The sequence below is a fragment of the Salvia hispanica genome, chromosome 6 (genome assembly GCF_029641045.1).
Source record: "Salvia hispanica isolate PSC_SH4W2 chromosome 6, Shi_PSC_v1, whole genome shotgun sequence".
Taxonomy (NCBI): Eukaryota; Viridiplantae; Streptophyta; class Magnoliopsida; order Lamiales; family Lamiaceae; genus Salvia; species Salvia hispanica.
In genome coordinates this window covers 8,115,389-8,259,567 of record NC_142697.1, presented here as the reverse complement: position 1 = coordinate 8,259,567, position 144,179 = coordinate 8,115,389, and the positions used below count along the sequence as shown (strand labels likewise).

The window sequence follows — 144,179 nt, the reverse complement described above, 5'->3', positions numbered from 1 at the left end:
AATCTGCTAAATAGATCATGATTATTATGTAATCGATTTTCGTAACCCAAGAATCCTAGCATATTGGGTGGTGTAGATTAATATCTAGAGGTCCTAGGATTGCTATTATATTGAATCGTGCACGAGCTGTGTCTCGTTTGATAACATTCACAAGAGGAGCTCGAAACGAGGGCGTTATTATTCGGAACCTAGCTAGTTGGAGTTCGATTACTCTATGAATAATAAATAAGTGTTTCTTGTTGAGTCCACTCTTGGAGTAAATATGATAATTAATTAAGTTCATAGCAGACACTAGTTAATTAATGAACTTTTCTATCTTAAGCGCGGAAAATAAATAATAATAAATATTGGAAACCCGAATTACTTGTAATATCAGATTTGGATGGGGAGTGCAATATTACTTCTGTAGTGGCTGTTCGTAATATTCGAATATAAGTATGTATTAAAGGAGACAGAAGACACATAATTTTAGTGACTAAAATTTCACCCCCTTCAGTGTGTAGGAGAGAACGAAATTTTCGTCCTCCAGCTCCCTCCGTGAGCAGTTCTTTCTATCCTCCATTATTCGAGTCCTTGTACTTTGGTGAGATCAGCCCACACTGATATTAACGTACTGTCCGGGAACCAGTCAGAAGATCCGTGGTCTATAAATCAAGATCTTCACGTGGAGAAGGCGCGAGCCATCTTCGATTCTTTGGAGAATCAGAAAAGTAAATTGGCTAACACCGTAGAAACATGTTTTAGAATTTCAATTATGCTAAAACGTGTATGAATTCAAGTTATGAGCATGATACATGTGATAATTGCGCGAATAGAATTTATATAAATAATCTGATAAATAGATCATGATTATTATGTAATCGATTTTCGTAACCCAAGAATCCTGACATATTGGGTAGTGTAGATTAATATCTAGAGGTCCTAGGATTGCTATTATATTGAATCGTGCGCGAGCTGAGTCTCGTTTGATAACATTCACAAGTGGAGCTCGAAACGAGGGCGTTATTATTCGGAACCTAGCTAGTTGGAGTTTGATTACTCTATGAATAATAAATAAGTGTTTCTTGTTGAGTCCACTCTTGGAGTTAATATGATAATTAATTAAGTTCATACCAGACACTAATTAATTAATGAACTTTTCTATCTTAAGCACGGGAAATAAATAATAATAAATATTGGAAATCCGAATTACTTGTAATATCAGATTTGGATGGGGAGTGCAATATTACTTCTGTAGTGGCTATTCGTAATATTCGAATATAAGTATGTATTAAAGGAGACAGAAGACACATAATTTTAGTGACTAAAATTTCACCCCCTTCAGTGTGTAGGAGAGAACGAAATTTTTGTCCTCCAGCTCCCTCCGTGAGCAGTTCTTTCTATCCTCCATTATTCGAGTCCTTGTACTTTGGTGAGATCAGCCCACACTGATATTAACGTACTGTCCGGAAACCAGTCAGAAGATCCGTGGTCTATTAATCAAGATCTTCACGTGGAGAAGGCGCGAGCCATCTTCGATTCTTTGGAGAATCAGAAAAGTAAATTGGCTAACACCGTAGAAACATGTTTTAGAATTTCAATTATGCTAAAACGTGTATGAATTCAAGTTATGAGCATGATACATGTGATAATTGCGCGAATAGAATTTATATAAATAATCTGCTAAATAGATCATGATTATTATGTAATCGATTTTCGTAACCCAAGAATCCTGGCATATTGGGTAGTGTAGATTAATATCTAGAGGTCCTAGGATTGCTATTATATTGAATCGTGCACGAGCTGTGTCTCGTTTGATAACATTCACAAGAGGAGCTCGAAACGAGGGCGTTATTATTCGGAACCTAGCTAGTTGGAGTTTGATTACTCTATGAATAATAAATAAGTGTTTCTTGTTGAGTCCACTCTTGGAGTAAATATGATAATTAATTAAGTTCATAGCAGACACTAGTTAATTAATGAACTTTTCTATCTTAAGCGCGGAAAATAAATAATAATAAATATTGGAAACCCGAATTACTTGTAATATCAGATTTGGATGGGGAGTGCAATATTACTTCTGTAGTGGCTGTTCGTAATATTCGAATATAAGTATGTATTAAAGGAGACAGAAGACACATAATTTTAGTGACTAAAATTTCACCCCCTTCAGTGTGTAGGAGAGAACGAAATTTTCGTCCTCCAGCTCCCTCCGTGAGCAGTTCTTTCTATCCTCCATTATTCGAGTCCTTGTACTTTGGTGAGATCAGCCCACACTGATATTAACGTACTGTCCGGGAACCAGTCAGAAGATCCGTGGTCTATAAATCAAGATCTTCACGTGGAGAAGGCGCGAGCCATCTTCGATTCTTTGGAGAATCAGAAAAGTAAATTGGCTAACACCGTAGAAACATGTTTTAGAATTTCAATTATGCTAAAACGTGTATGAATTCAAGTTATGAGCATGATACATGTGATAATTGCGCGAATAGAATTTATATAAATAATCTGCTAAATAGATCATGATTATTATGTAATCGATTTTCGTAACCCAAGAATCCTGACATATTGGGTAGTGTAGATTAATATCTAGAGGTCCTAGGATTGCTATTATATTGAATCGTGCGCGAGCTGAGTCTCGTTTGATAACATTCACAAGTGGAGCTCGAAACGAGGGCGTTATTATTCGGAACCTAGCTAGTTGGAGTTTGATTACTCTATGAATAATAAATAAGTGTTTCTTGTTGAGTCCACTCTTGGAGTTAATATGATAATTAATTAAGTTCATACCAGACACTAATTAATTAATGAACTTTTCTATCTTAAGCACGGGAAATAAATAATAATAAATATTGGAAATCCGAATTACTTGTAATATCAGATTTGGATGGGGAGTGCAATATTACTTCTGTAGTGGCTGTTCGTAATATTCGAATATAAGTATGTATTAAAGGAGACAGAAGACACATAATTTTAGTGACTAAAATTTCACCCCCTTCAGTGTGTAGGAGAGAACGAAATTTTTGTCCTCCAGCTCCCTCCGTGAGCAGTTCTTTCTATCCTCCATTATTCGAGTCCTTGTACTTTGGTGAGATCAGCCCACACTGATATTAACGTACTGTCCGGGAACCAGTCAGAAGATCCGTGGTCTATTAATCAAGATCTTCACGTGGAGAAGGCGCGAGCCATCTTCGATTCTTTGGAGAATCAGAAAAGTAAATTGGCTAACACCGTAGAAACATGTTTTAGAATTTCAATTATGCTAAAACGTGTATGAATTCAAGTTATGAGCATGATACATGTGATAATTGCGCGAATAGAATTTATATAAATAATCTGCTAAATAGATCATGATTATTATGTAATCGATTTTCGTAACCCAAGAATCCTGGCATATTGGGTAGTGTAGATTAATATCTAGAGGTCCTAGGATTGCTATTATATTGAATCGTGCACGAGCTGTGTCTCGTTTGATAACATTCACAAGAGGAGCTCGAAACGAGGGCGTTATTATTCGGAACCTAGCTAGTTGGAGTTTGATTACTCTATGAATAATAAATAAGTGTTTCTTGTTGAGTCCACTCTTGGAGTAAATATGATAATTAATTAAGTTCATAGCAGACACTAGTTAATTAATGTACTTTTCTATCTTAAGCGCGGAAAATAAATAATAATAAATATTGGAAACCCGAATTACTTGTAATATCAGATTTGGATGGGGAGTGCAATATTACTTCTGTAGTGGCTGTTCGTAATATTCGAATATAAGTATGTATTAAAGGAGACAGAAGACACATAATTTTAGTGACTAAAATTTCACCCCCTTCAGTGTGTAGGAGAGAACGAAATTTTCGTCCTCCAGCTCCCTCCGTGAGCAGTTCTTTCTATCCTCCATTATTCGAGTCCTTGTACTTTGGTGAGATCAGCCCACACTGATATTAACGTACTGTCCGGGAACCAGTCAGAAGATCCGTGGTCTATAAATCAAGATCTTCACGTGGAGAAGGCGCGAGCCATCTTCGATTCTTTGGAGAATCAGAAAAGTAAATTGGCTAACACCGTAGAAACATGTTTTAGAATTTCAATTATGCTAAAACGTGTATGAATTCAAGTTATGAGCATGATACATGTGATAATTGCGCGAATAGAATTTATATAAATAATCTGCTAAATAGATCATGATTATTATGTAATCGATTTTCGTAACCCAAGAATCCTGACATATTGGGTAGTGTAGATTAATATCTAGAGGTCCTAGGATTGCTATTATATTGAATCGTGCGCGAGCTGAGTCTCGTTTGATAACATTCACAAGTGGAGCTCGAAACGAGGGCGTTATTATTCGGAACCTAGCTAGTTGGAGTTTGATTACTCTATGAATAATAAATAAGTGTTTCTTGTTGAGTCCACTCTTGGAGTTAATATGATAATTAATTAAGTTCATACCAGACACTAATTAATTAATGAACTTTTCTATCTTAAGCACGGGAAATAAATAATAATAAATATTGGAAATCCGAATTACTTGTAATATCAGATTTGGATGGGGAGTGCAATATTACTTCTGTAGTGGCTGTTCGTAATATTCGAATATAAGTATGTATTAAAGGAGACAGAAGACACATAATTTTAGTGACTAAAATTTCACCCCCTTCAGTGTGTAGGAGAGAACGAAATTTTTGTCCTCCAGCTCCCTCCGTGAGCAGTTCTTTCTATCCTCCATTATTCGAGTCCTTGTACTTTGGTGAGATCAGCCCACACTGATATTAACGTACTGTCCGGGAACCAGTCAGAAGATCCGTGGTCTATTAATCAAGATCTTCACGTGGAGAAGGCGCGAGCCATCTTCGATTCTTTGGAGAATCAGAAAAGTAAATTGGCTAACACCGTAGAAACATGTTTTAGAATTTCAATTATGCTAAAACGTGTATGAATTCAAGTTATGAGCATGATACATGTGATAATTGCGCGAATAGAATTTATATAAATAATCTGCTAAATAGATCATGATTATTATGTAATCGATTTTCGTAACCCAAGAATCCTGGCATATTGGGTAGTGTAGATTAATATCTAGAGGTCCTAGGATTGCTATTATATTGAATCGTGCACGAGCTGTGTCTCGTTTGATAACATTCACAAGAGGAGCTCGAAACGAGGGCGTTATTATTCGGAACCTAGCTAGTTGGAGTTTGATTACTCTATGAATAATAAATAAGTGTTTCTTGTTGAGTCCACTCTTGGAGTAAATATGATAATTAATTAAGTTCATAGCAGACACTAGTTAATTAATGTACTTTTCTATCTTAAGCGCGGAAAATAAATAATAATAAATATTGGAAACCCGAATTACTTGTAATATCAGATTTGGATGGGGAGTGCAATATTACTTCTGTAGTGGCTGTTCGTAATATTCGAATATAAGTATGTATTAAAGGAGACAGAAGACACATAATTTTAGTGACTAAAATTTCACCCCCTTCAGTGTGTAGGAGAGAACGAAATTTTCGTCCTCCAGCTCCCTCCGTGAGCAGTTCTTTCTATCCTCCATTATTCGAGTCCTTGTACTTTGGTGAGATCAGCCCACACTGATATTAACGTACTGTCCGGGAACCAGTCAGAAGATCCGTGGTCTATAAATCAAGATCTTCACGTGGAGAAGGCGCGAGCCATCTTCGATTCTTTGGAGAATCAGAAAAGTAAATTGGCTAACACCGTAGAAACATGTTTTAGAATTTCAATTATGCTAAAACGTGTATGAATTCAAGTTATGAGCATGATACATGTGATAATTGCGCGAATAGAATTTATATAAATAATCTGCTAAATAGATCATGATTATTATGTAATCGATTTTCGTAACCCAAGAATCCTGACATATTGGGTAGTGTAGATTAATATCTAGAGGTCCTAGGATTGCTATTATATTGAATCGTGCGCGAGCTGAGTCTCGTTTGATAACATTCACAAGTGGAGCTCGAAACGAGGGCGTTATTATTCGGAACCTAGCTAGTTGGAGTTTGATTACTCTATGAATAATAAATAAGTGTTTCTTGTTGAGTCCACTCTTGGAGTTAATATGATAATTAATTAAGTTCATACCAGACACTAATTAATTAATGAACTTTTCTATCTTAAGCACGGGAAATAAATAATAATAAATATTGGAAATCCGAATTACTTGTAATATCAGATTTGGATGGGGAGTGCAATATTACTTCTGTAGTGGCTGTTCGTAATATTCGAATATAAGTATGTATTAAAGGAGACAGAAGACACATAATTTTAGTGACTAAAATTTCACCCCCTTCAGTGTGTAGGAGAGAACGAAATTTTTGTCCTCCAGCTCCCTCCGTGAGCAGTTCTTTCTATCCTCCATTATTCGAGTCCTTGTACTTTGGTGAGATCAGCCCACACTGATATTAACGTACTGTCCGGGAACCAGTCAGAAGATCCGTGGTCTATTAATCAAGATCTTCACGTGGAGAAGGCGCGAGCCATCTTCGATTCTTTGGAGAATCAGAAAAGTAAATTGGCTAACACCGTAGAAACATGTTTTAGAATTTCAATTATGCTAAAACGTGTATGAATTCAAGTTATGAGCATGATACATGTGATAATTGCGCGAATAGAATTTATATAAATAATCTGCTAAATAGATCATGATTATTATGTAATCGATTTTCGTAACCCAAGAATCCTGGCATATTGGGTAGTGTAGATTAATATCTAGAGGTCCTAGGATTGCTATTATATTGAATCGTGCACGAGCTGTGTCTCGTTTGATAACATTCACAAGAGGAGCTCGAAACGAGGGCGTTATTATTCGGAACCTAGCTAGTTGGAGTTTGATTACTCTATGAATAATAAATAAGTGTTTCTTGTTGAGTCCACTCTTGGAGTAAATATGATAATTAATTAAGTTCATAGCAGACACTAGTTAATTAATGTACTTTTCTATCTTAAGCGCGGAAAATAAATAATAATAAATATTGGAAACCCGAATTACTTGTAATATCAGATTTGGATGGGGAGTGCAATATTACTTCTGTAGTGGCTGTTCGTAATATTCGAATATAAGTATGTATTAAAGGAGACAGAAGACACATAATTTTAGTGACTAAAATTTCACCCCCTTCAGTGTGTAGGAGAGAACGAAATTTTCGTCCTCCAGCTCCCTCCGTGAGCAGTTCTTTCTATCCTCCATTATTCGAGTCCTTGTACTTTGGTGAGATCAGCCCACACTGATATTAACGTACTGTCCGGGAACCAGTCAGAAGATCCGTGGTCTATAAATCAAGATCTTCACGTGGAGAAGGCGTGAGCCATCTTCGATTCTTTGGAGAATCAGAAAAGTAAATTGGCTAACACCGTAGAAACATGTTTTAGAATTTCGATTATGCTAAAACGTGTATGAATTCAAGTTATGAGCATGATACATGTGATAATTGCGCGAATAGAATTCATATAAATAATCTGCTAAATAGATCATGATTATTATGTAATCGATATTCGTAACCCATGAATCCTGGCATATTGGGTAGTGTAGATTAATATCTAGAGGTCCTAGGATTGCTATTATATTGAATCGTGCGCGAGCTGAGTCTCGTTTGATAACATTCACAAGAGGAGCTCGAAATAAGGGCGTTATTATTCGGAACCTAGCTAGTTGGAGTTTGATTACTCTATGAATAATAAATAAGTGTTTCTTGTTGAGTCCACTCTTGGAGTAAATATGATAATTAATTAAGTTCATAGCAGACACTAGTTAATTAATGAACTTTTCTATCTTAAGCGCGGAAAATAAATAATATTAAATATTGGAAACCCGAATTACTTGTAATATCAGATTTGGATGGGGAGTGCAATATTACTTCTGTAGTGGCTGTTCGTAATATTCGAATATAAGTATGTATTAAAGGAGACAGAAGACACATAATTTTAGTGACTAAAATTTCACCCCCTTCAGTGTGTAGGAGAGAACGAAATTTTCGTCCTCCAGCTCCCTCCGTGAGCAATTCTTTCTATCCTCCATTATTCGAGTCCTTGTACTTTGGTGAGATCAGCCCACACTGATATTAACGTATTGTCCGGGAACCAGTAAGAAGATCCGTGGTCTATTAATCAAGATCTTCACGTGCAGAAGGCGCGAGCCATCTTCGATTCTTTGAAGAATCAGAAAAGTAAATTGGCTAACACCGTAGAAACATGTTTTAGAATTTCAATTATGCTAAAACGTGTATGAATTCAAGTTATGAGCATGATACATGTGATAATTGCGCGAATAGAATTTATATAAATAATCTGCTAAATAGATCATGATTATTATGTAATCGATTTTCGTAACCCAAGAATCCAGGCATATTGGGTAGTGTAGATTAATATCTAGAGGTCCTAGGATTGCTATTATATTGAATCGTGCACGAGCTGAGTCTCGTTTGATAACATTCACAAGAGGAGCTCGAAACGAGGGCGTTATTATTCGGAACCTAGCTAGTTGGAGTTTGATTACTCTATGAATAATAAATAAGTGTTTCTTGTTGAGTCCACTCTTGGAGTAAAATGATAATTAATTAAGTTCATAGCAGACACTAATTAATTAATGAACTTTTCTATCTTAAGCGCGGGAAATAAATAATAATAAATATTGGAAACCCGAATTACTTGTAATATCAGATTTGGATGGGGAGTGCAATATTACTTCTGTAGTGGCTGTTCGTAATATTCGAATATAAGTATGTATTAAAGGAGACAGAAGACACATAATTTTAGTGACTAAAATTTCACCCCCTTCAGTGTGTAGGAGAGAACGAAATTTTCATCCTCCAGCTCCCTCCGTGAGCAGTTCTTTCTATCCTCCATTATTCGAGTCCTTGTACTTTGGTGAGATCAGCCCACACTGATATTAACGTACTGTCCGGGAACCAGTCAGAAGATCCGTGGTCTATTAATCAAGATCTTCACGTGGAGAAGGCGCGAGCCATCTTCGATTCTTTGGAGAATCAGAAAAGTAAATTGGCTAACACCGTAGAAACATGTTTTAGAATTTCAATTATGCTAAAACGTGTATGAATTCAAGTTATGAGCATGATACATGTGATAATTGCGCGAATAGAATTTATATAAATAATCTGCTAAATAGATCATGATTATTATGTAATCGATTTTCGTAACCCAAGAATCCTGGCATATTGGGTAGTGTAGATTAATATCTAGAGGTCCTAGGATTGCTATTATATTGAATCGTGCACGAGCTGAGTCTCGTTTGATAACATTCACAAGAGGAGCTCGAAACGAGGGCGTTATTATTCGGAACCTAGCTAGTTGGAGTTTGATTACTCTATGAATAATAAATAAGTGTTTCTTGTTGAGTCCACTCTTGGAGTAAAATGATAATTAATTAAGTTCATAGCAGACACTAATTAATTAATGAACTTTTCTATCTTAAGCGCGGGAAATAAATAATAATAAATATTGGAAACCCGAATTACTTGTAATATCAGATTTGGATGGGGAGTGCAATATTACTTCTGTAGTGGCTGTTCGTAATATTCGAATATAAGTATGTATTAAAGGAGACAGAAGACACATAATTTTAGTGACTAAAATTTCACCCCCTTCAGTGTGTAGGAGAGAACGAAATTTTCGTCCTCCAGCTCCCTCCGTGAGCAGTTCTTTCTATCCTCCATTATTCGAGTCCTTGTACTTTGGTGAGATCAGCCCACACTGATATTAACGTACTGTCCGGGAACCAGTAAGAAGATCCGTGGTCTATTAATCAAGATCTTCACGTGGAGAAGGCGCGAGCCATCTTCGATTCTTTGGAGAATCAGAAAAGTAAATTGGCTAACACCGTAGAAACATGTTTTAGAATTTCAATTATGCTAAAATGTGTATGAATTCAAGTTATGAGCATGATACATGTGATAATTGCGCGAATAGAATTTATATAAATAATCTGCTAAATAGATCATGATTATTATGTAATCGATTTTCGTAACCCAAGAATCCTGGCATATTGGGTAGTGTAGATTAATATCTAGAGGTCCTAGGATTGCTATTATATTGAATCGTGCACGAGCTGAGTCTCGTTTGATAACATTCACAAGAGGAGCTCGAAACGAGGGCGTTATTATTCGGAACCTAGCTAGTTGGAGTTTGATTACTCTATGAATAATAAATAAGTGTTTCTTGTTGAGTCCACTCTTGGAGTTAATATGATAATTAATTAAGTTCATAGCAGACACTTATTAATTAATGAACTTTTCTATCTTAAGCGCGGGAAATAAATAATAATAAATATTGGAAACCCGAATTATTTGTAATATCAGATTTGGATGGGGAGTGCAATATTACTTCTGTAGTGGCTGTTCGTAATATTCGAATATAAGAATGTATTAAAGGAGACAGAAGACACATAATTTTAGTGACTAAAATTTCACCCCCTTCAGTGTGTAGGAGAGAACGAAATTTTCGTCCTCCAGCTCCTTCCGTGAGCAATTCTTTCTATCCTCCATTATTCGAGTCCTTGTACTTTGGTGAGATCAGCCCACACTGATATTAACGTACTGTCCGGGAACCAGTAAGAAGATCCGTGGTCTATTAATCAAGATCTTCAAGTGGAGAAGGCGCGAGCCATCTTCGATTCTTTGGAGAATCAGAAAAGTAAATTGGCTAACACCGTAGAAACATGTTTTAGAATTTCAATTATGCTAAAACGTGTATGAATTCAAGTTATGAGCATGATACATGTGATAATTGCGCTAATAGAATTTATATAAATAATCTGCTAAATAGATCATGATTATTATGTAATCGATTTTCGTAACCCAAGAATCCTGGCATATTGGGTAGTGTAGATTAATATCTAGAGGTCCTAGGATTGCTATTATATTGAATCGTGCGCGAGCTGAGTCTCGTTTGATAACATTCACAAGAGGAGCTCGAAACGAGGGCGTTATTATTCGGAACCTAGCTAGTTGGAGTTTGATTACTCTATGAATAATAAATAAGTGTTTCTTGTTGAGTCCACTCTTGGAGTAAATATGATAATTAATTAAGTTCATAGCAGACACTAATTAATTAATGAACTTTTCTATCTTTAGCGCGGAAAATAAATATTGGAAACCCGAATTACTTGTAATATCAGATTTGGATGGGGAGTGCAATATTACTTCTGTAGTGGCTGTTCGTAATATTCGAATATAAGTATGTATTAAAGGAGACAGAAGACACATAATTTTAGTGACTAAAATTTCACCCCCTTCAGTGTGTAGGAGAGAACGAAATTTTCGTCCTCCAGCTCCCTCCGTGAGCAGTTCTTTCTATCCTCCATTATTCGAGTCCTTGTACTTTGGTGAGATCAGCCCACACTGATATTAACGTACTGTCCGGGAACCAGTCAGAAGATCCGTGGTCTATTAATCAAGATCTTCACGTGGAGAAGGCGCGAGCCATCTTCGATTCTTTGGAGAATCAGAAAAGTAAATTGGCTAACACCGTAGAAACATGTTTTAGAATTTCAATTATGCTAAAACGTGTATGAATTCAAGTTATGAGCATGATACATGTGATAATTGCGCGAATAGAATTTATATAAATAATCTGCTAAATAGATCATGATTATTATGTAATCGAATTTCGTAACCCAAGAATCCTGGCATATTGGGTAGTGTAGATTAATATCTAGAGGTCCTAGGATTGCTGTTATATTGAATCGTGCACGAGCTGAGTCTCGTTTGATAACATTCACAAGAGAAGCTCGAAACGACGGCGTTATTATTCGGAACCTAGCTAGTTGGAGTTTGATTACTCTATGAATAATAAATAAGTGTTTCTTGTTGAGTCCACTCTTGGAGTAAATATGATAATTAATTAAGTTCATAGCAGACACTAATTAATTAATGAACTTATCTATCTTAAGCGCAGAAAATAAATAATAATAAATATTGGAAACCCGAATTACGTGTAATATCAGATTTGGATGGGGAGTGCAATATTACTTCTGTAGTGGCTGTTCGTAATATTCGAATATAAGTATGTATTAAAGGAGACAGAAGACACATAATTTTAGTGACTAAAATTTCACCCCCTTCAGTGTGTAGGAGAGAACGAAATTTTCTTCCTCCAGCCCCCTCCGTGAGCAGTTCTTTCTATCCTCCATTATTCGAGTCCTTGTACTTTGGTGAGATCAGCCCACACTGATATTAACGTACTGTCCGAGAACCAGTCAGAAGATCCGTGGTCTATTAATCAAGATCTTCACGTGGAGAAGGCGCGAGCCATCTTCGATTCTTTGGAGAATCAGAAAAGTAAATTGGCTAACACCGTAGAAACATGTTTTAGAATTTCAATTATGCTAAAATGTGTATGAATTCAAGTTATGAGCATGATACATGTGATAATTGCGCGAATAGAATTTATATAAATAATCTGCTAAATAGATCATGATTATTATGTAATCGATTTACGTAACCCAAGAATCCTGGCATATTGGGTAGTGTAGATTAATATCTAGAGGTCCTAGGATTGCTATTATATTGAATCGTGCACGAACTGAGTCTCGTTTGATAACATTCACAAGAGGAGCTCGAAACGAGGGCGTTATTATTCGGAACCTAGCTAGTTGGAGATTGATTACTCTATGAATAATAAATAAGTGTTTCTTGTTGAGTCCACTCTTGGAGTAAATATGATAATTAATTAAGTTCATAGATTAATTAATGAACTTTTCTATCTTAAGCGCGGAAAATAAATAATAATAAATATTGGAAACCCGAATTACTTGTAATATCAGATTTGGATGGGGAGTGCAATATTACTTCTGTAGTGGCTGTTCGTAATATTCGAATATAAGTATGTATTAAAGGAGACAGAAGACACATAATTTTAGTGACTAAAATTTCACCCCCTTCAGTGTGTAGGAGAGAACGAAATTTTCGTCCTCCTGCCCCCTCCGTGAGCAGTTCTTTCTATCCTCCATTATTCGAGTCCTTGTACTTTGGTGAGATCAGCCCACACTGATATTAACGTACTGTCCGGGAATCAGTCATAAGATCCGTGGTCTATTAATCAAGATCTTCACGTGGAGAAGGCGCGAGCCATCTTCGATTCTTTGGAGAATCAGAAAAGTAAATTGGCTAACACCGTAGAAACATGTTTTAGAATTTCAATTATGCTAAAACGTGTATGAATTCAAGTTATGAGCATGATACATGTGATAATTGCGCGAATAGAATTTATATAAATAATCTTCTAAATAGATCATGATTATTATGTAATTGATTTTCGTAACCCAAGAATCCTGGCATATTGGGTAGTGTAGATTAATATCTAGAGGTCCTAGGATTGCTATTATATTGAATCGTGCACGAGCTGAGTCTCGTTTGATAACATTCACAAGAGGAGCTCGAAACGAGGGCGTTATTATTCGGAACCTAGCTAGTTGGAGTTTGATTACTCTATGAATAATAAATAAGTGTTTCTTGTTGAGTCCACTCTTGGAGTAAATATGATAATTAATTAAGTTCATAGCAGACACTAGTTAATTAATGAACTTTTCTATCTTAAGCGCGGAAAATAAATAATAATAAATATTGAAAACCCGAATTACTTGTAATATCAGATTTGGATGGGGAGTGCAATATTACTTCTGTAGTGGCTGTTCGTAATATTCGAATATAAGTATGTATTACAGGAGACAGAAGACACATAATTTTAGTGACTAAAATTTCACCCCCTTCAGTGTGTAGGAGAGAACGAAATTTTCGTCCTCCAGCCCCCTCCGTGAGCAGTTCTTTCTATCCTCCATTATTCGAGTCCTTGTACTTTGGTGAGATCAGCCCACACTGATATTAACGTACTGTCCGGGAATCAGTCATAAGATCCGTGGTCTATTAATCAAGATCTTCACGTGGAGAAGGCGCGAGCCATCTTCGATTCTTTGGAGAATCAGAAAAGTAAATTGGCTAACACCGTAGAAACATGTTTTAGAATTTCAATTATGCTAAAACGTGTATGAATTCAAGTTATGAGCATGATACATGTGATAATTGCGCGAATAGAATTTATATAAATAATCTTCTAAATAGATCATGATTATTATGTAATTGATTTTCGTAACCCAAGAATCCTGGCATATTGGGTAGTGTAGATTAATATCTAGAGGTCCTAGGATTGCTATTATATTGAATCGTGCACGAGCTGAGTCTCGTTTGATAACATTCACAAGAGGAGCTCGAAACGAGGGCGTTATTATTCGGAACCTAGCTAGTTGGAGTTTGATTACTCTATGAATAATAAATAAGTGTTTCTTGTTGAGTCCACTCTTGGAGTAAATATGATAATTAATTAAGTTCATAGCAGACACTAGTTAATTAATGAACTTTTCTATCTTAAGCGCGGAAAATAAATAATAATAAATATTGAAAACCCGAATTACTTGTAATATCAGATTTGGATGGGGAGTGCAATATTACTTCTGTAGTGGCTGTTCGTAATATTCGAATATAAGTATGTATTACAGGAGACAGAAGACACATAATTTTAGTGACTAAAATTTCACCCCCTTCAGTGTGTAGGAGAGAACGAAATTTTCGTCCTCCAGCCCCCTCCGTGAGCAGTTCTTTCTATCCTCCATTATTCGAGTCCTTGTACTTTGGTGAGATCAGCCCACACTGATATTAACGTACTGTCCGGGAATCAGTCATAAGATCCGTGGTCTATTAATCAAGATCTTCACGTGGAGAAGGCGCGAGCCATCTTCGATTCTTTGGAGAATCAGAAAAGTAAATTGGCTAACACCGTAGAAACATGTTTTAGAATTTCAATTATGCTAAAACGTGTATGAATTCAAGTTATGAGCATGATACATGTGATAATTGCGCGAATAGAATTTATATAAATAATCTTCTAAATAGATCATGATTATTATGTAATTGATTTTCGTAACCCAAGAATCCTGGCATATTGGGTAGTGTAGATTAATATCTAGAGGTCCTAGGATTGCTATTATATTGAATCGTGCACGAGCTGAGTCTCGTTTGATAACATTCACAAGAGGAGCTCGAAACGAGGGCGTTATTATTCGGAACCTAGCTAGTTGGAGTTTGATTACTCTATGAATAATAAATAAGTGTTTCTTGTTGAGTCCACTCTTGGAGTAAATATGATAATTAATTAAGTTCATAGCAGACACTAGTTAATTAATGAACTTTTCTATCTTAAGCGCGGAAAATAAATAATATTAAATATTGGAAACCCGAATTACTTGTAATATCAGATTTGGATGGGGAGTGCAATATTACTTCTGTAGTGGCTGTTCGTAATATTCGAATATAAGTATGTATTAAAGGAGACAGAAGACACATAATTTTAGTGACTAAAATTTCACCCCCTTCAGTGTGTAGGAGAGAACGAAATTTTCGTCCTCCAGCTCCCTCCGTGAGCAGTTCTTTCTATCCTCCATTATTCGAGTCCTTGTACTTTGGTGAGATCAGCCCACACTGATATTAACGTACTGTCCGGGGACCAGTCAGAAGATCCGTGGTCTATTAATCAAGATCTTCACGTGGAGAAGGCGCGAGCCATCTTCGATTCTTTGGAGAATCAGAAAAGTAAATTGGCTAACACCGTAGAAACATGTTTTAGAATTTCAATTATGCTAAAACGTGTATGAATTCAAGTTATGAGCATGATACATGTGATAATTGCGCGAATAGAATTTATCTAAATAATCTGCTAAATAGATTAGGATTATTATGTAATCGATTTATGTATGCTTCCGCTGCCAACCCCTTCAGATATCATATGTAAAATAATTTTTTATGTATAAATTAAATATTAAAATATAAATGCAAGAAAATTAGCATATAGTATTACTCAAAAATAAAAAGAATACAAATTTGATTATATCATTATAGGGGTGCGTTAAAATGACACCACCTCTTAAAATAACATTATACCACCATTCCTAGCCAATCACTTGTACACATGGACGAATTATAAGCTGCCATGTGACAATAAAAAAATGCTCAAGTGTAAAATTCTCGGCCAGCAATATACAACAATGTATACAACAATTTTTTCCCGGCCAACAATATCTAACACGCTATCCAACAATCTATAGATTGTTGTGTAGCGTTTATAATATTGTTGGATATGTGGTGTCACGATGTCACTTTAAGAGGTGTTGTCATTTTAACACAAAACTATCATTATATCCACTATTATAGTTCTAATGTATTCCCGAAATAAACAACAGAAAGTTAAACGTAAATCAATAGAGGACCACACAACTGTAAATTAATTAGTCATAATTACTTTATAAATCTCACATTTTTTTCCCGTTTCGTCTTCTTCTCCCTCACTCCTTACCCTTCCTTTTTTCTTTCTATAAAAAAAAGTAGACACAGGCAGCAATGGGAGTATGAGCACCGACACCGGCACCGGCCAAGCCCCCGCTGGAGCGATGGCTTGGCCCATGCCTGGCTCCATCCCTGCTTAAGTGCATGTTTGGTAGATATGTTAAATTAGCACATGATAATTAATTAAGATGGGCTTTAATATAAAGATATGCTATCTCATTCTTTTGGGCCGTTGAATAATCCACCATTTTGAATTAATTCGCTCCGAGCCTCAGCGGGCCGAGAAGGGATTTGATGGCCTAGCATGACCTTATTTTATCTACTAAACAACCAAATAGTTCATATAAACTATATATCTTGGTCTTATCTAGGCTACCAAATAAACACTAAGTATTTTACCCTAACACAAATTATATCAGCCCATATATTCTAAGGGAATCCACAATAGTCATTCCTTATCTATCTCATCCCTTGACTACTTATAAGTCTCACAACACTTTTTAAAGCCATCCCTTATTTAAGAGTCAACACCTATAACCATTTACTACTTAGCCCATATATTCTAAGGGAATCCACAATAGTCATTCCTTATCTATCTCATCCCTTAACTACTTATAAGTCTCACAACACTTTTCAAAGCCATCCCTTATTTAAGAGTCAACACCTATAACCATTTACATCCCATAACAATATATTTCCTTCATTATTCTTGGCCTAATTGCTTCATTTATACAATTTAATAGTGAAATTAATAAAAGAACACATCAATAATAAAACATAATTTAAAAAATTAAAATGTATAGATTTCTAAAAATAAAAAATCACAAAATTAAATCTAAAAATCAATATCCAGTTACGCAATATCACGAATTTTTTGAAAATCTACAAATATTTACATGCAAATTAATTTTACTAAAATTAAACATATAAACATGATTTTAGAAAAGAAAAACATAAAAGAAAAAAGAATGCAATAGAATGAAGGATTATACACAATAATATATAATTTTTCACTAATTCATGGATCCAACACTAATATTATAAACAATGTGAAATTATTGTTTTGGTTTATTTTAAAAATAGAATTTTAAATAAATAAACACTATCAATTTTTATCATTAAAATCGATTTTTAAAATTAAGTTGTAACATTAAAAAATATCGAAAGTATGGCTCGGTTCACGAATCGTCGTTGAATTATACATTACTAATGGCTTAACACTTTCAACAAATAAAAAATCATGTGAATAGTAAACTTCCTTCTTATAGGAACACGCTATTTGTGGACCCTTTAATTAGGTTTGCCACAAACATATTTTTTTTTTACCAAGACGATTTACACCCAACTTTTCAGACATGCCAAGAGACAAAGGAATGAACACGCTACAATTACCACACCTACCAAATTTAATTTTAGGTGCCCTAAGCTTTATTTAAGGCACGTAAAAAAGTAATTTGGCCTGTTTCATGACTTGATCAAATGGTGGTTTCCTGCGGTGGAAACGGCCCTCCTCTCTGCGGAGGCAGAGGAGAAGCCGTAATCTTGCCGGAAAATCTGGATATCAGAAGCGTTGAACCGGCCGGAGTCATCGGGAAGCCTCATGTAGGCGACAGCCAATTGTGTATCGTCTAACCATGGTCCGGTCAACCCGCTTTGGCCTCCTCCATTTCTGTATTGCACAATTGCTTTGTACACTAATGGAATTAGACCCTCCATTCCTCTCTTTCTCTCTCTCTGACAAGTTAGTTTGTTTTAATTTGGAAGAGGGAAGTGTGGGACTGGGTTTTAAAAAGGGAAGAAGTTGGTTGATGACGTGGCGTAGTGGATTGGGTTGGGGTTGGAGCCAAGCTGTTTACGCTAAGATAAGCAGCTGACAATATTAAGCAATTAACACTTGAGCACGACGACCCTTTATTTGAAAACTATGCCTTAACTACATTCTTTCAATTCATCGCACCAAACTAACCTCAAATACTATATTTTTTTTTTCTTAACGTCGCTTTGTTTGGGAATTGGCAATACATACCTTGCATAAGTATAGTGGCGGTTAATTGTCGGATATAAGACCATACATATCGATGTTTATAATTTCCACACAAATTGTAAAACATTACACTATAACATCATTTTAATTTTCTCGGTGACGTTTCAATTTTTTCCTCATCAAAGTTTGCGAAATATGTTCCTAGAAGACTTCTTTTACTTATGAGCCTTTAAGGCTTCTATAAGTCTACATACAACTATAGAAATATTAAGGGACGAAGCTCCAATGAGGCCCAGGGCGCCTAGGGCATGGGGGCATTGGGCCACTAGGAAAGCTTTACGGAAAGGATACTGTAAGATTTCGGATAAATGAATATGTGCTAAGAATTATACTCCATGTCATATCCATTGTCCATATTTTTATGGAACAGAGGAAGTATTATACTCCCTCCGTCCCGTAAGAATATGAACTCCTTTCTTTTTCGTCAGTCTCACAAGAATATACACTTTCTAATTTTGAAAACTCCATTATCTCTAGTGAGGTGAGACCCATTCTCTACTAACAATACTTTAATTATTGTTTCTTTCTACATCTCTCTTAGTTTACCAATTATACATTTAAACTCGTGTCCAACCTAAAGTATATATATTCTTATGCGATAGAGGGAGTATGATTTATTTGATGTTATGATGAATAGTTGTTAAAAGAGAAATGTTATTAATATCAGTTATGGCAATTATACGGTCATTTTCGCGATATTGTCGTTAATTTTGACGTCAAGATTTTAGCGAAAGTTGTCGTATATATATGTAGTTTCTAACACTCATAATGTGAATATTTATCTCATTACCGTATCAATTTCTCACTGTTCACTGCACTAATGTCACTGCTGTTTACGTAGACAATGATTCCGATGTCAAGAATAGCTCATAATTATAAAAGCGTTGACCCCCAGTAAAAAAAATTCTAGCTTCGTCATTGGAAATATCCGCAATAAAAATAATATATATAGCAATACTATCATGTAGGGCTACCAATGCTCTTTTCTTAATCGCTACAGTTTTGTTGGTTTCTCTATAATCTTTTCCCCTAGCACATGTTAGTGGATTAACAGTTTGACGTGCACTCATTAATTTAATTGATATATACAATCGATTTTCACTTTTCGTGCTTGCCTAGACTTCTAATTTAAATAATCCCAGCCAGTTCACCTTATTGATTAAATATATACATTTCACATATAAATATATTAGTGAAAACAATAGGCGGCCATACGTATGGTGAGGAGTTTAACACCTAATACTGGCTACTTTATTGATTACAAATATTTTATACCAAAACGTGTCAAGTTAACTAACGCGCTTTTCTTCATGTGTGCACGTACAAGAGTTTCATCTTACATATGTGGTTTATATACGATTATCTGTATTCCTACATTTTGAAATGAAAGAATTGCAAATTTAATCTTTATATTTTACCATATGCACTTTTACGAGTCTCGAACTTTAAAACAATTCACACACATGACACATCTATAAATTTTGATATCACTAAAATAAGTAACTTTTATACTTTATGGACTTGTTTTACCTATCATATTTTCTCTCTTATTATTAATGCTTATCTCTCCTCTTCACTTCTCATCAACATAAGTATAAGTTGTTTACACGAGTGTTATGATCAAGTATAAGTTGTTTACACGAGGGTTATGTTTATGATCAATTGCTAACTAAATATCAATCACAGACCAAATCTTAGCCATTAGATTAGGAGATCTAGTGGTTGAAATAATATCACGTGGATTAAATTTTAAAATAACAAAATTATTATAAACTTAAATGGTATTAATATCAATTCTTATAACCACTTTCTCTCTTCTCAAAATCATCTTAAAATTTTAAATTTACGTAACTCGATTTAAAATTATTTTTTCGTAAAAATTTTATCAAATCAAAGGTAAATTTATAAGGATTCTAACAATATCTCAATTGCATATATTCCAACGATGATCGGATGTTGAAATTTTAAAATTTTTATTTCATTTTTCGTATATGTTGATAAGCAGATTTTATGTCAACAAATGAATCAAACAATCTCGCATGTACAATATCAATAAAACTGTGTAAATATTTCTGGTATTTGTGTTGTGATTTTCATGTCACTGTATTGATATTTGTAATACACTATGTTGATATAAAAAAATCGTGAAAATTATTATGTTATAACAGATTAACTATTTTACCATTTTATTGATATTTTATCTATTATTTATTCAAATATGTGAGTTTTAATCTCATCCACTCATTTTAAGATCTAATGGTGCAAGATTGGTCTTAGTTGTGGATTGGATACTATATGCATTTTAACATGACCCGTTTAAATGGTATATATATGGATATCTCATTTATCTGTCGATAAGCGTATGTAATTCAGTGATAAGATTAAAATTGTTCTTAATGTATCGAAATTGAGTTAATACTTATCATCAAGCAGATGAGTTGCACCAAAAAGGTAGCATAAGCCTTAAGCTATAAAGTTCCGACAATGAGTTTTTACCTAATGGCTAATCATCTATCATCCATTATTTTAGTTTAGTTAGCCTGCTTTAAGTAGAGTGTTTAATACTGTAATAAACATTTAAAATTTTTGATTTTTAGTATTTAAGAAAACCCGAATATATTTTACATCATATTTATGTATTGCATATTCATTGATTTGGTTTAATTTAGTACTTTAATGATTTTTGTTATATTAGTGTGGAGTTTGAAATGTGCATAGGAAGGAGCATCTTAGATTGTTGTCGATTGGATGAAAAAGAGATGCACAAATAAGGTGGCAATTGGCAAAGCATGCTAGAGCCTAAGTTATGAGAGTTGAAAAGCGCATTGGTAGCAATTTCTTTTATATTTTATTCGATAAAAAAACACAAGAGATCTTTATATCAATATATTTTGTTTTATTAAGTTTTATAAATTTTTTATAGTATATTCTTTTGATTTAATTTTATACTGTATATTTAGTTTTGTTGGATAACTCTTGAGTTGTTATTTTAATTCAAATAAATAATAGTAGAAAAAATATAAATTTAGTTAACACAAGAAAAAATAATTAAAAGAGTCATAAGGTGGAGGGTTAATAGAAATGAGTCATAAGGTGGAGGGTTATCCACACTTATATAGATTAGATGAGATATTCACTAAGTCGATATGGGACAAGATTTTAGACATTTAACACGCCTCGCACGTGTGGGCCGGGATGACACATCCGCACTCTGTTTTGTTGTTGCTATTCCTGTAGCTGCCCTTGCAACTGATCCCATCTCTGGTCATGCTAACCTTGCCATTGCAACATTCTGATGTTACCATTGTTGTTGTTGTTCCCATCTCTCGTTGCTCTAGGTTTGTAGATGGTCTAGCCCTGCTGCAGATTCCTTAGGCTCCTCTTTCCTCTAACCATGCATCCCCTGCCTTTTGTTTTGTTGAAGATGATAGCAGTAGAAGGTTCGCAACTGCTTGTTGCAGATACTCATCTTCCTCTAGGTTCCTCTCTTTGTCTCTACTTGATGAAATCACTGGACGCGAATCAATGATAGGAAAACTCACAGGGGTCACATGCATCTTCCAAGTGCTAGAGAAAGGGTAGTCAGTGATGATGACATGGCAGTGTGCAGGAGTACCCATAACCCAATTATTCTTATCCCCCCTCCCACGTATTAACATGTGCAAGATTTAATCACCACGTTCATATTATGGATGATGTCGAACGTCAGATAATAATCCCCTGGAACTGACTCATGCACTTTTTATTAGCACTATAAATACATGCAAGTATACAGAGTAGGAATAGTATAGCTAAAGGTTAGTATCGAATATCGATCACAGGGAAAACAATCACAAACTGGCTACCTTCTACTAAATCTCAATTACTATTTGGAAAACCGAAAGATTTTTGAGAATTTTGAAAACAAAGAACAATTGAAAGCAATAAACAACTGATTGCAAATAAATCACGGAGATAAAAATATAGAGATAAGGGAATTCCAGGGATGTGCGTCCACAGTTATGTTTATACAAGTTCCAATTACAATATCCTAGCACAGTTATTACTTTGATAGGATGGGTCACCTAGTTTATGCTCATGCGATGCAAACGTTGATTACTAACATTAGGGTTGTCAATTATAAATATGTAACTCCTAAAAGCTCCTAAGACCCTTGAAAAGTCCTCACTCTTAATTAATAGTGCCGTTTTAAAGGAAGCTAACTGTAGTGTCTACTAAGTGGATCTAACTTGCCAACCTCCTCTCACGATTATGTAGCAAGTTATATTAAATCATCCAAGATTGTGTCACTCAATCATGAAGCTGTTAGAGTTTGTATACTAGAATTCACGTTTTGAGTGATTGAATACTGTATAACTCTTATTTTATTTTCCAATGAATAAAATAAATTATTTTTGTCATAATGTTGTTATGTTTTACATTTAATGGATGTTAATGCATGTTTAAATGTATAAGTTAACTTAACAAAGTCTAAGTCTTTGTTTTAGTAGACCGGTTGTGGGCGGCGTCCACTTTAAGGTAACACGGTCAGTTCTAAACAAAGAAAAAAATGAATTTCACAACCTAGTTGGAATTTGACTATCCATCGAGGAAGGTTGCAATGTCAGTCCGCATATTTCTAAGCATTACTGAAATAAGATGACATTGGTGTGGTATAGCACTGAACGGATCTAATAGCAAGACTTGCCCTTAGGCTATCTACTGAAAGGAAAGGTCTTGATAAATATTTGTTTCTTAATCAATGTAGGTTAGCATTGAGCATACGGTATTGATTATGCATTACTTTGACTTATCAAATGGTGCGAGTTTTTCGTAACCCAATGATCCTGATATATTGGGTAGTGGTGATCAATATCTAGCGGTGCTAGGATTGCTATTATATTGAATCGTGCGCGAGCTGAGTCTCGTTTGATAATGTCCTCAAGAGGAGCGCGGAACAAGGTTTTATTATTCGGAACCTAGCTAGTTGGAGTTTGATTACTCTATGAATAATAACTAAGCGTTTCATGCTAAGTCCACTCTTGGAATTAATAAGAAGTTAATTAATTAAGTCCATAGCAGACATCAATTAATAAATTGACATTTTTAACTTAAGCGCGGGAAATGAAAGTTAAACGGAAACTCGAATTACTTATAATTTCAGATTTGGATGGGGAGAGTTCAATATTACTTCTGTAGTGGCTGCTCGTAATATTCCAATTATAACTTATATTAAATTGTGGGTTCAATTTAATTAGTAAAAAGTAAATTGGATGAGCCCATATCCAAAACCTTCCATAGATCCCTGTCTGGGCCCAAAAGGAACTTAATATAAATAGGAGAATAAAGGAGACATAATCATCACAATTTTTACTTAAAATTTTCAAAAATTTCGACTCCCTCTAGCTGAAGAGGAATTCGAATTCTACTCCTATTCCCAAAAGGATTTCTTCTGTTTTCTTTATTTAAGTCCTAGTATTCTGGTGAGATCAGCCCACACTGATATCGGAGTACAGTTCGGGAACCAGAGAGAAGATTTTTAGTCTAGTATTCAAAGCGTCACGTGGAGAAGCAGCTAGCCATCTTCAATTCTTTGGAGAATTAATAAGGTATTTTTCTTCTCTGTAGAAAAGCATGTTTTAGGTTTTAATATTCTTAAAGCATGATTAATTCAAGTTATGAGCATGATACATGTAAGAATTAAGCGAATAGATTTTGTCTAAATAATATGCTAAATATATCTGATTATTATGTGATTTATTGGTGTGATTAATAATTGTTAAATTATGATAATCCATGCAACACCGCTTCCGCTGCCAGTTCCATCAATTGGTATCAGAGCCAGTCTTTGGCTCTGATTATTTGGATTTAAATTTCGCGAATTTCATGTATGCATGTGTTATTTGATTTCGAAGCATGTTCTTGTTTTATTGTTTATAATTATGCATGATGAACTCAAGAACATTCGAATCAATAGAACTTGAATTATTCGAACACACGAGATGTGCGATCGAAGAGGGTTATCGAATTGAGTGGGAGCCGAGAGTCGACGGTGATGGGGCGACGCGCTGGCGAGCGAGGGCTCGTGCGCGCCGCCGACCAAGACCGCGAAACCTTAGGCGGCGCCCGGTGCGAATCGACGGTGGTGGAGAGTGAACGAGCTCGCTGCTCGTCCGAGAGCAGTGGCTTCTCTCCGCCGCGACGAACCCTAACCCTAGAAACCCTAACCCTAGTCGCCCAGCCCTAGCGGCGCACGATCGAGAGAAGCCACGCCGAGAACGGCGGTTACTGGTTCGCGCGAGGCCGCCGGAGCAGTGGGAGCTCGCCGGAGCTACGTGGCCATCGCTGCGTGGCTGGTTGACGAAGACCGGGGGAGTGTCTTGGCGGTTTTCCGCCGGGAGAGAGGGAGGAGGAAGCAGCGCACCTTCGGGCGCGGGCTGCCAGCGGCGGTCGGGCGGCGAATTCGCCGCCCCGGCGAGCGTCTCCGGGGGATGTCTCCAAATCTTCATCGTGTTGATTCGTGCAAACCCCGAATCACAAGATATTGATGAAAGATTATTTTAATGATTTTATTTAATTCATAAATTAAAAGATATCATTAAAAATAATATTATTTAATGAAAAAAAAAATTTAGGGAAGATTTTAGGAATATTTTGATTTTTTTCTATATCTATGAATATTTTATATCCTAGATGATATAGATAAGAATAATTTAATAGTTTCCTAATTATCATATATATCTAGAATCTTTAATAATATAGATGTATAAGATTACATTAAATAATATAATTTATTTTTCTTCCTAAGCTTGAACTTGGAAACTATATGAATTTAATTTTTCATGACTAATTAAGATTATAAATAATGTACTTTATTTTAGATATATCTTATAGTATGACATGATTAAGGATTAAATTCTAGATTAATAAATTCCTAAACTAAGATACTAAAGATAATAAAAGATTTAATTATCTAGTCAATTAAATACCAACAGAATTTAATTAGTCTTAATCTGCCTTAAGGCTAAAGGATAATTAATGAAAAACCATAACCCAAATATCTAAGCGATAATTATGAACTAAAAGTTTATATATGGTCTCCATCGGTTGGACTGCTAAATATTGTGAAGTTGATTTTCTAATATTTTCGCCACCTACAGAGTAGGGACAATAATCCTACGAAAAACAACAAGTTTATAAGGGCGGACTTCTCACATAATAAATAGAATGAACTAGAAAGTGGTTCCCAATATTATTGCCACCTGCAGAGTGGGGACAATAATCCTAAGGAACTGCGAGTTTCAGGGGTCAATCAGAATTTATGAGATAGCTTGGTTTTGTTGTCAGCACATGAACATTGTTATGGGAGTGTGTTGTAGAAATAAAATTCTGTAATGCTAAATCTGATGGTCGTGCTTAGGCAACATTAGGCGTATTAACCTCCAGAGGAGGATGCAATTGATGTGTCGGTGTTGTGACCAGTAAAATTGTCAAAATTTTAATGCGTATTAACCTCCAGAGGAGGATACAATTTATTAATTTTGCTGTTGTAAGATTTTGAAAAGTTTTATGGTTAATCTACTCAATTTCCTTACATAAGTTTATGACAAATAGTAAATTCTTTTGTTTGCAGTGTGAAGCTACGTCGGGATGTGACAGTACAAGTGTGGTGTGTGTGCAGTATTGCGATATTCAAATAAGGCAGGTTCCCCAGATCCAGCAAGTCCACTAGATCACTTGGTCTAGGAACTCGTAGGTTGTGCGGAATCCCGGTCGTCGGACACACAAGTACTTCCCCGCTTCAAAAACCCTCAACCACTTTACCAAACCTAGTATAGGGAAGTAGGGATCGATCCCACAGAGAAGGATGCGTAAGACTCGTAATCAAGGATTTGGGAGTATTTTTGGTGTTGGCTGCTGCCACGCATTTTCTTGGGTTGAGGAAAATTAAAATTAACTTGACTTGGGAATATTAGAAAGAAACTTAACCTAACAGCTAGACCTAGGAGATAAATCTACGGTGGGACCACATCTAAAAAAAACAGAGTACGACTGGAAAGTGGCAGAATAACTAACTCTCGTACTAACTGACAGTGACATTGTCTTCTACAACCAAATTCGCATAAAAAACTTCTGGAGAAAACACATACGCAAATAAAAAACAGGGCTACTAACTTGGAATCAAATCTATGCATAAATAACGAAGAACTTAACAGATCTGCATACCTAGACGAAGGGAAATAGAAAACAAAGGAAATAAAACAAGTCTATCCACTACTGTTTCTTTCACACGCCAAAACCAACTTCAGACGCTAAATCCACTCCGGATCCAAGCGTCCGACACGGACTCCAAATAGAAGAAATTCTCCATCATGTCAGATTTACAAATTAAAGCTCCGAACACTCAATCAACCACAGATCTGTCACTCAATTCCACATCAAACACCTCAATAACGAAATAAGCAGAGATCGACATAGCAATTTAAGAACTACGCTAACAGTAGAGAGATCTAAGCAAAAGTAACTTGAAATTAAACAGCTAAACTCAGATCCATGAGCGATAAGCAGTTAAACATCATCAACATCAAAGTCGACTCCCAAAAGTGAAGTTCGACGGTGGAAACTAGCAAAAACAGCTGAAATTAAAACAATTGTATCTTCGCCTCACTGGGACGGTGTTACCAAACTCGAGATCTTAAGAAAGTACTCCCCCCTATCACGATTATCCCCCGAATGTTTCCCAAGTGTGTGTGTAAATGTATGAGCTAAGAAGAGTGAAAAACTATCCCGTTACGCTGCATGCTCCTCTCTATTTATAGGCGCTTTAGTGGGTCCAGCGAGGTATTGATAATGACTTTGTTGCCCTCAGCTGTAGCGATTTTCTTCACACACCTGGCTTAGGAAACGTGTTAGACCCAACAATTTCTAACATTTTTTTTGCACATTACCGATGCATGAAATTAGCCTTATCAAACTACTCACACTTAAACCATACTTGTCCTCAAGTATAAAGACAAGAAAAGAAAAAGAATAAGGCAAATTTCAAGCGAGGTTATCTCTTGACCGACTCCTAAACCTAGACTCAAGAAAAACTAAGAAATATAAGAAAATCACACAAACACGCAAAACACATATATACATGAGCTAGTTTCAATTTTAGGCATCTGTCCCCACAAGATTAAGGTCATTCCAATAGTTTGCACTCCTCCAAATAGGCCTTTTCCCTTCCTTTACCTAGCCAATCTGTCAGTTTGTCAAGATAGCTCTCTACTTACCCAATTGTTGGGTTCACTCGATCACTCATTCCTCACCAGGGATGTTAGGATCGATTCTCTCTTAAGTTAATGCTACACCACTGAAGCGTTGGGTTATGAGAGTTTTCTCCTTTCTGGGTCAGGCTATCATTATTCCTGTTTTAGACCATTCCCCCCTCTGGACTTCGTCCAGCTTATTCCTCCTCTTTCTTTTTATTTTTTTTTATTTTTTTATTTTTTTCTCTTCCCCCTTTTTTTTTCTCAACATCTGGACTTTGTCCAGCTTATTCCTCCATTTTTTCTCTGGACTTCGTCCAGCTTATACCTTCATAACCCAATTCCCCCTTTTTTTCTTTCTCCTTCATAGCTCTTCTTCCCTAAGCATTCAGTGGTGGCCCTTAAACATTTGTTAGCTCAAAGTTATCTGAGGTTTATAACTCACTATATAATAGGGCTTCACAACTAAGTAAGTAGAGGCATTCTCCGTCATTCTTGCTTCATTCAAATTAACTAGGCTCATTTAAGGAAAAAGCTTCTAAGTTGAAATGCCTCCTATCTTCAATTACTTTCACTAAGGGAATCATGCCGTATTAAATCCATTGGCTCATGTGACATAACTTAAAACTAACAAACTCTTAACATGTAATACGGGTAATGCATTGACTCCCTAAGCCATCGTCGTGAAGGGGGGAACAGAGAGATCAATGCAAAACTAAAATCATAAAACTTCTCACACTTAGACCAAGCAATGGGCTAAGTGGGAGAAAGACACAGAAAAACATAGAAAAACAAATAAAACAATAGAAAACACGAACTTCTCACACTTAGACCACGCAGTGGGCTAAGTGGGAGAAGATATAACAAATGTTAAACACATAAATAACAGGTAGACAATAAAAAAAAAACAAAAAGAACGAAAAATAAAAGTTACTTGGTCAAGAGATGTTTGATCATTTCTGGGGCTGGCTCCCTCGGGAGCCAGACTGGGGTGGGACTCCGGGGCGGGTTACTTTCACCTTCTTCCTAGCTGGCTGCTCCAGCTCTTCGTCCTTCTGCTCTGGGATTTCCGGTACTGACTTTCTCACGATCAATTTTGATTTTGGTGGGGCTGGAATTTGCACGGGAATGGTCGGGGAGATCATCTGAAGCGACTGCTGTGGTCGCTTGACGGAGGGACTGCTATGGGTGGGCTGCCTGACTTCACTGCTGGACCCAGGAGTTGTCCTCAACTGGGTCAAGGGGAGCGTCTGCTGCATCCACTTCAACATTTTCATTGAAAGCTCCACCGCTTCCGTCATCCTATCATTCTGTTTGGCACATTTCACTGCCAAATCAACAATATTTCCCCTCAGGGTCTGCACTGTCTCCCGATTCCCCATCAATTCGTTCCTTATCCCACCGAGTTCCTTCATCATATCCTTCCGCATTATCTGCATCTCTTTTTTCATGTCCTGGACTTCCTTCCGCAGCTCCTCGATCTCTTCACTTGGGATGGCCTCTTCTGCTTCCTCCTGCTCCGCCTTCACCTTGTCTCCTAAAGAATAGAAGAGAGTTTTGGTGCCTTGAGTTTGTAGCAACCCCTTGTTGAAGAAATAATCAACACTGAACACCTCTGGGGGGTCGCACATGACTACAAGTGGAGCAGCCTTGGCAATTTTCATTTCTATATTCCTCTGGAGGTAAGCGCCGATGAGGTGGCAGGTGTACATATGACGTCCTGGGTTTCTCGTCATCTGGTGGCACGCCTGCGCCATCTTATATCCGAGGTGCACCTTAACACCCTCTGCCATGCACCAAGTGAAGTAGAGATCGGTAGTAGTGAGGGCTGAATTCGCACTGCCCATCAAATTGTAACTGATAAATGTTTGAGCAAAACGGAGGATCCGATCTTAAATGTGGGAGGCCTTGGAGTAGCTTGATTTGAACGCCCCTGATTTAGAGTGCGTGACCAGTTCCCATGCTGTCTGGACTTTGAACCCAGGTGTGTTCTTTGGCATCCCCACCATCCTGTCGTTCCAAGCCCCCTCTTCATCTTCTTCCTTAGTGAACAACCCCATCCGTAGGGACCACTCCCTAATGCTCAACTCGTGTTCCTGATTGAAGAGTCTGAATGTGATGGAATCTGCGTCCAGGTCTGAGGTATTCTTCAAACGAAAAGTGGAGAAAAACTCCCTTGCCAGATCCACTGGTACTCTCTCTTGGCTGTGCTGCAACAGCCACTCAAACCCTATTGCCTAGATATAGGTGCGAAATTCTTTGTCACATGCAATTATCTTGAGCTCCCTCTTGCTATACTGTTTTCCCGACTTGGCCATTTTTCCTGCGCTGCATCGTTCCTTGTACGCCGCGATTCTTTTCTGGTCGTCAATCTGTCTCATTTCCTCCAGCAAGCTCTTGGTCAGCCAAATCACGAGGCGTCCGGGAATTGGCTCTTCCTCAACCTCCTCAGAGTTATAGCTTGGCTCAGGGATGGGCTCCTCGTGCTCGTCGAGAAGGGTTTCCTCGGTCTCAGGGGAAAGGGGTTCCTCGACCTCCTGGACGGAGGGAGCTTTCCTTGACCGGGTAGATGCAGTCGCCGGCGCCTTTCCTTTTCTTGCTCTCTTCTTGGCCAAGCGCGCCTTTGTCTCTGTCGCTTCAGGTATGAAGTCATCAACTTCGTCAAGGAGGCTTCTCCTGGTGCGCCTCCTTTCGGCCCTTTCATCAATCTTGGGCTCACTTGTTTCCTGGTCATCAACCAGGTCCACGATCAATTTCAGCCCTTCCTCGGGCTCCGGTACCTCCGTCGAATGTAGATCCGACTCCGCCAACAGCTTTTCTGGGGTTTCCCCCTCTCCAATCAACATTGGGGTTGCCCCCTCGATATAGATGGGGTTCTCCCCCCTGACATCTCCTGGAATAGGGGTTTCCCCCTCAGCGATTCTCTCCAAAGTAGGGGTTTCCCCCTCAGTAGTTGTTTCAAACATAGGGGTCTCCCCCTCAGCAGCCTTCTCAAACACAGGGGTCTCCCCCTCAGCAATATCAACAGAAACCGGGGTTTCCCCTTCACGAACTTCAAACACAATAGGGGCTTCCCCCTCATATATTTCAACAGCAATAGGGGTTTCCCCCTCAAGAATTTCATCAGCAATAGGGGTTTCCCCCTCATACATTTCCCTACCCTCAAGATTAGGGTTCTCCGGTACCTTACCTTCTGTCTCCTTCAAGGTCTCGTCATGCGTCTGTTCACCGTCCTCCGATTGCCTGTGTAAAGCCTCCTCTTTCTCTGCTACTTGCGAAATGGCCTTTGCATGCGGCGGTTCCGCGACTTGCGATCTTGTTTCAGAGAGACTTGCCGGTGTCGCGGCCGAATCCGCCGGAATTGGCAGTGACGGTACAGTCGGCGCAGACGACATCAGACTGGCGGCGAATAGGGCGTACACATCCTTCGCTTTCTCTATGCTTCCCACCTTCTGTGTCAATTCGGCCAACAAAGTGGGGTCATACTTAGTTCCCTTGGTAGAATCCATCGGTTTAGATCTGAAAAGGAAGACGAAAAGAACTGGGCGATTTTGTTGTTAGGGTTTCGTCCGTCTTTTAGAGAGAGAAGTGAATGAAGAGAGAAGGAAGAGCAAACTCAATTTTTTTTTTGTCTAATGAGGAATGATAGAGAGAGAAGGACGACGGTTGCCTTTTCTGGTGAAAAGATGGTGCGGTTGCAGGCGTGATGTAAGCAACCGTACATCTCCCATAATTATCAGCCAGAATTTGAAATTCAAAATATCCTTTCCCTCCTTGACTCCTTCCTTCAGGGTCTCTCCTGGCGAATCCCCTCGACCATGCCCTACAAAATAAAATTTGAAGATTCCAGACCCCTGGGTCTAGGTTAGGACATACAATACGAGTTCCCCTAGGAGTCTGGTGCTTCGAAATTATATACACATAAATACACATTTTTTTCATTTTGTTTGATTGTTTTTTTTTTTTTTTTTTTTTTTTTAGAGAATGATTAAACTATTTACATGTTGTATTTCCGAGATTCCCTGGGTCAGTTGTGAATTTCCAAAATTATCAACTTACCCCTTGACCCAGGAATTCATCGGAAATTACCCTCGTCCTTTTAGGCAATAATAGGGAGTGTGTGTAGTGGAATCTCGTCCACAACACACAACTCGGAATTATCCCTATAGACTTTCACTCTATGACCGTTTACAAGGAAAGGAACAGAGTTTGGAGCACTTCCCTGGATCTCTACTGCTCCATTTGCTCGGATGCCAACGATGGTGTATGGGCCAATCCATTTAGACTTCAGTTTCCCTGGCATGAGCTTAAGCCGAGACTGAAAAAGGAGCACTTTCTGTCCCACATGAAGTTCCTTGACCCGAAGGTTTTTATCGTGCCATAACTTCGTTCTTTCTTTGTACCACATGGCAGATTCAAACGACTCCAGCCGAAGTTCCTCCAACTCTTGCAATTGCAACTTCCTCTCTTCTTCGCATGCTATCGGCTTCATGTTCAGTTCCTTCACTGCCCAGTACGCCTTGTGTTCAATTCCTACAGGCAAGTGACACATCTTACCAAACACAAGTCTGTAGGGTGACATTCCAATAGGTGTTTTAAAAGCAGTTCTGTAGGCCCACAATGCGTCCCCTAGTCTTTTGCTCCAGTCTTTCCTTGACGGATTAACTGTTTTCTCCAATATCGCCTTGATCTCGCGATTAGAAATCTCTGCCTGGCCATTAGACTGAGGATGGTAAGGAGTTGACACTCGATGGTGTACATCATATTTCTTCATCAAAGCCTCGATGGTGCGATTACAGAAATGTGTTCCTTGGTCTGAGATGATGGCTCTAGGAACTCCGTATCTGTTGAAAATGTTATCCTTGAGAAATTTCGCCACCTCCTTTGATTTGCAAGTTGTGGTGGCCTTGGCTTCTATCCACTTAGATACATAATCCACTGCAACCAATATGTAGGTATTCCCACATGATGACGGAAACGGTCCCATAAAGTCCATTCCCCATACATCAAAAATTTCGCACACGATCACTGGGATCAGAGGCATCTCATCTCTCCTTGAAATTCCCCCTGTCTGTTGGCATCTCTCACAACACTGGCAGAATTCGAAAGCATCCTTATTCAATGTTGGCCAATAAAATCCATTGTCTAGAACCTTCCTCGCTGTTTTCCTTGGCCCAAAGTGGCCTCCACATGCTAACGCGTGGCAATGATTTAATACATCCCTTTGTTCCCATTCGGGAATGCAGCACCTAATCACTTGATCTGAGCACATTTTCCATAGGTAAGGATCATCCCAAAAATAAAATTTGGATTCGCTTCTAATCTTCATCCTCTGGGCCCGGAAAACTTCTTCTGAAACCGGCATCTCTCCTGTGACCAAGTAATTGGCTAGATCAGCAAACCATGGTTCTGCATTCAGCGTGCGCTTCCCTTTATCTGATTCCCCTAGACCGGTCAGAGCCAAAACTGCTTCCCAGTCAGGTGGTCTAGGAAATTTCTCCAAAAGGTACAAATGGTCCTCGGGAAAGGCATCGAGTATAGCCTCTTCTGTTTCCCCTTGGAAGATTCTGCTCAAATGATCTGCTACCCTATTCTCCGTTCCTCTTTTATCTCGTACTTCCCAATCGAATTCTTGTAGATGCAACACCCAACGGATTAACCTTGGCTTCGACTCCTTCTTAGCCAGTAAGTATTTTATTGCTGCGTGATCCGTGAAGACTATAACCCTTGACCCAAGAAGGTAGGGTCGGAATTTTTCAAAGGCATACACGATGGCTAACATTTCCTTCTCCGTGGTGTCATAATTCTTTTGAGCTTAATTTAGTGTTTTGGAAGCATAGAAGATCACATAGCTTTTTCCATCAATTTTTTGTCCTAAGACAGCTCCCACAGCGAAATCGCTCGCATGACACATTATCTCGAAAGGATTGTTCCAGTCTGGTGCCCTGATTATTGGTGCTGATACTAACCTGTCCTTAAGCAGCTGGAACGCCCTCTCACATCCTTCGTCAAAGACGAATTCAACATCATTTTGTAACAACCAAGTGAGTGGTTGCGCGATTTTTGCAAAATCCCTTATGAACCTCCTATAGAACCCTGCATGGCCTAGGAAACCTCTCACCTCTTTTTGATTCGTAGGGTATGGTAATTTTGATATCACATCCACCTTCGCCTTGTCTACCTGGATACCCCTCTCAGAAACCACGTGACCTAGGACAATGCCTTCAGTCACCATGAAGTGGCACTTCTCGAAGTTCAACACTAAATGCTTTTCCTGACATCTCTGCAACACTAGATCTAGGCTGGCTAAACAAGCATCAAATGAGTTCCCATAGACGGTGAAATCATCCATGAATATCTCAATGCATACTTCCAACAGATCCGAAAAAATGCTCATCATACATCGTTGAAAAGTCCCCGGTGCATTACACAATCCAAACGGCATTCTTCGGTATGCATATGTACCAAAAGGGCACGTAAAAGTGGTCTTCTCTTGATCCTCCGGATTAACGTAGATTTGGAAATATCCGCTGTATCCGTCAAGGAAACAAAAATACTGTTTGCCTACCAATCTTTCCAACATCTGATCAATGAAAGGCAAAGGAAAATGATCCTTCTTTGTGGCTTCATTCAACTTCCTGTAGTCGATGCACATCCTCCACCCTGTCACTAATCTGGTGGGTACCAATTCATTCTTCTCATTTTTGACGACTTGTATCCCAGACTTCTTTGGTACCATATGGACAGGACTGACCCACTCACTGTCAGGAATGGAGTAAATGATTCCTAGAGCAAGCAACTTCAATACCTCCTTCAAGACTTCCTCTCGCATGTTTGGGTTCAGCTTCCGTTGTGCATCTCGATGAGCCTTTGCACTTTCTTCCAAACGGATGTGGTGCATGCAAAGATCTGGACTTATTCCCACCAAATCTGAGAGAGTCCATCCTATTGCCTTCTTGTTCCTTTTAATGACCTCTAACAACTCCTTCTCCTGTTCCTTGGTCAAGTTGCTGTTGACTATTACTGGAAATGTCTCGTCCTTCTCCAAGTAAGCGTACTTAAGGCCTGGTGGGAGTGTTTTCAGCTCTTTTTTCGTTCCATTTGTCTCCTGGGGCAAGGGATTTTTTTCTGAATTTTCTGGTGAAGTCTCTTTCCCTAACCCAGGAGATTTTTCCAAACTGGCCACATAAGCCGATCCCTTGGACCTAGCTGATTCCGGGTTCCTGCAGAATTCCATTATGGCCTCCATGAGCTCTTCATCTGTCAATTCCTCTGTGTTCACTGCTGCACACCATCCCACAACTTCTTTGTCAATCGAATGGCTCAACTCTGAGTTATCAATCTGTTCCTGTATCAATTCTGTCTCAAGATATTCTTGGACTAAAGGGTTAATAACATCAATAGCATAGATATTCTCAACATCCAAAGGTCTTTTCATCCCCTCATCTATGCTAAAGGTGTATTTTTCCCCATTATAGTCCAAGCAAATTGTTCCATCAAACACATCGATAATGGTCTTAGCCGTACGCAAAAATGGCCTCCCCAAAAGTACCCCACTGGACTCAGCAGACTCATTATCATTCATCTTGATCACGTAAAAATCAGCAGGATATAGAAACTCATGCACCTTGACTATAATATTTTCCAACACTCCTTCAGGGCAAATGCAAGTTCTATCTGCTAGCTGGATTACTACTTTGGTATCAACCATTCTTACCCCAGTTAACCTTTTATAGATTGAAAGAGGCAAAACATTTATTGGCGCCCCTAGATCACACATGGCATGCTCAACCTTGATATCCCCTAAAGAAATAGGTAATGTAAACATACCTGGGTCCGTGCATTTTGAGGGCATCCTTCCTTTTTGTATCACAGCAGACACAGTTTCTCCAATCACAATCTTCCCATCTAGTTTGGTTTTCCCTGCAATAAACTCCTTGATGAACTTACTGAAGGTGGGCATTTTCAAGGCTTGCAAGAATGGCAAGTTGATTTCCAACTTGCTGAAAATCTCCATGAGATCCTCTGTATCATCCTTTTTCTTCTTCGCCTCCCCACGATATGGAAATGGTTTTGCTCGCTTTACTGCGTTTGTGGACGTCCCAGCCTGGGTTTCATCAACTCCCTTGTTTCCTTCCTTACTTACTTCCTCAGGTTCGGGGTCTAGGAAGAACGGGTCCCTTGGTCGAGGTAGAGATCCCCCTAAATCTTCCTTCTGGGGGTCTCTCTGAACAATGATCCCCCTTGGTTCAGCGCCTCCTTCTTGCTGTTTCTGACTCTGTTTCCCTTCTTTGGCTTGCATAGGCGCTTCCTCATCAGCTCCCAACGTTGGCCCTTCATAACCCCGCCCAGATCTCAAAGTAATTTGACTAATATTTGCCCGATCTGGCGGTTTGACGGTAGCAGGAAGTTTACCTTCATTCCCTCGCATCTCGTTCAGAGATATTGCGATCTGGGAAAGTTGTTTTGCCATCATGTCCATGGCGGCTTTTTGCTCTGACTGAGCATCTTGTAACTTGTGCACCATGTCATTGTTGGAATGTAGGTTACCTTGCATGAACTGCTGTGAATTTACCAAATCATGGACCATGTCATCCAAACTCCGTTGTGGTCTGAAGTTGAATTGACCAAAATTTTGTCCTTGACCTTGGTTCTGTCGAAAATTTCCTTGATGATTATTGTATTGGTTACTCGACCCTTGATTGTTGTACTGGCCACCAGACCCTTGATTGTTGTACTGGCCACCAGACCCTTGATTCCCTTGATGGTTCTGTTCGGAATTCTGAAAATTGCCTTGGTTATTCCTTTGGTGAGGTGGCACATAGGAGTTTCCTGGGTTGTTTTGATTTTTGTTTCCCTAATTAGCTTGATCCTGATTCCTGTATCCCAGCTGCAATTGTCCTTCTTTTCCCTTCCCTGGCCAATTGGACTGCCTCTCCGGAGGGTGTGCAAAATTCGTGAGCTGCAAGGGAGGTGGCTGGCTTTGATCATGGTCAGTCCATCTGAAGTTTGGGTGAGTCCTCCATGGAGCGTCCCTCTGTCTCCCTTGATTCCAACTTCCATCGGGATTCCAACTTCCCATCGAACTTGCTTGAGCGTGGCACTCTCCTTCGTAGGGTTGGCTGTAGTATGGTTGCAGTTGCCTTTCCTCTTGACCAAGGGATTTCTCATTTTCCACTGGGGCATGCGGATTGCATTTCTCGATCGCACTTAGCAAGGCCTTTTCCAGTTTATCAATCCTATCTTCCACCTTCTTGTCTTCTTGATCCATCACTACATTAGCTGATCCTCTCCTCAATATGCTTCGCGGGTTATCATAGGCCTTCTTTGCCTCAATCAATCTCCCTGGCGTTTCCCTGGCTTCACTTGCTTTGTTCTTAGTAAAATTTCCCCCGCTCGAGGAGTTCATCAAGTCCTTTGATTCAGGGTTTGCACCTTCATAGAACAAATAGTAAGTCTCCGCTTCTATCATCCTGTGGTTTGGACAAGCATCCAGCAGCCCCTTGAAGCGGGACCAATAAGAACTTAGGGACTCATCGTATTCTTGTTTGCACTCCTGAATCTCCTTCTTCAAGGCATTCGTCTTATTAGATGGAAAAAAGTAATCCAAAAATTCCAGTTTAAAATCCTTCCACGTGTTGATCGAGTCCGGTGGAAGCCTCAGCAGCCAAGTGTTCGCCTCCCCTTTGAGAGCAAACGGAATTGCTCGAAGACGGTAGTCCTCTTCTGTTGCCTCGTTGGGTCGCTTTTGAATGCTGCATAGTTTACTGAACTCGTTCAGAAATTCATAAGGGCATTCATTCCTACGCCCAGAGAAAGTAGGTAGAACTCCAAGCACATTTGTTTTGAAGTCGATCGACTTCCGTCGTGGATTCGAAACTATAGCATGAGCGGGTTCACCGTCAAGATGTGCGGTGAGCGACCCTATTTCCGGATCGGGGTCTAGAAGATGAGCCATATCTGGGTCCTTCTCCTCCTCGGTCTTGGATTGCTCTGGTTCTGTGGATGTCCCTGGATTCTCCTCTGTCGATGAATTCCACTCCTTTTCACTTTCTGACTCGTACGGGAATGGATCTTCCGTTCTCAATCCTGATCTAGTAGTGATGGTAAATGTAGATTGCTTGATTCGCCACTCGTACTGGCCACTCCCTGCTCCAGATGAACTTGCCCAACTTCCAGATTGGAAGCCCGCTTTCATAAACTGTCAGGGAGAAAGAAAATAACAAAAATTAGAATATTTACACCAAATCCTTAATAACAGCAAACGCCATCCATCCCCGGCAACGGCGCCACTTGAAGCTACGTCGGGATGTGACAGTACAAGTGTGGTGTGTGTGCAGTGTTGCGATATTCAAATAAGGCAGGTTCCCCTGATCCAGCAAGTCCACTAGATCACTTAGTCTAGGAACTCGTAGGTTGTGCGGAATCCCGATCGTCGGACACACAAGTACTTCCCCGCTTCAAAAACCCTCAACCACTTTACTAAACCTAGTATAGGGAAGTAGGGATCGATCCCACAGAGAAGGATGCGTAAGACTCGTAATCAAGGATTTGGGAGTATTTTTGGTGTTGGCTGCTGCCACGCATTTTCTTGGGTTGAGGAAAATTAAAATTAACTTGACTTGGGAATATTAGAAAGAAACTTAACCTAACAGCTAGACCTAGGAGATAAATCTACGCTGGGACCACATCTAAAAAAAATAGAGTACGACTGGAAAGTGGCAGAATAACTAACTCTCGTACTAACTGACAGTGACATCGTCTTCTACAACCAAATTCGCATAAAAAACTTCTGGAGAAAACACATACGCAAATAAAAAACAGGGCTACTAACTTGGAATCAAATCTATGCATAAATAACGAAGAACTTAACAGATCTGCATACCTAGACGAAGGGAAATAGAAAACAAAGGAAATAAAACAAGTCTATCCACTACTGTTTCTTTCACATGCCAAAACCAACTTCAGACGCTAAATCCACTCCGGATCCAAGCGTCCGACACGGACTCCAAATAGAAGAAATTCTCCATCATGTCAGATTTACAAATTAAAGCGCCGAACACTCAATCAACCACAGATCTGTCACCCAATTCCACATCAAACACCTCAATAACGAAATAAGCAGAGATCGACATAGCAATTTAAGAACTACGCTAACAGTAGAGAGATCTAAGCAAAAGTAACTTGAAATTAAACAGCTAAACTCAGATCCATGAGCGATAAGCAGTTAAACATCATCAACATCAAAGTCGACTCCCAAAAGTGAAGTTCGACGGTGGAAACTAGCAAAAACAGCTGAAATTAAAACAATTGTATCTTCGCCCTCACTGGGACGGTTTTACCAAACTCGAGATCTTAAGAAAGTACCCCCCCTATCACGATTATCCCCCGAATGTTTCCCAAGTGTGTGTGTAAATTTATGAGCTAAGAAGAGTGAAAAACTATCCCGTTACGCTGCATGCTCCTCTCTATTTATAGGCGCTTTAGTGGGTCCAGCGAGGTATTGATAATGACTTTGTTGCCCTCAGCTGTAGACTCCCCCGTCACGCCAATTTTCCTTGTAAATCCTGCTCATTTCGTCCTTTTGTCTCGCTAGACCATCTCCTTCATTACTTCCTTGATCTAGCGATTTTCTTCACACACCTGGCTTAGGAAACGTGTTAGACCCAGCAATTTATAACATTTTTTTTGCACATTACCGATGCATGAAATTATCCTTATCACAGTGCAATAAAATCCGTCAAGATGTCTTTTAATCCCCTTTCTGCCATTCTCAATGAAAACAAACTCGAAGGCCAAAATTACATAAAATGGAAACAAAACTTGGATATTGTTCTCACAACCGAAGAGTACAAGTTTGTGCTCACTACTCCACGCCAAGCCATGCCGGCAGCTAATGCCGCGCAAGCACTGCAGGATGCGCATAGACAGTGGCATAAGGCGAATGAGATGGCTAAGTGCTACATGTTGGCTTCTATGTCATCAGTACTCAAGCATCAGCATTCTGCCATGGAAACTGCCGCCGTGATTATGACAAATCTCGCAAATCTTTTTGGTACTCAGAATCGAACGGCTAAGTCTCAAGCCTTTCGGGGTATCATGACGAAGACAATGAAGGAAGGCTCGTCAGTGAGGCAACACGTCCTCGAGATGATGAGCCACCTTAACCAGATTGAGGTTTTGGGAGGGACGATAGATCCCGAGTCCCAGGTTACTATAATCCTTCAAAGTCTTCCCCCTAGCTTCCAGCAATTCAAACTCAATTTCGAGATTAACAAACATAATTACACTTTGGCTGAGCTGGTGACTGAACTTCAGTCGGCGGAGGACCTTATGGTTCAAGCTAAGGTAGCTATGCTGAGTTTGGCGCCTAATTCCTCTGGCTCTAAGCCTCGCGCGGGAAAGAAAAAGGCACCGAACCCAGTGGCAGCTAAGAATACTAAGGGAAAGAAGAAGAAGCAGGGTGACAAGAAGCCTACTGGAAAGTGCTTCAAGTGTGGAGAGAAAGGTCATTGGAAGCCAGATTGTCCTAAGAAGAGCAAGGCTACATGTATGCACCATGCTCTAGTAGTCAAGTCATGTTTGCTTCGACATCTACTCATAATTGGGTTATTGATACTGGAGCAACTGATCATATATGTTTTGATCCTGACTTAATGCAGGTGACAAGACGGTTACATGATCGTGAGATCGAAGTCCAGCTGGGCGACGCTACGAAAGTGGCGGCCGTTGCAGTGGAAGACGTTTATTTACGTTTTTCTAGTGATAGATTTTTTATTTTGAAGAATGTTTTATTGATACCTTCTTTTAGAAGAAATTTAATTTCAGTTTCTAAATTGTCTTTTGATGGATATTCGATTTCTTTTAATGACAATTGCGTCATTAAGAAATATGGTTCTTATATCTGTCGTGGTATCATGGAAAACAATCTGTACACAATCACTTCTACACAATTTAATCAACGTATATCAGAACTCAATGCTACATCGAAAATTTCTAAGAAAAGAAAAGAACCTTCAAGTTCAATGAATAAAATGTACTTATGGCACCTTAGACTTGGTCATGCCAACGAAAGAAGAATTCATGCGATGGTTGATCAAGATCTTATCAAAGGTCTTGAAAAGGAACCATTTTCGAAGTGTGAATCCTGTCTCGAAGGCAAGATGACTAAGAGACCTTTTAGGTCAAAGGGGAATAGGGCCAAGGAAGTACTTGAGCTCATTCATGCTGATGTGTGTAGACCAATGTCAACCGAGGCAAGGGGCGGTTTTCGATAATTCGTCACCTTTATAGATGACTTCTCGAAAATTGGATACATCTATTTGATGCGCTACAAGTCTGAAACTTTTGACAAGTTCAAGGAGTATAAGGCTAAAGTAGAGACGCATCATGGTAAGAGTATCAAATGCCTGCGATCTGATCGCGGAGGCGAATACCTAAGTGCCGAATTTTTGGACTACTTATCAGTGGCGGGAATTCAATCCCAAACGACTGCGCCGGGCACACCCCAGCATAATGGCGTAGCTGAAAGAAGGAACAAGACCTTATTGAATATGGTCCGCTCGATGATGAGTTATGCACGGTTACCTATTTCGTTTTGGGGGCATGCTTTGCTATCACCAAACTATCTCTTAGACCACTTACCTTCTAAATCAGTTCTTACTACCCCATATGAGTTGTGGAATGGGCGAAAGCCCAATCTGGAACATCTCAGAGTGTGGGGGTGTCCGGCCCATGTATTGGAAAAGGATCCAACTAAGCTGGAATCTAGGACGGAGGTATGTGTGTTTATAGGATACCCCCAGAGGAACGAAAGCTTATGAGTTCTATAGTCTCCGAGATTAGAAAGTAATTGTGAGCACTCATGCCACATTCTTGGAGGAAGACTTTGTAATGAATCATAAGTCCAGCAGTGAGATAGCTCTTGAAGAGCTAACTCCAGTCATGACTTCCATTAACCAAGAACAATTACCTACTGTAACAACAATTCCAGAAACTTCAACTAATACTCCAGATGTTGTAGTGCCGCGTCGCAGTGGGAGGGTCTCGCATGAGCCCGATAGATACATTGGTTTGGGAGAGTGTATGGATCACTCCTCAGACAGCAATGTACTTGATCCCTGGAACCTTGCAGAGGCGCAGGCAGATGTCGATCATTGCGAATGGGTGAAAGCAATGGATTCGGAACTACAATCAATGGTAGACAAAGACTTCTATGATTTGTCTGTCCTACCCGAAGGTTGTACTGCCATTGGGAGCAAGTGGATATACAAACGTAAACATGGACCCGATGGACGAGTTAAAGTCTTCAAGGCAAGACTAGTGGCTAAGGGGTACACCCAAAAGGAAGGCATCGATTACGATGAGACCTTCTCCCCAGTGGCCATGCTCAAATCAATCCGTATAATTTTGTCTATAGCCGCTTACATGGATTGGGAAGTATGGCAGATGGACGTTAAGACTGCATTTTTAAACGGAAGTCTTGAGGAGACCATCTACATGGAACAACCCGAAGGCTATGTGGTAAAGGGCAAGGAACACATGGTTTGGAAGCTTAAGAAGGCCAGATATGGCCTCAAGCAAGCATCTAGATCATGGAACCAGTGTTTCGATCAAACCGTACAAAAGTTTGGATTCGAAAAATGCCCTAATGAAAGCTGCGTGTATAAGAAGGTTGAAAAGGAAAATGTTGTGTTCTTAGTTTTGTATGTAGATGACATTCTTCTAATTGGAAATAATAAAAAGATGTTGTCATCAGTGCGAACTTGGTTGTCCAGCCAGTTCGAGATGAAAGATATGGGTGATGCGGGACACATTCTCGGTATTAAGGTTCTTAGGAACCGTGCAAAGAGAATGTTGTGCTTATCCCAAGAATCTTACATCGACACAATACTTGGACACTTTAGCATGCAAGATGCCAAGAAAGGTTTCCTACCTTTTAGACATGTCATCCATTTATCTCAAGAGATGTGTCCTAAGACAACATCTGAGATAGCAGAGATGAGAAGAATACCATATGCCTCGGCAGTTGGTAGTCTCATGTATGCTATGCTTTGTACTAGACCTGATATTTGCTTTGCTGTTGGCATGGTAGCAAGATATCAATCAAATCCCGGCCAAGGACATTGGACTGCCGTAAAGAACATACTCAAGTACCTTAATCGGACTAAGGACTATGTTCTAGTTTACAATGCAACCGAGCTCTGTCCTTTAGGATATACAGATTTTCAAGCTGATGTAGATTCGAGAAAATCAACTTCCGGATATGTGTTTACCTTATGAGGTGGAGCTGTAATTTGGAAGAGTGTAAAGCAGAAATGCATTGCAGACTCTACCATGGAAGCCGAGTATGTGGCCGTTTCGGAGGCTGCAAAAGAGGCTGTATGGCTTAAGAACTTCCTTCTGGACTTAGGTGTGTGGAGGGATCAGGTTTGTTTCCCTAGTTTTTCGTATGTAAAATTGAGTGTATCCAACTGATCAGGAAGTGATTCCCGACCCAGCTGAGTCGTTGGTACGATAACCGGGACCTGGCTTCCAACGATGAGTGTTTGCAAATAACTAACGATGAAAACAAGTAAACTTTAAACTAAGAAAGCGAATAAGATTGTTTTTGCCACTCCGGGCGATGATACTACTACACTGCTACGATAACTGGCTGGAACGGCGGACTGATGATTTCTCCGGCAAACTCTTGGACGTCAAGTGACCATGGCTGTGGCGAGGAACGAGAGGTAGGATAATGCTGAAGGAACTGATCTTCTAGAGAGAATTCTACTAAGTGTGATTGTCGAACTAACTCGAAAAAAAAACTTCTTCTCTCTCTCCAAGTGGCTTCTTTTATAGGGAGGCTTGCCCTTGCTTTTAGGGTAGACTTCTCCCGCGTTTTGACCTTTTTGCCCTTGTCAATGATCATCCCAGCTATCCTCCTTCTCCATCTTGAGCCTTTTCTCTGGCATGCATCCTGGTCAGTATCGCACCCTTCTGGCGCCCTTTTCACTTGCGTCACCTGAATCGTCTCCTACTGACTTGGATCCTTCAATCCTGCACACTTAAGCAACTGTTTTGCAGATAATACATGAATTTCACGACATACTGACCAGTAACCAAGGCTTAGAATATGACTTATCAATCTGCTCACACTTACCACATGCTTGTCCTCAAGCGTGAAGACAAACAAAAAGAAATAAGTCGCATTCGAGCCTGGTTACTCCCCCTGACCGACTCTACCTAGCTAGACTCAAGACTCTGACGCAAAAGAAAAGAAAAAAAAATAACGATACAAGCACATAACACATATAGTTAACTTAAACACATAGAACAGGCTATATTTTGAACCACCCTTCCCCTCGAGATCAGGTGCAATCCGGCCTTAGGCAGCCTTGAACTTCCGCCGCCCCCCTTTTCTTCCCCAGTCAGTATATCTGCTTGTCAGGATCACCCAATCCTAGGCCAAACACTGGGTTCACTCAGTCACTCATTCCTCACAGGGGATGTTATGACTGTTTTCTCTCAACGCTAAACCACAGATGTTTCGGACTCAGATCTCACATGCAGCTCCTGAAGGTCTTTAAGGCTTATAATGGGGCTAGTGGTTTGTAGTGTTTGGGGTAGTTGTCCCTAAGGCTCTAAGGTCCAAAAACTAACTACTTATTTGATGAGGGAGAACTGTGTGCATTCGGGCTTCTGGCTAGGGCTTCCTCTTCGGCTGGACAATTTTGACATTGGCTTCCAACTGGTCAGTAGCTTCTTTGTGGCTTCGCCATCCTTATTCCTTCTTCCTCCTTTCTCTTTTTGTGGTCAAGTATCTGCGACCATTTTCTTCAATTTTTCTTTCTGTGGCTTCGCCACCCTTATTCCTTCTTCTATTTTTTGGATCTGGAAACTTCAGATCGATTTTCTCCTTCTTTCTTTGTTTTTCTCTTCTTCTGCTGGTTCCTTTTGTATGTCCTCCTGGGCAGTTGCTTCCTCGCCTCATGCCTTGCACGCACACAGTTCCAGTGGCTGATGGGTTATTTCGGGGTATAATTCAGGCTAGAAAATGGGGTTCTAAGGGTAGGTTTTTTCTTTTTTCTCTCTTTTTTTTTTTTTTTTTCAAGGGGGTTTCCTACTGCCTTCAGGGTTTGCTACACGCGGTCACCTTTCCCTAGACATCATGTGGTAGCCTCTCTTTTTTTTTTTTTTTTTTTTATTTAGTGGAAAGTAGTTCCACTTTGGGGTTTCTAACTCACCTTTTAAGAGGGCTTTCGTGTCTGACCTAAGGGATGGGTTTTTCCTTCATACTTGCATCATCTATACTGACTAGGGGTTACTGGAGGTGGTGGTTTCTGTTTTCCGGCATGCCTTATCTCCCTCAATTCCCCTCACCGTCAGTTCGAGGCAGTTGAGTTTTAAGCCCATTCGTAAAACATAACACATAATTCCTAGACCTAAACAAACCTAAAAAAAAAACTAACATGCACTGACTCAAATGACACATATATACATGTCATACTGGCCATTTGCTCCCCACTCTCACTTCACAAGTGTCTGCCCCAGATACGGGCTGTGAAGTGAAAATTGGGAATGGCTAGTATGACAGACACATGTTTATAACAAACACATATTATATCTAAAAACTTCTCACACTTAGACTATGCAATAGGCTAAGTGGGAGAGTTTCAGATATATACCTAGATTTATTTAACAGAGCAAAATATTTACAAACATGAAATATAAATATATAAACTCCTCACACTTAGACTACGCAGTAGGCTAAGTGTGAGGTAACATGCTCATGACAAAACACAAAGAAAAAAAAAATAATAACCATATGCACCAAAGTAGCAAACCCTTTACTTCTCACACTTAGACTATAAAATAGGCTAAGCGTTATGAATGGGGTTTGCATACAATTAAAACACATAAATCTATCTACTTAATAAAAGTACGAAAACATAAACAAAAGAAAAACTTAAAAATTAAAAAGAAAACTAACTGGTCAGTTGGGGGTGGTTCGGTCAGATGTTCCTCCTGCTCCTTCTTGGGGCAGGGTTCTGTGCAGGTGGGTCCGTTGGTTCTTCTTCAGTAGGTCCGGGTTGGTTGTCATCATCCTCCTGTTGTCCATTTCCTTCTCCTTCCTCAGGTCCGGTGGGTTCTTCTTCCTGTCCTCCATGTCCGCTTGTTCCAGCTCCACTGCTTGCTTTGCCTCTTGCCAACTCCTTAAGGACGCTCTCCATTAGGGTTGTCAGCTTCGCCATCTCTGCCCGCGATTGCCTATTCTCCTCAGCCAGCTCAGTAACTGCCCGCTCCAGGTTTTCTTGCCTCAGCCTCTGCGCTTGGTCGATCTGGGCAGCTTGCACCTCCTGGCCTTGTTGTGCCCTTCCTCCAGGTGCTTCTCCCATTGGGTAGAACTGGGGTACACCTTCTCTGTAGTATACCAAGTTGGTGCGGACGAAGAAGGGTATATCAAATAGGCCAGGAGCGTCGACCATGTACATTGGAGACAGGTCCTCTGCCTCTGTTATGATGATGTTGTTGCGCATGAAGGCTCCTAGTATGTGGCAGAGCGACAAGTTTCTGGCTGGGTAGGTGGCTATCAGGTGGCATTGGTAGGCTGTCCAAAACCCTAGGTGCAGTTTCCTTCCATGCTTAGCGCACCATACCAAGTACAATTCGGTCATGGACGTTCTTGCAGCGGAGTTGCTCTGCCCCAGTAGGTTATAGCCTAAGTATAGCTGCACCAACCGTAGCATGGAATTGTTGAAGTGGGTGGATCTGGATTTTGTGGAGGTGAACTGGCCAGCATTGGGGTGGGTTAACTCCTCCCAGGCTTCCTGGGCTCAAATTCTATATGTCGCCTCGGTACCCCCCTCTCACGGCTTCTCCAGTCCGGATCTATAGCCTCCTCCAGGCTACACATACCCAATCGCACAGTCCACTCTATCAGACTCATCGATAGTTCTCCACCGAATATCCTAAAGGAGATTGACACCTCGTCTAGGTCCGTAGTGAGTTGGAACCTAAACGTGGTGAAGAACTCCTTCGCTAATCTCACAGATATCTCCGGGTCCCTATTCTCTAGCAGCCATTCAAAACCCAATGCTTCCATACTAGCCAGGAATGAATCACGAACAGACAACTCATCCAAAGAGGGTATATGGAGTACCTTTCCGCATTTGACTTGCTTGCTACTGTCATCCTTGTCGTCAAATGCATCTTGAAGCTTTTTGGTGTCGTAGTGCTTCATGTCCTCCATAAGCTCATCAGTGAGCGTTACCCTCCACCGCCGGTATACAATCCTCTCTACCGGAGGGTGGACTAGTTCAAGGTGGTTGTCTGGGAGTTGTTGCTCATGATAGTCTTCTCCTTCCAGAGAGATATCACTCTCTGAGTCAGAATCCTTGCTGGAAGTGTAGTCCGTGTCGCTTGATCTCTCTTTCTCTTCCGGCTCTCTGATCACTATGCTTGCATTGGCAGTGCGCTGCTTCTTCATGACTTGTTTTGTCTTGACAGGGGCTTTCCCCTTCCTCTTCCTTTCCTGAATGCTCTTGGTTCTTTCGATATCCATTGCCTCTGCTTCCTCGTCGGCTTGTGTTGAGGTGTCCTCCTGGGCGGTAGGCTCGGCCACCATGTGGGCACTAGTATCACTTCTTGCTGCCTCCTCCCGACCTATTGACTCTGATGCGAGGTCCAGACCCCCAGCCATCTTGTCAGTATTCTCCTCCTGGTCAGTCGGCGTTGCTGATACTGTCCCTGTTGCCATTTGGGTGTCCTCCTGGCTAGCATTCGAGGGCTCCTCCCCAGGTTTTGTAGGAGTAGTCTTCTCGTCATCACTCGAAACCTCCACTGCATCTGCTGCGGTGTTTGCTCCTGCCTTGTTGGACGTCCACTTTCCTAAACATCTCTGTGACACTCTTTGGGGTTTCTGCCTTTCTGCCTTGGGGTCGTTTTTCAACACTAGCCTCCTCTTTACTGGTTTGGGTTTAGTTACCACTGAGGCTTCCTCTTGATGTGTTTCTGGCTCTTGTTTCTCCTCTTCAAGTTTTTCGGTCTTTTCCGGTTGTTCGTCTGTCTTCTCCTCTTCTGACTGGTGGGCTACCCCTTCTGACCTTTCCGCTTCCTTTGTTGCTTCCGCCTTCCCTACTGCCTGGGATGCGAGGTCCAGTACCTCAGCCACCCCTTCGGGGTTTACCACGATCCTATCCCCCTTGCCCAAAATCGCTTGGAATTCATCTTCCGTCATTAACCCTTGCTTCTTGTCCATTGCGTTCAGATATATCCCCTCCCTCTCTGCTTCATTGATTTTGGCCTCAGTGGCTATTATCTCCTCTGCTTCACCTTTCTCGCTCTCGCTTGCTCTCCCTCCACTCTCCCTGTCTTCTGTTTCTCCCCAGTTGGGATCTTGGTAGGCGGAAAGAGGGCTGACGTCCAGCGGCTCTGTATGTTGGTGTTTGGGAGAAGGGTGGGAGGGTTCTGATTGTGCAGCAATTGTTGGGGAAATATTTTCGGACGTTGGAATTGAGGTTTTTGGGGTGGTGGTGGGTGGGTTTTCTGTGGTTACAGTTTGGGTAGGGTTTGATATCGTCGGCATTCCTCCAGTTAGGCTAAATCCGGCTAGGGTTGTTGCCCAGTCTCTGTTGGGGTCTTGTTGCCTCAGAAACGCCGCCAGTGCGTCTAAAGGAACCATCGCCGGAATTTGTGTCGTCGGCGGTGGTTGTTATCGTTGTTGGTTTGGCGGCCGCGACTCGGCTGCTGGCTGGAGTTCTGACGAGGCTTCGCCGGTGGTAGATGCCGGGTTGTTGGTTGCCTTTCTCTTTGCCATGACTGTACCGGTGGTGGTTTGCGGTGGTTTCTGTAGTGGGTGGTGGTTTTCGGAGTGGGGTGGTGGTTGTGGGTGAGAGAATGCAGGTAAGGGTTTGTAAAGTGAAGGGTAGTAGGCGGTGGGGTGTTTTATAGAGGGGTGGGTAGTTGAGGGTTTTGACCGGTTGTAGGCAGTCGCCCGGTTGAGACGCTTCGTGTGGAACGCGGTTGCGCTTGCTGACAGCTGATTGGACGTTGCTTGTCACGTCCTTGCTTCACGCGCCTCCCAGCCTCTGCACTCGCCTGCAAAGCTGCAACACGCCCAAAAATTCAAATTTTACTCAACTCCCTCTTCTCAATTAGCTAGAAATAGAAAAAAGTAAATAAATGGGTCTTTAATATAATTCAGAGTTTCACCCAAGTAGTATCCTCGTGGTCAGTACGAACTCCGAATTAATATTTAAGATCCGAAAAAATCTTTTTGTTATTTTTCCTTCTTAACTTAAATTAAATTACCAAATATTTACAATTTTTACATCATTACTAAGGGTATTTGAAGCTTTACCCGGTCAGTAAGTACAATACATATGACGTTGACCATGTGGAATTTCTTAAAGTGTAGTGGAATTTCTTCCACTACACACAACTCTTCATTTTCCCTATATATTTTCAATCTATGTCCATTAACGACAAAAGGTTCAGAGTAAGGGATACTCCCTGAAATCTCGACCGCTCCATTAGCACGTAATGCAGTGATAATGTAAGGTCCTGCCCATTTGGACTTGAGCTTCCCAGGCATTAGCTTCAATCTTGACTGGAAGAGTAGTACTTTCTGACCAACTTGGAGATCCTTGGTTCTCAGATTTTTGTCGTGCCACATCTTTGTTTTCTCCTTGTACCACACGGCTGAGTCGAACCACTCCAATCTGAGTTCTTCCAGCTCTTGTAGTTGTAGCTTCCTTTCCTCTTCACAGGCCTTAGCATCCACATTAACCTGTTGTACTGCCCAGTATGCTCGGTGTTCAATTCCCACTGGCAGGTGACACATCTTCCCAAAGACGATGCGATAGGGGGACATCCCTATAGGAGTTTTGTAGGCTTTCCGATATGCCCACAGAGCATCTTCCAACCTTGTGCTCCAATCTTTTCTGGAGGGGTTGACTGTCTTCTCTAAAATGCTCTTTATTTCCCTGTTTGAGATCTCTGCTTGCCCGTTGGCTTGAGGGTGGTAAGGACTGGATAGGCGGTGATGAACTCTGTACTTCTTCATCAATGCTTCGACCGTTCGGTTGCAGAAGTGAGTCCCTTGATCGGAGATGATTGCCCTTGGTATCCCAAATCGGCTGAATATACGACTCTTGAGGAACTTGGTGACTTCCTTAGATTCAAAAGTGCTTGTGGCCTTGGCTTCTATCCATTTTGACACGTAGTCAACTGCCACTAGGATGTAGGAGTTACCATAAGATGAGGGGAAAGGACCCATGAAGTCCATACCCCAGATGTCGAACACCTCACAAACTATTACTGGAACTTGTGGCATTTCATCCCTCGCGGAGATCCCACCGGTCAGTTGGCAACGGTCACAGCCCTTGCAGAACTCGTATGCATCTCTATTCAGGGTCGGCCAGTAGAATCCGCTATCTAGCACTTTCCTGGCAGTCTTTCTTGGCCCGAAATGTCCTCCACATGCCAAGGAGTGGCAGTGCGTCAGTACATCCCGTTGCTCGCAGTCAGGAACACACATCTTCTAATGACCTGGTCTGTTCCTGCCTTCCACAAGTATGGGTCGTCCCAGAAATAATACTTTGCTTCACTCTTGATCTTCATCCTCTGAGCCTTTGTCACGTTTGGCACCATTGGCAGCTCTCCTGTTAATAGGTAGTTTGCCAAGTCCGCATACCAGGGTTCCTGTCCCTCTTTCTCCTTGCCCTTGGTTGTTGCGTCCTGACCAGTGAGTCTCATCACTTCTTCCCAATCGATCTTCCTTGTGGAGAAAATTACTTCACATAAATGCTCTTCCGGGAATCGATCCCTTACATCTTCACTGTTCCCTTCTTGTATTATTCTGCTCAAGTGGTCCGCTACCTTGTTCTCAACTCCCCTTTTGTCTTCTACCTCCCAGTCGAATTCTTGTAAAAGCAGCACCCATCTGATCAGTCGGGGCTTTGACTCCTTCTTCGCAATGAGATACTTGATCGCCGCATGATCAGTATAGACGATGACTCTGGATCCCAGTAGGTACTGCCTGAACTTCTCGAATGAATAGACAACCGCCAACATCTCTTTCTCGGTGGTGTCATAATTCCGTTGGGCTTGATTCAGGGTTTTTGATGCATAGAATATCACGTACCTTTTTCCGTCTATCTTCTGACCCAGCACGGCCCCCACTGCATAGTCACTAGCATCGCACATCACCTCGAAGGGGTGATCCCAGTCAGGAGCCTGAATGATCGGTGCAGAAATCAATTTTTCCTTAAGGAGGTCGAAAGCAGCCTTGCAATGCTCATCGAAGACGAACTCCACCTTGTTTTGGAGAAGCCTGGTAAGAGGTTGGGCAATCTTGGCGAATTCCTTGATAAATCTTCGATAAAATCCAGCATGGCCAAGGAAACCTCTTATTCCCTTCTGATCAGTAGGGAAGGGTAGTTTGGATATGACATCCACTTTAGCTTGATCCACCTGGATCCCTTTTTCTGACACCACGTGTCCTAGAACAATTCCTTCTGTAACCATAAAGTGCCATTTCTCAAAGTTCAAGACCAGACTCTTTGCTTGACACCTTCCTAGCACCACATCCAAATGTTGCAAGCACGAGTCGAAAGAGTCTCCATAGACAGTGAAATCATCCATAAAGATCTCTATAAAATCTTCGATCAGGTCCGAGAATATGCTCATCATGCACCGTTGGAAAGTACCGGGGGCGTTGCATAGGCCAAATGGCATACGCCTATACGCATAGTTTCCAAACGGGCACGTGAACGTGGTCTTATTCTGGTCCTCCGGGTTCACATAAATTTGAAAGTATCCACTGTACCCATCCAAAAAGCAGAAGTACTTCCTTCCAGCCAGTCGCTCCAGCATTTGTTAGATGAATGGCAGGGGGAAGTGGTCCTTCCTGGTTGCAGTGTTCAGCTTTCGGTAATCTATACACATTCGCCACCCAGTAACTAGTCTGGTGGGCACTAGTTCATTCCTCTCATTCTTAATCACCTGGATCCCTGACTTCTTGGGGACCATATGGATTGGGCTAACCCATTCACTGTCTGGCACCGAGTATATAATGCCCAGTGAGAGCAACTTCAAGATTTCCTTCAGTATCTCTTCTCGCATGTTTGGGTTCACCTTTCTTTGAGAGTCCCTATGCGCCTTGGCTCCATCCTCTAGCCTAATGTGGTGCATGCAGACGTCCGGGCTTATACCTACCAGGTCCGTAAGGCTCCATCCAATAGCCTTCTTGTTTTTGCTCAGCACAGTTAGTAGTCTTGCCTCTTGCTCTTCAGTCAACCCCCTGTTGATGATTACAGGGAATGAGTCTTCTTCCCCTAGGTATGCATACTTAAGGGTTGCTGGCAACTTTTTCAACTCCACTTGCGGGGGTAGTGTGTCCGTAGGTAGAGGGTTCTTCTTTGAATCCTCCTCTTATTCCTGTTCAGCATCTGATTTTTCCTCCATACTGGCCGGTACCACGGCCCCTACGGATCCTGCTAGTTCTGACTTCTGACAGAATTCCGTAATTGCTTCTTCGATCTCTTCGTCAGTCAACCCTCGGCTACTGATCAGATCATACCATGCGGCTGCTTCCACATCAGCCTGGGCATACACATCCAAGGCTTGGAGCTTTTCCTGCAATAATTCGGTCTCAAGAAATTCTTGGACTAGGGGGTCAATTACATCAACATAACATAGATTTTCAGAATCTATTGGTCTTTTCATGGCTTCATTGATGTCAAAGAAAAATTTCTCACCATTAAAGTCAATGCATATTGTCCCCTCGGCCATATCCACAATTGTCTTAGCCGTTCTTAAAAATGGTCTTCCTAACAATATCCCACTAGACTCCCTAGCTTCTGGTTCACTCATTTTAATGACATAAAAATCAGCGGGATAAGTAAAGTTCTGTATCCTGACCAACACATTTTCTAACACACCCTCAGGATTGATACATGACCTATCAGCCAGTTGGATCAACACCCTAGTATTCGACAATTTTACCCCCTTTAACCGATTATAAATGGATAACGGCATAACATTGATAGATGCTCCTAAATCACACATTGCATGCTCGATTTTCACATCCCCAATCGTTATGGGTAGGGTAAACATACCTGGGTCGGCTCTCTTGGGTGGTAGCTTCTCCTGTACAATGGCTGACGCTATTCCCTCCACCATGATCTTTCCATCCTCCTGGGCTTTCCCAGCTATGAACTCCTTTATAAACTTCCCCAGAGGAGGCAGTCTCACGGCTTGGAGGAATGGTATGGTGACATCCAACTTCCCAAAGATCGACATGAAATCCATAGGATTTTCCTTCTTCCTTTTCGTCACAAACCGATATGGAAACGGTTTTTCTCCCTTAGCTTCTCCAGTCAGTCCTTGTGGAATTCCTTTTGGCTCCTCCTGGGCTTGAGGTTCCGATGTGGGTATTACTCCTCCCGGTTGCTCATTCCCAGGTTGTGTTTCTCCCTCCTTTTCTTCCACGGTAGGCTCCTTGTTTAGAAAAAACGGATCCTCCATCTGAGGCAGAGGCCTCTTGAGCTCTTCCGCTGGGATGACGTCGCTCAGCACCCCTTCTCTACTAGACTCCCCAACAAGGTTCTTGAGCTGAGGTCCATTATAGGCTGTCCCGGACCGCAGTGTAATTTTGCTCACATTTGCCTTTTCAGGTACATGGACTGTAGATGGGAGTTTCCCTGAGTTCCCTTTCATTTCGCCTACCGAGTTAGCGAGTTGGGCCAACTGTCTGTTCATCATGTCCATATTTGCCCTATGCTCCTTCTAGGCACTTTGCATCCCTTGCATTGTTTCATTACTGGACTGCAAGTCATTTTTAATGCTTTGCTACGAGACAAGCATCTCCCCCATCATGTCCTCCATAGACCTCCTCGACCTGTTTGGCTAATGGAATTGGTTTGAGCTCTGGTGCTGGTTATACTGAGGTGGTGGGTTTGACTGGTAGCCTGAGAAATTTTGTTGGTTTTGGTTCGGTGGGTGCTGGTTATACTGGGCAGGAGGGTTATACTGGTCGTGGTTTTGCTGGTACTGACTTTCGTTTTGGTGGTGGGTGTTATGTTGAGGCCCTGGGTTAAATTGGTTCTGGTTCTGGTTTTGGTTCTGGTTTTCGTTTTGAGAGTTTCGCTGATGGGGTGGCACATAAGTAGGGTTCGGGTTCTGGTTTTGAGAGTTTTGTTTCTGAGGATGCTGGTTCCTTCCTACCCAGTTAGATTGGTAGTCAGGGTTTGTTGGTCCGCGGTTGGGATATTGGTTCGGTTAGGGGTTGGGTTGATTTGGAGCCTGATTTTGGTTCTGATTCTGATTTCCATCTCCCCATCGGAAATTTTGGTGGTCCCTCCATGGTGCATCTCTTTGTTTCCCCGGAATCCAATTGCCGTTGGAATTGTAGTATCCTGCGGCATTTGCTTGCTCCACATCCAACGAGTTGTTCGGCTGATCATATGGTAGTGCTGGGGCTTCTTGGCCTCCAGTTAGAGAAGGTGGTGGAGTGTTCTGCTTGATTGCAGTCAGCAATTCCTTCTTTAATTCCTCCATCTTCAAGTCCATCCGTTCCTCCTGGTCAGTAGCCGAAGCACTCGCTACCCTTTCTCTGCTGTACCCATCTCTAGCGTTGTCGTATGTCTTCTTTGCATTCAACAGCTTACGTAACACCTTCTTGGCTTCACTTACTCTCAACTGGGTGAAATCGCCTCCAGATGATGAATTCGCCAGATCCTTGGTTTCCTTGTTCATCCCCTCATAGAAGGTGCGGTGCACCTCTATCTCCTTCATGCGATGGTTGGGGCATGACTCCAGAAGGCTCATGTACTTCTCCCAGTACTCACTCAGAGTTTCATCATATTCTTGCCTTATGCACGATATTTTCCTCTTCAATGCACTTGTCTTTGAAGACGGGAAAAACTCGGCTAGAAAAACTGACTTGAAATCGGCCCATGTATTGATAGAGTCGGCTGGCAGGCGCATGAACCAAGTGTTGGCCTCTCCCTTTAGGACAAAAGGTAGGGCTTTCAGTCTGTATTCATCCTCGCTTGCTCCTGCTGGCCGCCTCTATGCCTTACAGATTTTGCAGAACTCATTTAAGAATTCGTATGGTCCCTCGTAGCTCTTCCCACAGTACGTCGGTAAGATTACGATAACGTGGGGTTTCACATCACAGGCGGTTTGGCCTGGGGTAACCACTATGGCTTGTGGGGGATCTCCATCGGCATGCGCGGTAAGTGTCGCGAGCTCGGGATCGTCCTCACCTTGTTCAGCCATTCTCACTAGTGTTCTTACTGGTTGGGGTGGAAGCTCCGGGAGTTGGTACTCTGGCTCCTCTTTCTCTTTTTCGCTACTCGTGCCTAGGTTGGATAGTGCCGTCGACAGGCCAGAACGAGTGGTAACGAGTATTGTTCCTCGGGGAAGTATCCTTGGTCTCCACTGGCCAGGAGCCGAGCCACTTCTCATAAACTGAAAACAAAAAGAAAAGAAAAATTATAAACAGTATGTACACCAAAAAGATCACACACAATAACAGGTATGAACGCCATCCATCCCCGGCAACGGCGCCATTTTGGAGGGCTCAGGTTTGTTTCCCTAGTTTTTCGTATATAAAATTGAGTGTATCCAACTGATCAGGAAGTGATTCCCGACCCAGCTGAGCCGTTGGTACGATAACCGGGACCTGGCTTCCAACAAATTTCCTCAACCCATTTCTACTGGCTAGTATAATGGAGGTATGGGTCGAATCCCACGAGGATGGACACGTTTTGATAACTGTGGTGACTTTCCTAGGTGTTTTGGTTAGCTACCACGCTTGGGTTGAGATTTTACCTAGACGGGAATTAAAGGTGGTACTCTACTGACTAGTAGGCGGGAAAATAACAGACATGTGGGAGTGTTCGTGAAAATAGGGGACAAGGTGTATCAGAGACATATGGAAAGTGGACAGTTACTAAATGGGGAAATTTAGACAACAAGGTATATCTGATGGCTAGGGACTTTCTGACAGGTCTGGATAGTACATCTGAAAAGTAGGGAACAAAAGCAAAAGTAACTTAAAAGTAAAAGTGGTCCAATAAAGTTGATTTTGACGTTTTCTTCTTCACCAAGTATTAATAGAATTCAGATAAACAACAAACACCGTGACTGAACTTCAGATTCACAAATTCAAACTTAAGATCCATCGATTTAAATGCTCAAACTTAAATTAAACAGTGAAACTGCAACTTAACTTCTACTGACTGACATGCAAGATGGTAATCACAACGCAGGGAACAACTCATGCACGAAACTTGACTAAACATAGCTACACTTCGAATCAACAACTCTCGATAAGAAAACACTTAGAAATTGAAAGCAATGACTAAATCTAACTTTCCTAGGCAGAATGAAGCAAACTCGAACCAAAGTGACATGCGAAATAGAAACTTCATAATGTAAATGTTGGAAAATAACAAAGTACTTCAAAAGAGCATCAGCGATGAGTGTTTGCAAATAACTAACGATGAAAACAAGTAAACTTTAAACTAAGAAAGCGATTAAGATTGTTTTTGCCACTCCGGGCGATGATACTACTACACTGCTACGATAACTGGCTGGAACGGCGGACTGATGACTTCTCCGGCAAACTCTTGGACGTCAAGTGACCATGGCTGTGGCGAGGAACGAGAGGTAGGATAATGCTGAAGGAACTGATCATCTAGAGAGAATTCTACTAAGTGTGATTGTCGAACTAACTCGAAAAAAAACTTCTTCTCTCTCTCCAAGTGGCTTCTTTTATAGGAAGGCCTGCCCTTGCTTTTAGGGTAGACTTCTCCCGCGTTTTGACCTTTTTGCCCTTGTCAATGATCATCCCAGCTATCCTCCTTCTCCATCTCGAGCCTTTTCTCTGGCATGCATCCTGGTCAGTATCGCACCCTTCTGGCGCCCTTTTCACTTGCGTCACCTGAATCGTCTCCTACTGACTTGGATCCTTCAATCCTGCACACTTAAGCAACTGTTTTGCAGATAATACATGAATTTCACGACATACTGACCAGTAACCAAGGCTTAGCATACGACTTATCAAACTGCTCACACTTACCACATGCTTGTCCTCAAGCGTGAAGACAAACAAAAAGAAATAAGTCGCATTCGAGCTTGGTTACTCCCCCTGACCGACTCTACCTAGCTAGACTCAAGACTCTGACGCAAAAGAAAAGATAAGAAAATAACGACACAAACACATAACACATATAGTTAACTTAAACACATAGAACAGGCTATATTTTGAACCACCCTTCGCCTCGAGATCAGGTGCAGTCCGGCCTTAGGCAGTCAGTATATCTGCTTGTCAGGATCACCCAATCCTAGGCCAAACACTGGGTTCACTCAGTCACTCAATCCTCACAGGGGATGTTATGACTGTTTTCTCTCAACGCTAAACCACAGATGTTTCGGACTCAGATCTCACATGCAGCTCCTGAAGGTCTTTAAGGCTTATAATGGGGCTAGTGGTTTGTAGTGTTTGGGGTAGTTGTCCCTAAGGCTCTAAGGTCCAAAAACTAACTACTTATTTGATGAGGGAGAACTGTGTGCATTCGGGCTTCTGGCTAGGGCTTCCTCTTCGGCTGGACAATTTTTGACATTGGCTTCCAACTGGTCAGTAGCTTCTTTGTGGCTTCGCCATCCTTATTCCTTCTTCCTCCTTTCTCTTTTTGTGGTCAAGTATCTGCGACCATTTTCTTCAATTTTTCTTTCTGTGGCTTCGCCACCCTTATTCCTTCTTCTATTTTTTGGATCTGGAAACTTCAGATCGATTTTCTCCTTCTTTCTTTGTTTTTCTCTTCTTCTGCTGGTTCCTTTTATATGTCCTCCTAGGCAGTTGCTTCCTTGCCTCATGCCTTGCACGCACACAGTTCCAGTGGCTGATGGGTTATTTCGGGTTATAATTCAGGCTAGAAAATGGGGTTCTAAGGGTAGGTTTTTTCTTTTCTCTCTCTCTTTTTTTTTTTTTTTCCAAGGGGGTTTCCTACTGCCTTCAGGGTTTGCTACACGCGGTCACCTTGCCCTAGACATCATGTGGTAGCCTTTCTTCTTCTTTTTTTTTTTTTTTATTTAGTGGAAAGTAGTTCCAGTTTGGGGTTTCTAACTCACCTTTTAAGAGGGCTTTCGTGTCTGACCTAAGGGATGGGTTTTTCCTTCATACTTGCATCATCTATACTGACTAGGGGTTACTGGAGGGGGGGTGGTTTCTGTTTTCCGGCATGCCTTATCTCCCTTAATTCCCCTCACCGTCAGTTCGAGGCAGTTGAGTTTTAAGCCCATTCGTAAAACATAACACATAATTTCTAGACCTAAACAAACCTAAAAAAAAACTAACATGCACTGACTCAAATGACACATATATACATGTCATACTGGCCATTTGCTCCCCCCTCTCACTTCACAAGTGTCTGCCCCAGATACGGGCTGTGAAGTGAAAATTGGGAATGGCTAGTATGACAGACACACGTTTATAACAAACACATATTATATCTAAAAACTTCTCACACTTAGACTATGCAATACGCTAAGTGGGAGAGTTTCAGATATATACCTAGATTTATTTAACAGAGCAAAATATTTACAAACATGAAATATAAACATATAAACTCCTCACAGTTAGACTACGCAGTAGGCTAAGTGTGAGGTAACATGCTCATGACAAAACACACCAAAGTAGCAAACCCTTTACTTCTCACACTTAGACTATAAAATAGGCTAAGTGTTATGAATGGGGTTTGCATACAATTAAAACACATAAATCTACCTACTTAATAAAAGTACGAAAACATAAACAAAAGAAAAACTTAAAAATTAAAAAGAAAACTAACTGGTCAGTTGGGGGTGGTTCGGTCAGATGTTCCTCCTGCTCTTTCTTGGGGCAGGGTTCTGTGCAGGTGGGTCCGTTGGTTCTTCTTCAGTAGGTCCGGGTTGGTTGTCATCATCCTCCTGTTGTCCATTTCCTTCTCCTTCCTCAGGTCCGGTGGGTTCTTCTTCCTGTCCTCCATGTCCGCTTGTTCCAGCTCCACTGCATGCTTTGCCTCTTGCCAACTCCTTAAGGACGCTCTCCATTAGGGTTATCAGCTTCGCCATCTCTGCCCACGATTGCCTATTCTCCTCAGCCAGCTCAGTAACTGCCCGCTCCAGGTTTTCTTGCCTCAGCCTCTGTGCTTGGTCGATCTGGGAAGCCTGCACCTCCTGGCCTTGTTGTGCCCTTCCTCCAGGTGCTTCTCCCATTGGGTAGAACTGGGGTACACCTTCTCTGTAGTATACCAAGTTGGTGCGGACGAAGAAGGGTATATCAAATAGGCCAGGAGCGTCGACCATGTACATTGGAGACAGGTCCTCTGCCTCTGTTATGATGATGTTGTTGCGCACGAAGGCTCATAGTATGTGGCAGAGCGACAAGTTTCTGGCTGGGTAGGTGGCTATCAGGTGGCATTGGTAGGCTGTCCAAAACCCTAGGTGCAGTTTCCTTCCATGCTTAGCGCACCATACCAAGTACAATTCGGTCATGGACGTTCTTGCAGCGGAGTTGCTCTGTCCTAAGTATAGCTGCACCAACCGTAGCATGGAATTGTTGAAGTGGGTGGATCTGGATTTTGTGGAGGTGAATTGGCCAGCATTGGGGTGGGTTAACTCCTCCCAGGCTTCCTGGGGCACAAATTCTATATGTCGCCTCGGTACCCCCCTCTCACGGCTTCTCCAGTCCGGACCTATAGCCTCCTCCAGGCTACACATACCCAATCGCACAGTCCACTCTATCAGACTCATCGATAGTTCTCCACCGAATATCCTAAATGAGATTGACACTTCGTCAAGGTCCGTAGTGAGTTGGAACCTAAACGTGGTGAAGAACTCCTTCGCTAATCTCACAGATATCTCTGGGTCCCTATTCTCTAGCAGCCATTCAAAACCCAATGCTTCCATACTAGCCAGGAATGAATCACGAACAGGCAACTCATCCAAAGAGGGTATATGGAGTACCTTTCCGCATTTGACTTGCTTGCTACTGTCATCCTTGTCGTCAAATGCATCTTGAAGCTTTTTGGTGTCGTAGTGCTTCATGTCCTCCATAAGCTCATCAGTGAGCGTTACCCTCCACCGCCGGTATACAATCCTCTCTACCGGAGGGTGGACTAGTTCAAGGTGGTTGTCTGGGAGTTGTTGCTCATGATAGTCTTCTCCTTCCAGAGAGATATCACTCTCTGAGTCAGAATCCTTGCTGGAAGTGTAGTTTGTGTCGCTTGATCTCTCTTTCTCTTCCGGCTCTCTGATCACTATGCTTGCATTGGCAGTGCGCTGCTTCTTCATGACTTGTTTTGTCTTGACAGGGGCTTTCCCCTTCCTCTTCCTTTCCTGAATGCTCTTGGTTCTTTCGATATCCATTGCCTCTGCTTCCTCGTCGGCTTGTGTTGAGGTGTCCTCCTGGGCGGTAGGCTCGGCCACCATGTGGGCACTAGTATCACTTCTTGCTGCCTCCTCCCGACCTACTGACTCTGATGCGAGGTCCAGACCCTCAACGACCTTGTCAGTATTCTCCTCCTGGTCAGTCGGCGTTGCTGATACTGTCCCTGTTGCCATTTGGGTGTCCTCCTGGCTAGCATTCGAGGGCTCCTCCCCAGGTTTTGTAGGAGTAGTCTTCTCGTCATCACACGAAACCTCCACTGCATCTGCTGTGGTGTTTGCTCCTGCCTTGTTGGACGTCCACTTTCCTAAACATCTCTGTGACACTCTTTGGGGTTTCTGTCTTTCTGCCTTGTGGTCGTTTTTCAACACTAGCCTCCTCTTTACTGGTTTGGGTTTAGTTACCACTGAGGCTTCCTTTTGATGTGTTTCTGGCTCTTGTTTCTCCTCTTCAAGTTTTTCGGTCTTTTCCGGTTGTTCGTCTGTCTTCTCCTCTTCTGACTGGTGGGCTACCCCTTCTGACCTTTCCGCTTCCGTTGTTGCTTCCCCCTTCCCTACTGCCTGGGATGCGAGGTCCAGTACCTCAGCCACCCCTTCGGGGTTTACCACGATCCTATCCCCCTTGCCCAAAATCGCTTGGAATTCATCTTCCGTCATTAACCCTTGCTTCTTGTCCATTGCGTTCAGATCTATCCCCTCCCTCTCTGCTTCATTGATTTTGGCCTCAGTGGCCATTATCTCCTCTGCTTCACCTTTCTCGCTCTCGCTTGCTCTCCCTCCACTCTCCTTGTCTTCTGTTTCTCCCCAGTTGGGATCTTGGTAGGCGGAAAGAGGGCTGACGTCCAGCGGCTCTATTTGTTGGTGTTTGGGAGAAGGGTGGGAGGGTTCTGATTGTGCAGAAATTGTTGGGGAAATATTTTCGGACGTTGGAATTGAGGTTTTTGGGGTGGTGGTGGGTGGGTTTTCTGTGGTTGCAGTTTGGGTAGGGTTTGATGTCGCCGGCATTCCTCCGGTTAGGCTAAATCCGGCTAGGGTTGTTGCCCAGTCTCTGTTGGGGTCTTGTTGCCTCAGAAATGCCACCAGTGCGTCTAAAGGAACCATCACCGGAATTTGTGTCGTCGGCGGTGGTTGTGATCGTTGTTGGTTTGGCGGCCGTGACTCGGCTGCTGGCTGGAGTTCTGACGAGGCTTCGCCGGTGGTAGATGCCGGGTTGTTCGTTGCCTTTCTCTTTGCCATGACTGTATCGGTGGTGGTTTGCGGTGGTTTCTGTAGTGGGTGGTGGTTTTTGGAGTGGGGTGGTGGTTGTGGGTGAGAGAATGCAGGTAAGGGCTTGCTGACAGCTGATTAGACGTTGCTTGTCACGTCCTTGCTTCACGCGCCTCCCAGCCTCTGCACTCGCCTGCAAAGCTGCAACACGCCCAAAAATTCAAATTTTACTCAACTCCCTCTTCTCAATTAGCTAGAAATAGAAAAAAGTAAATAAATGGGTCTTTAATATAATTCAGAGTTTCACCCAAGTAGTATCCTCGTGGTCAGTACGAACTCCGAATTAATATTTAAGATCCAAAAAAATCTTTTTGTTATTTTTCCTCCTTAACTTAAATTAAACTACCAAATATTTACAATATTTACATCATTACTAAGGGTATTTGAAGCTTTACCCGGTCAGTAAGTACAATACATATGACGTTGACCAGGTGGAACTTCAAATCCCTTCTTACTGGTCATTTAGACGCTCTTAAAGTGTAGTGGAATTTCTTCCACTACATACAACTCTTCATTTTCCCTATATATTTTCAATCTATGTCCATTAACGACAAAAGGTTCAGAGTTAGGGATACTCCCTGAAATCTCGACCGCTCCATTAGCACGTAATGCAGTGATAATGTAAGGTCCTGCCCATTTGGACTTGAGCTTCCCAGGCATTAGCTTCAATCTTGACTGGAAGAGTAGTACTTTCTGACCAACTTGGAGATCCTTGGTTCTCAGATTTTTGTCGTGCCACATCTTTGTTTTCTCCTTGTACCACACGGCTGAGTCGAACGACTCCAATCTGAGTTCTTCCAGCTCTTGTAGTTGTAGCTTCCTTTCCTCTTCACAGGCCTTAGCATCCACATTAACCTGTTGTACTGCCCAATATGCTCGGTGTTCAATTCCCACTGGCAGGTGACACATCTTCCCAAAGACGATGCGATAGGGGGGCATCCCTATAGGAGTTTTGTAGGCTTTCCGATATGCCAACAGAGCATCTTCCAACCTTGTACTCCAATCTTTTCTGGAGGGGTTGACTGTCTTCTCTAAAATGCTCTTTATTTCCCTGTTTGAGATCTCTGCTTGCCCGTTGGCTTGAGGGTGGTAAGGACTGGATAGGCGGTGATGAACTCCGTACTTCTTCATCAATGCTTCGACCGTTCGGTTGCAGAAGTGAGTCCATTGATCGGAGATGAATGCCCTTGGTATCCCAAATCGGCTGAATATACGACTCTTGAGGAACTTGGTGACTTCCTTAGATTCAAAAGTGCTTGTGGCCTTGGCTTCTATCCATTTTGACACGTAATCAACTGCCACTAGGATGTAGGAGTTACCATAAGATGAGGGGAAAGGACCCATGAAGTCCATACCCCAGATGTCGAACACCTCACAAACTATTACTGGAACTTGAGGCATTTCATCCTTCGCGGAGATCCCACCGGTCAGTTGGCAACGGTCACAGCCCTTGCAGCTCGTATGCATCTCTATTCAGGGTCGGCCAGTAGAATCCGCTATCTTGCACTTTCCTGGCAGTCTTTCTTGGCCCGAAATGTCCTCCACATGCCAAGGAGTGGCAGTGCGTCAGTACATCCCGTTGCTCGCAGTCAGGAACACACATCTTCTAATGACCTGGTCTGTTCCTGCCTTCCACAAGTATGGGTCGTCCCAGAAATAATACTTTGCTTCGCTCTTGATCTTCATCCTCTGAGCCTTTGTCACGTTTGGCACCATTGGCAGCTCTCATGTTAATAGGTAGTTTGCCAAGTCCGCATACCAGGGTTCCTGTCCCTCTTTCTCCTTGCCCTTGGTTGTTGCGTCCTGACCAGTGAGTCTCATCACTTCTTCCCAATCGATCTTCCTTGTGGAGAAAATTACTTCACATAAATGCTCTTCCGGGAATCGATCCCTTACATCTTCACTGTTCCCTTCTTGTATTATTCTGCTCAAGTGGTCCGCTACCTTGTTCTCAACTCCCCTTTTGTCTTCTACCTCCCAATCGAATTCTTGTAAAAGCAGCACCCATCTGATCAGTCGGGGCTTTGACTCCTTCTTCGCAATGAGATACTTGATCGCCGCATGATCAGTATAGACGATGACTCTGGATCCCAGTAGGTACTGCCTGAACTTCTCGAATGAATAGACAACCGCCAACATCTCTTTCTCGGTGGTGTCATAATTCCGTTGGGCTTGATTCAGGGTTTTTGATGCATAGAATATCACGTACCTTTTTCCGTCTATCTTCTGACCCAGCACGGCCCCCACTGCATAGTCACTAGCATCGCACATCACCTCGAAGGGGTGATCCCAGTCAGGAGCCTGAATGATCGGTGCAGAAATCAATTTTTCCTTAAGGAGGTTGAAAGCAGCCTTGCAATGCTCATCGAAGACGAACTCCACCTCGTTTTGGAGAAGCCTGGTTAGAGGTTGGGAAATCTTGGCGAAGTCCTTGATAGATCTTCGATAAAATCCAGCATGGCCAAGGAAACCTCTTATTCCCTTCTGATCAGTAGGGAAGGGTAGTTTGGATATGACATCCACTTTAGCTTGATCCACCTGGATCCCTTTTTCTGACACCACGTGTCCTAGAACAATTCCTTCTGTAACCATAAAGTGGCATTTCTCAAAGTTCAAGACTAGACTCTTTGCTTGACACCTTTCTAGCACCACATCCAAATGTTGCAAGCACGAATCGAAAGAGTCTCCATAGACAGTGAAATCATCCATAAAGATCTCTATACAATCTTCGATCAGGTCCGAGAATATGCTCATCATGCACCGTTGGAAAGTACCGGGGGCGTTGCATAGGCCAAATGGCATACGCCTATACGTATAGGTTCCAAACGGGCACGTGAACGTGGTCTTATCCTGGTCCTCCGGGTTCACATAAATTTGAAAGTATCCACTGTACCCATCCAAAAAGTAGAAGTACTTCCTTCCAGCCAGTCGCTCCAGCATTTGATAGATGAATGGCAGGGGGAAGTGGTCCTTCCTGGTTGCAGTGTTCAGCTTTTGGTAATCTATACACATTCGCCACCCAGTAACTAGTCTGGTGGGCACTAGTTCATTCCTCTCATTCTTAATCACCTGGATCCCTGACTTCTTGGGGACCATATGGATTGGGCTAACCTATTCACTGTCTGACACCGAGTATATAATGCCCAGTGAGAGCAACTTCAAGATTTCCTTCAGTATCTCTTCTCGCATGTTTGGGTTCACCTTTCTTTGAGAGTCCCTATGCGCCTTGGCTCCATCCTCTAGCCTAATGTGGTGCATGCAGACGTCCGGGCTTATACCTACCAGGTCCGTAAGGCTCCATCCAATAGCCTTCTTGTTTTTGCTCAGCACAGTTAGTAGTCTTGCCTCTTGCTCTTCAGTCAACCCCCTGTTGATGATTACAGGGAATGAGTCTTCTTCCCCTAGGTATGCATACTTAACGGTTGCTGGCAACTTTTTCAACTCCACTTGCGGGTAGTGTGTCCGTAGGTAGAGGGTTCTTCTTTGAATCCTCCTCTTGTTCCTGTTCAACATCTGATTTTTCCTCCATACTGGCCGGTACCACGGCCCCTACGGATCCTGCTAGTTCTGACTTCTGACAGAATTCCGTAATTACTTCTTCGATCTCTTCGTCAGTCAACCCTCGGCTACTGATCAGATCACACCATGCGGCTGCTTCCACATCAGCCTGGGCATACACATCCAAGGCTTGGAGCTTTTCCTGCAATAATTCGGTCTCAAGAAATTCTTGGACTAGGGGGTCAATTACATCAACATAACATAGATTTTCAGAATCTATTGGTCTTTTCATGGCTTCATTGATGTCAAAGACAAATTTCTCACCATTAAAGTCAATTCATATTGTCCCCTCGGCCATATCCACAATTGTCTTCCTAACAATATCCCGCTAGACTCCCTAGCTTCTGGTTCACTCATTTTAATGACATAAAAATCAGCGGGATAAGTAAAGTTCTGTATCCTGACCAACACATTTTCTAACACACCCTCAGGATTAATACATGACCTATCAGCCAGTTGGATCAACACCCTAGTATTCGACAATTTTACCCCCTTTAACCGATTATAAATGGATAACGACATAACATTGATAGTTGCTCCTAAATCACACATTGCATGCTCGATTTTCACATCTCCAATCGTTATGGGTAGGGTAAACATTCCTGGGTCGGCTCTCTTGGGTGGTAGCTTCTCCTGTACAATGGCTGACGCTATTCCCTCCACCATGATCTTTCCATCCTCCTGGGCTTTCCCAGCTATGAACTCCTTTATAAACTTCCCCAGAGGAGGCAGTCTCACGGCTTGGAGGAATGGTATGGTGACATCCAACTTCCCAAAGATCGACATGAAATCCACAGGGTTTTCCTTCTTCCTTTTCGTCACAAACCGATATGGAAACGGTTTTTCTCCCTTAGCTTCTCCAGTCAGTCCTTGTGGAATTCCTTTTGGCTCCTCCTGGGCTTGAGGTTCCGATGTGGGTATTACTCCTCCCGGTTGCTCATTCCCAGGTTGTGTTTCTCCCTCCTTTTCTTCCACGGTAGGCTCCTTGTTTAGAAAAAACGGATCCTCCATCTGAGGCAGAGGCTTCTTGAGCTCTTCCGCTGGGATGACGTCGCTCAGCACCCCTTCTCTACTAGACTCCCCAACAAGGTTCTTGAGCTGAGGTCCATTATAGGCTGTCCCGGACCGCAGTGTAATTTTGCTCACATTTGCCTTTTCAGGTACATGGACTGTAGATGGGAGTTTCCCTGAGTTCCCTTTCATTTCGCCTACCGAGTTAGCGAGTTGGGCCAACTGTCTGTTCATCATGTCCATATTTGCCCTATGCTCCTTCTGGGCACTTTGCATCCCTTGCATTGTTTCATTACTGGACTGCAAGTCATTTTTAATGTTTTGCTGCGAGACAACCATCTCCCCCATCATGTCCTCCATAGACCTCCTCGACCTGTTTGGCTGATGGAATTGGTTTGAGCTCTGGTGCTGGTTATACTGAGGTGGTGGGTTTGACTGGTAGCCTGAGAAATTTTGTTGGTTTTGGTTCGGTGGGTGCTGGTTATACTGGGCAGGAGGGTTATACTGGTCGTGGTTTTGCTGGTACTGACTTTGGTTTTGGTGGTGGGTGTTATGTTGAGGCCCTGGGTTAAATTGGTTTTGGTTCTGGTTTTGGTTCTGGTTTTCATTTTGAGAGTTTCGCTGATGGGGTGGCACATAAGTAGGGTTCGGGTTCTGGTTTTGAGAGTTTTGGTTCTGAGGATGCTGGTTCCTTCCTACCCAGTTAGATTGGTAGTCAGGGTTTGTTGGTCCGCGGTTGGGATATTGGTTCGGTTGGGGGTTGGGTTGATTTGGAGCCTGATTTTGGTTCTGATTCTGATTTCCATCTCCCCATCGGAAATTTTGGTGGTCCCTCCATGGTGCATCTCTTTGTTTCCCCGGAATCCAATTGCCGTTGGAATTGTAGTATCCTGCGGCATTTGCTTGCTCCACATCCAACGAGTTGTCCGGCTGATCATATGGTAGTGCTGGGACGTCTTGGCCTCCAGTTGGAGAAGGTGGTGGAGTGTTCTGCTTGATTGCAGTCAGCAATTCCTTCTTTAATTCCTCCATCTTCAAGTCCATCCGTTCCTCCTGGTCAGTAGCCGAAGCACTCGCTACCCTTTCTCTGCTGTACCCATCTCTAGCGTTGTCGTATGTCTTCTTTGCATTCAACAGCTTACGTAACACCTTCTTGGCTTTACTTACTCTCAACTGGGTGAAATCGCCTCCAGATGATGAATTCGCCAGATCCTTGGTTTCCTTGTTCATCCCCTCATAGAAGGTGCGGTGCACCTCTATCTCCTTCATGCGATGGTTGGGGCATGACTCCAGAAGGCTCATGTACTTCTCCCAGTACTCACTCAGAGTTTCATCATATTCTTGCCTTATGCACGATATTTTCCTCTTCAATGCACTTGTCTTTGAAGACGGGAAAAACTCGGCTAGAAAAACTGACTTGAAATCGGCCCATGTATTGATAGAGTCGGCTGGCAGGCGCATGAACCAAGTGTTGGCCTCTCCCTTTAGGACAAAAGGCAGGGCTTTCAGTCTGTATTCATCCTCGCTCACTCCTGCTGGCCGCCTCTGTGCCTTACAGATTTTGCAGAACTCATTTAAGAATTCGTATGGTCCCTCGTAGCTCTGCCCACAGTACGTCGGTAAGATTGCGATAACGTGGGGTTTCACATCACAGGCGGTTTGGCCTGGGGTAACCACTATGGCTTGTGGGGGATCTCCATCGGCATGCGCGGTAAGTGTCGCGAGCTCGGGATCGTCCTCACCTTGGTCAGCCATTCTCACTAGTGTTCTTACTGTTTGGGGTGGAAGCTCCGGGAGTTGGTACTCTGGCTCCTCTTTCTCTCCGTCGCTACTCGTGCCAAGGTCGGACAGTGCCATCGACAGGCCAGAACGAGTGGTAACGAGTATTGTTCCTCGGGGAAGTATCCTTGGTCTCCACTGGCCAGGAGCCGAGCCACTTCTCATAAACTGAAAACAAAAAGAAAAGAAAAATTATAAACAGTATGTACACCAAAAAGATCACACACAATAACAGGTATGAACGCCATTCATCCCCGGCAACGGCGCCATTTTGGAGGGCTCAGGTTTGTTTCCCTAGTTTTTCGTATGTAAAATTGAGTGTATCCAACTGATTAGGAAGTGATTCCTGAACCAGCTGAGTCGTTTTGTTGTCAGCACATGAACATTGTTATGTGAGTGTGTTGTAGAAATAAAATTCTGTATTGCTAAATCTGATGGTCGTGCTTAGGCAACATTAGGCGTATTAACCTCCAGAGGAGGATGCAATTGATGTGTTCGTGTTGTGACCAGTAAAATTGTCAAAATTTTAATGCGTATTAACCTCCAGAGGAGGATACAATTTATTAATTTTGTTGTTGTAAGATTTTGAAAAGTTTTATGGTTAATCTACTCAATTTTCTTACATAAGTTTATGACAAATAGTAAATTCTTCTGTTTGCAGTGCAATAAAATCCGTCAAGATGTCTTTTAATCCTCTTTCTGCCATTCTCAAAGAAAACAAACTCGAGGGCCAAAATTACGTCGAATGGAAACAAAACTTGGATATCGTTCTCACAGCTGAAGAGTACAAGTTTGTACTCACTACTCCACGCCCAGCCGTGCCGGCAGCTAATGCCGCGCAAGCACTGCGGGATGCGCATAGACGGTGGCATAAGGCGAATGAGATGGCTAAGTGCTACATGTTGGCTTCTATGTCATCAGTACTCAAGCATCAGCATTCTGCCATGGAAACTGCCGCCGAGATTATGACAAATCTCGCAAATCTTTTTGGTACTCAGAATCGAACGGCTAAGTCTCAAGCCTTTCGGGGTATCATGACGAAGACAATGAAGGAAGGCTCGTCAGTGAGGCAACACGTCCTCGAGATGATGAGCCACCTTAACCAGATTGAGGTTTTGGGAGGGACGATAGATCCCGAGTCCCAGGTTACTATAATCCTTCAAAGTCTTCCCCCTAGCTTCCAGCAATTCAAACTCAATTTCGAGATTAAAAAACAGAATTACACTTTGGCTGAGCTGGTGACTGAACTTCAGTCGGCGGGGGACCTTATGGTTCAAGCTAAGGTAGCTATGCTGAGTTTGGGGCCTAATTCCTCTGGCTCTAAGCCTCGCGCGGGAAAGAAAAATGCACCGAACCCAGTGGCAGCTAAGAATACTAAGGGAAAGAAGAAGAAGCAGGGTGACAAGAAGCCTACTGGAAAGTGCTTCAAGTGTGGAGAGAAAGGTCATTGGAAGCCAGATTGTCCTAAGAAGGGCAAGGCTATAGGTATGCACCATGCTCTAGTAGTCGAGTCATGTTTGCTTCGACATCTACTCATAATTGGGTTATTGATACTGGAGCAACTGATCATATATGTTTTGATCCTGACTTAATGCAGGTGACAAGCCGGTTACATGAACGTGAGATCGAAGTCCAACTGGGCGACGCTACGAAAGTGGCGGCCGTTGCAGTGGAAGACGTTTATTTACGTTTTTCTAGTGATAGATTTTTTATTTTGAAGAATGTTTTATTGATACCTTCTTTTAGAAGAAATTTAATTTCAGTTTCTAAATTGTCTTTTGATGGATATTCGATTTCTTTTAATGACAATTGCGTCATTAAGAAATATGGTTCTTATATCTGTCGTGGTATCATGGAAAACAATCTGTACACAATCACTTCTACACAATTTAATCAACGTATATCAAAACTCAATGCTACATCGAAAATTTCTAAGAAAAGAAAAGAACCTTCAAATTCAATGAATGAAACGTACTTATGGCACCTTAGACTTGGTCATGCCAACGAAAGAAGAATTCATGCGATGGTTGATCAAGATCTTATCAAAGGTCTTGAAAAGGAACCATTTTCGAAGTGTGAATCCTGTCTCAAAGGCAAGATGACTAAGAGACCTTTTAGGTCAAAGGGGAATAGGGCCAAGGAAGTACTTGAGCTCATTCATACTGATGTGTGTAGACCAATGTCAACCGAGGCAAGGGGCAGTTTTCGATAATTCGTCACCTTTATAGATGACTTCTCAAAAATTGGATACATCTATTTGATGCGCTACAAGTCTGAAACTTTTGACAAGTTCAAGGAGTATAAGGCTAAAGTAGAGACGCATCATGGTAAGAGTATCAAAGGCCTGCGATCTGATCGCGGAAGCGAATACCTAAGTGCCGAATTTTTGGACTACTTATCAGTGGCGGGAATTCAATCCCAAACGACTGCGCCGAGCACACCCCAGCATAATGGCATAGCTGAAAGAAGAAACAAGACCTTATTGAATATGGTCCGCTCGATGATGAGTTATGCACGGTTACCTATTTCATTTTTTGGGCATGCTTTGCTATCAGCAAACTATCTCTTAGACCACTTACCTTCTAAATCAGTTCCTACTACCCCATATGAGTTGTGGAATGGGCGAAAGCCCAATCTGGAACATCTCAGAGTGTGGGGTGAAAGCAATGGATTCGGAACTATAATCAATGGTAGACAAAGACTTCTATGATTTGTCTGTCCTACTCGAAGGTTGTACTGTCATTGGGAGAAAGTGGATATGCAAACGTAAACGTGGACCCGATGGACGAGTTAAAGTCTTCAAGGCAAGACTAGTGGCTAAGAGGTATACCCAAAAGGAAGGCATCGATTACGATGAGACCTTCTCCCCAGTGGCCATGCTCAAATCGATCCGTATACTTTTGTCTATAGCCGCTTACATGGATTGGGAAGTATGGCAGATGGACGTTAAGACTGCGTTTTTAAACGGAAGTCTTGAGGAGACCATCTACATGGAACAACCCGAAGGCTATGTGGTAAAGGGAAAGGAACACATGGTTTGGAAGCTTAAGAAGGCCATATATGGCCTCAAGCAAGCATCTAGATCATGGAACCAGTGTTTCGATCAAACCGTACAAAAGTTTGGATTCGAAAAATGCCCTAATGAAAGCTGCGTGTATAAGAAGGTTGAAAAGAAAAATGTTGTGTTCTTAGTTTTGTATGTATATGACATTCTTCTAATTGGAAATAATAAAAAGATGTTGTCATCAGTGCGAACTTGGTTGTCCAGCCAGTTCGAGATGAAAGATATGGGTGATGCGGGACACATTCTCGATATCAAGGTTCTTAGGAACCGTGCAAAGAGAATGTTGTGCTTATCCCAAGAATCTTACATCGACACAATACTTGGACGCTTTAGCATGCAAGATGCCAAGAAAGGTTTCCTATCTTTTAGACATGGCATCCATTTATCTCAAGAGATGTGTCCTAAGACAACATCTGAGATAGCAGAGATGAGAAGAATACCATATGCCTCGGCAGTTGGTAGTCTCATGTATGCTATGCTTTGTACTAGACCTGATATTTGCTTTGCTGTTGGCATGGTAGCAAGATATCAATCAAATCCCGGCCAAGGACATTGGACTGCCGTAAAGAACATACTCAAGTACCTTAATCGGACTAAGGACTATGTTCTAGTTTACAATGCAGCCGAGCTCTGTCCTTTAGGATATACAGATTCAGATTTTCAAGCTGATGTAGATTCGAGAAAATCAACTTCCGGATATGTGTTTACCTTACGAGGTGGAGCTGTAATTTGGAAGAGTGTAAAGTAGAAATGCATTGCAGACTCTACCATGGAAGCCGAGTATGTGGCCGCTTCGGAGGCTGCAAAAGAGGCTGTATGGCTTAAGAACTTCCTTCTGGACTTAGGTGTGTGGAGGGCTCAGGTTTGTTTCCCTAGTTTTTCGTATGTAAAATTGAGTGTATCCAACTGATCAGGAAGTGATTCCCGACCCAGCTGAGTCGTTGGTACGATAACCGGGACCTGGCTTCCAACAAATTTCCTCAACCCATTTCTACTGGCTAGTATAATGGAGGTAAGGGTCGAATTCCACGAGGATGGACACGTTTTGATAACTGTGGTGACTTTCCTGAGTGTTTTGGTTAGCTACCACGCTTGGGTTGAGATTTTACCTAGACGGGAAATAAATGTGGTACTCTACTGACTAGTAGGCGGGAAAATAACAGACATGTGGGAGTGTTCGTGAAAATAGGGGACAAGTAGTATCAGAGACATATGGAAAGTGGACAGTTACTAAAAGGGGAAATTTAGACAACAAGGTATATCTGATGGCTGGGGGCTTTCTGACAGGTCTGGATAGTACATCTGAAAAGTAGGGAACAAAAGCAAAAGTAACTTAAAAGTAAAAGTGGTCCAATAAAGTTGATTTTGACGTTTTTTTCTTCACCAAGTATTAATAGAATTCAGATAAACACAAACACCATGGCCGAACTTCAGATTCACAAATTCAAACTTAAGATCCATCGATTTAAATGCTCAAACTTAAATTAAACAGTGAAACTGCAACTTAACTTCTACTGACTGACATGCAAGATGGTAATCACAACGCAGGAAAGAACTCATGCACGAAACTTGACTAAACATAGCTACACTTTGAATCAACAACTCTCGATAAGAAAACACTTAGAAATTGAAAGCAATGACTAAATCTAACTTTCCTAGGCAGAATGAAGCAAACTCGAACCAAAGTGACATGCGAAATAGAAACTTCATAATGTAAATGTTGGAAAATAACAAAGTACTTCAAAAGAGCACCAACGATGAGTGTTTGCAAATAACTAACGATGAAAATAAGTAAACTTTAAACTAAGAAAGCGATTAAGATTGTTTTTGCCACTCCGGGCGATGATACTACTACACTGCTACGATAACTGGCTGGAACGGCGGACTGATGACTTCTCCGGCAAACTCTTGGACGTCAAGTGACCATGGCTGTGGCGAGGAACGAGAGGTAGGATAATGTTGAAGGAAATGATCTTCTAGAGAGAATTCTACTAAGTGTGATTGTCGAACTAACTCGAAAAAAAACTTCTTCTCTCTCTCCAAGTGGCTTCTTTTATAGGGAGGCTTGCCCTTGCTTTTAGGGTAGACTTCTCCCGCGTTTTGACCTTTTTGCCCTTATCAATGATCATCCCAGCTATCCTCCTTCTCCATCTCAAGCCTTTTCTCTGGCATGCATCCTGGTCAGTATCGCACCCTTCTGGCGCCCTTTTCACTTGCGTCACCTGAATCGTCTCCTACTGACTTGGATCCTTCAATCCTGCACACTTAAGCAACTGTTTTGCAGATAATACATGAATTTCACGACATACTGACCAATAACCAAGGCTTAGAATACGACTTATCAGTGTGGTTGCGAATATGCCCAAGAGCATCACCATTTATTGTGATAATTCTGGTGCTGTGGCAAATTCGAGGGAACCACGGGCTCATAAAGCGAGCAAGCACATAGAGAGGAAGTATCATATCATTCAAGGTATAGTGCAGAGAGGAGACATAAAAGTGGTCAAGATTGAGGCAGAAAACAACCTGGCAGATCCTTTCACGAAGGCATTAGCGGTAAAGCCGTATGAAAGCCATGTTGAAGGAATGGGAGTTCGACTAATTCAAGACCTCAATCCGCTTTCAGTATAAGTGGGAGAATTAGACGTTAGCACATTTTGTATACTCGAAAGGGTTTTGAGTATAAGTAGGAGATTGTTAGAGTTTGTATACTAGAAATCACGTTTCGAGTGATTGAATACTGTAAAACTCTTATTTTATTTTCCAATGAATAAAACAGATTATTTTTGTCATAATGTTGTTATGTTTTACATTTAATGGATGTTAATGCATGTTTAAATGTATAAGTTAACTTAACAAAGTCTAAGTCTTTGTTTTAGTAGACCGGTTGTGGGCGACGTCCACTTTAAGGTAACACGGTCAGTTCTAAACAAAGAAAAAGATGAATTTCACAACCTAGTTGGAATTTGACTATCCATCGAGAAAGGTTGCAATGTCAGTCCGTATATTTCTAAGCCTTACTGAAATAAGATGACATTGGTGTGGTATAGCACTGAACGGATCTAACAGCAAGACTTGCCCTTAGGCTATCTACTGAAAGGCGAGTTCTTGATATATATTTGTTTCTTAATCAATGTAGGTTAGCATTGAGCATACGGTATTGATTATTCATTACTTTGACTTATCAAATGGTGTGGGTTTTTCATAACCCAATGATCCTGATATATTGGGTAGTGGTGATCAATATCTAGCGGCGCTAGGATTGCTATTATATTGAATCGTGCGCGAGCTGAGTCTCGTTTGATAATTTCCTCAAGAGGAGCGCGAAACAAGATTTTATTATTCGGAACCTAGCTAGTTGGAGTTTGATTACTCTATGAATAATAAATAAGCGTTTCATGCTAAGTCCACTCTTGGAATTAATAAGAAGTTAATTAATTAAGTCCATAGCAGACATTAATTAATTAATGGATATTTTTATCTTAAGCGCAGGAAATGAAATTTAAACGGAAACCCGGATTACTTATAATTTTGGATTTGGATGGGGAGAGCTCAATATTACTTCTGTAGTGGCTGCTCGTAATATTCCAATTATAACTTATATTAAATTGTGGGTTCAATTTAATTATTAAAAAGTAAATTGGATGAGCCAATATCCAAAACCTTCCATAGATCTCTGTCTGGGCCCAAAAGAAACTTAATATAAATAGGAGAATAAAGGAGACAGAATCATCACAATTTTTACTTAAAATTTTCAAAAATTTCGACTCCCTCTAGCTGAAGAGGAATTCGAATTCTACTCCTATTCCCAAAAGGATTTCTTCTATTTTCTTTATTTAAGTCCTAATATTCTGGTGAGATCAGCCCACACTGATATCGGAGTACAGTTCGGGAACCAGAGAGAAGATTTGTGGTCTAGTATTCAAAGCGTCACGTGGAGAAGCAGCTAGCCATCTTCAATTCTTTGGAGAATTAATAAGGTATTTTTCTGCTCCGTAGAAAAGCATGTTTTAGGTTTCAATATTCTTAAAGCATGATTAATTCAAGTTATGAGCATGATACATGTAAGAATTACGTGAATAGATTTTGTCTAAATAATCTGCTAAATAGATCTGATTATTATGTGATTTATTGGTGTGATTAATAATTGTTAAATTATGTTAATCCATGCAACACCGCTTCCGCTGCCAGTTCCATCAGAAGCATCATTATTTACTTAGGGATGAAACAAATAAAAATAAAACGGATATTAAATAGAAAAGGAATTGTATAACCAAAGTCGTTACTATTACATCCGTAGAATTCTATGAATTTAGTTACACATGTGGTAATAATCTAAAGACATAGATTGCAGGGAAAACAATTGAAACATAAAACTAAAACAAGTAAAATCCAAAGGTTGAATCCTTGTAGCTTTGGTGCTCTTGAATCCTTCTTCAACTCTTTGCACAATGAAGCACTCTAACCTTTAAATCTCTAGAAAATATGATGCAAAAAGAGGATCATTTTGATGAAGCTTGAGGGTCTATTTATAGGGGAGAAATCGCCACTCATCCAATAAGGAAAAGTGTAAAAATATTGTCACGACCGCACTTTTGCTAAGGATAGCAAAACCGGGAAGCCGTGACTAGGGGTGGGGAATAAGAGGAGAGGAATAGAAAGGGGATAATAATGTTGAAATATTCACCTAGAAATAAAGGGAAGACAAATTCAAAATAACTCTTGGTCACCAGGACTTTGAATGAAAAATCTTACTTATCAATAGAGATTTATCAGAGTACACAAGAATAGGTGACGTTGTCCAAGATATTAGTACGCAACGAAATTTAATGCAGTTACATGTATGGAGACATGCACATCCGAGAGCCTTTACTTAAAATAAAAAGATCATCTCTGCTCAGCATTCTCCATCATCACTGCTCAACCTGCACACTTAAAAATATATTCAGGGCTGAGTACTTGATATACTCAGTGAACATATGCCAAAATATACTTTACATTAAAACTAGTTTTGTCAAGCCAACACTGAGTGAACTCAGGGATTTATCTTAAAAAGTCCTATTAATTTAATTAAAATTCATTCACTTATTAAAATGAAAAATGGTAATGTATCTCTCATTTTTCTCTCTTTCAGTAAATACCTCAAACTCTCTCTTTCTCAAAACAAATCGGAGGACACTACCCCCTCCCAAAAAAAAAACGTTTTCCTTTTTCTGTCCTCCACTCGTCGCCCCCTTCCTGATCAACGCCGCCGTCTCACGCTTCTGGCGTGAGACGGAAGCCACCTGCCACCTCCATATTAGAACTTTTCTCCCCCTCTTCTCTCTCTTTCCTCACCCAGATACAGCCTCATCTCTCTTCTCCGAGGATTCTGTTAGAGTTTGTATACTAGAAATCACCTTTCGAGTGATTGAATACTGTTAAAACTCTTATTTATTTTCCAAATGAATAAACAGATTATTTTTGTCATAATGTTGTTATGTTTTACATTTAATGGATGTTTATTGCATATTTAAATGTATAAGTAACTTAACAAAGTCTAAGTCTTTGTTTTAGTAGACCGGTTGTGGGCGTCGTTCACTTTAAGGTAACACGGTCAGTTCTAAACAAAGAAAAAGAATAATTTCACAACCTAGATAGGCTTAGACTACCTATCGTGAAAGGTTGCAATGTCAGTCCGATTATTTCTAAGCCTTTCTGAAATAAGATGACGTTGGTGTGGTATAACACTGAATGGATCTAACAGCGAGACAGTCTTTATGCTATCTACTGAAAGACGAGGTCTCGTAAATTATTTCTCAATTAATGTAGGTTAGCATTGAGCATACGGTATTGATTATGCACTACTTTGACTTACCACATGGTGCGGGTTTTTCGCAACCCAATAAGCCTGGTATATTGGGTAGTGGTGATTAATATCTAGTGGTGCTAGGATTGCTATTATGTTGAATCGTGCGCGAGGTGAGTCTCGTTTGATAACATCCTCAAGAGAAGCTTGAAATAAGGTTTTATTATTCGGAACCTAGCTAGTTGGAGTTTAATTACTCTATGAATAATAAATAAGATTTTCTTGCTGAGTCCTCTCTTGGAATAAATAAGATATTAATTAATTAAGTCCATAGCAGACAATAATTAATTAATGGATGTTTCTATCTTAAGCGCGGGAAATAAATATAAAGTATTGGAAACCCGAAGTACTTATAATTTCGGATTTTGATGGGGAGTGCAGTATTACTTCTGTAGTGGCTGCTCGTAATATTCCAATTTTAAGCTTATATTAAATTGGGTTTAATTTAATTAGTAAAAAGCTAATTGGAGGAGCCCATATCCAAAGCCTTCCATAGATCCCTGACTGGGCCCAATATGTGACTTATTATAAATAGGAGAATAAAGGAGACAGAAAATACACTTGTTTTTCTCTCAAAATTTTCGGCCCCCCTACTCCTAGTAGAGGTCGAATTTTTCTCCTCCGTGGGAAAGGATTTCTGACTTCAATATTTACGTCCTAGTGCGCTGGTGAGATCAGCCCACCCTGATATCAGTTCACAGTCCGAGAACCAGTCAGAAGATCCGTGGTTTTGTACTAAAGTTCTTCACGTGGAGAAGGTGCTAGCTATCTTCGATTCTTTGGAGAATCATCAAGGTATAATGGCTAAACCTTAGAAAAGCATGTTTTAGGTTTCAATTAATTAAAAACATGTTATTATTTGAGTTATGAGCATGATACATGTGATAATTACGCGAATAGATTTTGTCTAAATAATCCGCTAAATAGATCTGAATTATCTGTAATTGATTTATGTGTGCGCTTCCGCTGCTAGTTCCATCAATTGGTATCAGAGCCAGTCCTTGGCTCTAATTATTTGGATTTAAATTTCGCGAAATTCATGTATGCATGCGTTTTTGTTTTCGAAGCATGTTCTTGTTTTTAGTTGTTTTATTCTATGCATGATGAACTCAAGAACTATAGAAACAAACAACTCAAATTTTTGGAACGCAAGAGACGTGCGATTCGTCGGCGCTAGCGCCGAGACGAATCTCACGACATGCAATCCATACAGGGCTGTCGAGCGAGTGGGAGTACGCAGGGTGATCGACCGGCGACACACGGGGGAGAGTGGCCTCGTGTGCACCGCCGTCGTGACCACCGGAACCGGCGAACTCCAGTCAAACATGCCGATCGAGTAGGAGCTAGGGCGCGATCAAGCGGCGACGCGAATACGAGCGTGGGCTCGTCCGTGCCGCCGGCTAGACCGCGGGTCCTTCTCCCTGGTTGAGACGGCGATCGACAATGGCAGCGGTCGACAGGAGCCGCTGCTCGTCCGAGAGCAGTGGCGGTTCCACCTCCAAGTAACCCTAACTCTAGCCTAAACCCTCACCCTAGTCGGATCTAACCCTAGCGATGCGAGACCGAGAGCATCTACGCCCTACACGGCGGCTGCTGCGTCCCGCAAGACCGCCGGGGCGGAAGGATAGTCACCGGAGCTGCGTGGCGGTGGCTGTGCGGCTGAGCGACGTCGACGGAGGGAGTTATCGGCGCATTCGCGCCGGAGTGGGAGAACGGAAGCCGCCGCGCCGTTGCGCGGACTGCCGGCGGTGGCTGGGCGGCGAAATCGCCGTTCCGGCAGATGAACCCCGGTGTATTTTGTCGTTCGTCGTACGTGCGAACCTCGTACGATGAGATAACGATGAAATATTATTTTAATGATTATTTGATTCCTAAATTAAAAGATATCATTAAAATATTATTATTTAATTGAAATAAAATATTTTGGGAAGATTTCCCTAGATTTTAGGAATATTTAGATTATTGACCATATCTAGGGATATCTTCTTATCCTAGATGATGTGGACAAGAATAATTTAATAGTTTCCTAATTATAATTATATTATATATCTAGAATCCTTATAAGGATAGATATGTAGGATTTCATTAAATAATAAAGTATATTATTCTCTTCCCAATCATAATAAGGAATTAATTTAAGTTTATTTATTCATGTCCGTCAAAGATATAAATAATTAATTATTTTAGATATTGTTAGGTTTGGTATACTGAAAAGCATGTTTCGAGCAGTTTCGCTCGAATAGAATCTTGCTTGTATACGTAAAACTCTATAATCCACTTTTAACCCGATTCAGTATTATTCGAGCAGTTTCGCACGAATAGAATCAGTATATTATTACATTGTGTTTGCTTGTGCATTTATAAGATGTTTTATAAACATTTAAATGTATAAGAAGCAAACAAAGTCTAAGTCTTTTGCTTTGTAGACTGGTTGTGGGCGTCGTCCACTTTAAGGTAACACAGTCGGTTCTATCCAATGCTTTGCAAAAGAAAAAGAAGAATTTCACAACCCAGATAGGCTTAGACTACCTATCTTGAAAGGTTGCAATGTCAGTCCGATTATTTCTAAGCCTTACTGAAATAAGATGACGTTGGTGTGGTATAGCACTGAATGGATCTAACAGCAAGACGTGTCTTTATGCTATCTACTGAAAGACTAGGTCTTGATAAAATACTATTTCTTAATCTACATACGTTAGCATTGAGCATACGTTATTGATTATGCACTACTTTGACTTATCAAATGGTGCGGGTTTTTCGCAACCCAATAATCCTGATATATTGGGTAGTGGTGATTAATATCTAGCGGTGCTAGGATTGCTATTATGTTGAATCGTGCGCGAGGTGAGTCTCGTTTGATAATGTCCTCAAGAGGAGCTTGAACAAGGTTTTATTATTCGGAAACTGGCCAGTTGGAGTTTTATTACTCTATGAATAATAAATAAGTGTTTCTTGCTAAGTCCACTCTTGGAATTAATAAGATGTTAATTAATTAAGTCCATAGCAGACTTCAATTAATTAATGGACATTTATATCTTAAGCGCGGGAAATAAATAATATATAATGGAAACCCGGATTACTTGTAATTTCGGATTTGGATGGGGAGTGCAATATTACTTCTATAGTGGCTGCTCGTAATATTCCAATATAAGCTTGTATTAAATTGTGGGTTCAATTTAATTAGTAAAAAGCTAATTGGGCGTGCCCATATCCAAAACCTTCCATAGATCCCTGTCTGGGCCCATAAGGAACTTAATATAATTAGGAGAATAAAGGAGACAGAATAATCACAATTTTCATATTTGTAATTTTCGAAAATTTCAGCTTCCCAGCTGTAGGAATTTTCGAATTCCACTCCTTTTCCCAAAAGGATTTCTTCTGTCTTCTTTATTCGAGTCCTAGTATTTTGATAAAATCAGCCCACCCTGATATCGAGATACAGTTCGGGAACCAGTCAGAAGATCCGTGGTCTAGTATTGAAGATCATCACGTGGAGAAGGCGCGAGCAATCGACGATTCTTTGGAGAATCAAATCGGTAACTCTAAACCGTAGAAATCATGTTTTAGGATTTACTTTCTATAAGCATGAATTATTTGCGTTCTAGCATGCAATTATCTGTTTAACATGTGAATTGATTAATCGCATAATCGGTCAAATAGATCCGTATCTGATTTATTTGTTTTGTACAAGTCTTCCGCTGTGCAAGGGGCACCAAACCCCAGCAATTGGTATCAGAGCCAGGTTTTTGGCTCTGATTATGTGAATTAATTTCATGTTATGTGAATTGCTTGAGTGCATCAAGAAAATTGCATAGCTACATGTTTATCATATTTACGTGAGTTTGATTAAACTGTATGTAATTTTGTTTCATTACTGTTTCTTTTAATTTAATTAAATGAAAGAAATTCTTTCAAGTAATGATAATCACGTGGAGTGTTGAATTTGATTATTAATCAAATTGGATTCAAATTCTTTCACAACGTGAGTTTCACGCCTTGAAATCGTTCGCCTTTGAATGACGCTACAAACTCCAGCTTCGACGCCTTCAAGACGTTGAGCAGCTCGCGATCAGCGCGGCTTGGGCGTTCTGCCAGACTGGCCAAGCTGTGACGTTGGGCAGTTCGATAGGCTGGGTAGTTTCGTTCAAGCTGGCTCCGACGCCCTCGAGCGACGGAGGGAACAGCAGCGGCAGCGACGATGCGAGAAAGCAGGTTTCCGGCGGCGACAGTTTTACGAGTGGGAGCCCTTCATGGGCAGTTTCCGGGCTCGGAGGAAGCTGTTGTCGCAGCGACTGCGAAGGCGACGTCGCAGCAGCGACGAGCAGAAACGCAGCAGCGCCGGAGAGGAAGCAGCAGTTGGCGATCGTCCAACACGTCGCTGGGCAGCGGGCTGTTGTGACAGCGGCTGCGGTGAACATGCAGCGCCTGCGGAGCAGTGGGAGCTCCGCGCGCAGCGAGTTGCAGCGCTGCGTAGGCGACATCGCAGTAGCGACGACGACGCAGCAACAGCAGCGACGGTAAGGGAAGTCCGGCAGTGCGAGTGGGAGCCTCCGAAGGCGGCTGCCCGGACTCGTGCGGTGTTGCCGAGCATGGTTCGGCTAAGATTGTTTCCAAATTTGATTAGGATTTCCAAATCCTTAGATTCAATTTTGGAAAGAAATCAAGATTAATTTGGAAATAAGATTTGAATATATTTTTGTGGATTTTATATATTATATAGATTTAATTTATGAATTAAATCATGGATTAATTAGATTCTTTCCTTATTTAAATGGATTTATATGGATTTTATTCCTAGATGAATCCTAGTTATATTTGGAAAATAATAATCTAAGTTTTTATCTATATCTTATAGATTTATGTGGATTTATTCCTAGATGAATCTTAGTTGGATTTCGATAATAAAAATATTATTTTATTCTTATCCTATGAGTTTAAATGAATTTATTCATAGATAAATTCTAGATGGATTTGGATAGTGATAAAGTAATATTTTATTCTTATCTTATAGATTTGTATGGATTTGTTCCTAGATAAATCTTGGATAGATTTGAACAATGATAATATAATATTATCTAATTCTATGGATTTATATGGATTTACTCCAAGATTAAATCCTAGATGGATTAGGAATAATATTAATATTAATTTATTTTATCCTATGGATTTGAATGGGTTTAATTCTATTAAGACAAATCCTAGATGGATTAAAATAATTGTTAATCCAAGTTATCCTTATCTTTTGGATATATATCCTAGATAGATTAGGATGTTAATGATGTATAAGAAAATCCTTATTTAATTGGATTTAGATAAATTTGTTTGTCTAAGAAATCCTAAGCAATGTTTGATATATTCTAGATGTCTATTCTAAATAGTATTAAGATTTGTATAAATCTTGGTTGATAGGATTTTATTTTTATCTTATGGATTATGATGGGATTGTTTCTATCTAGTAATATCCTAGTGCGATTTAAATAATGATAATCCTAGATCAACATTATCTTGAAATGTAGGATTTGATTTTATCGAAATAAAATCTAGAATAATCCCAAGTGGATTTAGATAGTTGACTCTATCTTGATAAATCCTAAATGAATTTGGATAATTATTATCCAAGATAAAACTTAATTATTTAATTGATTCTCCCTTGACTAGATTAAATAATTTTTGATAATTATCAAGTGTGTTTAAATGCCATGCATTAAATGGATTTATCTGTTTATTTGGTGTTTATCTATTTTAAGTGGATTATCCTTTATCTGCTTATGTGATAATTATGCAAAAACCATATAAAAATATCTAAGTGATGATTACAACAAGTGCGTTGTATACGGTCTCCATCGGTTGGTTTGCAAATTTATGAAGCTAGTTTCTAATATTATCGCCACCCATGCTGTGGGGACAATAATCCTAAGAAATAGCAAGTTCATAAGGGCAGACTTCTCAAATATAAATAGTATGAACTAGAAAGTAGTTTCTAATATTATCGCCACCCATGCTGTGGGGACAATAATCCTAAGAAATTACAAGTTTCAGAAGTTCAAACAGAATTTATGAGATAGCTTGGTTTTGTTATCAGCACATGAGCATTGTTATGGGAGTGTGTTGTAGAAACAAGATTCTGTAATGCTAAATCTGATGGTCGTGCTTAGGCAACATTTGGCGGCCATGCCGTGCTGCGGTCTCTGGACTATTCGTCGGTGTTGTGACCAGTAAAAATGCTAAAATTTTAATGCGTATTGACCTCTGCTTGAGGGTACAAAATTTTAATTTTACAGTTGCAAGATACATAATTGTTTTGTGGTTATTTGCAATTATGTATTGAGCATGAGTATGTGATAATAAGTTTATTTGCCAAATCTTCATTATGTCATTTAATATTTGTCTGCGATCCTTAAATAAAGTAAACTCGAATGCCTAAATTATGTAGACCGGAAACGAAAATGGATAAGATTCTCATCGCTGAAAGCTTGGAGTTTATACTCAATGATTCATGTCCTCCATTTCCTCGACATAATTCCACGAAGAATGTTCGAGAATGCATTATGCATGTACTTGACAAGCTCTTTGAGGAATAAGGTCAAGCTATTTTCCTTTTAAGTAGCTCGACAAGTCTTGGTTAATGACGATGAAAGATGGATATAAATAGAATCTGTAAAGACGATTCGATTGGAATATCCTAGAGTGACAGAATGTTTTGAGGATCTTTTGATCACTCAAATAGTTTCTGACACACAAGTCATCGCCTAAAGTAATAAGAAATGACTACAAGAAGGTTTAACTGAAAAGTAGAAAATCTTCAGAATAATAGTCGTTATATTACTGTTAGAGGAAAGTAACATGATAGATGACGAATTCATAAAGGCTGCATTTTCTTAAGTCCTAGTTCATTTGAACAAAAGACTAGATATGGAAATGGGAGAGCCTGAATAGTCGTCAAAGTTTATTTAAAGCGAGAAAAGATGCTTTGTGAGTTGGATTGACCTATTTTATAGAAGGACAGTGACTTACATGACAATGCAACTTCTAAGTAAGAGATCTTGATCCAGTTAGGTTTTTGTTGCAGTGGGAGCTATTAATGCTCAACTATTGTTTTATGGTTGATGCTTAAGGCATCATAGTATTAAAATAATATAAGTGCGACAAGGTTGAGTATTCAACATCACATCAACTTCTTAATCATTGAATGATAAGGTATTTATGGCTCTTAGTCATAAGGCCAAGAAAATACTTAGCAATTGTTCGAACTGATCTAAACTATCAAGATTTTAACATTTCGTTAAATAGCTTGAGAGTTGAGAAAGTCTATTTGATGCACTATGAGTTAGAATCATTTGATTTTTCAAGAGATTCAGAATACTTATAGAAGTGCAACATATAAAGACTAGCAAGTCTCAAGGGTTTACACCATAAGGAGACGAGCAAAGGGTTATGATCAGTAGTGGGAGTCTAATCTCCATTAACGAATCCAAGCATTCATCTAATGAATGGGATAGTTATGTAAGAAGGAATCGAAGTCTTTCTAAGACAAGTTTGATTAAGTGATGAGTTGTACTCATTAAAATCTTATCATTGATGGGATAAACATTAAAGAAACTACCAACATCAGTACCTTCTACAAAACACGAGTTGTGGACTAGAGTGTCTCTAGTCTAGCACATCTCAAGGTGTAATGTTGTTCCAACACGTGTTGGAAAAGTGTCCAAGAAATTGGAGTTGTGTACTGAGACATGTTTTAAGGTTTGTCCCAAATGATGTAAGATTATAAGTTATGTAATCTTCAAAGATATAATTCTTGTATGAAGATCAGGAGATGAACTACAAGCCTAACAGCGTGATGACTCTCAAAATAAAGAGAGATATCAGATTTTCCACATTACCAAGAAGTCATACCATTAGAAACTTTTGCACTAATAAAATCAACTTCAGTACCTAAGATTGTAAGAACCATGTCGTAGTGGGAGCGTTCCACTGGAACACAACAAGTTCATGGGTCTAAGAGTGTCGTAAGACTCAGTCTTAGATTAACTTGAACATAATCCCTTTAACTACAATGTAGTATTGGTTAATTTGGATAATCATCTTTGAAAAGGTGATAGATTCCATATTACAATCTATGATAGACAACATATTTTACAAGAATTGCAATACTACCTACAGGCTGTGTCAGTCAGTGGGAGCAAGTATCTTTGCAAGTGTAAATGTGGATCTCAAATGGCTAGACAATGACAATGGGTTATGCCCAAAGAGAATTATCTTCTCACTATCGTTGTGCCAGGATTTAATCGATCATATTGTCTATTAGAACTTACATAAATTAGAATGTATGTATTATGATTGTCAAGACAGCCTTCTATAAATAGAAGTCTTGAGGAAATCATCTACTAGAACATTCTAATGGATATGTAATTAAGGGCAAGAAACGCATGATTGGAAGCTAATATAGACCTTCGTGGTCTTAGGCAAGCATCTAAATCAGAGTATATGTGTTTTATCGAAATTGTCAAATATTTAGAATTTGACTTGTGTCCTTAACAGTGTTGTAAGCACAAGGAAGTTGAAAGTGCATTACATATGGTATTATTGGTACTCTATGATGATGAAATCTACAAAAGTTGCAAACAACTAAGATTGACATTTGGCGTAGGAATCTGGTTGTCTGCCCAGTTTAAGATAAAGGATTTAAGAGAAACTAATTACATTCTTAGCATCTAAGTCCTTTTAAGATTGCTAGAAAGAATGTTGAGATTCTCTTAGGAATCCTATATCTACACATTGCTTGGAACATTTTAGCATTAGAAATTCCATGAAAAGGTTTATACCTTTCAAGATGGAATTGTGTTGTCTCTAGTCAAGTGTCGTTTGACGCTTAGTGAGATCAAGAATTATGAGACTAGTTTCGGAGATAGTTGTCTCATGAATGCTATAATGTGTACTAAGTTTGATATTAGTTGTGCTTATGCATTGCAAGTATATATCATATTAACCATGGCAAAGGATTTTGATTGAGGTAATGAATATACCCTAGTGCTTGAGAAAGACTAGTAACTATATTCTAGTTTACCAGTCATTCATGTAATGTCCTTGGGGTTACACTGACTTAGTTTTATGACTAATCAGTGATCGAGTAAGTCATCCTCTGAAAATGTGTTTACCTTAGGAGTTTCTTCCTAATAGCTTTAATCGCAAGTTTGAGTATGCCTATGAGTATTACATTTGGAGTATGACTCTAGTAAAGGCTAACTCAAGGGACACACGATCTAATAAAGCTAAGCAATCACGTAGAGAGATGAAATTAATTAAAGATCAAGTACGCAGCAAAGACATTATGGTGGAAAAGATATGATCAGAGAACAACCAAGCAGATTTTTCACATAAAATGCCTTTGTGGCAACATGTTCAAACATGATGTGAAATGAACGGTGGTTCGATATATCTAGTACCAATACCTGCTTTGTGTATAAGTGGGAGAGTTTTTGGCAGTGGGTATACTCGAAAGCATGTTTTGAGTATAAGTGGGAGATTGTTAGGTTTGGTATACTGAAAAGCATGTTTCGAGCAGTTTCGCTCGAATAGAATCTTGCTTGTATACGTAAAACTCTATAATCCACTTTTAACCCGATTCAGTATTATTCGAGCAGTTTCGCACGAATAGAATCAGTATATTATTACATTGTGTTTGCTTGTGCATTTATAAGATGTTTTATAAACATTTAAATGTATAAGAAGCAAACAAAGTCTAAGTCTTTTGCTTTGTAGACTGGTTGTGGGCGTCGTCCACTTTAAGGTAACACAGTCGGTTCTATGCAATGCTTTGCAAAAGAAAAAGAAGAATTTCACAACCCAGATAGGCTTAGACTACCTATCGTGAAAGGTTGCAATGTCAGTCCGATTATTTCTAAGCCTTACTGAAATAAGATGACGTTGGTGTGGTATAACACTGAATGGATCTAACAGCAAGACGTGTCTTTATGCTATCTACTGAAAGACTAGGTCTTGATAAAATACTATTTCTTAATCTACATACGTTAGCATTGAGCATACGGTATTGATTATGCACTACTTTGACTTATCAAATGGTGCGGGTTTTTCGCAACCCAATAATCCTGATATATTGGGTAGTGGTGATTAATATCTAGCGGTGCTAGGATTGCTATTATGTTGAATCGTGCGCGAGGTGAGTCTCGTTTGATAATGTCCTCAAGAGGAGCTTGAACAAGGTTTTATTATTCGGAAACTGGCCAGTTGGAGTTTTATTACTCTATGAATAATAAATAAGTGTTTCTTGCTAAGTCCACTCTTGGAATTAATAAGATGTTAATTAATTAAGTCCATAGCAGACTTCAATTAATTAATGGACATTTATATCTTAAGCGTGGGAAATAAATAATATATAATGGAAACCCGGATTACTTGTAATTTCGGATTTGGATGGGGAGTGCAATATTACTTCTGTAGTGGCTGCTCGTAATATTCCAATATAAGCTTGTATTAAATTGTGGGTTCAATTTAATTAGTAAAAAGCTAATTGGGCGTGCCCATATCCAAAACCTTCCATAGATCCCTGTCTGGGCCCATAAGGAACTTAATATAATTAGGAGAATAAAGGAGACAGAATAATCACAATTTTCATATTTGTAATTTTCGAAAATTTCAGCTTCCCAGCTGTAGGAATTTTCGAATTCCACTCCTTTTCCCAAAAGGATTTCTTCTGTCTTCTTTATTCGAGTCCTAGTATTTTGATAAGATCAGCCCACCCTGATATCGAGATACAGTTCGGGAACCAGTCAGAAGATCCGTGGTCTAGTATTGAAGATCATCACGTGGAGAAGGCGCGAGCAATCGACGATTCTTTGGAGAATCAAATCGGTAACTCTAAACCGTAGAAATCATGTTTTAGGATTTACTTTCTATAAGCATGAATTATTTGCGTTCTAGCATGCAATTATCTGTTTAACATGTGAATTGATTAATCGCATAATCGGTCAAATAGATCCGTATCTGATTTATTTGTTTTGTACAAGTCTTCCGCTGTGCAAGGGGCACCAAACCCCAGTAGATATATCTTATAGAAGACATGAATATAGATTAAACTTTAGTAATTAATATATTTTCCTTTAATAAGATGTATAAAAGATAATAAAAGATTTAATTATCCAGTCAATTAAATACCAACAGAATTTAATTAAGCCTTTAATCTGCACTAAGGCTAAGGATAATTAATGAAAAACCATAACTTAAATATCTAAGCGATAATTACGAACTAAGTTTGTATATGGTCTCCATCGATTGGCCCACAACTTATGAAGCTAATTTCTGAATCTTATCGCCACCCATGCTGTGGGGACAATAATCCTAAGAAATAGCGAGTTCATACAGGTGGACTTCTCAATTGTAAATAGTATGGACTAGAAAGTAGTTTCCAATATTATCGCCACCCATGCTGTGGGGACAATAATCCTAAGAAATTACAAGTTTCAGAAGTCTAAACAGAATTTACGAGATAGCTTGGTCTTGTTATCAACGCATGAGCATTGTTATGGGAGTGTGTTTTAGAAACGAGATACTGTAATGCTAAATCTGATGGTTGTGCTTAGGAAACATTAGGCGGCCATGCCGTGCTGCGGTCTCTGGACTATTCGTCGGTGTTGTGGGCGTCGTTCACTTTAAGGTAACACGGTCAGTTCTAAACAAAGAAAAAGAATAATTTCACAACCTAGATAGGCTTAGACTACCTATCGTGAAAGGTTGCAATGTCAGTCCGATTATTTCTAAGCTTTACTGAAATAAGATGACGTTGGTGTGGTATAGCACTAAATGGATCTAACAGCGAGACAGTCTTTATGCTATCTACTGAAAGACGAGGTCTCGTAAATTATTTCTCAATCAATGTAGGTTAGCATTGAGCATACGGTATTGATTATGCACTACTTTGACTTACCAAATGGTGCGGGTTTTTCGCAACCCAATAAGCCTGGTATATTGGGTAGTGGTGATTAATATCTAGCGGTGCTAGGATTGCTATTATGTTGAATCGTGCGCGAGGTGAGTCTCGTTTGATAACATCCTCAAGAGAAGCTTGAAATAAGGTTTTATTATTCGGAACCTAGCTAGTTGGAGTTTAATTACTCTATGAATAATAAATAAGAATTTCTTGCTGAGTCCTCTCTTGGAATAAATAAGATGTTAATTAATTAAGTCCATAGCAGACAATAATTAATTAATGGATGTTTCTATCTTAAGCGCGGGAAATAAATATAAAGTATTGGAAACCCGAAGTACTTATAATTTCGGATTTGGATGGGGAGTGCAGTATTACTTCTGTAGTGGCTGCTCGTAATATTCCAATTTTAAGCTTATATTAAATTGGGTTTAATTTAATTAGTAAAAAGCTAATTGGAGGAGCCCATATCCAAAGCCTTCCATAGATCCCTGACTGGGCCCAATATGTGACTTATTATAAATAGGAAAATAAAGGAGACAGAAAATACACTTTTTTTTTTTATCTGGACCTTGATCCAGTTTATTCCTCCCTCTTTTTTTTTCTAGACCCTGGACTTCGTCCAGCTTTATACCTCCGATACCCTTTCCCTAGGCCCGAGAGGTTACTTCTATCACCAAAATGTTTCTCCTTCTAAGTTCTCTCCCTAAGCATCAAGTGGCAGCCCTCTCATTTTGTGTTAGTATGAAGTGTTTAAGGCTTATAACTCACTTTTATGGAGGGCTTCAAAACTAGATTAGTCGAGGCATATTCTATCGTCCTTACTTCATCCAAACCGACTTTGATTTATTAAGGAAAAGGGCATCAAAGTTGACATGCATTATCTCTTCAATCACTATCACTAAGGGGCTTTGCTTTCTATTCACCAGTTATGCATAAACACATAATTTCCTACTAACTGACTACTACTAACTCCTAGACCTAGTAAACAGATACACATAATTGACACTAACTTGCACTAACTCCCTCCCCCCTCCCACTTCACCATGCTTGTCCCCAAGCATTTTTTTGGTGAAGTGGAAAATAGGGCTAAGTTAGTGCGACACTTAACAGACTCACAAAACAAATATTATGTAAAAACAAACTTCTCACACTTAGACCGAGAATCGGGCTAAGTGGGAGAAGATACACAATTAAACAGACACCAAAGCATGCTATATAAAAAAAAACAAACTTCTCACACTTAGACCGAGCATCGGGCTAAGTGGGAGAAGATAGCTAACACATATGTATAAAAAGATAACACAAATATTCACAGACACATAAAAAAGGGCATGCTTTGTAAAAAAAAGAACTAAAACATAGAAAGACATAAAAAAAAACTGAAATTTAAAATTACTTGGTTATGGGGGGGGTCAATTCTGGCTCTGGTCCCCCATGGGACCAGATTTCTTGGGCAGTAGGTAATTCTCCAGTAACTAAATAATTTTCCAGGTCCGCGAACCAAGGCTCGTCATTCGGCTTGCCTTTTCGTTTCTCTGACTCCTCGGGCCCAGTTAATGCTAACACTGCTACCCATTTGATTGGTCTAGTGGATTCCCCTAAGTAATACAAGTGTTCCTCTGGAAAAGCATCAGGGACGGCTTCCTCATCTTCTCCCTGGTTAATCCTGCTTAAATGGTCAGCCACTCTATTCTCGGTCCCTCTCTTATCTCTGACTTCCTAGTCAAACTCTTGCAATAGCAGCACCCATCGGATTAGCCTTGGCTTAGATTCCTTCTTGGCTAGGAGGTATTTAATGGCTGCATGGTCAGTGAACACTATCGCCCTCGACCCCAGTAGATATGGTCGGAATTTTTTAAATGAGTACACCACAGCCAACATCTCCTTCTCGGTGGTGTCGTAGTTCTTCTGGGCCTGGTTGAGAGTCTTTGAGGCATAAAATATGACATAACTTTTTCCTTCGATCCTCTGGCCCAACACTGCTCCTACTGCAAAGTCACTCGCATCGCACGTTACCTCGAAGGGATAATCCCAGTTGGGCAAGCGGATTATCGGAGCTATGACCAGACGATCCTTGAGTAGCTGTAAGGCTTTTTTACACTTATCATAAAACTCAAATTCCACCTCATTCTGGAGTAGTCTTGTCAGGGGTTGGGCGATTTTTGTGAAGTCCTTAATGAACCTTCGGTAGAACCCTGCATGCCCCAAGAATCCTCGAATCTCCTTCTGATTCGTTGGGTGTGGAAGCTTAGAGATCACCTCCACTTTTGCTTGATCTACCTCGATGCCCCTCTCAGATATAATATGTCCCAGTACTATCCCTTCCTTGACCATAAAGTGGCATTTCTCATAGTTCAGCACCAGGTTCTTGTTCTTGCATCTCTCCAAAACAACATCTAGGTGCCCCAGGCAAGTCTCGAAAGAATCTACATATACGGTGAAATCATCCATAAATATCTCGATGCAGTCCTCCAGTAGATCCGAGAAAATGCTCATCATGCATCGCTGAAATATCCCAGGTGCGTTGCACAGACCAAAAGGCAATCTCCGGTAGGCGTATGTTCCAAAGGGGCAGGTAAATGTGGTCTTCTCCTGATCCTCCGGATTGACATATATTTGGAAGTATCCACTGTAGCCATCTAGAAAGCAGAAGTATTGCTTTCCCGCCAACCTTTCCAGCATTTGGTCGATGAAGGGTAGCGGGAAATGATCCTTGCGTGTGGCCGCATTGAGTTTCCGGTAGTCTATGCACATTCTCCATCCCGTGACTAACCTTGTGGGCACAAGCTCGTTGCGGTCATTCTTGACTAATTTCTTCGGCACCATGTGGACAGGACTCACCCACTCACTATCGGGAATCGAGTATATGATTCCCAGGGCCAGCAGCTTCAATACTTCCTTTAAGACTTCCTCTCTCATGTTGGGGTTGAGTTTCCTCTGGAGATCCCGGCGTGCCTTGGCTCCTTCTTCCAAACGGATATGGTGCATACATAGATCGGGACTGATCCCCACTAGGTCAGATAGAGTCCACCCTATTGCTTTCTGGTTCCTCCCCAACACTTCCAATAGCTTGACTTCCTGCTCCTGGGTCAGAAGGCTGTTGATTATGACAGGCAGAGATTCGTCTTCGCCCAAGTAGGCATAATTCAGACCCGGAGGAAGGTTCTTCAACTCTTTCTTTGGAGGGGGTACTTCAGGTGGCAACGGATTCTTCTCCATTCCTTTCTTGACCAGCTCGTCCAACTCTGGCAACTTTTCCACACTGACCAGTTGGACTGATCCCTTGGACCCAGGGGATCCTGTCTTGCCACAGAAATCCATTATTGCCTTTGTGATTTCTTCATCAGATAGCCCTTGCTTAATAACTGCTTCACACCATCCTGCAACTTCTTTCCTCATGGATTCGGTCATCTCCGAGGTATCAGCCTGTTCCTGCAATAGTTCGGTCTCAAGAAACTCCTGGACCAGGGGGTTAATCACATCAACAAAATGGAGGTTTTCCACGTCAAGTGGTTTCCTCATAGCTTCATCAATAGTAAAAGTGAATTTCTCCCCATTATAATCTAAACAGATGGTGCCATAAAACACCTCAATTATAGTCATAGCGGTCCTCAAAAACGGTCTCCCTAAAAGTACGCCACTAGAATCAGCAGTTTCGTTGTCACTCATTTTAATCACATGGAAATCGGCAGGGTATAGAAAATCATGAACTTTAACTATCACATTTTCTAACACTCCTACAGGGCTAATGCATGATCTATCAGCTAATTGGATCACCACTTTCGTATCAGTCATTCTTGCTCCTACCAGTTTTTTATATATGGAAAGCGGTAACACATTAATAGATGCACCTAGATCACACATAGCATGCTCGACTCTGACACCTCCTATAGTGATAGGTAAGGTAAACACACCTCCTATACTGACACCTCCCCGATCACGATCTTTCCATCGGATTTTGCCTTGCCCGCAATGAACTCCTTAATGAATTTGCTGAACGGGGGCAGCTTCACAGCCTCCAGGAACGGGAGATTGATCTCTAGCTTTCCAAGGATCTCCATGAAATCCACGGGGTTGTCCTTTTTCTTCTTGGCATCCCCTCGGTAGGGGAAAGGTTTAATCCTCTTTGCTGCGTTGGTCGGATCTTCCTTAGAGGGCTCTTCCGCCTCTCCTTTCTCTTTTTGAGTTTCTACCTCAGGCTCCGGGTCTAAGAAAAATGGGTCAGCCATCCGAGGTAACGATCCTCCCAAGTCACCGGCTTGGATATCATCCTCTGCTCTAACTTCTTCTTTTTGCTGGACCGGGTGGATAACAACTTCGCTCATCGGCACTGGCATTTCATCATTTACCTTCATCTTGGGTCCTTCATATGCTTTCCCGGATCTCAGGGTAACTTGGCTGATATTTGCCCTTTCTGGTGGCTTTACTGAGGCTGGAATCCTCTCTTCATTTCCTCGCATGTCGCTCAAGGACGTTGCGATCTGAGATAATTACTTCGACATTAGATCCATCGCGGCCTTGTGTTCCTGCTGAGCATCCTGGAGCTTGGGGACCACGTCATTGTTTGCCAGCAAATTATTTTGCATGTGCTGTTGAGAACTCACTAAGTCATGGACCATATCGTCCAGATTTCTCTGGGTCCGGGAGTTCAGTTGACTGCCACTTGGCCCTTGACTATGATTTGGTCCACCCCCTTGAGGCTGGCGAAAGTTTCCTTGACCTCCTTGGTTATTGTTGTACTGACTCCCTGGTCCCTGATAGTTGTTGTTCCTCTGGTGTGGGGGTACATATGAGCTTCCCTGGTTATTCTGACTCCTATTGTTCCAGCTGGGTTGATTTCCTTGACCTCCCTGACTCCAATTACCTTGTGCTCCTTGATTCCAGTTGCCCTGTCCCTCTTGATTCCTTCCGGGCCAGTTGGATTGGTTCCCTTGGTTTCCTTCTGAGTTAGTGATCTGGAGTTGAGGGTTATGATTCCCCTTGGACCACCTGAAGCATGGATTGTCCCTCCACGGAGCGTCTTTGATTCTCCACTAGTTCCAATTGCTTGATTATTTTGGTTCCAATTTCCTACAGCATTTATATGGGCTGAACAATCCATCCCTCCTTGAGATCCGCAATAATTGTAACCATCCTCTGGACCCAGTGCTTGTTTTTCTTTATCCGTTGGAGCCAGTGAGTCGTTCTTCCCTAGGGCAGTTAGAATAGTCTTCTCCAGCTGCTCCATTCTAACATCCATCCTTGCATCCACTCGGGCATCCATCCTTTCTTCATTTTGCACTGTGACTGCATCCGCACTTCCCCTCCTTAGGATGGTACGAGGTGAATCGTATGCCTTTTTTGCATCAATTAATCTTCCCAGTATCTCTCGGGCCTCGCTCACCTTCCTCTTGGTGAAATTTCCTCCACTAGCGGTATTGATCAGATCTTTGGACTCAGGTTTTGCCCCTTCATAGAATAGATAGTAGGTTTCGGCTTCCATCATCCGGTGGTTTGGGCAAGCATCGAGCAGCCCCTTAAATATGGACCAGTATTGGCTCAACGATTCATCATACTCCTGCTTGCATTCCTGGATCTCCTTCTTAAGAGCATTTGTTTTGTTAGAAGGGAAAAAGTAATCCAGAAATTCCAACTTTAAGTCCTTCCACGTATGGATCGAGTCGGGAGGCAACCTTAATAACCACTTGTTAGCCTCTCCCTTCAGTGCAAATGGGATCGCGCGTAGTCGGTAATCCTCCTTTGTTGCATCGTTGGGCCTCTTCTGAATACTGCAAAGCTTACTAAACTCATTGAGGAATTCATATGGACACTCATTCCTCCGACCCGAGAAATTGGGTAGAATACCTAGCACATTAGTTTTGATGTCAATCGCCGTCTGGCGCTGGGTAGAGATGATAGCCTGGGCTGGCTCGCCATCTAAATAGGCAGTGAGCCAGCCGATATCCAGATCGTCGTCGCCTGCGTTGGCTGAGGTTGACTTTGGTTCCTTCTTAACTGACAAAGTTGACCCCTCGTCGCTCTCCGAACTCAGGTGAACTGGATCCCCTGTTGTAAGCCCCGATCTGGTGGTAACTGGGAATATCGCTTCCTTGACCCGCCAACTAGTCTGGGCGCTCCTCCAACCAGGTGAGTTGTTCCAGTGTCCGAACCGGTAGCTCCTGTTCATAAACTGAAAAAAGAAACAAAAGAAAATATAGTAAATAAACTATTTACACCAAAACATTCACAAACACACAAATAACACCATGCTATCCCCGGCAACGGCGCCATTTTGACAGGACTCTAGAGTGCAGTGCAGGTGCGGTGTGATATGTGTCACTCGATCTAACAGGTCCAGAGGATTCGACTAGACTTCAGAGGCTAGAAGATCATAAAACTTATCAGAAAGGGGTCGTTGGGTGCACTATGTTCCTTCAAAAACCTCAACCCACTATACTACAATTTAGCACAGGGAAGTAAAGGATCGATCCCACGAGGAAGAAGGTGTTACGAAACTGCATTTGAGGATGTTTTGGGAAAAGGGGTTGGCTACTGCCACGCAATTTTTGTGGGTCGAGAACTTAAAACTACTTGGTCTAAGAGATAGAAAAATTTAACTCTACCTACTGGGTCTGAGAACTGAGAGCGTACGGAACATACATGACTTAGAGAAACTGAGATATTTTAAAGTTCTAAAATAGCTGGAGTAAACTTAACTAGAAAGGCTTTCCTAATTTGGACAGACAAGCATAAAACAAAAAGCAAGACAAGTTTCCTTAAACTACCAGCGTCTGGAAAAGCATGCAGAAAAGTAAAAGAGACAAAGTGGATCGTACTGACAGGGTCTGGAGGATATGCAGAAAAAGTAAAGTACATACAGAAAAGTACTGACATAAAGCAGATCTGGTTCTAACTACCAACAACTTCATCTTCTTCGGGAATCAAACGAGAATAGCAGAGAAAACTGAGTTTTAAACACCATGAAAACAGAGCAAACTTTAGATCTAGACTTAAAACGAGAATTTAAAGCCTAAACTAACAGATCTACGCTACTGGACCTAAAGCATGCAGAAACAGAAAGTAAACAGCCATAATTATGCACAACGTAAACAGCAAACACCAAATACGCGAAACTCCAACTCAAATACACCATGATTCAACAACTCCAGACATCTCCATATGCAAATCCCCAGCCTCCAACAATAAACCAACAGATCTCATCTCCAAACATCCAACGATAAACAAAGAACGAAAGCTAAAAGCAAGAAAAAAAAATTAACTCAGCGATATCCAACAAAAGCCAACATAAACTTCCATAATAACTAGAAATAGGTCTGAATCAAGTAGATCAAAGCAAGAAACTAGAGTTGCGAAACTTAAAACCAACAAGTTCTAAACGAAAGCAAGTAAAGATTGTTTCTTCGCCTTCACAAGGCGGTGTTACACAGCAAAATAACGATGATGATGAGAACCACAGTGGCCAAAATCCTCCATATCCAAGTGCACAGCAGTCGAAATGAAAATTTGATGTATGAAACTAGAACTAGAGCTAGGAAAGCGTAGGAGTGGCTGTTCACATTCTGTCTTGTTCTTCAAGGTTGAGCTCCTTATATATGCGAGGCTCTGACCCCTAGGGTATCCCTCTGGTGATTTTACGCTCCTACCCTTGAGTAAGACTCTTTAAAATATTTTGCTCTCGCTCCATTCTGCTCCTGTCGCCAACTTTTGATTCTCCCAGGTCTGAACGACGACTTCTGATTTTTACTTCAATTTCATCTCTTTTGCATCTGCCAGGTCAGGTAACCGCAACTCCTGGGTCCGACAGATTTACTACGCACCTGAACTCATAAACGCACATTAGCGCCCCAAATGCACAAAATTTTAACCCTAAACCGATGCATGAAACGAGCCTTATCAGGCTCAAATATGCACATTTCTCACAGAACATGTCACAATAACAAAATGTATAAAATATGCAAATAATGGATATGTAATGCAACTTTGACATTGAAAACGGACCAAATAATGACCTTAAAACCGTGCAAAAATTCGAGCGTATCAGCGCTCCACACGAATGGTACTCCTTGCTCTCCTAAAGATCCTCTCCCAGTAGGTAGGTAAGTAGTGGCTCGGTGCAGTGGATTTGGATTTGATCCCGATTGTGGTAATGGCCTGGGAAAGACGTCATGGGAGATAGCACAATGGACATGGATTTGATCCCCGGTTGTGGTAAAATGCACAACAAGGGATGTTGTGCAGATCTATACCCTCTAATCTGCTTTGATGATTCGATGTTGACGGATTCGATGATGTTGAAAGCTGGTTAGCTTGTTGAGGGAGGGGAACATGTGGGTCATTTTTGCAAGTATGCCTGTTGTGGCCGTCTAACCCACACCTCGAACACCTCATCACAGTTGTACGTGTCAGTGATTCCACTCCATCGACATGAACCTGAACTTGATTGCCTTCTCTTCTTTTCTTGTGTGGCCATCTATGCTGGCCTTTTTTCCTTGGTGGCTCAAGCTCGAAACCAATTTCAGAGGTCCTTGGACAATTGTGCATTCCACTAATAGGATACAACAAGTGCTTGTACAAGCTCACCATAGTATCCAGTGAAAAATATCGGCAGATGTAGTAAGTCAGAGAATGGCCATTCTTCACAATACAAGCACAAGCATGTACGCATGAGATACCTTGAATCTGCCACAGCCTACAAGTGCACGTCTTGTCACGCAAGTTCACAACATATTGGCCAGGAGGACCTGATACCTGGTAGAATTGCTCTCATTCCATACCGCTCTCCAAGCACTTACCTTCGCTGAACCTTTATCTAGAGTCTCTGTAATCCACGTACGGACAGGGTAGTGGTAGTTCTTGATCCATTGACCCCTAATTTAGATTCTTTCCATCTGTTTCATATGAATCTCCACTAGCATGGTGATGATTGCCTTCTCTCGAGCTTCTACTATTTTTGAGTTGAAGGTCTCGCACATGTTATTAACCTGTGATTGAAAAGGACAAATACATTAAAAGAGCAGAATAATGCACTAAAAATACATATTTTTAGTACAGCTCACCACTTGTGTGTAACATCGTACGAGCGACGAGTAGAATGCTATAACCCATTTCTCTCTCAGGCCACATTCAGCAGATATTGATGAGCTTGTGGGCTCAAAACATCCATCGCTTCCATAAGCTGTTCAAATTCCTCGATAGTCGTGCATGTGGATATCTCCCAGATCTTCTCTTTCATTGACTCCCGTATGAAGCGTTTCTTAAAATTATTGTAAATGTGTTGTACATAATATCGATGCTTCGACTGGGGAATTTCTTCTATAGAACCATACCAAGTTCCTTGACAAACAAATATGAAATCCGTAATTAACATTCTAAGTTGTTACAAGCACAAAATTTTTAGAAACGGTATGTGAGAGTTAGAATACCTTCTGCTGAGATGCATTGGCAGAGAGTCCTAAGTCATTGTCTAGATGGCCTAGGAACCATTTCCATTGAGCAGAACTCTCTGTCCCAGCCACACCTCAAGCAATAGGCCACCACCTATTATTAGGATCCTTTTCCATGGCTGTGATAACTTGTCCCTTATACATTCATCGCAAAAAAGCTCCATCAAGGAATATAATAGGTAGGCATAATCACTTCCATCGTCTTTTCAGGGGTCCCATACAACAGTAGAACCTTTGGAATCTAGGTCGTCTTTTGGAGTCTCAGTCTCGTATTGTATGTGTACACTTGAGTCCGAGTATGTCCTAAGCAACTCTTTCTTGTAGTAAAACAACTTCTTATACTGATCATCTATCCTTTCAAAAATACCTTCAAGAGCTTGATCCCGATCTCTCTAAGCCTTTATCCTACTCAGCATAGAACCAAACTGCTCATCCACCCACTATCGTTTAGCTTGTAGAGAGATATGGGGATCTGCTTTGATTTTCTCAGTGAAATGCACTGCCAACCACTTCGCAGTGATCCACTTGTTCTCAACTACCTCCGAGTATGTATGCGCATGTTTTTTTCATGGACTTAAGAAAAAGTCAATGCTATTACAGGCGGTGGTCTTGTAGATGTAAATGAACCACTCGCAACCCACACCATGGCATTTAATGCGCATCTTTGTCTTGTCATTCCTTGCTAGGTATAAGGATCTCTTTGATATAACTGCGTACTGACGTACAACCTTCAGGAAATACTCCTTAGTGGAGAGCACGTCTCCCACATTTCAAATAGAAAACTCATCTGTTAGGTTGAATGGGGTATATATTATATCCCGCTTGGTTCGGCGATGTTTCATAATCTTGCATCTGGCTGATCATGCATCAAGTCATGCTTTGAACCTTCTTGCCCCTGATCATCCTTTTTCTAAACAACTGGCAAGTATCGACGTCATTTCGGTCCTTTTCTCCCACTACTACTTGGACCTTCATTTGCCTACATGGCATCTGTGGCTGTAGCTGCTTATCGTTACGATGCAAACAGTTGTTCATCATGGTTCCTCATTATGCAAGGGGCAACCATTATCCTTAAAAGGATCAACATCATCCACGTTCTGAGCATCATTTATGGTATGGCCCTATTCGCCATGGCCCTTCTTATAGTATAGGGTGTTCAAAACATGGGTTGTCTACATTCACACGTTCAATTTTATGTTGCAAGATAAATGTTTCCTCAAACAATGCTCCAAAATGAAAGTCTTCGAAATCATACTCGTAATGAACATTCTCATCATCCTCGTAAATGCCTTCCAGAGTTGGCCGATATGACTCCTCTTCGACCACTTTTTTATTTCCTTTATCTAATCTTCTTAGGGAACATTGTTCCTATCACATAGTGGCAGAAATAAATAACATAAAAACCATAGTAAAAGTAAAAAATAAGTAATAGCATGTGTATTACCTCCACATGAACATCCACATCTTCTTAGCTATGGGCCCCACCTACATTCAAATATGGGTTTCCTTTGTTAGACTCAACATGACCATGAACACTTGCCTGAACACTTACTCCTTCAGCACCTCCACAATGGGGAGGCCCAACACTAGATCCTTCAATTCCATTCTTAAAAAAGTCACATACAAGATTATGATTAAGTCAATAGAGTTTAGTCAATCCCACTTGAGGATCATTACAATAGCTTTCCCTCTTTTCAGCGCCAATTGGTAAAGGCATAACAAGTAGTTTAAACTGATATAATAAAACCACAAATTACATGTCAAGTGTGAAGCTCAAACCAGACTAAAAAAAATACGGTCAAGGCCATCGTCATTCCTACACTTAGTATTTTAAATTTCATTTGTAACTAAAACACTTCACAAAAGAAAAAAAAAACTTACTTTAACATAATTATTAGAACTAAAACACACACAACCGAAATATTGTAGAAACAACTTAGGATTGGCAATTAAAATGACTATCGAACTTTTACCCCTTAAAGTAAAGTATCATAAAGTATCAGTTTTTTTTTTAAAACTAAACAACGTTAGTCACCGTCTACAACTCCATACATACACGATGACTAGTGTTGTTATGCTATACAACGAAAAGATTCCCCTTTCAAAAAGTCTAAGTATATGCCACTAGAGTTTTAGTTCAAAAAGATATGTACAAGCCAGTCGAATGTACTATCGTGCCAAAAGAAAGTAAACAAAAGAATAAGTCATATTTACTTAATTATTGAAACTATAAGTTATATGAATAATAACGTGTTTGTAACTCATACACAACTCCATATGTAATCGAAAAGCATAACTGAATGCTTAAATGTTAAGAAAATTTATCTAATGATTTAGGCTTTTATTATAAAAGGTCTTATATTAGGACTCATGGAGTGTTTAAATTTCATAACAGAAGTTACATAATAGGAACAAAGTCGTCCATTGGGGATACAAAATCGAGGCTTCTTTAACCATTGGGATATATTTGGAATGAAAGATTGACCATAAACTAGGATCGGACTGGAAGAAGTCATGATAAAACACAACATTGTACCATGCCATAGAATCCCAAGGTTATAATATTTCATCATCTAAAGTTCTAACTAAAGAAGAGTGATGAAAATATTATGAACACATACTTTCCATTCCACACTCATAACCTTACTGACACTTTCATCCACTAATTATAAATTTCAACTCAAGTAATTATATCAATAAAATCAATCATCCATGACTTCCCATGATCATAAATAAAGAAGAACTACTCAAGTTTCCATGATTTGAATTATTGAAAGAGAACATCAATAATGATATATACAATATGAAGAGATTGTCTACATGGGTGAACTACCGATTAGAAAGATTCGAGAATCCCTTTGCCCTTGATGGAATGAGAAGCTTTTCCTCTGCAATTTACTTTTTGAGCTTCAAACACATATAATAGTAATAACACAATTAAGTTAGTAGCAATAGCTCAAAAAATCGAATTTCTCCGATATGTCGAGTAACTTGAAATGAAAGCAAAAAAATGAGCAATTTAGCAATCATTCTAGAATATACATCTATGAATTATTATCTTGTGTGGATGAGAGAGAAACTTAGAGAAAACAAGTTTGAGGCTAAAATCCCCAAAACATCAAACTAAAAGTTTAAGTCATTCAAAACTATCCACTATTGAGAATAAAATAAATCAATTCTATGATAAATTATGTCCAAAAGATGAATTTAGTTTAGTAAAGATTGAGCTCCTACCTTATTTTTGCAACAACTCAAATTAGATGTGATTCAAACCCTAAGCCTCAACTTTCCCAAGGAAAGATGAAATAGAAAAGAAAGGTGGTATTCTAGTCATGTGGGGTTGTAGACAGATGAGTATACAAGTGCTGATCGGATCCGGAGAGTGAATTGGCGCTGGATAGAGATAGAATGAAAGAGATGTGTTGTTCTATAAGAGATAACTATGTGTTAGTGTGTGTAGAAGTGTGATTCACGACACCTACTTGAGGGAGAAAAATATTTATATTTTTTCCCAAATTAACACACTTAGGCCCATTTAGTGGGTTTCCCATTATTTATTTATTTATTTTCCTTTTAAAAGTAATAAAGTAAACCAAAAATCTTATCTCTAATTTAAGAAAAAAACTATAGCCCAAAGTTCCCATGAACTCTAGACCAAAAAAAAAAGTGGGTCACTACATCAGGTCCCACCAAAATATAATAACCTAATCACATTTCAATTATCTAAAAATATCATCAATATCAAAGAAGTACCTCGGTAGTTGTTTGGTTTTATACCTCCACATGTGCACCTTCAATGACTAAACTTTGTATTTTTTTTATCCTTGACAATTGAAACAATACATATTTAGTTAATTATGTTCACAGATAAAGTTCTTATATGAAGAACAAATGCCAAAATACAGACCTCTACGCCACTGCTTCTGCATGCTTCTACGTGACTTGGCATTGCTTCTGCATGAATATGAATCCCAAGATTGTCATCTACATATTTGTCATCCTCAACATCAAAATCACTCATCAAATTCTTTCCAACAACTTTGCTACTACGCATATCAGCCTCTTGCTTCTTCCAACTTGCTTGAGCTTCAGCCGAACTAGGTTGAAGATACTCTTCAAACTCAATGTGCCTTCTCATACCATCCAATAAGCAATTGTTCTGGCTTTAATCTTTCTTTCTTTCTTGGCTTTCTCTTAACCACACTAACTTTAGGATCTTCCATTTCTTCAATCACTACATTTATTTTAGGCTTCATATAAGCCTCACCAACTTTTCTTTGGCCGACTCGCAACTTGACTCTAGCTAGGGTTGATGTAATCTCCACCACATACACATGCAAAAGCCTTTCTTTGGATAGAGCTAATGAAAGGAATTCACCCATGCGGCGTTCGTCGACAATGGGTACCACACGACGGCATACTATTGATCCCGTGCACTCATCGTTAAATCAGGGATCACAATAATAAAATTCACAGATGTAATGTCTTGGATAGCCTAATTTCAGTAATATTAGAGAAAGATCTAGCAGTTGGAATTTCCCAATGAGGCAATTATCATTGTAAGTCATAGAACCACCCACGTAGGTATCCTTCAAAACTCTTCCACCGTGGTGTAGTGCCACTGTGAACATTCTCGGCTTATTCTCTGTTAAAAAAATCACCAAATCAAACCCTTGCACTGCAAATACAAGGCGAACAAAAAAAAAACCTTGTTCATACTAAACACGAATACTGAATAAAACCTAGAAAAAAAATTAAAAAACTAAACCCTAACACCCAAACTAACAAAACCATCTTGTAAACACGCCATGAAAGTATAAACTATGTGATGCGTATTTTAGAGTATCCAATTCAGTTCACACAAGATATCAAGTTTGATTAATTAACTCTAATAATACTACGATACTGCAAGATTACAGCGTCGTTAGTAGTATTTCAAGTGTCGATCCACAGGGAGGTAGAAGATTGTTTAAAACTTATGAAGTTTAAAAGATGTAACATAAGGATTTGATTTTTGGTTTTGCAAGATTCAGACAAACGAAAATAAAAGATTAACAAAAGATAGATTTCTCAAACGGAAAAGCATGTCACTCCAAGTTGTTCAATAGACTTTGCATATTTCTACATCTATCAAAAGCACAAATTTTGGGATTAATTCATCAACCTAATCGCTTGCACTGAACATGTTTGCGACGTATAGTTCACAGTCAGCTGGACACTTGTTCCATGAACTAATTTTCAATGTTTATAAACTCCTGCGGAAGCGCGGGAGAAATAAACATCTACTATATAAACTTACCTAATCCGTTGTCAAATTATCCTCTGAACAATTCAAATTCAACAACACATCAATTGATTAGTCCATCCAAGTCTATGTTAAAGAGACGATAAACAAGGATTAAACATCTATAACGATAGAGGCCCATCTAAAGTGATAGAATCTAACATTAAACACGTCAACGATGTCAAAATGTGAATTCAAAGGTGTAGATACATTAACACAAGCCTAAATCACAACTTGGAGCAACATTGAGAGTTAGCCTAAACGCATGATAAAAATCACAATGAAAACCATAGGAAGCATGCTCTCGTTGAGTGGAATTGAGGTTTGGAGACGGATAGTCGGAATGTTGGCCGGAATTTCTTCCTTCTCTTCTTCCTCCTCTCTTTCTCTCCTTTCCCCTCTTTCTTTTCATCCCAGGAAGTCTCAATATGTCCAAAAACCGCCCATAAACCAATTTGAACAATGAAATTCGGCAGTTACCGAGAAAAATGCCCGGCCCGGGCGAAATGATGACAATCCGGGCATTTTGTATGCCAACCCGGGCGTTTTTTATGCCGAAAACGCCCGACCCGAGCGTTTTTGCCGGTTTTGACTGCTTCGCGCAACCTTCGTCAAATGGTCATAACTTCTTCATCCGAGCTCCGATTGAGGCGTACAATATACCCACGCGAAGCTAATTCAAAGACGAAGATAATGGTGGTAAGATAAAATAATTTGGACACTATCTTGATAGGCAACGGACAGTTTCAATCAGACGCTACTCCATATGTACATCTATCAACTAATATATAATAATCAAGCTTTAATGATTAATTGATAGATGATTTTAATGTACAAAATAGGAGAAATCATGGAGAATAATTAGCATCATTTGATTCACATCACTATGACAAGTACCCTCCATGGAATGTCAACAATTTTTATAAACTAATCATGGAATTAAAGTCAAATGAGTCAATAAAAAGCGAGGATTATACATATTCAAAAGGTGGGTCGAACAAATCAATGTCTCTTGGAAGGATGTCCCAAGTTTCCTCATCAACGTCAATTATCTCCAGATGTAGGGGTGGCGATAGTGGCGGTGGTGGAGGTGCCCGAGCTTGTCTTCCCCGTTTTATTCGCGGAGGCATGTCTTGATGATTATGAAATGGGTGTGGCTTGATAGGGGTGGCGAAATGGCCGTAATAGTATAGTGGTGGAAATGGGCGAAATGGAAGAGGGGGGATTGTCTCTTGGTCAATAAAAGAGAAATGTGTTTAGGAAGATGAGATTACACTTAATTTTCTGATACGCTCGGATTTTGCACTGTTTTTAGGCCATTATTTGGTCCGTTTTTTATGTCAAAGTCACTCTACACGTTCATTATTTGCATATTTGTTCTATTTTGGTATTTTGACGGGTTTTGTGAGAAATGTGCATAATTGAGCCGAAAAAGGGAGCCACGACACCAAGTTTGGGAATCAGGAGTCAGACGGCGACCAGCGACCGCCGCGGATGTGTGCGGCGACCGCCAGCGTCCGGCGGGCGGATCAATGCAGCGGTCCGCCTCGGAAAAATGTGCTTGGAAGAGAAGTCTCGTCTGGCGACCGCCGAAAGATGTGCGGCGGTCCGCCGTCGAGGGAACAGACTCTCTGGACTTCAACGCGGCGACCACCGGCCAAGGTGCGGCGGCCCGCCGGAGAAAGGCGGCGAATCCAAGAAGCCCTAGATTTGCGCCTAGTTTTACCATATTTTGGAGATTTTTTCCTTCTACAACAAGGCATGGCTTTCCCCTATAAATAAGGCCTCAAGCTTCATCGAAAAGAGAGAACTTCTAATTGCAAAATACTTTATAGAGATCAAGGCTTAGAGTACTTCACTGGTGCAAGGAGTTGGAGCAAGATTTCAAGAACATCAAGAACGACAAGGATTCAACCTACGGGTTTTATTTGCTTTAGTTTTAAGTTCAAATTGTCTTCCCTTCAATCTATGTTTTTAGCTTATTCAATTATGTGTAACTAAACTCATAGGATTCTAGGGATGTGTTAGTAACGATTTTGGTTATACAAGTTCCGTTTTCTATTTAATATCCATTTTGTTTTTATTTTGTTTCTTCCCTAAGTAAATCTTGATGCTTCATGATTGAGTGACACAATCGTGTATGATTTAATATAACTTGCTTCATAGCTGTGACAGAGTTCTAGCGAGTTAGGTCCACTTAGTAGACACTACAGTTAGCTTCCTTTAAAACGACACTGTTAATTGAGAGTGAGGACTTTTCAAGGGTCTTAGGAGCTTTTTGGAGTTACGTGTTAGGATTGACAACCCTGATCATGTAATCAACGTTTGTTTCGCATGAGCATAATCTAGGTGACTCGTTCTATCAAAGTAATAACTGTGCTAGGGTATTGTAGTTGGAATTTTGTATAACCACAACTATGAACACACATCCCTGGGATTCCCTTATCTCTATTGTCTTTCTCTTGATTTATCTGTTTTTAGTTGATCTATGCTCTTATTTGCTTTTAGTTTTCCAAAAGTTTTCAAAACCCAAATGTTTTTCCAAATAGTAATTGAGTCTCAGTAGAGGATAGACATTTTGTGTTCGTCTTCCCCGTGTTCGATATTCGGTACTGACCTTTAGCTATACTATATATACTCTGTATACTTGCAGGTTTATTTAGTGCTAATAAAAAGTGAATCATTTTTCTATTCTACTTACTCTTTGTGCATGAAAATCAAATCATTTCAAACTTGTTCAAAATCCACTCAAATCCAAATACGAATGAAAAGGCGCCAGCTGTGGAAAGAGAAAGATAGTGTGCGGATGAATTTGCCCTGCGACCGTTTGGGAGTTATAATGTCAAGAAAAAGTGCCGAAAAGTGCAAAAAAACCTTCAAACGTGCATAACTACAAGTCTGAGTAGTGCCGGTAATATTAATTTTGTTTAGGCACCGCAAAAGTAAGAGCGTACAAGTCTAAGGCCTGATTAGGGAGTAAAAGTGACATCTTTAGTAGAAAAACTAAAAAAGAAAGTGAGACATCTTCTATGGGTCAGTGGGAGGTGAAAAGTGAACCGAGACTCCTAATGGTGGACGGGCTAAAATGATAAACCGGGACTTCTAATGACTCACGAATGGAGTATTATTTTTTTTCATTCATAATTGAATGGTTTGGATCTGCATGGCATCCCCTGCTATGCATTTTGCCACAGAAGGGGATCCTAATCCCGATGGACATACCTCATGACCATGTTCCTGATTGCGGTAGAGGTTGACTTGCCTCACCTGAACTTTGTCTCGTAAGTGATGAATATAATTTTTAAATTTTTTTTATTAATTTAAAATATAAAATTAATATATGATCTGGCCTCTCGAATTTCTCACATGTATACTCATAATGGTGGACGGGCTAAAATGACTTGGCACATGGTTTAAGAAATATAGTGAAAAGTGGGTGCAAAAAGTTAGCAGAATGCGAGTCCTAATTTTATATATTAATTTTAAACTCTATTCTGTCCCTAAAAAATGACATTTGGGATGACACGAGAAATAATGCATAATTGGTAAAGCAAAAGAGATGAGGAGAAAGGTAGTTAAATTAGTGTTATTGGATAGTGAGACCCCTATTATATTAGTGTTTAATGGTGGGTCCTAGTGGTATAAGTTGTTAATAAATTGATGTATATGAGTATTGAGTTTGGGAGAACTTTCCATAAATGGAAATGTGATAATTTTATGGTACAGACGAAAAAGGAAAGCGTCCTTATTTTTATGGGACAAAGGGAGTAATAAATTGGAGTAGAATGAGGGTCCATTACCAAAAGTAAGAGTGCCAATTAATTGGGGATGGAGCAAAAAGGAAATTGGTGCCAATTAATTGGGGAGGGAGCAAAAAAGAAATTGGTGCCAATTAATGAGAAACAAAGGGAGTATTATGAAGCAAAATTTAATTTGCTCATTAATTTCCCCTTCTAAAATTCTTAAAAGTTACTTGTATACTCCTTCCATCCCATAAAAATATATATGCAATTAAAATGTTACATTAATTAATAAATAATTTATAAAGTAAGAGAGAGAGAGCAGAGTAGTTAAAGTAGTAGAAATAAGACATGTATTATTATTAGTGTTTAATGAGCTGTAATAGTGGACCATAGTGTATAAGTTATAAATAAATTGATGTATATGAATAATGAGTTGGGGATAATTTTCCATAAATATAAATGTCCATATTTTTATGGAACGGAAGGAATATATTTTTGCTCCTATAAATATGAATTCCTGATTCCGTCCTAATTAAGATGCCATAAATATAATCATATGAGAATAGTCTTTTTTTTTTCCTATTTATTTCCTCTAGTAATAACCACATTAATATGAATAAAGGAATATTTAAACGTATAATTTTTGCCATAATACCAAAATATTATTTTCTTTAAAAGCCGAAATGTCGTTTAGGAGCTTGCAGTTATTTTTGAAAAAAAGAATCCAAAGTGCAAAAGTCCCTTACATTATGACATCAAAGTTTAGAGAATTTTACTTTCATAATTGTCAGTATGTGATATATTCTATCTGTTACAATTAAATTTGAGTTGCATATTTTTTTTTATATCAAAACATAAAATATCTAATCACTCTTATTATATTTGTTCCCTTACTCTATTCTCTCATAGCTCTCCTATTTTATATATCTTTATTTAACATAATTTCTTAATCTCTATATTAAAAGAAATGCTTCAATTTAATTGAAATGAAAAGAGTAGTAACACATTTTACACTAACATAAATAAACACGGCAACAATATCCAAAATTTCAACACCCATGTGTAAGCAAATCCAATGGTACTAAGAAAGTCTCTGAATGGACAATGTAGTTTATAGTTTATATGATTATTTAACTTGGAGAGAAATACCATAATTATTATGGGAATTATTAGTAACAGCCTGCTGTGAAGCCTCCATCAACATAAATAACCTGACCAGTAATATACAAAGCAACAGGAAGGCACAGAAATGCAACCAACGGCGAAATCTCGTCTGCTTCCGCTATGCGGTTCACATGCGTTCGAGCCAACAATGGCCCCAACATCTGCAGAATTGACACCTCCACCTCCTCCTAATTCGATAAAAAACTTTTATTCAAAAAATGGTCATTGTATGGTATTGGTATCCCCAACTAGAAATATAATAACATAATTTGGTATCGAAACAATGAGTCTGTTAACTCATCTTAAGTTAATCGACAAAAAAAGAAGCATCTAAATTAAACTCTACTGGACATAAATCAAACTTTTATTAAGAGAAAGCTGGGGATACAAAACATAATTAAATTAAATGAGTATATAAGTAATATTATATACATACGGGCTTGATGATGGTGGTTCTAACACCAAACGGTGCGACGGCGTTGACACGGATATTGTCCTTGGCCCACTCGCAGGACAAATTCTTTGTAAGTTGATTTATGGCACCTGAAATATGAAGCATATTAGCAACATATATATATGTATATGTACGATAGAAGTTAATTAAGTGAATAATACCTTTGGAAGCAGCATAAGCAGAGAGAGCAGGGAGGGCGACACCTCCAGCAACAGAAGAGATGAAAACGATGTTTGCAGATGCAGATGCTTTCAGAAGAGGATAAGCTAATTGGGTAATATGATAAGGGGATTCCAAATTTGTTGACACTATTCCATCCAAGTCTTCCGCAGTGTGATCACAAGCATGCTTCAGTTTAGTTATTGCAGCGTTGTTTATCTATCATCATTCACAAAACTTTATTCATAATTTCATCCATGCATCATGTATGCTATATGCTAGATTTGAATTTAATACTCCATCTGTCCCATAAAAATATGGATTTCTTTTATTTTGGGTCATTCCATAGAAATAGTCTCTTATATTCTTCGTAACTTCTTTCTCTCTAATAAAGTGAACCTCGTTCTCCACTAACAATACTATAATTACTTTTTCTTTTTATCTCTCTTTTGTTTTTACCAATTGTGTATTAAAACTCGTGCCGTCATAAATATCTATAATTTTTTTGTGACAACTTGATATTTAATTCATATTTTTATGAGACAACTTTGAGTACAATTATTGTATTTGTAAGAATACGTATGCCCATGTCTTGTTAAATACTCATATAAGATCAGCCGGCCTTTATTATAATTTTATTTTTTTAAATCTTAGTACTACAAAAGAAGGGAAGAAATAGTTCATCAGGAAACATTTATATATACTGTCGTCGTTATAGTGTATTTTAATAATCACGTAAATAAGATTCCCACATCAATTAACAACATAATCAAGATTGTGCAGTGATGGAGGGGCATCATCAATTGTAGAACTAGGTGGTCCAATTTGTTTAAAATTAATTTATACAATGCTTTATGGATATCGAAACAAATGGGGATGAGGTAGCAAATCGAGTTACGGATAGAACAACAACCAAATAAGTCACCAATTTTGTCTATACTTATTAAAGATATAATCTCTCAATTAAAAAAAATAAGACTTATGCAGATGTTATCTACCAATTAATTTGCATCACATATGTCCAAGTAAAAAAGGTCAATTTGTCTAATTTTTTTATTTCATGTGGCCACCTAGATAATTTAGCCAGATTTTAACGCTTAATGTTTTAGTGTAATGGTTCCTTCGGAGATACAAAAGGGATGTGTTAAGATAAGTCGAGGACACGTACTCCCTCCGTCTTATGCTAAGTTGAACATTTCTAATTTGACACGAGATTTTATGTAGTGTTATTTTATGAGAAAAATGAAGAAAATAAAGTATAAAGAGGGAAAAAAATAGAGAGACTGATGTTTCTATATTTAAAAATATATTATTTAGAGTGAGACATTGCAAATAGAAAAATATATCACTTAGAGTGAAACGTGTGAAGTGATGAAGTCAGGATTTTCTACTCCAATATTACTGCAAATTTGTCAAATTTATTTTGCTGAATAATTTACCCTTGAAAAAGACATTGGCTGACTTTGAAAATGGCTGTATGATATGTCAATAAACAGTTATTAAAAAGGAGGATATTTTGTCAACTTACCAAGATATTAAGCTTTCCATTAAATTCTAAAGAGACATTTTTTATGAGTTCTTCTCTTTGAGTTCTTGAAGTCAAGTCACAAACTGATCCCTTCACCTTAAACCCTTTGGCCTCCCATTCTTTCAGCCTTTCATTAAGCTCAGAACCATTTCTCGAACATGTATAAATCGTCGCACCAAATTCAGCAAGCTCTTCAACAATGGCATATCTATATATAATATAAACACACACAGAAAAATATAAATGAATTGAATTATCAAAAAAAAGATCTAGGTAGATATACCATGTAAATTGAATAATTAGTCAAAAGAAAAAAAGTATTACCCGATTCCTTTGGTGCCACCAGTGACAAGTGCTGTCATTGCTTCGAGACTCCATCGTTTTTGCCTGTTGGAATTCTGGTCTTTCGATGCCATGTTTTTTTTTTTCTAGTTTGGGTTTTGGTTTAAGCAATTGACTAAAGAAGTTGAGTTGATACTTATAGTTGGGAGTTGGGGATTTTGTCTCTCTATTTAATGTCTATAGTATTATTCACCGCTAGAATCTGTGAATCGGCTCGATAGAGACTTGTAGCATAGTTTCTACAACTACAATGCTATTTTTATTTTTTTTAAGAGCATCCACAATTGGGGTGCCGATCGGCCGCCTGTCCAATTGGTGCCCACTATGGCAATGGCGCCGATTGGCGACCCCTAAGCCAACTCTACGTCCCCGCCCATGGTCGATCGACGCCTATTGTGGCGTGAGACCGCCGATCCCTATATATATCCCATTTACTCAACTTATTTTAAACACAAATTATACCCGTAAGGGTACGGGGCTATTGTAACAAAAGTATTGTATCCACAGACAGTGGCGTATCCACTAAGGAACAAGGGGTACGTACATATGTACCCAAAAATAAAATATTAGTACTATGCATTTACCATAAAAACATAACTCGTACCATAGTGTAGTGGTAAGCTCTTCCCCCGCCAAGCTAGGAATCTGAGTTATCCATGTCGAACCCAATAAATTAGTTATTCCTTTTTTTCTGTTTGTCTTTCGAGGAGACATGTTTTAGTTTATAGACTTTTAGAGTCATCCAGTTTGTCTATTTGGATTTATTTTATGGAGTAACTCTTTTTATGTACTTCATTTATCTCAAAACATTATACATTTTGTACATTATGTTAAATCAATAAGTATTATATTTTTATTCTTTTTTAATGTATTTTTATTTTCTTCTCTTGCAATGAGTTTTATTGTGTGCTTCTATTTTAAATTCTTCTTATAGATTTTATGCATTTTATTTCTAAAACAATTGCTTCTCTTATAAAGTATTATGGTACAATTTAATTCTTTTCTAATGCAATTTTTTTATCTTTTCTATTTTTAAAAGTTAAAATTTTCTCAAATAAACTAAAAAATGATTCATCTATAATGTATAAATACAAAATTATTTCAACTATAATGTATAAATCAAAAAACCTTTATTTTATATAGTGAAAGTTACTAAATAGTAGCTGTAAAATAAAAATAATCCAATGAATAATCTTAATTAAAAAAGTAAGGATAAAAATTTTTATTGTCAAAGAACAAATTAAAGAAAGAAAAAAAAAAGGATAGGTCAGATTTTGAAAAACATCAAATCACGATGATTCTTTCTCGTACCCCCAAACCGAAAATACTGGATTCGCCACTGTCCACATACACAATAAGTGTCAACCTAAGTACCACAAACCAATCTAAACTACTGTCTAGATGAATAAAAAGTGTTTTGTTTTTCTAATCTAATGAAAACAAAAGTGAAAGCTGGTTTTTTTCTTAAACTGAAGTACTCAAGTTTCACGTGAAAATTAAAACACGTAGAGCATGCACAACCTGATCAAATCAGACAATAGACGGCTCAAGTTGGCCGACAAATACTGGTCGTTGGGTGTGTGAACGGAGAGATTCAGGGCTTTCAAGACCTTAACCCACAATACTATTAAACTAGTAACACTGCAATTGTGATAGTGCTACCAAAACTGTATTAAAGTGCTCGCAAAAGTAAGTTTTGCTAGCAGATTGCGAGCACCAACTCTGTTAGCTATAGCGCTTGTAGCAAATTTGATAGTAGTTTTGAAGAACTTCTTTTGCGACCACCTTTTTGCTCGCTAATGGTGGATGTCGACCAAACTATATATGTGCTCGCAATATTCCTAGAACCTCCATTTTGCTCGCAATTTTTCTAGCACCTCCATTTTGCTCGTAAATTTTCTAACCTCTTGTGCTCGTTATCGGCTATTTAATTTCAGCTCTTTCTACTAGCAAAAAGAACAAAATTTTAATATTTTTTTATTTATTATTATCTAGATAATTTATTAAATAAAAATTATAATGAAATGACAATTAAAAAAGAACAAAATTGAAAACTTACATAAAATTAATAAGATTGTTTTAGACTTTTAGTTTTTACTCATTCGGTTAACCTTTTCACTAAGATTCAACAATTGTTTTAATATCCTCTCATTTTCTTTCTCAAATTCCGAGCGGAACTCCATTTTTTGACGCGCTAAAGCAGTGTCACGCGCTGCACTTTGCATCTCCAGCTCCACATATCGATGCTCCTGCTCCGCACGGGACGCCGCATTTTGCTGCTCCAGCTCCGCGCACATCTCAATAGTGATATGTTCTCGCATTGCTTGTAACTTTTCCGTGCTAACGCCAGAGCCCCCAGTGGACGAACTGCTAGCATCAGGGAAATAAATGCTCGTTGTCTGTCCAGCTCTGGGAATTTGCTTTCTCTTCATATTCTTCACAAAAAGGTCAAAGAAAATGCGATCAAAATCTGGATCTACTTATCCTGCAGCCTAACTCCTCGGCTCTTGCCTTAACTTGCTCCTATAAACATGTATAATAAGACTTCAAACCAATGCAATAAGTAAAAGATAACAGTAAGCTGAACAAGAAGCATCAAAACTAAAAGAAGAAAATAGTAAGCATTGATACCCCTTGTTTGCAGAACTAAAAGATACAGATTTAAATCAATCAAGATACGGTCTATTCCAACCAATGCATGCACATGCTATATACGGTCTATTCCAACCTGCGTATGACCCTACAACTCTATAGAAAGCAACACATAGCTGCCTAATTCAATCTGAAATGGTGCTAACTGCAACTCTATAGAAAGCAACACATAGCTGCCTAATTCAATCTGAAATGGTGCTAACTGCAACTCTATAGAAAGCAAAATAATACATAGCTGCCAAATTCAATCTGAAATGGTGCTAAAGGATTTTATCTGCTGCTCTCATAAATCAAAAGAGCCAAGAAGACAGTTTAATACATGAAATGAGAAGATGGTGAGATTTCCAAACTACAACACCTCTTATTTAAAGAGTAATCAAGAATCAGATTTGTATAGCACACTCACATATATGCTCATCACCATCAGTTCACTCCTTCGTAACAACCTTTTATTTCAACAGTAATGATATCAGCAAATGGTAAACCCCTTTCAACACTGCCTTGGTTTTCCATGAAATGCTCACATAGAATCAATCATGGAAGCATAGCTTAGATGCAAGGCAGTACACATTTTTTTGAGATACAAGGCAGAATCAATCAATATAAAGTTATAAAATTTAAAATTTATAAAAAAAATGTATAAAATTATCTATCCACTTACAATCCATCATTTCCGGGATGAATGAATATACGGCCATCTTGATCATGTGTAGGATGGTCCCTCACTATATCATTTCCCCTCACTGTACAATTTTCCTTCAATTCTTCCTCTTCGAATGAATTTCTTCCTCAAGAGCATTTTCTTCATCATCATCGAGAAGAGCCAACCTGCGTCCTCGTCTTGTAAATCCTCCTCGCATTTTTCTGTCCAACCTACTACCGACGATAAGAATAATAGCAAGTATTATCCAATCTGCGAGCCTATTGCGGCCATGTCAAGCCTAAAAATGCAATTTCCTCATATTTCCATTCAAGAGTATTATACTATAGAATACTGTAAGGAGACAATACTATAAGAGCAGATTGAATGAATTTGGTTTTCAGAAACTATGCGTGCATACAGTCAAAATGCTCTGAATGAAACTGTTCAGTATCAATAAATTTAAAATAGAGCCGCAAAACACCTCTCTATTTCAGCATAACTACATCAGATATATAGTTAGCAGAACTAAATTATTTACCTCTGAAACTCTTCGGTAGCAGAAAACCGTGAACGAACTCTAAAGACCCACATGTGACCAAACATAGAAAGATTTAAGTGCATAAGCTATATGTTAATGCATACAATTTTAAACAATATTCTATGAACTTATCAGTAACATCATGATAGATTAATATAAACCAAGCTATACTCACCAATAAGATGGTGAAGCTTCAGTTACGCCTTTCAGTCTAGGGCCAGTAGCAGCAGATCAACATAAACTACAAAAGAATAACCAGATTAGTATAATGCCAGGTAGTTTAGTTCAACCTTCATTTCACACAACCACTAAATGAGGTTAATTAATTAGGTACTGACAGAAAAACCTTGTTATCAAATTATGAGGTCCCCCCATTTGAATTTACTAGCACGTACACATAGATTAGGTGCATTATTGGTGCCAGATGTGCCATATAAACATAGAAACATTTCATATCTTATTCTGAATGGATGTTACTGTCTACTTTTGAAAATAAAGCATATAAAGTAGGGCAACAGAACAAGCAAGTAGAGCAGCCAATGTAGAATTATCTTTTTTTATTATTACAAGATCGTATCCATTTTGTGAGGAGCAAATAAAAAAGGAAACAAAAATATATATGACATAAGAACCGTAATCAGCTTGATTAAATGACTCATCAAGATCATAGCTAGAAAACTAAGAAGATGGATGCAAAACATCAAGCTAGAGCATCAGACATTATACGTTTCACTCTAGAGGAATATATGTTTGTTAGTAACTTAGCATGGTAATCTCATTTAGTTGACCTTCATTTAGTTCAACCTTCATTTCAATCAACATGATTAGTTAGACACTGTACGTTTCACTCTAGAACATGATTTAGTCATGAATCTCATCTTTACTTAAATAGTCATGGTTTGTTTTCAAGAGGCTTTTCGAAATTCCAATCTTCTGGAAGACTAAGGACATAACTTAATCTAATAAGACTGTACTAGAGGATCAAAGTACATTGAATAACCTGAAATTAAACAACAAGAATGAATCCACTCTACTAAGTAACTAGATAGCATATACGCAATCTGTTAGAGTTTGTATACTAGAAATCACGTTTCGAGTGATTGAATACAGTAAAACTCTTATTTTATTTTCCAAGGAATAAAACAGATTATTTTTGTCATAATGATGTTATGTTTTACATTTAATGGATGTTAATTGCATGTTTAAATGTATAAGTTAACTTAACAAAGTCTAAGTCTTGGTTTTAGTAGACCGGTTGTAGGCGGCGTCCACTTAAAGGTAACACGGTCAGTCCTAAACAAAGAAAAATAAGAATTTCACGACCTAGATGGAATTAGACTATCCATCGTGAAATGTTGCAATGTCAGTCCGCATATTTCTAAGTCTTACTGAAATAAGATGACATTGGTGTGGTAAAGCACTGAACGGATCTAACAGCAAGACTTATCTTTATGCTATCTACTGAAAGGCGAGGTCTTGATAAATATTTGTTTCTTAATTAATATAGGTTAGCATTGAGCACACGGTATTGATTATGCATTACTTTGACTTATCAAATGGTGCGGGTTTTTCGTAACCCAATAATTCTGATATATTGGGTAGTGGTGATTAATATTTAGTGGTGCTAGGATTGCTATTATATTGAATCATGCGCGAGGTGAGTCTCGTTTGATAATGTCCTCAAGAGGAGCGCGAAACAAGGTTTTATTATTCGGAACCTAGCTAGTTGGAGTTTGATCACTCTATGAATAATAAATAAGCGTTTCATGCTAAGTCCACTCTTGGAATTAATAAAAAATTAATTAATTAAGTCCATAGCAGACATTAATTAATTAATGGACATTTTTATGTTAAGCGCGGGAAATGAAAGTTAAAACGGAAACTCGGATTACTTATAATTTTGGATTTGGATGGGGAGAGTTCAATATTTACTTCTGTAGTGGCTGCTCGTAATATTCCAATTAAAGCTTATATTAAATTGTGGGTTCAATTTAATTAGTAAAAAGTAAATTGGATTAGCCCATATCCAAAACCTTCTATAGATCCTTGTCTGGGCCCAAAAGGAACTTAATATAAATAGGATAATAAAGGAGACAAAAAAAAATTTTCTCAAAATTTTCGTCCCCCCCTTTAGGAGTTGGATGATTTTTCCTCTCCTCCATGTAGTAGAATTTCTGTCTTCTTTATTTAAGTCCTACTATTCCGGTGAGATCAGCCCACACTGATATTGGAGTACAGTTCGTGAACAAGAGAGAAGATCCGTGGTCTAGTATTCAAACCGTCACGTGGAGAAGTCGCTAGCCATCGTCAATTCTTTGGAGAATTAATAACGTATTATTTCTGCTCCGTAGAAAAGCATGTTTTAAGTTTACATATATACTTAAAGCATGATTAATTTAAGTTATGAGCACGATACATGTGAGAATTACGCGAATAGATTTTGTCTAAATAATCTGCTAAATAGATCTGATTACTATGTGATTTATTTGTTCGATTAATTATTAAATTATGAAACTAGAACGCGCTTCCGCTGCCAGTTCCTTCAATTGATATCAGATCCAGTCTTTGGCTCTGATTATTTGGATTTAAATTTTGTGAAATTCATGTATGCATGTGTTATTTGATTACGAAGCATGTTCTTGTATTTTATTTTAAATTTAATGCATGATGAACTCAAGAACTATCGAATCAAAAGAACTTGAATTTTCGATCGTACGAGGCGTGCGATTCGTCGATGCTTGCGCCGGGACGAATCGCACAACATATGACCGGAGAGGGTTGTTGATCGTAGTGGGAGTATGTGGCGACAGTCTAGCGGCGACGTGAAAACGGGCATGGGCTTGTCCACGCCGCCGCCTGACCGCGAAGCTCGAGGAACTTCGACGCTGCGGAGATCGACGGCGGAGAAGGATGTCGAAGCCCGCTGCTCGTCCGAGAGCAGCGGTTGATCCTCCGTCATGACGAAACCCAAAGAACCCTAACCCTGGAATAAAACCTAACCCTAGTCGAACTCAGCCCTAGCGACGCGGGACCCAGAGCAGCAACGCCGTTCGCGGCGGCTGCTGGTTGGCGCGAGACAGTTGGGGCGGAGGAAACTCACCGGAGCCTTGGGCATTAGCTACATGGCTGGACGAAGTCGACGAAGGGAGTTCTCGGCATCTTTTCACCGGGAGAATAGGGAGAGAGGAAGCGGCACGCCTCGCGTGCGGGCTGCCGGCGAAGGCTGGACGGCGAACTTGCCGTTCCGGCGAGCGTATTGCCGGTGTATCTTCATCGCGTAGATTCGTGCAAACCTCGAACAACGAGATAACGATGAAGCATTATTTTAATGATTATTTAATTCCTAAATTAAAAGATATCATTAAAAATATATTATTTAATGAAATAAAATATTTTGGGGAGATTTCCCTATATTTTAGGAATATTTTGATTATTTTCTATATCTATGGAATATTTTATATCCTAGATGATATAGATAAGAATAATTTAATAGTTTCCTAAATATTTTATTTTTCTTCCTAATTTTGAACATTGATATAATTTGAATTTAATTTTCATGTCTAATTAAGATTTAAATAATGTATTTTATTTTAGATATATCTTATAGTATGAAATGAATAAAAATTAAATTCTAGAACAATTAATTCTTAAACCAAGATCCTTTAAGATAATAAAAGATTTAATTATCCAGTCAATTAAATACCAACATAATTTAATTAGTCTTAATCTTCCTTAAAGCTAAAGGATAATTAATGAAAAACCATAACCCAAATATCTAAGCGATAATTATGAACTTAAGTTTATATATGGTCTCCATCAATTGGACTGCCAAATTTTGTGAAGCTAGTTTCTAATATTATTGTCACCCATTTTGTGGGGACAATAATCCTACGAAACAGTAAGTTCATAAGGGCGGACTTCTCACACAATAAATAGAATGAACTAGAAAGTGGTTCATAATATTATCGCCACCCACTCTGTGGGGTCAATAATCCTAAAGAACTACGAGTTTTAAGGTTCAATCAATATTTATGAGATAGCTTGATTTTGTTATCAACACATGAACATTGCCATGAGAGTGTGTTGTAGAAATAAAATTCTTTAATGCTAAATCTGATGGTCGTGCTTAGGCAACATTAGGCGGCCATGCCATTTTGTGGTCTCTGGACTATTCCTCGGTGTTGTGACCAGTAAAATTGCCAAAATTTTAATGCGTATTAACCTCCTTTGGAGGGTACAAAATTTTAATTTTGCTGTTGTAAGATTTTGAAAAGTTTTATGGTTAATCTACTCAATTTCCTTACATAAGTTTATGACAAATAGTAAATTTTTTTGTTTGCAGTGCAATAAAATCCGTCAAGATGTCTTCTAATCCTCTTTCTGCAATACTCAAAGAAAACAAACTCGAGCGCCAAAATTACTTAGAATGGAAACAAAATTTGGATATCGTTCTCACAGCAGAAGAGTACAAGTTTGTGCTCACTATTCCAAGCCTCCAGTTCCCGCGGCTAACGCAGCGGTGGGAGTTCAGAATGCGCATAAACGGTGGCATAAGGAAAATGAGATGGCTAAGTGCTACATGTTGGCATCTATGTCTTCAGTACTCAAGCATCAGCATTCTGTCATGGCAACTGCCGCCGAGATTATGCAAAATCTTGCAAATCTTTTTGGTACTCAGAATCGAACGGCTAAGTCTCAAGCTTTTCGTAGTATCATGACGAAGACTATTAAGGAAGGCACATCTTTGAGGAAACATGTCCTCGAGATGATGAGCCACCTCAACCAGATTGAGGTTTTGGGAGGGACGATTGATCCCGAGTCCCAGATGACTATAATCCTTCAGAGTCTTCCCCCTAGCTTCCAGCAGTTCAAACTCAATTTCAAGATGAACAAGTGGGATTAAACTTTGGCTGAGATGCTGACTGAGCTTCAGTCGGCGGAGGACCTCATGGTTCAGGCTAAGGTAGTTATGCTAAGAAGAAGAAGAAGAAGAAGAAGAAGAAGAAGAAGAAGACCGATAAAAAGCCTATTGGAAAATGCTTCAAGTGTGGAGTGAAAGGTCATTGGAAGCCAGACTGTCCTAAAAAGGGCAAGGCTACAGGTATGCACCAGGCTCTAGTAGTCGAGTCATGTTTGGCTTCGACATCTACTATTCGATTTCTTTTAATAACAATTGCGTTATTAAGAAAGATGGTTCTTATATCTGTCGTGGCATCATGGAAAACAATCTGTACACAATCACTTCTACACAGTTTTAATCAACGTAAATTAGAATTCAATGCTACATCGAAAGTTTTAAAGAAAAGAAAAGAACCTACAATTTCAATGAACGAAACGTACTTATGGCACTTTAGACTTGGTCATGCCAACGAAAGAAGGATTCATGCTATGGTTGATCAAGATCTTATTAAAGGTCTTGAGAAGGAACCGTTTTCAAAATGTGAATCCTGTTTAGAAGGCAAGATGACTAAGAGACCTTTTAGGTCAAAGGGTAATAGGGCAAAGGATGTACTTGAGCTCGTTCATACTGATGTGTGTGGACCAATGTCAACTGAGGCAAGGGGCGGTTTTCGATACTTCATCACCTTCATTGATGACTTCTCGAAAATTGGATACGTCCATTTGATGCGCTACAAGTCTGAAACTTTTGACAAGTTCAAGGAGTTTAAGTCTAATGTAGAGACGCATCATGGCAAGAGTATCAAATGCATGCGATCTGATCGTGGAGGCGAGTACCTAAGTGCCGAGTTTTTGGACTACTTATCAGCGTCGGGAATTCAATCCCAACTGACTGCGCCGGCCATACCCCAACAGAATGGCGTAGCTGAAAGAAGGAATAGGACCGTGTTAAACATGGTACGATCGATGATGAGTTATGCACGGTTACCAATTTCATTTTGGGGACATGCCTTGCTATCAACAAGCCATATATTAGACAATTTACCTTCTAAATCAGTTCCTACTACCCCATATGAGTTGTGGACTGGGCGTAAGCCCAATCTGGAACATCTCAAAGTGTGGGGTTGTCCGACTCACGTATTGGAAAATGATCCAACTAAGCTGGAATCTAGGACGAAAGTCATTGTGAGCACACATGACACATTCTTAGAGGAAGACTTTGTAATGAATCATAAGTCCAGCAGTGAGATAGCTCTTGAAGAGCTAACTTCAATCACAAGTTCCATTAACCAAGAACAAGTACCTAGTGTAACAAAAATTCCAGAAATTTCAACTACTACTCCAAATGTTGTAGTGCCGCGTCGCAGTGGAAGGGTCTCTCATGAGCCCGAAAGATACATTGGTTTGGGAGAGTGCATGGATCACTCCTCGGACAGCAATGTACTTGATCCCTGGAATCTTGCAGATGCGCAGGCAGATGTCGATCATTGCGAATAGGTGAAAGCAATGGATTCGGAACTACAATAATTGGTAGAAAAAGACGTCTACGATTTGTCTATCCTGCCCGAAGGCTGTACTGCCATTGGGAGCAAGTGGATATACAAACGTAAACGTGGACCCGATGGACGAGTTAAAGTCTTTAAGGCAAGACTAGTGGTTAAGGGGTACACCCAAAGGGAAGGCATTGATTACGATGATACCTTCTCCCCAGTAGCCATGCTCAAATCGATCTGTATCCTTTTGTCTATAGCAGCTTACATGGATTGGGAAGTATGACAAATGGAACAACCCGAAGGCTATGTGGTAAAGGGCAAGGAACACATGGTTTGGAAGCTCAAGCAAGCATCTAGATCATGGAAACAGTTTTTTGATCAAACTGTTCAAAAGTTTGGATTCGAGAAGTGCCCTAATGAAAGCTGCGTGTATAAGAAGGTTGAAAAAGGAAATCTTGTGTTCTTAGTTTTATATGTAGATCACATTCTTCTAATTGGAAACAATAAAAACATATTGTCACCAGTACGAACTTGGTTGTCCAGCCAGTTCGAGATGAAAGATATGGGTGATGTGGAACACATTCTCGGTATCAAGGTTCTTCGCAACCGTGCAAAGAGAACGTTGTGCTTATCCCAAGAATCTTACATCGATACAGTACTTAGACGCTTTAGCATGCAAGATGACAAGAAAGGTTTCTTACCTTTTCGACACGGCATCCATTTATCTCAAGAGATGTGTCCAAAGACAGCATCTGAGACAGAGATGAGAAGGATACCATATGCCTCGGCTGTTGGTAGTCTCATGTACGCTATGCTTTGTACTAGACCTGATATTTGCTTTGCCGTTGACATGGTAGCAAGATATCAATCAAATCCGGGCCGAGGACATTGGACTGCCGTAAAGAACATACTCAAGTACCTTAATCGGACTAAGGACTAGGTTCTAGTTTACAATGCAGCCGAGCTCTGTCCTTTAGGATATACTGATTCAGACTTTCAAGCTGATGTAGATTCGTGAAAATCAACTTCCAGATATGTGTTTACCTTAGGAAGTGGAGCTGTAATTTGGAAGAGTGTAAAACAGAAATACATTGCAGACTCTACCATGTAAGCCGAATATGTGGCCGCTTCGGAGGCTGCAAAATAGGCTGTATGGCTTAAGAACTTCCTTCTGGACTTATGTGTGGTTACGAATATTCCCAAGAGCATCACCATTTATTATGACAATTCTGGTGCTGTGGCGAATACGAGGGAACCACGGGCTCATAAAACGAGCAAGCACATAGAGAGGAAGTATCATATCATTAGAGATATAGTGCAGAGAGGAGACATACAAGTGGTCAAGATTGAGTCAGAAAACAATCTGGCAGATCCTTTCACGAAGGCATTAGCGGTCAAGCCGTTTGAGAGCCATGTTGAAGGAATGGGAGTTTGACTAGTACAAGACCTCAATCTGCTATCAGTATAAGTGGGAGAATTAGACGTTAGCACATTTTTTTGTATACTAGAAAGTGTTTTGAGTATACGTGGGAGATTATTAGAGTTTGTATACTAGAAATCACGTTTCGAGTGATTGAATACTGTAAAACTCTTATTTTATTTTCCAATGAATAAAATAGATTATTTTTGTCATAATGTTGTTATGTTTTACATTTAATGGATGTTAATTGCATGTTTAAATGTATAAGTTAACTTAACAAAGTCTAAGTCTTTGTTTTAGTAGACCGGCTGTGGGCGGCGTCCACTTTAAGGTAACACGGTCAGTCCTAAACAACGAAAAAGAATAATTTCATGACCTAGATGAAATTAGACTATCCATCATGAAAGGTTGCAATGTAAGTCCGCATATTTCTAAGTCTTACTGAAATAAGAAGACATTGGTGTGGTAAAGCACTGAACGCATCTAACAGCAAAACTTGTCTTTATGCTATCTACTGAAAGGCGAGGTCATGATAAATATTTGTTTCTTAATCAATATAGGTTATCATTGAGAATATGGTATTGATTATGCATTACTTTGACTTATCCAATGGAGCGGGTTTTTCGTAACCCAATAATCCTGATATATTGGGTATTGGTGATTAATATTTAGCGGTGCTAGAATTGCTATTATATTGAATCGTGGGTGAGGTGAGTCTCGTTTGATAATGTCCTCAAGAGGAGCGTGAAACAAGGTTTTATTATTCGGAACCTATCTAGTTTGAGTTTGATCACTTTATGAATAATAAATAAGCGTTTCATGCTAAGTCCACTCCATAGCAGACATTAAATAATTAATGGACATTTTTATCTTAAGCGCGGGAAATGAAAGTTAAAACGGATACCCGGATTACTTATAATTTCGGATTTGGATGGGGAGAGTTCAATATTTACTTCTGTAGTGGCTGCTCGTAATATTCCAATTAAAGTTAAAGCCCATATCCTAAACCTTCTATAGATCCCTGTCTGGGCCCAAAAGGAACTTAATATACATAGGAGAATAAAGGAGACATAAATAACACAATTTTTTTTCTCAAAATTTTCGTCTCCCCCCCCCCCCCCCCACCTTTAGGAGTTGGACGATTTTTCTTCTCCTCCGTGGAGTAGAATTTCTGTCATCTTTATTTAAGTCCTACTATTCCGGTGAGATCAGCCCACACTGATATTAGAGTACAGTTTGGGAACCAGAGAGAAGATCTGGACTGGACTGGCAGCGGAAGCGCTAGTTTATCATAAATCAATTACATAATAATTCTGATCTATTTAGCGGATTATTTAGACAAATTCTATTCGCGCAATTATCACGTGTATCATGCTCATAACTCAAATAAATCATGGTTTAAATTAATTGAAACCTAAAACATGCTTTTCTACAGTTTAGCCATTATACCTTGATGATTCTCCAAAGAATCGAAGATGGCTAGCGTCTTCTCCACGTGAAGATCTTTAGTACAAAACCACGGATCTTCTGACTCTGATTTCACAATCCATTAGAAGTCAGAAACCAATGTTTCCTAGAATAAATACAAAATCACTAACACTATTTTCCTAGAATAAATTCTATCAGAAGATAATCACTAACACTATTTGCCTAGAATAAATACAAAATCAGGCAAATTGATTCATCAATTTGAAAGAAATATTATACCTCCAGCAGTTCCCTTCAATTTAGCAGCCACGGTATCTGGATACTGTGAAATCTCTTCCAAGACCTTTACCCATACCAGCACAAGATGCAAATTCACCAGATAAAATAGCAAAAGACGGAGAAGAGGAAGATGAGGTTAGTCATTACAATGTTTCTATTGAATCCTAATCATAGAAGATCTGTTTGAACATGTTAACAAGCATATGGAAGATGTCGCGAATGTGTTCTACATCTATTCATAATTTTTAATCGAATTAGGGCAAAATCGAATTTGCAAAACTCTCATTTTCTCTTATTACTACTTCAATCAACACTATAATCAATATTATATACAAGTAATCACCTGAATCTGATTTCATTCCTAAAAATATTCATTTCCTAATCAAAATCAAACACTTAAAAGCCATTGCTAAAATTGAGGGTAGAACACTACAACTCTAAATCTCTAACCAATTAGCATAATCAAAAGAGTAATTGAACAAAGGAATGAAGATATTCACCTCAATCTCAATTGAGAGGAAAAAACGTAGGAAAATTTGTCTTGAGCTGGAATGGAAGCGTCCTCGAGCAGAGATGAATCACACCTATTGCATACGAGAATTGGGGGAGGCGGTTAGATTGGGAGAGGCGGTGAAATCTGATGGAAAAACTGCAGAGAATCGTTGAGAATTGGGGGAGGGGTGGGGAGCGGTGAGAATTATATTGAGAATTATGAGAATACAATTGGACGTCTTCTAATGAATAAAATTGTTTCCCCACATTTCTCTACTCCCAACTTTCAATGATTGGAAAATATCAAAATTTGATGAGCTTGCTTCTCATATTTCTCTACTCCCAACTTTTATAAAAGTAGATCTGGCAAAAATTTTTAATATGAGTGGAAGCTTGGTTTAGCAGCTGATGGAAGAAGGGATTGAATCACAAGGTGATAACAAATATGGAGAAAGGTAACAAATGAGAAAGAAGAAAGTAGATCTGGATAAGAATTAAAGTTTGCTAGCACTTATGTCTCCTCACTAATTTGCTAGCAGCTATTATTGCTTGCTAATTTGCGAGCACATGTATATTTTGCACCATTTGCTAGCACCGTTTGCTCGCAGAAAGCGAGCATATTTGCGAGCAACCGTAGTGTGATAGAAAAAAATTGGTAGCAAATGGGCATTTTTTTTGTAGTGTAAAGGGAAGTAAGGGTCGAATCTCACAGAGATGGAAGCGAGTGGAGTTGTGATTGAGACATTTGGGAGGTTTGGCTGCGGCCACACTTTTAAGTGGGTAAAGTTCTAAACTAAGGAAGTGGGAACTGATCAACTAAGTAAACTAAACTGATCAAGCTAAACTAAAGACATCATAACTTGAGGAAAGTAACTTGATCAACTAAGCTTAAGAATGGAAATGGTAAAAGAAACTCGGGACCACTGACACAAAATAAGCGCACTACAAAAAAAGTTGTAAACATCTAAAAGGTGACAGAGACTGCGATCCTAACAAACTTCTACCATCTTTTTCGCTAAGCAACTAAAAAAAAAACAACGAGAGCAGATCTGAACAGAACAATAATCATAAAACATGAAATTAGACAAAAAAAACATAGATCCATATGAAATCGACGTAAAGGAAAGCAGATCTAAATATCTAACCTATTCTCATGTAAGTTGGCGAACTAAAATGTAAATCTACCTACGAGAAAGCATAAATAAAGCTAAACTAAAGCGAACGAAAGCAATCAAGATAGAGTATATCAGATCCAACAAAGCTTGAGCTAAAAATTCCATTTCATAAAAGATTCTCAAATAACGTAACTAAACAGAATTCCAGAGAGCAAGATTTAAAGAGCGATCAACAACGGAAAAGCAACTAGAGTAGCAACGGGAAGAAAACACATTAAAAACAACTAAGCTACTGAAACGATGAACTAAAAATGGAATGGAAATTGTTTTAAACTCCTCGGGGCGCGACAAAAACTCCAACTACGAAGGCTTCTATGCAGATCCAGGTCCCTCCTTCCTTGACGAGGAAGAAGAGATGAAAACAGAGATGGAATGAACGGCGACGCCTGTTAATGATTTCCTACTCCTTACAAAGAATGAAATTGAGGTGACTGAAAGTGATGATGGTGTCGACTCTAAGAAGGTGAGCTAAAAGAGAGGCATCCTATATATGCACTCTCTCCACTATTTATATGACAACCTTGGGCCCAAATCCCTAGGGCAGGCCCATCCTATCTTGACTTTTATGCCCTTGAGATGGCATCTTTTCTTCTCTATCTTTTAACTCATCACTTTATGTGGTGAACTCCACTTGATCAACATGTCGGCTAGGCAGGTGAAGGTGCTGGGGTCTCTAGGTCGGTTTTGGTATGTAATTTGGAGTGTATCCAAGCGTGGGTCGGGAATCTCTCCCTGATCAGTTGGATACACTCCAAATTACATACGAAAACCGAATACACAGAAAAGACCTAAAAAGAGACCTTCAAAATGGTGCCGTTGTCGGGGATGGATGGCGTTCATACCTGTTATTTTGTGTGATCTTTTTGGTGTACATACTGTTTATAATTTTCCTTTTCTTTTTGTTTTCAGTTTATGAGAAGTGGCTCGGCTCCTGGCCAGTGGAGACCAAGGATACTTCCCCGAGGAACAATACTCGGTACCACTCGTTCTGGCCTGTCGACAGTACTGTCCGACCTAGGGACGAGTAGCTACGAGGAGAAAGAGGAGCTAGAGTACCAACTCCCGGAGCTTCCACCCCAACCAGTAAGAACACTAGTGAGAATGGCTGACCAAGGTGAGGACGATCCCGAGCTCACAACACTTACCGCACATGCCGACGGAGATCTCCCACAAGCCATAGTGGTTACCCCAGGCCAGATCGCCTGTGATGTGAAACCCCACGTTATCGCAATCCTACCGATGTACTGTGGGAAGAGCTACGAGGGACCATACGAATTCTTAAATGAGTTCTGCAAAATCTGTAAGGCGCAGAGGCGGCCAGCAGGAGCAAGCGAGGACGATTACAGACTGAAGGCCCTACCTTTTGTCCTAAAGGGAGAGGCCAACAGTTGGTTCATGCGCCTGCCAGCCGACTCTATCAATACATGGGCCGATTTTAAGTCAGTTTTCCTAGCCGAGTTTTTCCCGTCTTCAAAGACAAGTGCATTGAAGAGGAAAATATCGTGCATAAGAATATGATGAAACCCTAAGCGAGTACTGGGAGAAGTACATGAGTCTTCTGGAGTCATGCCCCAACCATCGCATGAAGGAGATAGAGGTGCACCACACTTTCTATGAAGGGATGAACAAGGAAACCAAGGATCTGGCGAATTCGTCATCTGGAGACGATTTCACCTAGTTGAGAGTCAGTGAAGCCAAAAAGGTGTTACGCAAGCTGTTAAATGCGAAGAAGACGTACGACAACGCAAAGGATGGGTACAGCAAAGAAAGGGTAGCAAGTGCTTCGGCTACTGACCAGGAGGAGCGGATGGATTTGAAGATGGAGGAATTGAAGAAGGAATTGCTGACTGCAATCAAGCAGAACACTCCACCACCTTCTCCGACTGGAGGCAAAGAGGCCCCAGAACTACCATATGACCAACCGGACAACTCGCTGGATGTGGAGCAAGCAAATGCCGCAGGATACTACAATTCCAACGGCAATTGGATTCCGGGTAGGCAGAGGGATGCACCATGGAGGGACCACCAAAATTTCCGATGGGGAGATGGAAATCAGAATCAGAACCAAAATCAGGCTCCAAATCAACCCAACAAACCCTGACTACCAGTCTAACTGGGCAGGAAGAAATCAGCATCCTCAGAACCAAAACCCTCAAAACCAGAACCCGAACCCTGCCTATGTGCCACCCCATCAGCGAAACAACCAGAACCAAAACCAGAACCAATTTAACCCAGGGCCTCAACATAACAGCCACAACCAAAACCAAAATCAGTACCAGAACAACCACGACCAGTACAACCCTCCTGCCCAGTATAATCAGTACCCACAGAACCAAAACCAACAAAATTTCTCGGGCTACCAGTCAAACCCACCACCCCAGTATAAACAGCACCAGGGCTCGAACCAATTCCATCACCCAAACAGGTCGAGGAGGTCCATGGAGGACATGATGGGAGAGATGCTTGCCTCGCAGCAAAGCATTAAAAGCGACTTGCAGTCCAGTAATGAAACAATGCAAGGAATGCAAAGTGCCCAGAAGGAGCATAGGGAAAATATGGATATGATGAACAGGCAGTTGGCCCAGCTCGCTAACTCGGTGGGCGAAATGAAAGGGAACTCAGGGAAACTCCCATCTACAGTCCATGTACCTGAAAAGGCAAATGTGAGTAAGATTACACTACGGTCCGGAACAGCCTATAATGGACCTCAACTCAAAAACCCTATTGGCGAATCTAGTAAGGAAAGGGTACTAAGCGACACCATCTCAGCGGAAGAACTCAAGTGGCCTCTGCCTCAGATGGAGGATCCGTTCTTTCTAAACGAGAAGCCTACTGCGGAAGGAAAGGAGGGAGAAACATAAATTGGAAATGAGCAACCAGAAGGAGCAAAGCCCACATCGGGACCTCAAACCCAGGAGGCACCAAGGGGTAGTCCACCAATCAGTGGAGGGTAAGACAGACGAACAACCGGAAAAGGCCGAACAACTTGAGGAGGAGAGGCAAGAGCCAGACACACATTAAGAGGAAGCCTCAGTGGTAGCTAAACCCAAGCCAGTAAAGAGGAGGCTAGAGTTGAAAAACGACCCGAAGGCAGAGAGACAGAAACCCCAAAGAGTGTCACAGAGATGCTTAGGAAAATGGAAGTCCAACAAGGCAGGAGCAAACACAGCAGCAGATGCAGTGGAGGTTTCGAGCGAAGACGAGAAGACTACTCCTACAAAACCTGGGGAGGAGCCCTCGAAAGCTAGCCAGGAGGACACCCAAATGACAACAGGGGCAGTATCATCAACGCCAACTGACCAGAAGGAGAATACTAACAAGGTGGCTGAGGGTCTAGACCTCGCATCAGAGTCAGTAGGTCGGGAGGAGGCGACGAGAAGTGATACTAGTACCCGTGCGGTGACCGAACCTACCACCCAGGAGGACGTTTCAACACAAGCCGACGAAGAAGCAGAGGCAATGGAAATCGAAGAAGCTAAGTACATCCAGGAAAGAAAACAAAAAGGGAAAGCCCCTGTCAAGAAAAAACAAGCCGTGAAAAAACAGCGCACTGCCAATGCCAGCATAGTGATCAGAGAGCCGGAAGAGAGAGGGAGAGTAAGCGACAACGACTACACTTCCAGCGAGGAGTCTGACTCGGAGAGTGATATCTCTCTAGAGGGAGAAGAATACCATGAGCAGCAGCTCCCCGACAACCACCTTGAACTAGTCCACCCTCCGGTAGAGAGGATCGTGTACCGACGGTGAGGGTAGAGCTCACTGATGAGCTGATGGAGGACATGAAGCACTACGACACCAAAAAGCTTCAAGACGCATTTGACGACAAGGAAGACAGTAGCAAGCAAGTCAAATGCGGAAAGGTACTCCACATACCCTCTTTGGATGAGTTATCTGTTCGTGATTCCTTCCTGGCCAGTATGGAAGCATTGGGTTTTGAATGGCTGTTAGAGAATAGGGACCCGGAGATATCTGTGAGATTAGAAAAGGAGTTCTTCACCACGTTTAGGTTCCAAGTCACTACGGACCTAGACGAGGTGTCAATTTCCTTTAGAATATTCGGAGGAGAACTGTCCATGAGTCTGATAAAGTGGACTGTGCGACTGGGTATGTGTAGCCTGGAGGAGGCAATAGGACCAGACTGGAGAAGCCATGAGAGGGGGGTACCGAGGAGACACATAGAATTTGAGCCCCAGGAAGCTTGGGAGGAGCTAACCCACCCCGATGTTGGCCAGTTCGCCTACACTAAATCCAGATCCACCCACTTCAACAATTCCATGCTTAGATTGGTGCAACTCTACTTAGGCTATAACCTGTTGGGGCAGAGTAATTCAGCTGCCAGAACGTCCATGACCGAATTGTACTTGGTATGGTGCACTAATCGTGGCAGAAAACTGCATTTGGGATTTTGGACAGCCTACCAATGCCACCTGATATCCACCTACCCAGCCAGAAACTTGTCTCTCTGCCACATACTAGGAGCTTTCGTGCACAACAACATCATCATCACAGAGGCAGAAGACCTATCTCCGATGTACATGATCGACGCTCCTGGCCTGTTCGATATACCCTTCTTCGTCCGCACCAACTTGGTATACTACAGAGAAGGAGTACCTCAGTTCTACCCAATGGGAGAAGCCCCTGGGGGAAGGGCACAACAAGGCCAGGAGGGGCAAGCTGGGCAGATCAACCAAGCGCAAAGGCTGAGGCAAGAAAATCTGGAGAAGGCAGTAACTGAGCTGGCTGAGGAGAATAGACAATCACGGGCAGAGATGGCGAAGCTGACAACCCTAATGGAGAGCATCCTAAAGGAATTGGCAAGAGGAAAGGCAAGCACTGGAGCTGGAACAAGCGGACATGGAGGATAGGAAGAAAAACCCACCGGACCTGAGGAAGAAGAAGGTGATGGACAACAGGAGGAAGATGACAACCAACCGGAACCTACTGAAGAAGAACCAACGGACCCACCTGCACAGACCCCTGCACCAAGAAGGAGCAGAAGGAACATCTGATCGAACCACCCCCAAACTGATCAGTTAGTTTTCTTTTTAATTTTTTAAGTTTTTCTTTTATTTATGTTTTCTTACTTTTATTAAATAGGTAGAATTATGTGTATTAATTGTTAGCAAATCCCATTCATAACACTTAGCCTATTTAATAGTCTAAGTGTGAGAAGTAAAGGGTTTGCTACTTCGGTGCATATGTTTTTTTTTATGTTTTTGTGTTGTGACATAAGCATGTTAACTCACACTTAGCCTACTGCGTAGTCTAAGTGTGAGGAGTTTATATGTTTATATAACATGTTTGTAAAATATTCTGCTTTGTTTTATAAATCTAGGTATATATCTGAAACTCTCCCACTTAGCCTATTGCATAGTCTAAGTGTGAGAAGTTTTTAGATATAATATATGTTTGTTGTAAATATGAGTCTGTCATATTGGCCATTCCCAATTTTCACTTCACAGCCCGTATCTGGGGCAGACACTTGTGAAGTGAGAGGTGGGAGCAAATGGCCAGTATGACATGTATATATGTGTTATTTGAGTCAGTGCATGTTAGTTTTTTTTCTTAGGGTTTGTTTAGGTCTAGGAATTATGTGTTCTGTTTTATGAATGAGCTTAAAACTCAACTGCCTCGAACTGACGCTGAGGATAATTGAGGGAGATGATGCAAGTATGAAGGAAAAACCCATCCCTTAGGTCAGACACGAAAGCCCTCTTAAAAGGTGAGTTAGAAGCCCCAGAGTGGAACTGTTTTCCACTAAACACTGAAAAAAGAAGAGAGGCTACCACATGATGTCTAGGGCAAGGTGACTGTGTGTAGCAAACCCTGAAGGCAGTAGGAAACCCCCTCGAAAAAAAAAAAAAATAAATAAAAAAAAAAAAAAACCTACCCTTAGAACCCCATTTTCTAACCTGATCTATACCCAGAAATGACCCATTAACCACTAGAACTGTGTGTGTGCAAGGCATAAGGCAAGGAGGTAACTTCCCAGGAGGACATACAAAAGAAACCAGCTGAAGAAAAGAAAGACAAAGAAAGAAGGAGAAAATTGATCTGAAAAAAATTCCAGATCCAAAAAAATAGAAGAAGGTATAAGGGTGGCAAAGCCACAGGAAGAAAATTGAAGAAAATGGTCACAGATACTTGACCAGAAAAAGAGAAAGAAGGAATAAGGGTGGCGAAGCCACAAAGAAGCTACTGACCAGTTGGAAGCCAATGTCAGAAATTGTCCAGCCGAAGAAGAAGCCCTAGCCAGAAGCCCGAATGCACACAGTTCTCCCTCATCAAATAAATAGTTAGTTTTTGAACCTTAGAGCCTTAGGGAAAAATACCTTCAGGAGCTGCACGTGAGATCTGAATCCGAAACATCTGTGGTTTAGCATTGAAAGAAAACAGTCCTAACATCCCCTGTGAGGAATGAGTGACTGAGTGAACCCAGTGTTTGGCCTAGGATTGGGTGATCCTGACGAGCAGATATACTGACTGGGGAGGAAAGGGGGGCAGCGGAAGTTCAAGGCTACCTAAGGCCGGATTGCACCTGATCTCAAGGGGAAGGGTGGTTGAAAATATAGTCTATTCTATGTGTTTAAGTTAACTATATGTTTTATGTGTTTGTGTCGTTGTTTGTTTTTCTTTTCCTTTGCGTCAGAGTCTTGAGTCTAGTTAGGTAGAGTCGGTCAGGGGGAGTAACTAGACTCGAATTCGACTTATTTCATTTTTTGTTTGTCTTCACGCTTGAGGACAAGCATGTGGTAAGTGTGAGCAGTTTGATAAGTCGTATTCTGAGCCTTGGTTACTGGTCAGTATGTCGTGAAATGCATGTATTATCTGCAAAACAATTGTTCAAGTGTGCAGGGTTAAAGGATCCAAGTCAGTAGGAGACGATTCAGGTGACGCAAGTGAAAAGGGCGCTAGAAGGGTGCAATACTGACCAGGATGCATGCCAGAGAAAAGGCTCGAGATGGAGAAGAAGGATAGCTGGGATGATCATTAACAAGGGCATTAAAGTCAAAACTTGAAGGAAGTCTACCCTAAAAAGCAAGGGCAAGCCTCCCTATAAAAGAAGCCACTTGGAGAGAGAGAGAGAGTTCGCTCTTAGAGTTCGACCTTTGGTTCTCGGTTCTAAAACACACTTAGTAGAATTCTCTCTAGAAGATCAGTCCTTCAGCATTGTCCAATCTCTCGTTCCTCGCCACAGCTATGGTCACTTGACGTCCGAGAATCTGCCGGAGAAATCATCGATCCACCGTTCCAGCCAGTTGCCGTAGTAGTATAAGCAGTATCATCGCCTGGAGTGGCCAAACAATCGTTATTTTGCTTTCTAGTTTAATCTTTACTTGTTTTCGTCGTTGGTTTTGTTGCAAACACTCATCGCAGTTGCTTTTTGAAGTACTTTGTGAAGTTCCAACGTTTTAATTATGAAGTTTCTATTTCGTATGTCGCTTTGGTTCGAGTTTGCTTCATTCTGCATAGGAAAGTTAGATCTAGTTGTTGCTTTTAATTTCTAAGTGCTTTCTTACCTGGAGTTGTCGATTTGAAGTTGTAGTTATGTTTAATCAAATTTTCGTGCATGAGTTTCTGTTCTGCGCCGTGATCACCACCTTGCATGTCAGTCAGTAGAAGTAAAATTGCAGTTTCATCGTTTATTTTAATTTTGAGCATTTAATCAATGGATCTTGAGTTTGAGGTTATAAATCTGAAGTTCAGTTATGGTGTTTGTGTTTATCTGATTTTTGTTAATGCTTGGTGAATAAGAAAACGTCAAAATCAACTTTAGTTTGAATCACTTTACTTTTAAGTTACTTTTGCTTTTGTTCCCTACTTTTCAGTTGTACTGTCCAGACCTGTCAGATAGCCACCCAGCCACCAGATATACCTTGTTGTCTATATTTCCTCTTTTAGTAACTGTCTACTTTTCATATGCCTCTGAGACACCTTGTCCCCTATTTTCACGAACACCATCACATGCATGTTATTTTCACGCCTACTAGTCAGTAGAGTACCACCTTTATTTCTTGCCTAGGTAAAATCTCAACCCAAGCGTGGTAGCTAACCAAAAAACATCCAGGAAAGTCACCGCAGTTATCTAAACGTGTCCATCCTTGTGGGATTCGACCCTTACCTCCACTATACTAATCAGTAGAAGTGGGTTGAGGAAACTTGTTTGAAACCAGGTCCCGGTTGTCGTACCAACGACTCAGCTGGGTCGGGAATCTCTTCCTGATCAGTTGAATACACTCCGAATTACATACGAAAACTGAATATACAGACCAGAATAGAGACCTTCAAAAACACTTAGAAATTAAAAGCAACAACTAGATCTAATTTTCCTAGGCAGAATGAAGCAAACTCGAACCAAAGCGACATACGAAATAGAAACTTCATAATTTAAGCGTTGGAACTTCACAAAGTACTTCAAAAGGCAACAACGATGAGTGTTTGCAACAAAACCAACGACGAAAACAAGTAAAGATTAAACTAGAAAGTAAAATAACGATTGTTTGGCCACTCCGGGCGATGATACTGCTATACTACTACGGCAACTGGCTGGAATGGTGGATCGATGACTTCTCTGGCAGACTCTTGGACGTCAAGTGACCATAGCTGTGGCGAGGAACGAGAGGTTGGATAATGCTGAAGGACTGATCTTCTCGAGAGAATTCTACTAAGTGTGTTTTTTTTGAACTGAGAACTTAGAGCTCCTAACCGAACTCTAAGGGACCAACTCTAAAGGCAAACTCCTTTCTCTCTCTCCAAGTGGCTTCTTTTATAGGGAGGCTTGCCCTTGCTTTTAGGGTAGACTTCCTTCAAGTTTTGACTTTTCTGCCCTTGTTAATGATCATCCCAGCTATCCTTCTTCTCCATCTCGAGCCTTTTCTCTGGCATGCATCCTGGTCAGTATTGCACCCTTCTAGCGCCCTTTTCACTTGCGTCACCTGAATCGTCTCCTACTGACTTGGATCCTTTAATCCTGCACACTTGAACAACTGTTTTGCAGATAATACATGCATTTCATGACATACTGACCAGTAACCAAGGCTTAGAATATGACTTATCAGCAGGCTTCACAGCTAATCAACTTAGCTTCATTTTTGGTCATTTTTCCATTCTTTTCCCGAGTTGATCAAGTTGATCTTGCACCTACCGCTTCTACACTTTATAGCCCCTGCACACTCAATTTCACCATTCTTTTCACATATTATCAGCCATGTTAGTGTAATAAACTCTATAAAACCATGTTTGTAACGAGCCCTATCAAAAAGCATAAACAATAATTGAAATAACTAAAGCAAATGGAAACAACTTGAACAAATAAAACCAAATAAAGGATAAAAGATATTTATCAATAATTGGTAAGGTAGAATCCTACGTGATCGGTAACAACTAACCTATATTCAACTAAATTCTAAACTATGTCAACAAAGGGTCTCAAGTGTTATCAAGCTATCACTAAATTAAAACTATATCTTCCCCCGAAGCATATAATTTGTAGATTTCTACCTAGAACCGAAGTCTCCTTCCTAGAACTAAAGCAACAACTCCTAAAAGCTCCTAAGATAAATTACTCCACCCAAAGGCTCAATCTCTTGATTATATTGGAAAAGACGTCAATTTCTCCTCTTTCAAATTAGACTACTCATCTCTCGATTATTGTACTCCTTTTCCCAATTTAGTTGATACAAAACTTTTGGGCACGGAGAATAGGAGAGGGAAAATGTAGGAGAGATGAAGAGAGAATGAAATAGGTAATGGAATAAAGTATGAGTGACTAGATGTTTTATTTTTTATCAAAAAAGGAAAGGTCTCAACTTTGTTGGGACGTACCAAAAAAGAATACGACTCAACTTATTTGGAAAAGAGGGAGTAGTAAAATCCACATGCATTTATAAGGTGATTAGTCAAATAAATGTATAAGCACAGAAGAAATCAAAATAATCACATGAGCCAAGGCATAGAGAAATCAATTAAACATAGGAATTGTTGTATCTCTCCCATAAAGAGGATTTAGCTATGCATGTTCATCAGAGAAACCAAAGAAATATTCAAAAACAGTGTTTGAACAAAAGTAAAACTATAATATGAACTCCCAAAATTGGATTGGAGCCTCGAAGTTGGTGAGTCGCCAGCTGCACACGACATTTTGGGGCGAAGATCCTAGCGAGTCAACGGGTTGGTCATTGTACAAAGACAAATAATCAATATAAAGCAAAAATAAAGCAATAAGGATATGTACCTCGTAAGTGTCACTATCCACCATATCACCCCACAAACTTATACCAAGCTACGCAAAGAATGAGTTTGAAAACTGGTGGAGAAGGGAGACTTACATCGCACTACTGCGGTGGTGGGTGCGGCGGGTAGTTGGAGAAGAAGTTTTTGTTCCATTGGTTTAACATAGCAGTTACTGCTCTCTGTTCTCTCTTGACTCCCTTTGCACTTCCTCTAGAACTTGTGCTTGGTGCATATCACGATCAAGCAACACATTCCATTTTTTATTGTGAAATTGTTGCCACTGCTGATGTTGTACAACTAAGCCTGTTGCTGGTCCCATTGCTTATCCATTCGATTTTCCAAGTTGGTGTGGGACTTATGCAGCTGCTCCAACTGCTGAGTGGCAGACTCCTCAAACTCTGTATCCCGGCCATCTTGATTCCTTCTTCTTCCTCAATTCCCCTATTGATACCTATGAGAGTATCCAAGACGTTCGGCCATCTCCTCTCCTTCTCCTCCTCTTCATCATCATGAACAACCATAGGTTGGCTCATTCCAGCTTCAGCTCCTGGGTTGACAAAGAGACCTGCACATGGATACTTTCTCAGCTGCCAAGGTGGGCTCGTAGGATAGGCTGCCACCACTCGACGATGTGTAGGTGTATCCTTCCTCAAGTTCTGGAAGCCCCATCCATCAATGTGCGTCAATGCTGGGCTGGGTTTAGGGTTTAGGGCTGGGCAGGCGTAGCAATTCTGATATCTCTTTAGTACGTCCATCTGGTGGAGGACGTCATAAGTCAAGTACATTTCTCTTGGCACTATATGTTCCGGATTGAGCTCGATGTTGAAGAAATTGCAAGTAGCAATGATGTGTCTCCCACAACAAATGTTACCCGAGGCATTCCTTGCGATCCTTTCCCAATAAAAGGGACACACTGGTTTTGGATGAACAAGCTTTCCTTGAAGAAGGTTGTATAAAATGAAGATATCAGTGTTTTTATGCTCCCACTGTCGGAGCATGCAAAGATAGAGTTCAAGATCCCTCAATGACACAAACGCAGCCCTGGATTCCAATTCCAGATGGAACTTGCCTTGGAGGTATCGGATATGTAATGATCTTCCAGTGTAATCAATTTCCAGAATGCATCATGGCTGAAGTTCTCTTCATCTTCGTCCATAACCGTGCCGAACACGGCATCAAAGTCTGTCAAGGTAAGCACTCATTTTTTATTAGCTAACCGAAATTCTATTCTATCCACCATCTTATGTCAGCCAACTGTCCTCTTGACGACCCTCAAAGAGCTAAAAAATTCCAATGTGTGTTTTCGGAAGGAGAGGTAAAGTCTGGACAGATCCACCGCTGTTTCGGAGAGCCATCCGATCATCATCATGGACTAGTGCGAGCTATTTGACATGCACCCACCTAACCGAAGGAAATGGGGAAGGGGAAAGAAAAAAGGTTAGAGACATCCGCACATGTGCAGAAGAGGGTGAACTAAACCCCGGCAGGAGTCAATGGCTTTAACACAGTGTTGGGTCTACATCACCGAGGACCCGATTGTGTCCAATCAGCAGGCGAGGGATAGATACGAACAGGCGAAGCCTATAATAAGCTCAAAATTGCTAAATAGCAGGGTCTTCACCAAAACAACGTTATGATGACGGGCAGCAGACAAAGCCTAGAGAACGTCAAAGAGATGACGATGCGAGAGTAAATGCTCAACGGTATGTCTACCCCCTTCAAGCACTAGGAGACATATCTTATTCTGAATGAGATCCTCAAATTCCAAGCAGGGTTGCTAGCGAATGTGCCAAAGAGGTTGCGGCTCAATGTCTTCGCGTGCTGGTGCTAAGCCGATCAACTTGTGCAAAATCTAGGAGAAGAGTCTGCCTACCCTTCGGCGCCCATTGGGCGTGACAGTGACCAAGTGGAAGGGGGAGAGGGAGGAATAGATGAGTTTTCAGAAGCCCAATTGCGTGTGGTCGACGAAGAGTATGACATGGCAGATATTGCATCTACGGCACTGACCCATGCGCTGTTGGGCTACTATATAAGTTGCACAGAATTCAAAAATCGACGAGGAAATCAAGAAGGAACTCAGGGCTTCCATCAAGAAGATCTAGAGAAAATAGGGTTTGGATGATGACGACATTTGATGTGTTACTCTGTTGTTATTCTATATTTTTCCAGCTTACGTCTTTTAGTTTGTTTTTTCATATTTTTTTTGTTAAATATAGCAGATACGCTAGGATTCTGCAATGTTTTAACGCCTTTATTTGGTCTGTTTTAAGTGTCAAAGGTTGTATTACATGTCTATTATTTGCAATGTTTTAACACCTTTATTTGGTCTGTTTTAAGTGTCAAAAGTTGTATTACATGTCTATTATTTGCATATTTTATCAACTTTGGTATTTTGACGTGTTGTGGGAAATGTGCAAAATAGTGTCTAAATAGATAGCAAAAAGTCAAAGATGGAAAGTTGGAGTATTCGAGCCAGCCAGCGGTTCGGTGGCCGCTGGCCACCATCGACCGCTGCCCCTCTAGCGGCCCACTTCAGAAAATAGAGCTGAAAAGATGAACACGCCCAACGACTGCTGATCAAGTTACAAAAGCTACGGGATGATTTGAAGCGACCACCGGACAAGGTGCAGCGTCCTGCTAAAAAAACCGATGCACTTTTTATTAGCACTAAAAATACCTGCAAGTATACAGGGTAGATCTAGTATAGCTAAAGGTCAGTACCGGGATATCGAACACGGAGAATATAATTGCAACTGGCTATCATGTACTAAGCGTCAAATATTATCTAGAGAAACACGAGAATTTTGAATAAAAACAATTTAAAGCAAGTAAACAACTAAATGCAATTAAATCACAAAGATAAAGTATGACAGATAAAAGAATTCTAGGGATGTGCGTTCACAGTTATGGTTATACAAATTCCTACTACAATACCCTAACACAATTTATACTTCGATAGAACGAGTCATACTAGTTATGCCCATGCGGTACAAGCGTAGATTACTAACACTACGGTTGTCAATCCTAGATTCGTAACTCCTAAAAGCTCCTAAGACCCTTAAAAAATCCTCACTCTCAATTAACAATGTCATTTTAAGGGAAGCTAATTATAGTGTTAAGTGGATCTAACTCGCCAACCTCCTCTCATGATTATGTAGCAAGTTGTATTAAATCTTCATCGAATGTGCACCCAAACATGAAGTATTAGGAATAACTTAAGGAAGAAACGAAGTAAAGAGAAAACGGATATTAAATAAAAAAAGGAATTGTATAACCAAAGTCGTTACTAACACATCCCTAGAATCCTATGAATTTAGTTACACATGATAGAATAATCGAAAAACATAGTTTGAAGGGAAATCAAAGTAAAGCGATAAAACTCAAAGGTAGAATCCTCGTAGCTCTTTAATGATCTCTTGCTTCTTTCTCCAACCCCTTGCACAATGAAGAACTCTCATATTTATGCTATAGAATTAATTAACAAAAAGAAGATCTAGATGATGAACTAGGGTTGGAGGAGGAGCCATAAAGGCTCCCAATTTTGGAACTATGGAAGGGTGAATTTTATGAATGAGGTTATGGGGTATATATAGGCTTAAGGAGGATTTAAATTTGGTAAAACGTCTCCTCCAAGCAATAGGAAAGATGGAATTTTCGTTCACCATAGCAGAAGGAAAAGATTTGGCTTCACAAGGTACTATCTTCTTTTCTTCTTTAAATTTCCGCCTAGACTACATTTGACAGCTTTGCGCAACTTTGGTATAACGGCCATAACTCTCTCCACGGAACTCCGATTGAGGTGATCTTGGTACCAGCGTGAATCTCTTTCGAAAATGAAGAGAATGACATGTAGAAGGCCCTAATAGGACTTAAGGATCTCCGTAAAACTGAGTTTGAACACAGCTATCGTGCGCCGCATTTTCTCAGCGGTCACTGGCAGGGTCTAGCGACCGGTCGAGAGTGACAGAGCCTTCTGGAGTCTTTGCAGCGACCGATGTACTTGTTCCAGCGGCCCACTGGGCGTCCCTTCAATTTCAGCTTCCGGAAATTCACCTTTTCATGTCCTTTTTCTGCTTTATTTTGCACATTTCTCATAAAACACGTCAAAATACCAAAATGGATAAAATATGCAAATAATGGGCATGTAATGCAACTTTGACACTCAAAACGGACCAAACAATGGCCTTAAAACCGTGCAAAATCCGAGCGTATCAAAATAGTAGAGCACAGAAATTGTCCTGTTTTCTCTCCATGACATACCATACTATGCTGAAGATTTGTCATATTTTGAGACCCGAATTGGAGGCTATAAATACCCCTAAAGCATCATCGATGGAACCTTTTGTTGCATAATTTTCAGAGCATAATATTTAAGAGTTCCTTCCACTGTTATCATTGCCTAAGGAGTTTGAAGAGTGGATTCAAGAGAAGATAAAGACTACAAGATTCAACCTTTGGCTTCTATTGCTTTAGTTCTTGTTTTTTCTATGTTTTCCCTACAAACTACTCCCTCTGTCCCACTAAAAATAAAACGTTTTTCTTTTTAGTTTATCCCATTAAAAATGAAACGTTTCCTAAAATGGAAACATATCTATCTCTACTTTTTCATCTCTCTTACTTTACTCTCTCTTCATGTCACGACCGCATTTTGCTAAGGATAGTGAAACCGGGTAAACCGCGACTAATGAGAGGGATTAAAGAAGCGGGGAAAGAAAAGGGCTAGAACTTGAGAATTTGCACAAAGGCCAATGTCGATTGATATCATAGAAGCTAAGTATTTCATTACATGGTCTTGAAAAATAGAATAAACATCACCTCAAATAAATCAGAGTTAATGGTGAGGTTCTACAATTCTAAAAGCACAAAGGCACAACGGAATAAGTCCTTGCTAAACGACTTCGTGTATGAAGACACGAATCGTTGGGAGATCAACTTGATAACATCGACTCCGATCATCACTCCATCCTCTTGACGTTCAACCTGCACATTTATAAATACATGCAGGGCTAAGTACAGGAGTACTCAGTGGACATGTGCCGAAAATCAAAACATACATTATATAGTTGTCAAGCCATCACAGTAACACACGGGGTTTTTCTTAAAAGGCCCGAGCTTACTAAGTTCTTTTGTGAGCCAAAAGTTCGACGGCAGACTAGGTTCTTTCATTATTCACAATTCATCATTCCCTTCATTCATAAATCCATTCCATGCATTCATCAATCCATTCCATTCATTCATAAATCAATTCCATTCATGAATCAATTCCATTCGTGAATCCATTCCATTCGTAAATCCATTCAATTCGTGAATCCATTCCATTCATCAATCCATTCCATTCATTCATCAATCCATTCCATTCAAGTGTCGCTTCAACTGTTACCCATCATTCCATTCCATTCAAGTGTCGTTTCAACGGTCACCCATCATTCCATTCCATGACATTCAATTCCATTTCATTCCATGACATTCAATTCCATTACATTCTATGACACTCAATTCTATTCATCAAAACAAAACATTTATGGCATGACAACAATTTTGAAAAGACTCATAGCTCCATTTTGAGAAAAGATGATTTTTCATAATTTCACAAGTATTTGATCTATATCCACACTAGTGTGCTGGATATTAAAAGAAAACCCACCTGGTATGCTTATTCTTCAATTCAATTATTCGTTTTGATCTCACTTGCCCTTGCGTAATTTTTCATTTGAAAATAAATAGCGTAGCACGCTAATTAGTACTTGAACTATTTCTCCTTAGAAGGAATGCATGTACCCTATGGCATAGCACCTATATCCTTAGTCTTGTCTCATAGGATCTCTAGTCCTTTCTCGGGCTTCACTAAGTTGTAGGATTTATCTATTCATTTCAACTAAATCCAAAGAATTCCTATTATCTCAAAATAATTACTTGAGCACTTATTAAAATAGGATTCTTGGAAAATCCTTTCTAATTCATTTCTTTGAATTTTTCTTAAGGTCTCCCATGGCGTCGCGGGGCGACGCCAGTCGGCCCTTCGCATCTTCAACTTTGACATTTTTCATCTTTGGAACTTAGTAATTTATTTGGGAACTTATTAATCAATTAAGCCAATCAACTTTCGAGCTCCAAGCTCATCTCCATAAATAATTTCTAACCCAAAGCTTAAATTAGTAGGCTCAAACTTATTCCACCAATCAAATCCAATCAAGGCATAAAGGATATCGGCCCAGCTAAATATAGGAGGCAGCCCACATGTTTAATATTTTACTACCATTTCTCAACAATTAAAATCTCATCAAATTTCTTTTATCAACTTGCATCGGCCCATTACTTTATTTACTCAATTTGGCCCAAAACAATTTAACCTCTTGACCCAACAAATAAATAGTAACATCCCATAACTCCAATTAATTCATTTAGGCCCATGCTGAATTAAATTATGGCCCATCTTTAATAATAACATGACAGCCCATTATACTTAATTTAAATGGGACATAGCCCAACAAACTAAAATAGAACCCAATATAATCCTTCCTCCATCGATACTTCTTCCCCAATTCACTTTCCAATTAAAATCCTTAATCAATTTCTCGGCAAATTCGCCGCTCTTCTGCGTAGCCAGAGCGTCGCCGGCTCCGCCTCCTTTCTTAATTTTCACATCTTTCCCACTTCCCCCAAATCTGGAAGTGTACAACAGCTTCTTCCTCCGACGAGTTCACGCCGCCATCACCCCTCTACCGTCTCCGGTGAATCAACGCCCGTCGTGACCCCTTTCTCCTCCACGAATTAAATGGTGGAGAGGAGGCGTCGCCTCTCTCCCACGGCGTTGCCCTTGGTGAGCAGTCATCCCCGGCGGCCGCCTCGCGCTGTTGCTCCAGCGGAAAAATCACCAATCGAGGGGAAAAGCGTTCCCTTTCTCCCTCCGTCTCTTTCTCCGTCGAGCGTGGAAGCTCCGAGGTCCGCCATCGCACCTACGCCTCCAGCTTTGGCGAGCAGAGCCACTATCTGTGCCGCCTCCGTCGCGTAAACATTCGCTCATTGCCGGACGACCCTTTGCCTAAGCTAAGTCCCTTCCCCACTTCTTTCGAAGCTTAGTCTGTTAAAACCTTATATTCTGGAGCAGTAGCTATGTGAAATCTTTTCATAACTTATTGGTGATATTCAAGCCTTGATCTTGTGGGGATCGATTATTGTATCTATTCATTAGGATTCATGGTAGAAACAACTTGTTGGGGTTCTGGGCAGAATGATTGTTGAGACTTTTCCTATTTCCTCTAAGTCCTTGTTCTATCATGGTTGTTGTTCTACATGATGCAAAGGAGAGGACCTCCTCTCTACTCTCAAAATGGTGGAGGAAAAAGGAGGTGGGGAGGAAGTTTATATAGGCCTCTTGTGTTGGAAACTTGGGGGCAAAGACTCCTATTTTTGGCTGTCAGCTCCATCTCTTTCTTGGCATCATGTTTCTTTACTTAATTGTGCAAGTCTTGGGGGCAAAGACTCCTATTTTTGGGGTTGCCAGCTTATTTCTTTTTCGGTCTTGGTATAATGTTTCTTTACTAAATTTGTGAAAGTCTTGGGAAAGTATCTTTGATGAGATCATGGCCCTTGTTACATTGTTTTCTCCTTCACTCTTGGCAGGATGATGATGCAATGCATAATCTAGTACAACTTGGCATTTTACCATTTTGATGAAGCTCCAAGACTCTACTTTTTGTTGATCCATTTCTAATACCCTTTCGGTGTATCACCTTTACAGGATCCTTGGTGTAACTTGGCTGTCCCTTTGGAGCTTTGTGGGGTGGAATTAAGGGGAGAAGGAAAAAAGAAGAATGGAATCTCTTGTGTAGCTAGAAAGGGTAGAATAGCATGGGGTGTGTTGTCCCTTTCATTCACATATTACAACTTGTATAGTATGTACCATTTGTATCTCCATCATTCTTGAAATAATACTCCTCGATTCCTATTGTTTCCAAGCAAGCCATTCTCTAATATTTTTCTTTTGCATCCAATATTCTTACTCTTCATTTTCCAAATCGAGTACTTGAAAATTCAAAGTCGGGATTACACGTGATAACACGTATTCTAAATGAAAATTATTTAAGCTAATAAATCCGATTTATCTCGAAAGGAAGGAACGAAATTAAGGGGCGTCACACTTCATTAACTCACAAAATTAATAATCTCACCGCAGCCTTGAAAATCGCTGGAAGTTCGGAAGTTCGGAAGGCCAAGCTGGTCCATTCTCACCGCAGCCTTGACAATCGCTGGAGCCGTGTGTTGGTCGAAGAAGATGCAATTAGGTTCCATGCTCCCC

The 144,179-nt window shown here is 40.3% G+C and overlaps 1 protein-coding gene across 1 annotated transcript; it reads right to left on the bottom strand.

The window, feature by feature from the left end:
- Positions 1-108,044: 108,044 nt before the first annotated feature.
- LOC148923148 (tropinone reductase I-like) lies at positions 108,045-110,746 on the bottom strand. The gene is made up of 5 exons (XM_089060468.1): positions 110,611-110,746; positions 110,287-110,494; positions 108,761-108,977; positions 108,582-108,688; positions 108,045-108,333 (listed from the first exon to the last, which is right to left on the bottom strand). The coding sequence occupies exons 1-5, from the start codon at positions 110,700-110,702 to the stop codon at positions 108,151-108,153; spliced, it is 807 nt and encodes a 268-aa protein (XP_088916594.1). The 5' UTR covers positions 110,703-110,746; the 3' UTR covers positions 108,045-108,150.
- Between the last annotated feature and the right edge of the window lie 33,433 nt (positions 110,747-144,179).

What these genes read in the sequence shown, in the direction of transcription:
- LOC148923148 (XM_089060468.1), bottom strand. Translation starts at nt 110,702, where the DNA reads ATGGCATCGAAAGACCAGAATTCCAACAGGCAAAAACGATGGAGTCTC. An exon ending in GGTGGCACCAAAGGAATCGG is followed by an intron (nt 110,495 to 110,610) that starts GTAATACTTTTT and finishes TATTATATATAG; the next exon opens with ATATGCCATTGTTGAAGAGC. An exon ending in GAACCACCATCATCAAGCCC is followed by an intron (nt 108,334 to 108,581) that starts GTATGTATATAA and finishes TTATCGAATTAG; the next exon opens with GAGGAGGTGGAGGTGTCAAT.